At 39.3% G+C, this 129,529-nt stretch overlaps 3 protein-coding genes across 11 annotated transcripts; 2 read left to right on the forward strand and 1 right to left on the reverse strand.

The window, feature by feature from the left end:
• Nucleotides 1-18,677: 18,677 nt before the first annotated feature.
• Tsga10 (testis specific 10) lies at nt 18,678-114,052 on the reverse strand. Of its 7 annotated transcripts, none has more exons than XM_038341478.1 (20): nt 114,044-114,052; nt 102,729-102,857; nt 95,457-95,672; nt 88,722-88,787; nt 87,345-87,512; nt 86,676-86,831; nt 81,144-81,314; nt 80,980-81,057; nt 79,914-80,065; nt 62,879-62,994; nt 59,164-59,318; nt 54,406-54,461; nt 50,449-50,617; nt 47,944-48,054; nt 45,436-45,621; nt 35,227-35,436; nt 25,468-25,670; nt 23,301-23,405; nt 22,828-22,974; nt 18,678-19,615 (listed from the first exon to the last, which is right to left on the reverse strand). In XM_038341478.1, the coding sequence occupies exons 5-20, from the start codon at nt 87,393-87,395 to the stop codon at nt 19,591-19,593; spliced, it is 2,091 nt and encodes a 696-aa protein (XP_038197406.1). In that variant the 5' UTR covers nt 87,396-87,512; nt 88,722-88,787; nt 95,457-95,672; nt 102,729-102,857; nt 114,044-114,052; the 3' UTR covers nt 18,678-19,590. The 7 variants fall into 7 exon arrangements, with proteins under 7 accessions (XP_038197406.1, XP_038197400.1, XP_038197402.1 ...); XM_038341472.1 differs by lacking the exon at nt 114,044-114,052 and adding an exon at nt 113,713-113,817; XM_038341474.1 differs by lacking the exons at nt 95,457-95,672; nt 114,044-114,052 and adding an exon at nt 113,713-113,817.
• Nucleotides 114,053-114,271: 219 nt separating this feature from the next.
• On the forward strand, nt 114,272-121,344 carry C9H2orf15 (chromosome 9 C2orf15 homolog). Its single transcript, XM_042055693.1, is given in 3 exon segments — nt 114,272-114,453; nt 120,435-120,602; nt 120,604-121,344. Coding segments are annotated over 2 exon segments (258 nt in total). The 5' UTR covers nt 114,272-114,453; nt 120,435-120,509; the 3' UTR covers nt 120,769-121,344.
• Nucleotides 121,345-124,991: 3,647 nt separating this feature from the next.
• Nucleotides 124,992-127,629, forward strand: Lipt1 (lipoyltransferase 1). 3 transcript variants are annotated; one of them, XM_038343156.1, is made up of 2 exons: nt 124,992-125,134; nt 126,371-127,629. In XM_038343156.1, exon 2 carries the CDS (start codon nt 126,372-126,374, stop codon nt 127,491-127,493), a length of 1,122 nt encoding a protein of 373 aa, XP_038199084.1. In that variant the 5' UTR covers nt 124,992-125,134; nt 126,371; the 3' UTR covers nt 127,494-127,629. The 3 variants fall into 3 exon arrangements, with proteins under 3 accessions (XP_038199084.1, XP_038199085.1, XP_038199083.1); XM_038343157.1 differs by lacking the exon at nt 124,992-125,134 and adding an exon at nt 125,141-125,266; XM_038343155.1 differs by lacking the exon at nt 124,992-125,134 and adding an exon at nt 125,182-125,289.
• The last annotated feature ends 1,900 nt before the right edge of the window (nt 127,630-129,529 follow it).

Here is a 129,529-nt window from a genome sequence, read left to right on the forward strand (position 1 = left end):
GTAGGCAACTAAGGAGTGCTGTCTTCCCCAGAGGAGAGCAGATCAACTGATTATCCAACGCCAAATGATCAGTCCTGAAAACATACACATGAGTAGAATATAGAATGAGAAGGTTATATTAGAATATATATGTATATACACATACGTATATGCATGTAAAAATAGTGAAAAAAAGAGGCCATGAATTGGAAAGAAAGCAAGGAGTGGTATATGGGAAGGTTTGGAGGGAGGGAAAAGAAAGGAGAAATTATGCAATTGTATCATAATCTCAAAAAATAAAAGAAAGATTCAAAAAGTCAATGAGTGAAAAGCAAGCCACATGGAAAGCTATTTCCAACACAGAATTAACAATGGCTTGCATCCAGAGACTGGAAGGAATTATAACTAAAACGCAATGATAAAAGTCTTGAATTAGACTTTCGTATATATATCCTAACTGTGAAATAAGCATCTAAAAATGTGATGAGCCTCATTAGTCATTAGAAAAATGCAAATTATAAACACGGAAAAATACCATCTCACACTTGCCCAAATGACAGAAATAAAACCAACTGACAGCTCCAGACTTTCGGGGTGAGGAGACTTCCACTGTACAGCTGTGAGGGGCCGAATTTGTAGAGTTACTTTGGAAATCAGTATGGACTATCCGCTGGGATGAAGATGTGCATGCTGTTTGGTCCATCAGTTCTTTTCATTTTTATTTATCATTTCTCCATACAGTGGATTCTGATCCTGTTTCTCCCCCCCCCCATCTCCTCTCAGGTCCTCTCCACCTCCCTGTGCACTCAACTTCGTGTTCTTCCCTCCCCCTCTCTCAAAAACAAAAAGAAAAATCAAAACAACAAAAAACAATGTGACAAGCAAATGCGAAAATAAAACAAAATAAAATAATGCCCCCTTCCTGCAATGCATGATGGGTTTTATTGTTTGTTTGGTTGATTGGTTTTTGGCCAGCTGCTCCTGAGTATGGGGCCCACCCTGCAGTGTGATTATATAGCCCAGTAATACTCCATTGCAGAAAACAGATTTTTGTTTTCCAGTGCGTATCAACTGCAGAAAGCTTCTTGGTTAGGGGTGAGACTTTGTGTTCATTGACCCCTTTTCAGAGCTGGGATGTTTTCTGGCTTGAGCCTATGCAGGCCTGTGCTTGCTGGCACAGTCTCCGTGAGCTCATATGTGCAGCAGTCTTGTGTCTGGAAGACACTGCTTCTTTGGAGTCGCCGATCACCTCTGGATCTTACAATCTTCCTGTCTTCTCTTCCACAAAGACCCCTGACTCTTAATGCGAAGAGTTTGACGAAGACGTCCCGCTGAGGACTGAGTGCTCCTAAGTCTCACTGTCTGCATGTTGTCCAGTTGTGGGTCTCTGTGTTAACTGCCATCTATGGCAGGATGGAGCTTCTCTGATGAAAGTGAGTGAAATGGTGGTCTACGAGGATAGGAGTCACGAGAAGCCATTGTACTGCTAAGCTCCTGTGCTGGCGAGTTTAATGTCAACTTGACACAAGCTAGCATCACCGGAGAGAAAGGAGCCCCAAGCGAGAAAATGCCTCCTTAAACTGGGTTATAGCAAACCTCTAGAGCATTTTGTTAATTAGTGATTGACGCAGGAGGGCCCAGCCTATAAGGAAGCAAGCTGAGCAAGCCAGGAGAGCAGTCAGTAAGAAGGACTCCTTCATGGTATCTGCATCAGGTCCTGCCTCCAGGTTCCTGCCATGTTTGAGTTCATGCCCTGACTAAGATAGCTCCTTTAGCACAATAATAGTAGTACGTTGTAGTTTGATATTTTATTCTTTTGGCTTTTGGGGGGGGGCACCTCCCAGATCCCAAATAAATCACTCACTGGGGCTTATTCTTAGTTAAGAATGTCCGGCCTTAGCTTACCAAATCCAGCTGAACTGGGACCAAACGAGCATGGGATCAAAACCAAACTCTCTGAACGTGGCTGACAATGGGGGCAGACTGAGAAGCCAATGATAATGGTTTGGTTTTTTTTTTTTTGTTTGTTTGTTTCGAGACAGGGTTTCTCTGTGGCTTTGGAGCCTATCCTGGAACTAGCTCTTGTTGACTAGGCTGGTCTTGAACTCACAGAGATCCGTCTGCCTCTGCCTCCCGAATGCTGGGATTAAAGGCATGCACCACCACCACCCGGCTAAGCCAATGATAATGGCACTGGGATTTGTCTCTACTGCATGGACTGGCTTTTTGGGACCCTAGTCTATTTGGATGCATACCTTCCTAAGCCTGGATGGAGGGGGAGGGCCTTGGACTTCCCACAGGGCAGGGTACCCTGCCCACTCTTAGGACTAGAGGGGGAGGGAAGGAGGAAAGGTGAGTGGGGGAATGGGAGGGAAGTGGGAAGAGGGGAGGAAGTGGAAATTTTGATTGGTATTATTTATAAAGTAATAAAAAACAAACAAAACAAACAAACAAAAAATGTCCGGCCTTAGCTTGGCTTGTTTTTGCCAGCTTTTCTTACTTAAATTATCTCAACTACCTTTCGCCTCTGGGCTCTTTTCTTATTTCTGTGTATCTCACTTCACTCTTATTCTGTGGCCAGCTGGCCCCTGATGGCCTCCTTCCCTTGTTCTCAAGTTGCTTGTCCCTCTCCTCATTTCTTATTCTATTTTTACTCTCTGCCAGCCCCGCCCATCCTTGCTCCTGCCCTGCTAGTGCCGTTCAGCTCTTTATTAGGACCATCAGGTGTTTTAGACAGGCAAAGAATCACAGCTTCCCAGAGTTAAACAAATGCAGCGTAAACATAAGTCACACACCTTAAGATAATATCCCCCTCCCCCGCAGTAGATTCCCCCCAGGCCCGTGACTTATCTAGTTTCAGGTGTGTGGCCACTTGAGCAGTAACAGGTCTGGGTTCCATCTCGTGGAATCCAATCAAATGTGCTCGGTTACTCTTGACAGATTTGTGCAACTCTTTCACGGGTGTGACTTTGTTGTAGGACTCAGGAATCGTAGCTGGTAAACACCGATAGTTACATCTCTCCTCCAGTCTTTGTGCAGAGTATTTTCCAGTGTCATGATTGCTCGTCGGAAAGGGTGAAGCTCCTAGTTAGGCACCAGCTCAATTTCTCTGTGTTTGAAGACATAAATAAGTGTTGTCTTCATCAGTAGGCCCCTATTCTCAGGCTGTGCAGAAGAACCGATGGCTTTTGGCATAGCCTGTGATGTCTAGGGGCTTCACTGGCCCTTAGGCCAATGATTCAACAAGATGTAACCCATTCCTGACAATGGGAGGTTTTACTTGGTTAAGTTTTAATCTTTAAATATATGTATGTTTCAATCCAAATAACCACAGAGCTTTAGATACTGAGAAAGGGATCAAGTGGAAGGAGCAGAATCTCCCAAGGAAGGGGGGATTCTAGTATTGCAAAGAGATAAAGGAGAAACTAGGAGGATTGAATGGGGAAGGGGTGAGAGAGCAGGGCAAAGGAGGGAAGGTGGGGAGGGACAACTAACATTACAGCATTCTGAGAAATGGAAGCCTACTGCTGTAGAAGCTTCCTAAAATATATACATATACGAAAGGAATTTAAACGAAGTCACTGCATAATGGGGGAGACGATGCCCCAAGTAGCCTTTTAGTCCATGAGGGCTATGGCCTGAACCTGGGTCCCCTGGAGGAGCAGCACACACTGAACAGCTAAGCCACCTCTCTAGCCCTGGCAGACCAGGAGATAACTCAAGCACCCATTGTCAGTAGGCTGAATACGCAACAGCGTACCTGTACAGCCGAAGGGACAAGCCAATGCTATCAACGTGTTTGTCAATAGGGCCAAGGCTCAGGAATAAAACCCTGAGTGCAAAGGGGAAGCAAGACTGGGATTCCCTGATGAAAGCCTCTGCAGGATAAAAACTACATTGACAGTCTTAGATATCAGGATGTTGGTTACTTGGAGGAGACAGGAATAGTGCCTGGAATTGGGGCCAAAGGAAACTATAAAATTTGATGTAGTGCGTATTTTTACTCAGAGTATGGTTACATCTTCTCACAATTTATTATGTCTATAAAACATGAGCATTATGTACTTCTCTGCCTGGCTGCAATGTGCTATAATAAAGATGCATTCTAAGAGCAATTCTGGCCTATTTTTGCTGTCTTTTTCTAATAATAATAAAAAAAACAACAAATCAGAACCATATGCTTCTCTCCCCCCACTCATCCCAGCGAGTGGCTTTGTCTAGTCATATTCAGTGTATCTGAAATATCAGGTGACAGATCTAGTGTCCCATGAGATCCTAGTCACAAAGAGACTGCTTTCCAGGGAAAGAAAAATTATCCCTTCTCATTGTAGAACCAGAGATGTCTGCTTTGTTTTGCCCCAGAGAGCTTTGAAACAATGAACACAGCACACCATGAGAACAAACCGTACAGAGAAGCAGCCAGGGGGATAACAGAATGCCCTATCTGGTTTCGATGCTATGGTAACTCAAATAGATGATTCCTAACCATTCTTTCTCATTTAGAATTAGCCTCTAGAAATCTGCCATTCATTGCTGTAAAGGAAGGCACCATCCTGCCGCTTCACATACGAGTTGCTCACTTGCCCTAGAGAAGGTGTTTATTTCAAAACCTCTAAAGGCTAACCTGTCTGATGGGCAAGGACTGAACACCTGAAGCCATTTATCTTTTAATGTACTTTCTAAAGAGCCTTCTCTTTTAACAATCCAACTTCACAAATATCTGAGGACTGTGGATAAGCAGAGAGATCTGTAAGATGCTCTAGCAAGGCTGCCATGTTCAAATATCTATCAGTTATAGCAATAACTATAGTTTGATCAAGGTAGAGAATTGAAGAAAAATTTTCTTCTTGTACTAGAGCAAGCATAACATCAGCACAATATGGTTTAGAATTTTCTCACACATGTACAGATTTTATAATAGGCCACTGAGTGTTCTAAGTTTATATAGTCTCACATTCTCTCTCTCTCTCTTTCTCTCTCTCTCTCTCTCTCTCTCTCTCTCTCACATACACACACACACACACACACACACAGAGAGAGAGAGAGAGAGAGAGAGAGAGAGAGAGAGAGAGGGAGGGAGGGAGAGTCTCCACATACGTGTAGTTACTAAAGGGTGTTTCAAAAGGCAGTATATATAGTTTTTCTTCAATAGATCCTCTCAAGTCCACGTGTTAGTGACTGTAAACTCCAATCTGAACTGTTCACTCAACACTCTCTGCAGTCCTGACGATGCCAGGTCTGGGTTTCATGAGAGCTAACTCGCCCTTGACTTACAGTTCTTAGCTTCTCAGGACAAAAACTTGGATGGCTTTCCTGTTATGATTACCCCTTTAGGTCTGCCTTCGCCTCCCACTGCAAAGATCCACAGTCTGCTTTGTGTTCTGAATGATCGATTGTCTAAACCATAACACTGCCTTATTAAGTCTGTTTATTTTTGAGGGAAACATGTTTATCTGCATTCTGAATGCTTTAGGAGATGAGCGGAAGTGGGATCCTGTAGCTACAGCTGCAGGGCTCCCGCAGTGGACCAGTGCTGTGGCCGGTGGGCAGGCGTGTGGTTGACCAGCTCTCAGCGGGATTTAGAAACATATCAGACCAGCTGTGTGAGTCTATCACTTGGTGACTCCTCCCAATCACAGACAAGCACCGAAAGAAGCCTTTCACAGTGATGAACACAGTTACACTCATTTGTTCAGCGAATAGTCTCTGAACATCTGAGTCACAGGTGCAAACTGGGGCGTCAATGGGAAGGATGGGAACAATCTAATGAGAAAGGTAGATTTATTCCATATTGAAACAAATCCCAGTTTAGCTTACATTTTTTTAATGTCAGAAACAGCCGCAAGAGGTTTGTTTCTTCCCTCTTCCCTCATCAGATGTGAGCCTCTAGATAAACAGATGGCTCTACTTATCTAGAAGCTGTTCTCCCGAACCACAGGCATGCACACATGGGCTTAATTAGTTGCCCTTGAGCTAGGCTTATTTTCTAATCGTCCTGACATCAATAGAAACATCATTAAAGAAACTGAACCTGCTAATATTCATCTCTGAGATTCCACTGCCTGTTCAGACAACTCAGGAAGCAGAAGAGTTCTATCACATCGAAGAGTCTAATGTTTGGTCTCATAAGCTCATAAGATGCTGTAACCCAGAAGATGATATAGATGCATTACTGTGAAGCCTGTATCCTGCCAAGATGGAACTGGTTTAAAATGGGCTCAGCAGAATACATATATAAAAAAGTAGCAAACAAAAAATGGACTTAGCCTCCTTAAATCTTAAAAACATGACATTATGTTTGTCTTGCTTGAATAATCCCAATTCAGTATTACCATACATACCATTCACGTTACCTCCCATGACAATTATTTAATGAGTGACTGGAGAATTCATGTTTCATCTTTTTTTTTTGGTTTTATTGGAGATTTTTGAGATTTGGTCTTCATTTTACTAAGTATAAATGTAAGATATAAAGTTGTAAATATAGAAGCAAGAAATTGAAAACACGAAGGAAAATGGATTTTCCCAGCACTAGACCATAGATTCTTGGGGTGGCGTGGCTCAGAAAGCACAACTATTTGAAACACTTAGTCTTTTCCAGAATAAACCACACCTTCCTCATTTCACTTTATTAATCTCCTGCTGTTGTTCTCAGTTTCAACCTCAGGTTCTCCTCAACGGGAGCTAACGGAAATAAGCGATCCACTCACAGCCCAACAGAAGGGGATGCCATCAGCTGAGCCTTTCCTCCTTGTGACCACCAAGGGCAACCACTCTGCTGAGACCTTCGCCTCTCATCGACACCCACTCTCATTCAGTTCTTCCCTGTATTATCACCGGTAGTGGAGGAAAAGTCAAACCCAAAGCCATAAACTCAAACCAGAACAAACAAAAACCCAGAAACATTTTTTAAAGGAAAAGAGGGAAAAAATTGAGAAAAGTGGACTCTGAATATACTCTGATATTTTTATTCAATTCAAATCCTAAAGAGTGATGACTTTTAAGCCCATTAAAAAATAACCAGGAGACTAGAGAAATGGCTTTAATGATTAAGAGCACTCACTGGCCGGGTGGTGGTGGCACGTGCCTTTAATCTTTTGGGAAGGTAGAGACAGGCAGATTTCTGTGAGTTCGAGGCCAGCCTGGTGTACAAAAGTGAGTTCTGGGACAGTCAAGAGTTTACACAGAGAAGCCTTGGTTCGAAAACCAAACCAAACCAAACCAAACCAAACCAAACCAAAAGAGCACTTGCCGTTCTTGCAGAAGATCCGGGTTCCGTTCCCACCACCCACATCAGGCAGCTCACAACCACCTATCGCTCCATTTGGAGCATCCAATGTCCTCTTCTGGCCTCTGCACTCATGTGTACATTCTCACACACAGATTATATACCCATACACATAATTAAAAATAAAAACAAATCTTAAAAATAAAGCAGAGCAGGATTTACAGAACACAAGTATTAGAGTTGACCACTGCACAGAGAGAAGTGAACAACGGACCTGCTTTTGAGGGCTCCGAGGCACTAAACTTAGTAGACAAAAACTTCAAAAGAAATATTAGAAGTATTTCCAACGACTAAAAGAAATCATGTTTAAAGAATTAAAATAAGGACTGAGGAAATAGTTCAGTTAGGAAAGTATTTGTTGTGCAAGGATGAGTTCAAACCCCAGAACCTGTGTTAACTAAAGCCCTCTGTGGTGATGCCCACTTGCAGTCTCCATGCTGGGGACCTGGAAACAAGTGGATCTCTGGAACCCAAAATCAAGGTGGACCTGACCTGAGGAACAGGACCCAAAGTTAAGCCCTGGTCTCTCTTACTTTTCTTTCATTCTGTATGTCTTTCTCCATGTTGGTCTATCTGGCCCCATTATCTCTTTTTCTCTCATTCTCTCCTCCTCATTGATTCCTCCTCCTATTTATTCTCTCTGCCTGCCAGCCCTAACTATTCTTCTATTGACTAGTTATTGGCCGTTCAGCTTCTTATTAGATCAATCAGGTGCCTTAGGCAGGCAAAGCCACACATCTTTACATCGTTAAGCAAATGCAGCATAAACAAATGTAACACATCTTTATATAGTTAAATATTCCCCAACAGTCAACAATAGGCAGAATTTTAAAATAAAGTTTTATCAATAGAAATTTTATCAAAATAAATTTTTATAAAGAGGTTAATTTAGATGACATCTGGGGGATGAAAGTCTGAACAGCATGATGTTGTTTCGGCAGGGGTTCTATCGTGGTTGGTACAGTGTCATGGCAGAAGGACACGACCTATGAAAACGTATGTTAAGATGTCCAGAAGTTCAGGACTCAGTCTAGCTCTTTCATATCAACCTCCCTTGAAGTAACCTATATTCCATGAGACTTTCTGCCGCTTCTGACTTCTTAGCAGCTACGTGAGGACCTTAAGGGGTGAACAGCTAATTCCTCACAAAACAACGGAGGCCAGAATGAGATGGCAATGCTTAAAGTGCTAGAAGGAAACACCATCGACCTAGATTTCTATATCTCAAAACATATATCTCAAAAAATAGACCTTCTAGTTCCCCAAATGAAGAAAAGTTGTTAAGGACAAACCACCAGTAGAAGAAATGTCGGAGAAAGTTCTTTAGGACAAAAGGAACTAAGGTGAGGGAGGGAGTCACTCAAGTCTGAAAGTGAAAACAGAGTTCCAACAAAAGTAACTATTCAGGTAATTATACATGACAGTACAAAGCAAGTTCTTTCTTATTGTCTTAACTGACTTTTAAGAGCCCATTATATAAAACAATATGCCTATAATTGTATTAATTAGTTTTATAAAAGATAGATATGCAACATATTTGACATTAACAAAAGAGAAGAGAACAGGGACAGAACTATATTAGAGTAAGGAAAACACCATTTGGTAATTTGAATTCACACAAAAAAACTGGAGAAATGCAAAACTTGGATGGAAAAGTTAATATTATTTTAAAACTCTGTAAATATAAGAACAACACTCCCTTAAAGCTAGGGCGATGGTTAAAAGTTAAGTGTGTGTACTGTTCTTGCAGAGGACCCAGGTTTGGTTCTCAGCACCCACATGGTGACTTACAACCAACCACTCATGACTCCAATTTCAGAGGATCCAATGCCCTCTTCTGACCAATATGGGCATCAGACACACACATGGTGCACATACATAGATGCAGGCAAACCACTCATACACAACAGCAGTATTGTTTGTCATAGTCCAAACCTGGAAACAACCTAAATGCCCCTTGACCGAAGAATGGATAAGAAAAATGTGGTACATTTACACAATGGAGTACTACACGGCTGAAAAAAATAACGACATCTTGAATTTTGCAGGAAAATGGATGGAGCTAGAAAACATTATTTTGAGTGAGATGACCCAGACCCAGAAAGACAATTATCACATGTACTCACTCATAAGTGGTTTTTAAACATAAAACAGGGGTGTGGGAAAAAATAAACATAAAACAAAGAAAACCAGCCCACAAAACACAATCCCAGAGGACCTAGACAACAATGAGGACCCTAAGAGAGACATACATAGATATAATTTACATGGGAAGTAGAAAAAGACAAGATCTCCTGAGTAAATTGGGAGCATGGGGACCTTGGGAGAGGGTTGAAGGGGAGGGGAGAGGCAGGGAGGGGAGTAGAGAAAAATGTATAGCTCAATAAAAATAAAGAGCAATAAAAACATAAGAACATGAATATTATTTTTGGGCTTGTATATATGAAGAATAAACACACATACATATAACATGAAGTAGATATAGGTAGATGATAGGTAGATAGAGATAGATAGATAGATAGATAGATAGATAGATAGATAGATAGATAGATAGAAAGATGATAAGCATCTGTCTATCATCTCTCTAATTGGAATTAAGTAAAAATAAGAAGCAAATTTTAATGAAGCATATGTGAATCCTAGAGCAAACACTAGGAAAATAAAAACACAATGCTGGGTAAATGTTTTCCAGGGGGCAACTTATTGTTGGGAGGAGCACCCACACCCCACCCCTGTAACCTTTCACCTATGGTGTAAGGAAACCCAATAAACTTGCTGATTCTCCAGAGTGAACTTGGGTGAAATCATGCCTGGGTTTGATTGGGACCTTGAAGGAGTGAGTAGATGTTGTTTATGTCTCTCCACAGAGGAAGTTTAGAAACGTGACAAAAGGCAATTTAAAAGATGAAGCATTTATTTGGGCTTACAGTTTGAAGGGGTACAGTCTGTCAAAGTGTTGAGAGCTGCAGATCCCTGGCCCCTTGACTTTCTCAGACCCTTTGCCTGCTGGAGTGAACAGAGCAAAAACACCTTTGTCTATGTGAAACCATCTGAAAAGGGTTTAAGAGTGACAAAATAACACAACATATAGTTTACCATTTTCCCTACTGTAAAGCATACGATTCCACAGTGCTATGTGCATTTTCAATGTAGTTCAACCATTACTCCATTGCTATCTTGTTCCAGAATTTTTTTTTTTTTTTTGGTTTTTCAAGACAGGGTTTCCATGTAGTTTCTAGAGTCTGTCCTGGAACTAGCTCTTGTAGACCAGGCTGGTCTCGAACTCAGAGGTCCGCCTGCCTCTGCCTCCTGAGTGCTGGGATTAAAGGCGTGCGCCACCACTGCCTGGCCTTGTTCCAGAATTTCTTCACTCTAACTAGATACCTGTATGCTCTGAGCAGTCTCTTAATTCTGGCACCCACTAATCTTAAATGTGCCCCTCAGAATTTTAGTTTGCATATTTCATATGAATGAAATCACAGAATACATGATTTTATGTCTGACTTTTTAAAATTGCCATAAGGTTTACAAGGACTGTCCATACCATAGCGTCTATCATTCACATTTTTTATGACAGAATATTCTGTTATAAGGATTTACTACTCTTGGATTTATCAAATCACTGGCTAACTAATATTCATGGTCTCTAACTCCTTTTTGTCTATTGTGAATACAGTTATTATGTACACTGGTTTAAACACTACATTTTTCTTCATTTGGGGATATACCCAGGAGACTGTCTAGTTCATGTAATAATTATGTTCTAAACTTATTGAGAAATTAGGAATTTCAAGACTGTTTCCCACAGTGGTCACGTCATTTTATTTTTCCAACAATGAATAAGGGGTCTGACATTTCCATATTCCCATCAGTACATGATATTAGACAGACACCTTTTCTTTTGATTATAGCCGTAATAGTGCCTATGAGGTAGTGTTTTAAAATTTTTAAGGTTTTGATCCCCATTGCTCTGATGACTAATGACATTGAGCATCTTTTCATTGATTATTGGTCTTCTTTGGAGAAATATTTGAAGTGCCTTTGCTTATTTTTAATTAGATTGGGTTTTGTTATGGGTTTTAATATATATTATGCTAGTAAATCCTTGTTAGATATGATGTGCAGATTTTCTCCTACTGTGTCCATTGTCTTTAGCTTTCATGAAATTATCTTCTGTTACACAAAACTAAAGATTTTGATTTTTTTGTTGTTGTTGCTTGTGATTTAAGTTGCATTTAAGAAACCATTGCCAAACGCAAGGTAATGATTTGTCCCTATCTCTTTAAATTTTTTGTGTGGTGTGTGTGTAACCTGAGGGTTTCTGTCCTGCCCAGTTCCCACAGCTGGCAAGTCCCAAAGAAAATCACACAGAGATCTCCATAAGATTATAAACTGATTGGCCCATTAGCTCAGGCTTCTTGTTAACTCTTGTAACTTCTATTAACCCATTATTCTTATCTATGTTAGCCACATGGCTTGTTACCTTTTTCAGCACGGCAGGTCACGCAGGTCACATCCTGCTTCTTCAGTGATCTGGGCAGGACTGTGGAGAGAGCTTCCTTATTCCCAGAATACTCCTGTTCTCATTGCCCCACCTCTACTTCCTGTCTGGTTTTCCTTCCTATACTTCCTGCCTAGCTATCAGCCAATCAACGTTTATTTAAAATATAATTGACAGAATATAGATGATTGTCCCACACCAGTGTGTGTATGCACGCATGCGCACACATGTAAACATACATGCATAAAGGCCAGAGGAGGATTTCAGATCCCCTAGAGCTGCATTTACAGGTGGTAATGGGCTTCCTTGCATGGGAACAGAACTCCAGTGCTCTAATGGAGTAACAAATGCTCTTACTGCTCAGTCATCTCTTCAGATCTCTCTGTTTATTCTAAGAATTCTAGAGTTTGACTCTTAAATTCAGGTGCTTGGTCAACTTGCTGTTTGTATGCATTTGAGTAAAGGTTCAATTTCATCATTTTGTAGGAGTATATCCAGTTGTACTGGCACAGTCCTTTTTCCTGTGGAATGGGCTTGGTACCTGTGTTGAAAATAAGCTGATGCATGTTTTTTTCTGGACTCTAAATTCTATGTCATTAACCTCTATTTTATCTTAATGCCAATTCTGCTTGACTACTGAAGAGGAAAATTTGAAATTTGGAAATATAAACCCTCTAACTTTACTTTTATATTTTACTACTTGTCTCTATTAAAATTCCACATGAATTTTTGGATCAGATTCTCATTTCTGTAACAGAACATCATTGAGGTTTTGAGGGGCTGTCTAACTAGTTAGGTATTAATTTCTTTCAGCAGTAGTTGGTAGTAGGAAGTGATATTTTGGCTAGCTCCTGTACCTAACCATGAAGGGAGAAGTTTTAGAGGGTGACAACTGCCTTTAAAAGTCAAGCTATCTGATCATGATTGGTGGCATCCTGAAGAGCAAGAACAGAGGATGCTGGGAGGAAATACTGCTAGCTGTTCTTTAGACATCCTGAGCCTGAACCCGAATATTTTGAGTGGAGATATTAAGTAGGCCCTTTGAGAGATGGTCTCAAGAGAAAGATGAAGTCTGGAAACAGAAACAAGGAAGTCACAAAGATATGGATGGCAATTAAAACCAAGGAACTGAATGAGATCTCAGGGACAGTTTATAAGGAAGGGGTGTCTAAAACAGATCCCGTCTAAAAAGCTATCATGTAAAGGGAGAGAGGTAAGAATCTGAAAGCTGTCAGAAAGGCAGAAGGAAAACCAGGAGTGGAAAACCAGCAGTTCCCTCGAGGACCTAAATGAGAACATGCACTCATTCCCACTGTGCATCCTCTGTTAACCACTGCAGTGAATGGAACATCCACAGGTGCCTGTGTCAGCAACCCTGAAAGCAATGGGAAGGTCACTCCCCTCACCTTCCCCATTTGCTATCTGCTAAACACGTTGGCAATCAGCTGCATGTCCCCATTCACAGTGTTTTTGTTTTAGGCCTTGCAGCTTAGACCATTCTCATATCAAGTAATTCTTCAAAATGAAATCTGAATAATCAACCCCCTAGTTAAAATTCTTCATTAGCATCTTGACATGTTTCCAATGGCCAGCAATTGAAACTTCTTAGCTTAATATATAAAACCCTTTATAGCCCATGAGTTCCTTAAAACCACATGCCCAGACTCACATGTAATACTCCACCTTGAGTGATTTCTTCATGTCATTTCTGCACCGTCCTCAACTTCAGACCTTGCTGTCGTCCCCCGAGCTGGTCGTCCTTCCCAGGACACAGCTCTCCTCCTCCGTTCTTCACATCAGGTTGTGCATTGTTTGCTGCTCTCGGGCCTGTATAACTCGCCTTAATCCTGGAGGTTACTTCGCTAATCTGTCCATTGCTTTCTCTACTTACTTGTGTTTCTGAAACTTGACTGTGAGTTCACAAAGACTGCCTTTTATCTGTGTTCCAGGTGACCAGAACTCAGTAAGTATTCAGCAAACGTGTAGTAAGGATTTTGTATGAACCTATTACGATTTTAATAAGCAAGAAGAGATCAGAACTTTCTAAAGATCAGGTTATTATTTTTTTTAAAACGCACAAGGTATAAAAATATCATGAGTGTTTGTGAACAGCAAATCCCTTGGGCTCTAAACTCATTCATTCATGCTAACCATGGAAACCTAGCTGGTACCTAGAAGCGTTGTTGGTGACTGAGATGTGAGAAAATAAGGTGGTGAACAGGACAGGGCTCTCACAACCCAATAGCTGAACACTGAGATGTACTGGGAGAAAGAGGGGACTTGGTCTGTTGGTTTCCAAGGACTGTCAAGAGCACCATCATCACTACCATCCAATTCTTTACTCTTCTACTTTGCTGATCTCTAGTCCTGGCGAATAGCCCTGATTGTCTTCTCAGAAACAAACTGATCAAATCAAGTCTTTAACTTCTTTAGTAATTGAATATTATTATTAGTGTTAACTTTTAAGGTGTCACCTTTTTTATTGGCTTATATATTAAAACCATAACCAAATTAAGTTTCCTTCAAATGGCTGCTTAGTTTGTTTTCTGTTACTTTGATAGAAAACCACAGTTTGGGTAATTTATAAAGGAAAGAATTTATTTACTATAGGCTAGAGTCTAAAACATCAGTGTATAGGTGCTGTCCACTGGTGAATGCCTCCTTACCACATTATAATACAGTACAGTGCATCATGCAGTAAGAACAAGGGAACATGTATGCTCAGGTCTCCCCTCCTCTTCCTAAAGCTGCTAATTCCACCAAAAGGGTACTTCCCCCATGAAGTCAGCTAAAGCTAACTGCCTCCCTGAGGCTCCACCACTAACTACCATCAACACAGGCATTTGAGGACTAAGTGTGTGATACTTGAAACCACAGGAAGTAACTTCTGTTAACTTCTTGAGGATCAGCAGCAAATATCTACACACACACACACACACACACACACACACGCTTGACTATCTTCACTTAAAACACAAATTCTGTGTATGTACATGTATCACCCACAGTAATAGTGTGTGTGTGTGTGTGTGTGTGTGTGAGAGAGAGAGAGAGAGAGAGAGAGAGAGAGAGAGAGAGAGAGGTGGGATTTCCCTCTGTATGCTGTGAATACCATTGGTTAATAAAGAAACTGGCTTGGCCTGATAAGGTAGAAAAGAGCTAAGTGAGGAAAACTAAACTGAATGCTGGGAGAAGGAAGGCCGAATAAGGAGAAGCCACGTAGCCCTTCCAGAGACAGACACTAGAACCTTAGCCAGAAAACTAAAACCATGTGTCGATACACAGATTAATAGAAATGGGTTAAATTATATGTAAGAGTTAGCCAATAAGAAGCTAGAGCTAATGGTCTAAGCAGTGATTTAATTAATACTGTTTCTGTGTGGTTATTTCAAGTCTGGGCAGCTGCGAACAAACAAGCATCCTCCTACTACATGTGTGTGTGTGCACGCATACATCACCCAGAGTAATAGAGGGTGAGGGTGTGTGTGTGTGTGTGTGTGTGTGTGTGTGTGTGTGTGTGTGTATGTGTGTGTGTACGTGTGCACGCATTCCCATTATTTACTTCTCACTTTTAGTCATCTTAGACCCTCAGAAAGGTTAGTTGGCTAGGATCTCTCTGACAAATTCATCCTTTAAGAGTTTTAAATGGTCAAACATCAGCAAGCAGTGGTTGAGACTGCATACTGTTCTTTCAGAGGTCCAAGTTCATTTCCCAGCATTTATATTGGCTGGCTTACAAGTCACCTGTAATTCCAATTCTAGGAGATATAATGTCTTCTGCTGGGCTCTGCAGGCACCTGCACTCATACATGCCACACATATACCTAGAATTTAAAAAATAAAAATAGATAACTCCAGTTTAGGGGATCCAATGCCCTCATCTGGTCTCTGCATTCATCAGGCATACATGTAGTACATATACATACATGAAGGCAAGACACCCATAAATAGAAGATAAACATTTTTTAAAAAACAAAATAAAATTAAATCTTAAAAAATTAAAACTACCCATAATTCTAGAAATTCATGGGAAGCAGCAAAATAAAACTTCTAATGCCACAAGAAAAAAATTAATACAATTTGAAATATGTGCAATATATAATATAGCATATGTAGTATGAGGTAAGTATGATATATATTACAAATCTATTATATTTTGTTATGGTTTTAAAACTCATAAGAACTGGTTAGAATCTCTGAAATTTAATTGCAATGTTTAATTCTTCTCTAAGCACATTGCTGGTGCCCTATGCCAACTAATACCATTGTATTTTTCTGTGGTAGTGTCTTAGTTGTTATATAAAGTGAAGCAAAAATTAGGAACTACTGAATAGGACAATAATCAAATGATATCTTTCCTATTATCTGCATCACATTCCAGTCTGCACTCTAAGAAGGCAGACTTAATACATTATAGCACTTCATTGCCCTGCTATACATGTTATTTTTATATTTAACCAAGGAATCATATTATTTGTAATAAGAACTATTATCTAAAGCATCTTGCATAATTCTTGCCTAATAGAAGAGGCCATGTTACTATACAACATACTTGAATATGTTTGATTGCACATGTTCCTTATGTCTATGAATTCTAACCCGATGAGGCACACATGAGACAAATGCCTGGTTCTTCAGCCTTGTGATGCCAAAAAAGAGTCTTTTCTGAGTTACAATGCACCTATAGAATACTTTCCCTTAAAAATAAATGAGACATTTGCTTTCAATTCAAGAGTTTATTGCAAGGAGACAAGTTCAAACTGACCCACTGAAACAGCTTGTAGGGTAAATTCCGAATGGAGTTCAGGATGCAAGGCTGAGTATTTTTGTAGAATCCCATCTTAAGACAAGTTGCTTTGGAAGCTGCTGAACATAAATAACCTTTTATAAAATATGTTGCTTTTTTTCAAATCAATTGGGAAATGGCATAAATTTAAAGAGAAGTAGCCTAATTCGCTCTGGTGTTGTGGAAACCTTTGCAGGGCAAAAGAGTAACATGTAGGAGCTAAGGGGCGGTCAATTATCTGGAGGTTTTTATGTTTTGTGGTATATTTGAAATTCAGATCAGACAAAGGTTTAAATAGTTATATTCTGGTAGTTTCCGATCTGTCTTTGAGTGAGTCGATGACCTCTGGCCTGCTATGAGTACTGGCACAGAGGACCGCAGGTAGACGGCTGTGGGGAGTCTTTCTTTTTTAACCAGCAGCTTGCATCCTACCTTAGTATAGCAAATGAGTCTCATCCTTTAGTCATAAACTCTTTCTGATGATGAAAGAAATGCAGCTTTAAGCACAGCATTTGGGGAGCCAAGAAGACCTCAGCAACACTTTAGTTAATTTCAACCTGTGTGTTATGTAGTTGATACTGTCTGAACACTATTAAATAATATTCCTATTGTTAAACTCTAATGGGTGAACTCCTGTGGTAGTGATTTTTAAAGCCGGGACTGGAACCTGGGCCTTTAGATATACGAAGCAAGCTCCACCATTGAACCACATGCATACTCTCTAACAGTTACATTCTACAGGTCAAAAAGCTAAGACCCATTCCTTAAAAACTGTATCTTACAAACTTCAGCACAGGTTCTCACACTGATGACTTCTGCTCCTTAAAGTGAACCGAATGGCGGCTCATATTAACCGCAGAGACTAACAGAGTTCCAGGGGTGCATTTTAATTGAAAAAGTTTTTTTTTTTTTTTTTTTTTTTTTTTTTTTTTTTTTTTGAGATAGGTTCCACGTAGCCCTGACTAGCCTAGAAGTCACTACATAACAGGCTGGCCTTAAACTTTTGGTAACCGTTCTGCCTCTGCTCCCAAGTCCTAGAATTGTAGGCATGTCCAGCTCTTCTGTTTTTAAATTACTAAATGAATTAACAAGTGTCTTTCTCAACACACTCACTTCAGCAGGAGTAGACACTTTGTATTGAGCATAACATTTCTGAGCTCCGAGACCTTTTCAGGAGATTTTTGCTATTGCTGTTATCTAAGAAAGAATGTTTGGTATACTGTGTTTACAATCAGGCTCTACCACATCAACAGGCTATTATTTATTTATATCAAGTGACAAAAATCCCATTTCAAACAAATATTCTTGAATATTACCTTAATAAAAAATCTTGTCTTTGGGGCTGGAGAGATGGCTCAGAGGTTAAGGGCACTGATTGTTCTTCCTGAGGTCCTGAGTTCAATTCCCAGCAACCACATGGTGGCTTACAACCATCTGTAATGAGATCTGGTGCCCTCTTCTGACGACTAGGCACACATGCAGACAGAACACTGTATTCATAATAAATAAAAATCTTAAAAAAAAATCTTGTGAGATTTCTCTTGCCTTAGATAACAGTGGTCCTTTTGTATGCGCCATACCATGTAACTGTCCTCTGTAACAATGTCATGAATCAAGCACTGTACACTTTTCATCAAGTATTGAAACACTTTCTCACAGGCTTTATTCCCATGCCCCTCTCCTAACACCCTGCAGTCTGCATACAAGCTGGCAAGTGCTTTCCATAGGTGATACTCAGCTCTTGTTGGTTATCTAGGAGACCAGATTAATAATAATGCTGTGGTGATCGAATGGCAAGGTTAATTCTGCAAGATGTACATTAGTATCTTATTTGATATGAGCCAGAGAAGCTATTCTGCATACTATTCTTTAAAACATTTATGAGCAGGTACTGAACTTTATCCATTTTTTAGCCAGTCTGTAATGATTGTCTAAAACTTCATGAAGCCTTAAGGTTCTGGAAGGCCAAACTAAAGTGAGCATGTGACATGAATTTATAATAAAGTATCAGTGTACTAGTGATTATGTCATGATGAAATAAGATCTCAAGAGGCCACTACCCTTGTCACTACTGCCATATCGAATAATGACTAGATACAATGAGAAACTGTCCATCATATGAATACTATTAATGACAGGGCTTGCTTTTTTATTAAAATGTAAGAATACAAATAGCTTATATCAGTAAAATACAGTAGCATTCAGGCTCTAATATCAACATTAAATCAAAGCCTATGGACAGAAAAGAGACTTGAGAGATGCAGGTGAGGGAAATAACTTGTCACTCTAGATAGATTACAAACAGCTACCACAGGGGGGAAATAATAAAATGGCAATAAAATTCATTGCAGTACTTTAATGTTTGAGGAAAACTTATTAAAAATACAGATTTTTAAAAATCTTACATTTTGGATAGATAGATCATCACCTACCTTTCTAACAACATAGGAGCAGACAAAATTGTAAAAACGCATGGTACTTGGGCTGTGTGCTACAACAGCATGGGCTGAAAGCCCTGGCACACTCCTACTGGGAAGGTAGACTGTGGCATGGAAGTCATGTCAGGTTGGTTCCAAAATGCAATACTGGGTCCCAGGCCAGTGGTAGGCTGTGCCCATGTTAGCACAGCTTTTCCAGCCATGAGAATATAAATCATAAAGAAAAAAAATTTAACCAACCAGTCATTTGAGATAGCAAGAAAGGAAAGGAAATCAGTTTTGTAAAAACACTTTTCCCTCTTTTTTAAGCTTCTTTATTTACTCCGGACAGTTAACAAAACAGTGCTCAATAGTGAAGTAAGAAGATTTTACACTCACTATTACTGTATGGATAGAAAGAGCCATGTGCATTTTTGTTTGCATACATCATCCCAGATCACTGTGATATGGCACTCGAGAATAGACTCAGAGGCACAAAGTCAATAAATACATTTAACACTGTCAAGCATTCAAAAGATAAATGCAATCAAATAGCAAAAAAAAAAAAATCCGTTTGTATCTTTGACCTTTCCAAGGCTGTGGAGAATCTTTTCACATGTCAGAAATCTCTATAGCAAAGATTCCTATAATAGAAGAAAAAACAGATTAAGGTTTTAAATGCAATAACTCTAGCATACTTTAGTAGCGCTTGGGGTTTCCCCCTTCAGCCTCTGTGAAGGGAAATGGATATAGTGAATTTGTTCATGCCATGGAATACTACTTTAACACAGAAAGATAGACACATTGGCATGTGCAACTTGCAAGGTTGTCATGCACATTATTCTGAATGAAAAATTTCAGACTCAAAGGCTGTGTTCTATATGTGACTGGATTTGCACAGGATCCTCAAGCTGAGAGAATTATAGTACAGATAAAAAGTTAGCTGGCCTTCTGCTAGGGACACAGGAAATACAGATCCTAACTTTAAAGCAATGGGTACCACAAGGGAAGACTATCTTTTACAATTAATGCTTTTAAGTTAGTGTTTCACACACATATGCTATTATACCTGTTTCTCTTTGTGCCCCTGCCTCAGTATCCCCCTCCTCATTCCCACTTCTCCCATCTGCTGGTCCCTTTATCCCCTAACAGTTGCCCCTTCTGCTTTCTTGTCACATGTATTCCTTTCTTCAGATCTCCTCCTAAGTAAGTTATTTGGTACTGATTGGACAACTCAGTATTTAGTTATTAGCAAGAGGTGTATATAAAAACTGCACATGTATGTATAAGCATCCACACACAAATGAATACATTAGGGAGATATTAATAAACCTTGTGTAATAACTTATACCAGTGGCCATTTCCTATTTTTCGAGGTGGTATTGCTGTAGGAACTGGAAAAGATACTTGGGATTCTCTGCTCTACTTGATGGCTACCTCTAAGATAATAACCATTAAAATTACTTGTGGTTCAGCATAGATGGACATTAAATATTGCTCAGCAGTTAAAAGAGACATGAAAGATTCTAGATATGACTCAAAATATATTATGCTGAGACTACCTACTGTATGATATCAGTTATTTGACAACCTGGAGGAGACAGAACTGAACTCGGGGCCTCTGGAGGAGCAGCAGGCACTCGTAACTACCCAGCCATCTCTCCAGGCTCAGGGGTAGCATTTTAAGCTGACAATGAAAGGTGACTTTTAAAAGGAGGGCTAAGGGTATGTTATTAATGAAAGTAGCTGATAAGATACAAACCTTTCTAATTATTACAAGAAATTTGAGTTTTTAAAAATGAAAAGATCAAATGGGAAAATACAGAAGACAGAATAATATAAACAACAAACATAAGATATTGTGATGGATTTGAGACCAAATGTAACAGTTACAGAAACAGTATAAAATTAAACTTTTTAAAATTTAGTAAAAAAAAAATTTCAAATAGCTTATAAAGCAAAACGTAAATCAATACTTTATAAAATAGATACAATAAGACAGAGAGATCCAGAAACAGCTGAGTAGAGGTATTTACCAGGAAAGTGGAGACAATAAGAGAAAAGGATCAGCAGCCTGAATACAGAGTTTTAGACACCATGCCAAACAAAGAATGCAAATGTTTCAGAAAAGAACACTTCATAAGAGTTACAGAGAGGAAGAGAGCTCAAGTGCTGGTGCAGCAAAAACAACAAACCCTATGTAAACCCTATGTAAACAACCATCTCCTGCCAGAGCTGTGCTGCTGTGAGGTATAAATACTGGTGCTAGAATAAGAACCATAAGCAGAGAGGAAAGAGATCCCCACGACTGTTCCGCTGGAGCCGTGACTACCCAGCAGACAGATGTTCTATTTGTCCAAAAGAAAGAGGAGAGCATCTTTCAAGTTCAGTTCAGTTCAAGGGCCTGACCTGGAAGGTGATCAACAGGAACTGGCTGTTCACAAGTGATACTGAGCTCCAGGATGGTCCTGGTCAAGAAAGGATTGGCTGGGGAGATGGCTCATTCGATAAAGTGTTTGCCTTATATTTATGAAGATTCTAGTTTGACCCACAGAGCTCAAAAAAAGCTGGGCATAATGGTTTACATTTGTAATCTCGGTGCTGGGGAAGCAGACACAGGAATCCCTAGGGCTGACTAGGCTTTGATTCCACAGGATGGTTTGCAACTTTGTATACCTCCAGTTCCAGGGGACCTGATGCCCCCTTCTGGCCTCTGCAAGCACCAGACACATCACTGGTGCACATACACACGTGCAAAAAAAAATACTCATATATATATATATATATATATATATATATATATATATATGTAATAACTTTTTAATTGGGAGGGAGTATTTTAAATATTTCATTTTTAGTATTTTTAGACTATTGCAGAAGATACATTGTGACCACAACTGGTCATAATGAGGTATCAGTGGATCATGGGGGAATAAAAGAACAAATTTAAGTCAATCATGAACTTGGCATTTGGCTAAATGTCCCCAGTACTTGGGAAAGGTAGGCTAAAAAGGTAGAAATGACGGCCTGCAAACAGATCCTGAACTTTCTAATCAGTCTATTTACTGAACTGATAATGCTGCAGAAATCCAGAGGCCGCTTCAGACACACTCTGGGCTGAGTAAGTCAGTCAGGAGTGTTGACTGCAATGCTGGTGTTGAGCCTCAGCTCTCACAGTAACATCGGAATATACAGATACAAACTGGGGTACCACAAGACAGCAGTCTGTGAGAATGCTTTGGAACCGGAGGTACTGGCTGCTTTTTCAGAGAGAGAGAAAGAAGTGTGATGGGAAAACATGTAGTAGTGTAGGTACATGAGACTTTCCTGTATATAATAAAACAAATAGGACAAAATTTAGCAACAGTGGATTGAGAGATATTTTTACTTTTGTAACTTCATACAAATTGTAAATTATTCCCAGATAAATTTTTAAACATTTGTGAAATATAACAATAAATCTAAAATAAAAATAGTAAATACTTTCCTATCTATTCTACAGTGCAATAGCAATTAGCCCACATTTTGTAATAAATGTACATGGAAAATAATACAGGAGTAAACAGGAATGCAGAGTTTGACAGTATAGCATATAGGCTGATGACTCAGTTCAATGTACAGTGCTTGTCTAGCATGTATGAGGCCTTAGCTTTGATTCCCAGTATCACAAAAAAATGAAACACTATAAATAAATATTAGATAAACCTTAGTTATTTAATTTTCATACAATATTCATATAAAACTCATTTATAGATAAAACCCTTTCTTTTTGTGCCACCACAACTTAGCAATCAGTTTTAAATGTCAGTCTCCTTGCGAGCACTGCCACATGTGCCCGGGTCCTGCGCACACTTACTCTTCCAATGATCGGTCGAGGCCTCGGTCAGGAGATCGGTGGTGAGCACGTTCTGGTGAGTGACACTTTGTATTTGGTTTCACTGAACTCAAATGATAAGCATTACTTGAGTAATTCTGGCGGCGAAGTTCTTGGACAGCCCTTTCCCTAGAGCAAAATAGTGAGGCTTTTAAACTTACATTCAGTGGCATTATTAAACCTATCGTAAAACTGTAGCTCAACTCAAACATTAAAATCTACCCGTGATGAAATAACAAACCTCTTACTGAGCCAGAACACCTGTAACACTAGCATTCTGGAGGCAGAGACAGGAGGATCATCAGTTTGAGGCTAGCCTGGGCTAGAGCGAGACTCTGTCTTGAAAATAAACAAACAAAACCCACATGTATGTACACACACAGACCTAACAAAATAAAACCTACTGCTAGCTAAGGAACATGTTTAGGCAGAGCATTGCACAGGGATTAACTTACCTTTCAAATCGTTCTGTCCCTAGCTGTCTTTTAGTAATGTCCAAATCTGCTTCCAACTGTGTTACAACATTTCTGAACTGGGCCACGTCTCTACTCTGGATAGCCCTATGCAAAAGAAAAGAGTGATAGCTGATTAAAATCAAAATAACCTGTGACTCCAAAAGTATATTAAACCATATTGACAATGGCATCTTAACTGGATCCAATGTGATTTTTGCAAGCTTCTCTCTCCTCTGTCTCTGTCTCTGTCCCTGCCTCTCTGTCTCTGTCTCTGTCTCTCTCTCTCTCTCCCTCCCTCTCTCTCTCTCTCTCTCTCTGTGTGTGTGTGTGTACACATGTTGGACTTGCTCCTGTTTGTGTGTATACTGCATATATGTGTTGGGGCAGGCCAGAGGCTGACTTTGGGTATTTTACTCAGTCACTCTCCACTATTTTTTTAAAGGGTCTCCCAGCTGAACCTGGAGTTCATCCATCTGACTATGCTGTTTGGTCAATGAGTTTCAGGGATCTGTCTGTTTCCACTCCCCCAGTGCTGGGGTTACAGCTGCACACTGCTGCTCCTGGCTTTCACATGGATGCTGGGGATCCAAACTCAGATCATTACGTTTGCACAGCAGGCATCTTACTGACCAATCTATGTCCTCAGCTTCACACTGATTTTTATGGGCAAATTCAAGGGCATGTTTTAGATATATTTGAAGTACAAGCATTTTTACTTGAAAAGCCTCAGCAATCCCAGTCCTGCTCATTTAATCAAACCGTCTTATCTCTGTTTCTATATACACAGATGTATCATCTATCTATGTTATTCATTTATGTAAATGCTCTTTATAAACATACTTTTTAATGTAAGTTTCCCACATTGGCCAGCTCCATGTCACAATATTTAGCAGCAGTCTAAAATGGAATACATCCTCAGGTGGGAGTTCTGCTTCTTTACTAAGTCTGAGGAAGGGACCCTGAGGACCTGCTGAAGGTATCACAACAGCCTCACTGACTGGAACTGACAAGAATGACTCAGTCACAATCAAGAGGACCCAAGAGGAAACTACCCCTGGCTTGGGGGTCCCTGATGGCCAAGGGCTCCTAGGAGTGGCTGACTGCTGAGACAATGACCACCATGCTCCCAGATACCAGACTCAGGTGTGAAGATGGGCAGGGTGACATGTGCTATGGATGGGCCACAGAGGCTGAGCTTTCATTAGAGGTGACCACTTTTTTTTTTTAACAATCTTATTTTATATACCAATCCCAGTTCCTTCTCCCTCCCATCCTCCTTCTCTTGCCTCCTATCGCCATGCCACCCCCATCCACTCCTCAGAAAGGGTGAGCCCTCCCATGGGGAATCAACAAAGTCTGCCATATCACTTGAGGCAGGACCAAAGCCCTCCCCCACTGTATCTAGGCAAGCAAGATATCCTTCATACAGAATAGGCTCCAAAGAGCCAGTACTAGGGATCAATACTGGTTCCATTGTGAGTGGCCCCACAAACTATCCAAGTCACACAAATGCCACCCACATTCAGAGGGCCTAGTTCAGTCTTTGCGGGTTCTCTAGCTGTGAGTCCGGAGTCAGTGAGCTCCTACTGGCCCGGGTCATCTGCTTCTTTGGGTTTCCCCATCATGGTCTTGGTTCCTTTGCTCATAATATTGTTCCTCAGAGGTGACCAATTTTAATAAACTTTCAATACCCAGGCAGATATTTCCACTTGAATATCAAGCTAAGTATTATTGGGGTAAGATAAAAATTCTGAGGGTATGCTCAGTGTTTTGTGGGTTCAGTTCTTCTGGGCCTCAAGTATATGCCCTTATAGACACACAGGGGACTATGATGTGACAGAGAGACAGACAGCAACACCAGATGACCCATAAGTGCAAAAGTCCTCCAAGTTTCAGAGTGCTGTCTTTACATGTCCTAAAGACAATATTTTAGATCAGACTATCTATTACATTCAGAACAATCAGCAGAAACTGTTACATTTAGAAACCTTAGGTTAGAAAAACTATACCACAGTTTTAAATCTTAGGCAAATCACAATACTCCTGATTCTCAGTCCAATTAATGGCCAATTGTGGGCTCCAACCTCCAGATCCTGCCTTTAAAATTCTCCTCAGTTATGAGGTGCTGAGACCAGCCCTCTGTGCTGCGACGCTGCAGCCAACTCACATTTTGTTCTCTGCCAGACAAAGGTGCTCCTTCAGAAGCTGGATCTCAGACTCCTTTTCCTGCAGCGCTATCTGGGACTGGTATTCTTTGTCTCGGTTGGCCACCAGCAAAGCCTCTAGATTCTGCATGGAGATCCTCTCGTTTGTCATCTGACTCCTGAGCAGTTCTATTTCAGAGCGTGCAGAATCCAACTCATTCTCCATCTGCGTGACAGGAGGACATCCAGACTTACTCCCGTCAACTCACTTTGTTATCAGGAACACGTGACCTTAAATTTCTCACTGTGAAGTTGTTGCCCTTTAACATCTGCACACACCACAACACACAGTAGGGCCACTCTCCCCACCCCTCAGGCCATATCAAATAGTTCACTAATTTAAAAGTTCTATCAGTATCGAACTGCAACCAATTTCCACTTCCAGTTTTGAGACTTTTTACATCATTCTGCAGAACTGACATTGTCTGGAACTGGACGAGTACATCTAAGTACTCTGCAGGAAAGGAGTGTGAGGAGTGGACACACATTCCATCCCTCACATACACCTAGGGAAAACTTGTGCCTTACAAGGTACCCTGAGCTCCAAATATTCTCAGTAAGCAAAATATTTCTTCAAAAGGATGATTATCAGTTAAAAGAAAGCATAATTTCTTATCAATAATACATGTTATGATAAATTTTATATGCATTTTAAAAGCTAGTTATGAAAGACAAACTTTAAAAGTCAATAAAAATGAAGTTACTAGGGGAGGGGCAGGCACCTCAGTGGACAGAGAGGGGAAGAACTTTCTGAGTTAGTAAAGGAACTCACACAAACTGAGGAATGAAAAATAATGATCATAAATTTTTCAAAAGAAGAAATATAATTAAATAGCAAACGCATGGGAAAAAAGGAAACTCCGTTCCAGTTCACTTTCTGTGGCTGTGATAAACACCATGACCAAAGCCAACCTGGAGTGGATTCATCTGTCTGATACATTCAAGTGACAGTGTTACTGAATGACGCCAGAGCAGAAACCACCAGGAACGCTGCTTACTGGCTCTCTCCTGTTCAGGCTCAGTCAGCTTCCTTATACATTCCAGGGCCATCTGCCCAGGAGTGTCACTACCCACTGTGGGCTGGGTCCTCCCACATCAATAATCATTAAGACACCTCCCACAGGCAAATCTGAACCAGGCAATTCTTCAATTGAAGTGTTCTTTTCCCAGGTGACTCGAGGTTGTTCCAAGATGACAATAAAATTAACCAAAAGTTTCAAGGGAAGTGAAGACCCTATCTGGGCCATTTATGTGGTATTTTGGACTAAGAATCTGTGCTTACTGGGACAATGGATGCTGGTGATCTATGGCAGAAGAATATCTAGGATTAATAACAGACCAGCATTGTGAAGGTGGCATCTCCTGTGAATAGGAGCTCAGAGTAAGCGCACAGAAACTCAGTCAAAGGGATGAGGGAAATACCACAAGCTGGCAGCTGAACTTGGCAATGTGTAAGAGTCATTCACATGGTACTGGTTTTGAAGACATGAAAGTGTCATGGAGAGGAGCTGGGGCTTGGCCTTGTCTAACAGGGACTGAGTCTCTCTTAGGGAAGCTATAAGAGGTCATTAGTGAAGGTCTTGTAGCTTCAGTTCCAATAAAGACACCAGGGCTGAAGGGGTCATAAAGAGAAGCTGAGGCTTGCAACAGTGTTAGTCTCAGAATCCCCAAGAGAGGTCACTAGTGAAGGTGAAGCCTAAGTAGCAATGGAGACCCCAAGACCATGATCCATCTGCTAAAGACAGTTTAGTAGAGACATCTTGAGCCTTGGAAACAAATTATTTGTTTTGGGCATGGCTGAGCTGGACACATCGGCTGTCCAAGTCCTCTAGAGCCCAGAAAATAATATTTAAGCCCCAAATGCTGAACAAGTGGCTACATGGTTTTATTTATATTGGTAATTTTGGGCTTTGCTTTAATCTGATTATTCCTATACCCTGATTCTTCTTTTTTAGAACAAGAAGTGTTTAACTTATTTTTTAATTTTATAGGAGTCCATAGACAAAATACTTTGGATTCTTAAAGAGACCTTATGATTTAAAAGTATTAAAAAATTTAAAGACTGTGGGACTTCTAAAAGTTGGATTGTATTTTGTCTTACATTAACATGTAATCTTGGCAACAAAGCAAGGAAAGGTTACAGTTAAACAGTGATGTGTTTGTGTTTAAGTTGACAAGGGCTGAATTGTACTGGCAAGTTTTTATTGTCACCTTTTTATAACCTAGAGCAAATTGGGAAGAAGGAACTTCATTCTTCTCAATGAATTATCTCAATCAGATTGATCTGTGACCAATCATACAGATGGATGATTGACATGGAAGACCCATCCCACTGTAGGCAGTACCATCCTTAGGCAGGTGAGCCTTGGCTGTATTAGAAAGCTACATGAGGGGCTGGAGAGATGTTAATGGCAGAGGCTACTCTTCCAGAGGACCTGAGTTTAATTCCCATCACCCATATGACAGCTCACAACTGTCTGTAACTCCAGTTCTAGGATATCCAACACCTCCTTCTGGCCCCCACAGTCAACAGGCATGAAAGTGGTGTATAGACATACATGCAGGCGAAACACCTGTCTTAGTTACTGTCCTGTTGCTGTGAAGAATCGCCACAACCAATGCAATTCATAAAAGAAAGCATTTGCTAACAGCTTCGGAGGATTAGTCCATGATCACCATGGTGGGGAGCATGGTGGCAGGTAGGCAGGCATGGCACTGAAGCAGAAACTAAGAACTTATTCTGATCTAAAGATAGAAGCAGGGGAAACTGGGCCTGGTAGTGGGTTTTTGAAAACTCAAAGTCCAACCCCAATGACATACCTTCTCCAATAAGGTCACACCTCCCAATCCTTCCTAAAAAGTCCATCAACTAAGAACCAAATATTCAAATTTATGGGCCTATGGGGGCTATTCTTATTCAAACCACAACACCAATACATACAAAATAAAAACAATTAAGAAAGAAAGAGAGAGAGAGAGAGAGAGAGAAAGAAACAAAGAGAAAGCAAGAAAGAAAGAAAAGAAAAGAAAGCAAACAGAATGAGCAAAAAAGAACAATCCAGTAAGCAGTGTTCCTCCATGGTTTCTGGTCCAGGTTCCTGCCTTGAGTTCCATTCCTGACTTCTCTTCACAATGGACTGTGATTTGGAAGCATAAGAGAAAATAACCTCTTTCCTCCTCTAAATTGCTTTTGGTCATGACATTTATGGCAGTAACAGAAAAGCAAACCAGGAAGCCTTGCTAGTAGTCTAACATATGAAATGAAACAAGGTGCTATTTCTAGTTCAGAGTTTCCCACCCTGACACCCAACATACCCTGACAAACACACTTTAATTGAGTAACTCTGCTTATGGAGCTGCTCTCAAGTGTTACAGGATGTTTAGCACTATCCCTGACCTCTACTTACTAGATGCCAGCAGCATTCCCCACTCTGGTTATAACAACCCCAAAATACATCTAGATATTACTAAAGGTTTTCAGTTCAGTTTAAAGCCAACCAGACACTATTCCAGTCTGTCAAACTGGTAACTTTGTTGTCAGAATGACAACATGAAAAGGACAAGAACAATCTTCTATAATTTGCTGACAGGACTATAAAATAAAGCAGCACTTTTCGACAGCAGTTTTATTGGGGTATTGTTAATATACCTTATAACTCATACACTTAAAATATTCAATTCAAGCCGGGCGGTGGTGGCGCACGCCTTTAATCCCAGCACTCGGGAGGCAGAGGCAGGCGGATCTCTGAGTTCGAGGCCAGCCTGGTCTACAAGAGCTAGTTCCAGGACAGGCTCTAGGAACTACAGGGAAACCCTGTCTCGAAAAACCAAAAAAAAAAAAAATATTCAATTCAATAACTTCTAACATATTACTATTACCAAATATTAGTCATTGTCAAAATCTGTTAGAAAATTTTCATCCTTTCAAAATACATCCACAAAATTTCAAAAGTAGAATTGCTTAAACAATATCTAAACAATAACACTAGTTGACATGATACTGTGAATTGAGGAAACCCCACAAGAACCCACCCCAAGGAACAAACACACTGACACATTATTCCATCTCAAGTGGCCACCCCCAAACATGTAGATATTAGCAACACCAAACAGGTTCAGTACAATGTGTGCATGTGCATATGTGTGTAACACAGAAACACCTATCATGCCACTTCATTTCCGCACTTAAGTGGGGGTTCTTGCCAGGGTTGGGCATCATATTGGAGTCCGAGGATGTGTTGAGAAATGTTCTCTTTATCTTCCGAAGGGTTACACATTTTTGTATCTGCATATCTTTAAGGGAATTCACACCCAAAGCAATCTAGGCCTCAATTTCTGGAACTTTTCAAATTAGTATTTCAAGATTTATATTTGTTTAGAGGTTTATCCAGTGTGGTGGTTTAAAGGAAAATGGCCCCCATTGGTTCATAGTGACACTATTAGAAAATATGGCTTTGCTGGAGTAAGTGTAGCATTGTTGGAGAAAGTGTGGCCAGTGTGTCTTAGTGTCTCTTCCTGCTGACTGTCAATCTGGATGTAGAATTCTCAGATCCTTCTCTAGCACCATGTCTGCCTGCAGGTCCCCATACTTCCTACCATGACAGTGTGCTTGAAAATGTGTGCGGGCTTGGGAGAGGAAAGAGAAAGAGTGTATACAGTCTTAGATCTAAAAACATTGTTTTAAAATAATAAAGTCCTTAAAAAGGGCAGTAGAGTAATGTAAAGGAAATAAGCCATGTAAAGATGGAAAATACACAGAGAGTCTGTATTATATATATTATTGTGTTGTCTTTAAATTTTTTACTGTTAAGAGACATTTGATTATGAAAGCTGATAGATTAAACCAACCTATATATTTTAAAAATATCTTGACTTCAAAATTTAAGTCAAAAGATATGTTACTTTGGGAAAGAGGTTGTGTATTTGTTTCCACAGGAAATGAGAGACTGTGAATTCATTCTGGGTTAAAAAAAATCAGCTTTGATAGAGGAAGACCTCTTGAAATATCTCCAGTGGGAGTACATGGTCCACATGATCCAAAATCTCAGATTGCCTCTGTTGCAATTTCCTCTGAGTTTTATATCCAGAATAGCCTCAAGGAAAACTAACTGAGATGATTCAGTCTCACAGAATACTCCAGTCAGGACTTGAAACATAATCCTAAATTTTCCCAGTGTCTTCCAAAGATTACCAGTACTCCCAATTGGCAGGAAGTAGGCTAGAGAACTATGACCACATTCCCAAAAATTGGATTATGGATGTTTGTTTATGGGGTTGGTTACAAATTGTTATTGGTCATAGTAAAAAAAAAAGGCTAAATAAAAGAGTTAAGTTCAGAGATCTATTTCTAAAAGAAGGGGCATATGATATAGAAATAGGATAAGAGAATAAATTATTGACTCTATTTTAATCCAAAAGAATAGCTATTAATCTCAGGATATTTAACATTGGTATGGATTTTGGTTTATTGATACAAATTTAAAGTTAATTGTTATGTTGTATGCATATTTCTACTCTTATTTAAGATATGGTGCTTATACAGCTCATTTAAAATGCAATGTATCATTAAAAATACAGACTAATAGTGTTCTATAAAAGTCAAACTTATAGTCAGGTTAGGTATGTTTTCAAGGTCATAAACAGATGTATTTAGATAAATGGTCTTTAAACACTTCAATGATCTATAGAATATGGTATTTAAGATGTTTTAATAACATAAGGTTTTTATAGCAATAAGACACATCCTCTCCTAGCAGCACTAATGCACTTCAGAGAAGATGATGGCCATCAAAGAAACTCTGTATTGAATTTGTTTTTGTTATGGCAAAAGCTAGCCCTGTGGGCAAAGAAACTGCCCTTGTCTCAACTGATGACAATTACTGTCCAAACTGGACTAGCAGGATGCAAAAAAGGTGACTTCTGAACTTTGCCAAGACAAGGTAAGATAGTCCTTCAAAATTCCCTTATATAGCACGGATTCTAATTGTTCTTAATCACAAAAGCTTGAAGTCAGATACCAAGGGGTGAAACAGTACAGCCAGCCACTAGAGAAACCTTTTACCTCTGTAGGCCCATATTTCTGTGGCTACCAGGCACAAAAGCCATAGGCCTGAACTGAGGTAGTCACGTAGCTCTGCAGACAAGCTGTCTCTGCCTAACAAAGATCAGGATGTTTGGTGCTCCTTTCCTTTGTAATTTGGAGGGTATCTTATAGAGATGCTAATTCAGGCCTACATGACAACTAGCATACTCAGTAAACAGGTACATGCAGACGTGACAAAAGGCTATTCACCTGGTTGCCTAGGAGACAACCTAATATATTTTCCCATTCAATTAATGTGATGGTATATAAGCTGTTTGGATAATAAACGCGAGAGATGGTCAGGAGATCGCCAGGAAAAAAGACCCTGAGATGCCCTTCAATGATGACTGTGTAAGTTGTGTCTGATTATTCCTTGTGTCTCCGTACCAGTCCAGTTAGGGAAAGATAATTTTATATGTTGGAGCAACACGGGCTTCAACATACCTCTACCAAATCATCAGACCAAAAAGGTGATTGTATGCTTGGAAGACTGTGTCCTATGAGACTGCTTCAGACTGTACCTCAGACTGCATACTCAGACTTTTCCTGTCTCCTCCTGCCTTATATTCCTCTCTCCACCCAGTCATATCACTCTCTCTCCAGCCCCCTACTGCTGGGATTAAATGCATAGGATCCCAAGTGCTGAGATTACCTTTGTGTGAGATGTTTCTCTTTTAGACAGATTTAATCTCATGTAGCCCAGGGTGATCTTAAACTAACAGAGATCCTTCTGCCTCTGTCTCCCAAGTTTTGGGGAAAAAAGATGTGTGCCACAACTTCCCTGGCCTCTGGTGGCTTAGCTCTGCACTCTGATCTTCAGGCAAGCTTTATTTGTTAAAACACAAACAAAATATTACTACACCCCTATTCACAGGAAAGTCTGTCAGACACACTAGGCCTGTAGGCCAGAGTTGGATGACTCAGTATTAAAGAGAAACTTTAGGTGGCTGTCCAGATAGCTTGAGGTCCTTGTTATTTTACCCTTCTGGGGTCTTTGATTAAGTTGAAGACTAGATAGTTATACTTTTCTTTGGTTATGATAAAAGACAAATTAGATATAAAACTTTGGACTCACAAAGATAAGATAGGTAATAGAGTATCTTCTCTAATTTTGCCAATACAAATAGACTAGATATTGTAACTGTGATTCTTACCTGATAATTGTTTTTGTTGTATATAATCTTACTATGTTAAAGTTAAAACATTTCTTTTTAATTAGACAAAAAGAGGGAAATGCTGTGGGATAGTCCTCTTTTACACTGTAAAAGTTTATCATTTGAATTGGTTTAATAAAACACTGATTGGCCAGTGGCCATGCAGGAAGTATAGGTGGGGCAACCAAACTAAAGATAATGGGAAGGAGAATGGCAGAGTCACAAGACACCAACCAGTTGAAGAGGGAGCAGAAGATAAATATGACATCCTAATAAGGTACCACTACATAGCAGAGCATAAATAAGGGATATAAGTTAACTTAAAATGTAAGATCTAGTTAGTAATAAGCATGAGCTATTGGCTGAGCATTTATAATTTATATTAAGCCTCTGAGCTAATTATTTTCGAAGTAGATGCTGGTTATTTGGAAACAGTTGGGTGGAAAAGAAACATCTGACTATATTCCCCATTGTTACTGGATCTTGAAATGATAAAATTACAGAAGTGAGGAACTGGTTAATGGCTCACAGAGGTTAAGAAGCATAAAGATAGGATACAGTAAAGAACTATGTAAATTCACAAGAGCAAAATATGATAGATTCTGCAATGGAAAGTCTTTTGTTTTTTCCTGGATCAATGTTAATACTATAATTATATCAGGCTATAGTTTTGTAAGATGTAATCATTAAGGAAAACTAGGTAACAGGTACTCTGTATAATTTGTTAAATTAGATGCAAAGTTATCACCTTACAACCACAGTTACCTTCTGCTGCTGTGGTAAGATACCATGACCAAGGCCTCTTATAGAAGAAAATGTTTATTGGGGGCTTACAGTTCAGAGGTTAGAGTCCATGGCCATCACAGTAGGGAACACAGTGGCAGGCAGATAGGCATGGTGCTGGAGCAGGTGCTGAAGCAAGAGCTGAAAGCTCACATCCTTACAAGTAAGAGGCAGAAAGACTGCTAACTGGGAATGACATGGACTTTTGACAACTCAAAGCCCACCCTGAATGACACACTTTCTCCAAAAAGGCGACACCTTCTAAACCATTCCAAACAGTTTTTGAAAGCATTCAAACATATGAGCCTATAGTGACCACTCTCATTCAAACTAACACAGATTTTTTTTAAATCTCAATGTTTTTGACAACTGAAGAAGTAAAAAAGTAGAAGTATGATTTGACATCATGGCTTACTAAGGAGATGGAGACACATACATAAATAGTTCAGTGTCACAGCAGTTAATGTCAGAAGTTTAGTTGAAGTGCTGTGGAAAGAGGAAACTACAAAAAGTACAGTAAGTATTTTTTAAATTAAATTGTTACAAAGCTTTACGCAAAGTTCTGCTAATGGCTATGATTTAAAACTTTAAGAGGATTACTATAGGATTGGGCTTTACTTGCAAGTGGCATGCTATTTTTATAAGCTACGGACTTATAACTACTAATACTTCAATTTTATATTATTTCAATTGATAACAGTCACAAGCTAAGATTTTTCCAGTTAGAAAACATCAAGTAAATTTTTAAGTAAAAGGTTGTTATTTCATTTTTAAGTTTTATAGTAGCAAATTAATCATTAAAAAGTTCATGGTGAAATTAAAAATAATTAAGAATAAGTGAGGAGTTGAGCAGATGGTACTTCATTAAAAGATTAATAGTGCATTCTTATAAAAATAAACTAGACTCGTGATTCTCAAATGCATCACAAAGGGTGGATTAACAAAATAAGAAATTCAATAAGGTTTAGTAATAACAAATAGCCAAGGTGGCTAAGGTTGGCTGATATTTTAGTATAGATATATAGTATCCATACACTAAGAGCCAGATTCTATTTCTCCAGATTTATGTCCAGGCAGTTCTTCTTAAACATATCACACTGGTCACTAAGAACACTATTGTCATTCAAGAATCTGCATGGACCTCTCCATCATTTCCTCTGTAGGATGCCCCATCCACCAAAGTTCAGCTACTGCTGAATTCCTTATGAATATCTCCTATTTCTCTATTTATATCAAATTATTTATATGCCAATATTTGGAGCATGAGCCTGTATGGTTTGAATATCCCTAGTGTATGCACAAAGTAGATACAACCAACTGCATTACAACTTAAAAGACCTCATCCAATTACTAGATCAATTTAGCTGGAAAGAATATCATTCGGGTTATAATTTAGCTGAACAAGGCCTGTGGTTCTCTGCTCACAGCTCTGTCAGTGTATTTTATAATTCTGACTAAACACAATTGCAAACTACAAATTCAAAGGAAGATTTTGGGTTTTTTTAAAAATGTTCTTGAATTCTTTAGAACACAGCTGTCATAAACTAACCTTTTAAACTTTAAACATAAAATTTAAAAGCATAATAAAAACAAATTCAAAGCTAAAAGGCATACATATTTGATATAGTATTTTATAAAAACAAACCTCTTTTTCAAAATTGTAATAATGTTCAAGTTCTAGCAATTTTCGATGTATTACATACCATTTCTATTTCCTGATCTTTGGCAACCAGCTGTCGATTAAGAAGTTCTTTGCTCGAGTCAAGTTTAATGCAGAGCTCCCTTGTGGAAGACAGGTCTGCAAGTGCAGACACCTTTTCAAACTGAACCTTCTGAAGCTCCTCCTCCATCTTCACCAGAGACTTGTGTAAAGTTGAAATCTGGGATTTGTAAGAGCGCTCTGCGTTTAAGTGCTGTAAGGACAAGACGATTACTTACACAGATGTAAATATTTTAGCTGTAAGGTCATTGTGGACAACACAATAGGGCAAATCTTTCAGCACTAGAAGGGCCTCGGTGATATGGGTGCTGACAGGACACACAAAACCTTCTGTGAGAGATAATTTGGGGCTTCAAGTTTCATTAATAAATCCTATGAGTAGTTTAAAAGATGCAACTGGGAAAAGAACTGTTTGCTATGACAATGCCTGCAGGTTCGGTACCGGTGTAATATATACAGTTTGGCCAATGGTTGTATGTTTGCACAATTTACATGGCCTACAAATGTTGCTGCTGCCAAAGACAAAATGATAGCCACTGCCACATTCAGAGAATATTTTCCAATTCTTGACTGACATATTTATATCAGTCATACTATCATAAAATGAGGACTGATCATTTTCTAGCACTAATACTTCTGAGAGAAAAAGCTCTGAGCAAGTACAAATTAAGCATAACCAATTATGGGAAAAAGCATATTTTAAAAGCCATAATATGAGATTCAAGTTACATAAATGCTTTCAAATGTTCAAAATAATTCCAATCCCCACACCTCCCCCCTTCAGGCATGATGCTTACATAAGTGCACTGCCACCTACAGAGAAGTATTTGTTTGCTATAATGTGAAGATAACAGAACTGGGAGGCAAAGACTTAGTGTTCTTTAACAAGTGCTTTTACAAGTCTAAAGCACTAAAAATTGTTCCTGGCACGTTATTTTTGCCGTAATTCAAGGTCCCCTTCACCCTCTTGATCTCCCTTCCTTCTGTAGTCATTCTTACTCATTCTTCACATCAACCTTCTAACCATCCAACTGTCCACCCACCCCTCACATCTTTCCAGAATACTCTGTATGCTGTAGTAACTGTGCTTAGAGACAAAGTCAATGGGAAGCAAAATTACTTCTGCTCTCACAAGGGAGTCCTGTATTAATCAAATATGTTACAGATAGAAACACACTAAGAAACTATTTCTGGAACTAGCAGGGGAGAAAACCTGACCTACACTGCAATGATCAGAAAGTCAGGAAAGGCTTCCCTAAGTAAGTGACTGAACAGTGAGGAGACGAATAGCGAGAAGAAGCATTTCAAGCTGAAAAATGCAAAGTGCCACAGCTCTGTTTGGATGCAAGAATAACATGTTCCAGCACTGAGAGAAGGCTGGTGTGCCTGGAGCTTAGTGCTCACAGAGAAAAGTAATAGGAGATGCTTACAAAACACAGTGAAGCAGGTTTAGTAAGCTGTGATCTTCAATGGTGTGAGGTGATGTAATCAGACTTCTAGTGTTTTGAATGATCACTCTGGATATTGTAGGTTCTACTAAGATGACTGAGTAAGCTAAGGAGAAAAGTCTCAAGATAAAACTGAAAAACAAAACATTCTGTTTTGATACAAGGTCTCACTCTGCCGTTCTGGCTGGCTTGGAACTCACTATCTAGACCAGACATAAACCATGCTGGCCTTGTACTCAGGAAGTTCCACCTGCCTCTGCTTCCCAAGTGCCACCATGCCCTGCAGCATAACATTTTTATTAATTCTACATATGAGCTTACAGAGAAGAGAGAAATTCCCTCAAAGGAAGCAAAGCAATAGAAAAGTTTTCAGCTCAGCGATACAGCACCTTATCTAGCAAATGTGAGATGATGAGTTTAATTGCCAGTAAAACACACACACACACACACACACACACACACCAAATAAAAAGGACCATGACTGTAACATCTACATAATATGGGATTTTTGAATAACGTACTAAAAATAAAAAAGGCTCTAGGGTGAAAATCTATTCAGTCATATAGAAACCTCTGAAAGTATATCTGGACCTGATCTTTGGATAAAAACACAATTTCTTCTGTGATAAAAATAAACTTTAATTCTGACTTAATTTTAGAATAGTACTTTATTTATCTCTATTTCTAAATGTTAGCATAAGATTTGTCCCCTGTTCAGTGATGACCTAGAGCCACTTTACAAAAACAAACCCACCCTCCTGCAGGGATAGCACCACAGTGAGACCACATTAAATTCCGTGGGGGGGGGGAGAATTCTGCTTAAGAAAAACGTCTGATATAAAAGGTCAATGGAGGGTCAGAGCAACAGAGCAAGACCTCACTTTCAGAAATCCACATTACTGAGCAAAATATTTTCACTGGCATGGCAAAAGATACTAGAAAATACTAAAGACATTAAGGAAGAAATCTGAAAGAAAAAAGTAACACATGGAAAAAATAGGCACATTTGAAAAATAATTGAATAAAACTTCTTGAAAGAAAGGTGGTATCTGTAATAAAAGCCTTAAAAAAACTATCAAGAACAAACTAGAACAAATGAAAAGGGAAACGTGAACTAGAAAACAAGGTATAGAACACAAACATGCAGAAACTATGCAAAGACCAACCAACGAGGGAAAATGATTCAAGATACGCAAGAGTTAAGGGAACAACAGAGTGCATTTGAAAACAGTAATGTCCAAAAAGTAATTTCTGAAATTTTTCCATAACTAATGAAAGCTACAAGTACTCTGAATGAAATAGAGGAAGAAAAATCCAAAATATCAAAGCCAGAGAGAATAAACCTAGGCACCCGATAGTAGATTCCACACAATGAGAAAGAACCAGTGGCAAAGGCAGACGTCTGAGGAATAACAGCAAGAATGAAAACAGACCTACTAACAAAAAACCAGGGATCACTATGTCAAAGATTTATTTTTATTTTTATCTATGTGTATGTCTATGTATATGTACACTACAGGCATGCAAGTACCCCTTGAAGCCAGAAGGCATCAAATTCCCCAAAGACAGTATTACCAGCAGTTGTAGGCTGCCCAATGTGGGTACAAGAACTGAGCTCGGGTCCTCTGGAAAAGCAGCCTGCATTCTTAACTACTGAGTCATCTGTTTAACCCTTCTCAGGTTATTATTAAAGTTATAAAGAGAAATATTCTCAATTAGAAATCTATGATCAGCTAAACTAACTCTCAAGACTATAGGTACACTAGCCATTTTCAAAAAGATGGAAAAAATGAACACACTGGTTTCTGCAGCAAGGAAGGACAGAAGAGGAACTGAGTAATAAAGAACTAGAATACAAGAAGCAAGTGAACACAGGTCTTATAAGCCTATAGGTAGATGCAAACAGTACTGATCACAAGAGCAACAATAATTATTTATTGGAACATATAAGACAATGTGAAATTAAAATAGTGCATGAGAAGATCAAGAAAATGCAGGGGAGGTGTGACAGAAAGCACAGGTGTGTGCTACTGAGCAGGATGTGATCCTCATTAGTCAAATATTCCTAGGGAGTTGGTCATATTAACAATTATAACTTTAACATCTAAAGGAAAAAATGTAAAATGTGTAACTTCTATATTGATGAGCAGTGGCAGCCAAAAATGTTTAAGAAAACAAATATGTAAGATAGAAAAATAGAAAGAAACAAAGTAATCACAATAAACGGAAAGCATGAAACAAGCAATAGTAAAACTAAATGTACTAGCAATGTAAAAACTTATTAGTTAACAGAAAGATACTACAGGTTTTTAAAAATCAACCAAACTGGCCTTCGTGACACAGGCCTGTAGTCTCAGGGATCAAAAGGCAGAAAGACTGAAAGTTCAAGGGTTGCCTGGACAACTTCACAAGCCTCTCTCAAAATAAGAGAAGGACTAGGGAATGAATCAGTGATAGAGTGTCTGTCTAGGCTCAATTACTGGTCACATACACACACACAAAAGGAATTCAAGGTTACGTAGAAGTTCAAGGCAAGCATGTGCATATCAAAATGGTCTCAGAAATATAACTTACAAGTGAATACAAAATAACATGCCAGACATGTAAAATTTCAGAAAAGCTGGGGACAACCAGAATGAAAATGAATCATTGTAAACAAATATAAAATTGCAGAGATGACAGTAGTAGAAGACAATATGAGGAGCATGCAGGGCCAACTCTGGGGGAGGCTATGTTGTATGGGTCTCAGCTTTCAATGTGCACCTGACCCTGAAGGACTTCATCTTACATAGCAACAGCCTTGATCTGAGTAACTCCACTTGAAGCGCCAAACAGGAGTGACTGTTGTGAAACATTCCTTTACACTATGGACGATGTGTCACTGTGACGGGTTTAGTAAAGAGCTGAATGGCCATTAGTTAGGCAGGACTTCTGGGGTCAGAGAGCTCTGGGAGAGAAGGAGGAATGGCAAGCCAGGCGAGGAGGAAGTAGGATGGACAAATGGAGATGAGGTAATGAGTATGGGGGAAAAATGTAGATTTTAAAATATGGGCTAATTTAAGCTATAAGTAATAGGAACAAGCCTAAGCTAAGGTTGAATATTTATAATTATTGATAAGTCTCCATGTCATTATTTGTGAGCTGGAGGCTCAAGGAAAAATCTGTTTACAAGTGACTCTACATTCTCTCCTTCTCTTTCTTCTCTCCCTCTCCGTGTGTGTGTGTGTGTGTGTGTGTGTGTGTGCGCGCGTGTGCATTCATAGCTGTGGAGGTGAAAGGTCAACATCAAGTGTATTCCTCAGTCATTTTCCATGTCATGTTTTAAGATGAAGTCTCTCACTAACCTGGAGCTCACCAAATCAGCTAAATTGACTGGCTAATGAGCTCCAGTGATCACACCAATAAACAAAGATACCAGAAACTATACCAATTATATAAGAAATATCAGACTCCTAAACCTATAAAATCAAAGCACATGCAGCCTTACCTGGGACTTTAGAAGAAGCCTTCCAAGGTCCTCTGACTTGTCAGTGATTTCTCATGAGTCTTGTACAGAAAAATTGCCAAAGCAAAGGACTCCTGTCTCTATCCTTGACTGCACCTGAATCCTTCCCTGAGTAGCTCTGCACTCAGGCTAAGAAGATATCTTATCTGGTCCCCTAAAGGCTCTTCTGTGCCAGGTCTCTATCTCCATCTTCAGATGTAGAGGTCTTTCTGATCTCTATAGTGTTTTAAACTCTTTTTGGATATTTTGGATAATTATGTATAATCCATGTACATAAAATGTAAAGTGTAAAGTACTAATTACTTATTAGTAAACAAGAATGGAATAAAACAGCTTGTGGCTGCCATCAGCTAGCTACCAAACAAAATTGGTATTACTGGGCAAATAGCAACTAATAAAACTGACTTAGGTTGTGAATTATTAAATTCAATGAATTATGACATTGTATAAAGACAAATGTGTTCATCTGTATTTGCCATCTAACATACTCATGACACACAAAAATAGCAACTATACAAAAACAGAAAGAAAAGACTTAGAAACATATAGAGTCTTCTTAATCTGTGGAAAAGCATCAAGTGACCCACACACTTGTACTTTAAATTCCAGACTCTCAGAGGAAAGGTAAGGGGAAAATACTTGAGTAAATAATGGCCAAAGGTATTCTCAATGTGATGAAACCAAACAATCATGAGTGTAATTATTAAATAAAAGGACTATAAAGATCTACTATGCCATTAAATTAATGTCAATGAAATTAGAAAATTCCTGCACTAGAGAGATGGCTCAGTGGTTAAGAGCACTGCCTGCTCTTCCAAAGGTCCTGAGTTCAATTCCCAGCAACTGCATGGTGGCTCACAACCATCTGTAATGAGATCTGGTGCCCTCTTCTGGCCTGCAGGCATACATGCAGACAGAATACTGAGAATATTGTATACATGATAAATAAATAAATCTTTAAAAAAAAGAAATTAGAAAATTCCTAAAAAGCACAAATTATTAAAATGAACACAAGAGAAACAGAACAGGCCCATAACAAAAAGAGTCTGACTAGAAATTTAGAAACTTTCCACCAAAAACAGGTTCAGGTGGCTTTAGCATTGAATCTACCAAACCTTTAAAGACTTGGCACCAATTATATACAAACTCTTACAAAAACTAGAAGCAAAAGGAATGTTTCCAAGTTATTATATACTAAAACCATACAGGTTGTCATAAGAAAAAATACTAGAAAACCAAATGTTAACACCAAAATAGAATAATTATACATAATGATCAAGTAGGATTTCTCTTAGGAGTGCAAAATTATACTTGATACCATGCATAAAATTTAACCCAATATAGATCAAAGACATGAAAGAAATTGGAGTAGCTGGTTGTGATAGCTAATGGGTACATTGTATCTTTTAAAGATGATGGAAATGTTCAAAAGTGCTCGTTTTTTATAAGATCATAACTCTAAATATTCTAAATACCACAGAATATACTTTATAAGAACTTTATGAGATAGATAACATTCTCAATAAAGTTATTACAAAAAGCTGTAAATGTGTAAGGTTAAAAATGTGTAAGGTTACAAGCCTGGTGTGGTGGTACATGCCTATAATCTGGGAGACATAAGCAGGAATATCATGTGTTCAAGGTCAACTTGAACTATACACTGAGATACTATCTCTAAGAAAAGACAGAACCCATAGCTAAAGAGATCAACGTCCTCAGGGTGATGATATTACTGCTAAATGGACACAATATCAAGCTGCCTTCTAAACATGTGTCTCTACATCCACAGATATGTGCAGCTTTCAGTCCTCATCAGAGGAGCATCTCTGTGCAATGGATAGTGGTCAAAGTACAGAGAATAACTGTCTGGAATGCTCAACCATAAGTGAGACATATATATCACACCCTTCCCTTAAAGCTCAGGAAACATCACGGAAGAGGAGGATGATACACACTTATAAAAATATTTCAGGCTTACATTTTTAGAATGACTTGTGTTTTTAAATTGGCACATCATATTGATGAAATATAATACATGCATATAATATACAAGAATCAAATCAGGGTTATCAACAGTTTAGTCTCCTTTGATATTAATTTCCGATATAAACTCACTAGTCATTCACTGCTGAAAGCTATAGTAACTTAGAACACTGAGGAGTGTTATAAGCATCTCCCCTCCCCTGGCTGTACTCTGGAAACAATACCCACTTTTTCTCTACCCTTCCTTTCTTCCATTTGTCCCATCCTCTACAGAAGTTTAAATAAAAATATTGGAAAATGTCTTTTGGGTCATACGACACTAAGGAATTTCTTAGAAAACATAAGATCATAAATCATATGGAAAAAGATTAATAATAATTCTAAGTACATCTTTTTATCTTGCAAGTAAATGAAAAGACAAGTTAACTATTAAATCTTCAAAAGGGTTGTAATCACAAATATATAGAGGACTCCTGTCACTTGATATGAAAAATGTAAGTAATTGAATAGAAAACAATGCAAACATATTTAAGAAAAACTCATTCGATGGGCTGGAGAGATTGCTCAGGGATTGAGAAAACTTCCTGCTCTTCCAGAGAACTAAGGCTTGAATCCTAGCACCCACATGGCTGTTCACAAACCATCTGTAATTTGTTCCAGAGAATCTAATGCCCTCTCCTGGCCTGCATGGGCCCCATGTACTCATACACCCAGGCAAACGCTCATGCACATAAAAAATTTGTTTTTAATTCTTTAAATTTTTTAAAGATAAATCCATTCAAAAACCCACCTAAGAAGAGCTGTAAGTGGTCAAGAAACACTAAACCCTGTCATTTGTTTCTCCATCAGGCATGTGCCACCTGCTGTTCAAACAGGCAAGTGTCAGCTTCTGCTGAATTCCCAGCTTCCTGGTGCCGGGCTTCCAGAACTGGTTTTACTCCTGCTGAAGGAAAAACCTCAAAATCTCAGCCATATTTGGAAGTAGTTCATTTTAAGAGGTCCCACATGTCCATTAAAATATTTTTAGAACACACAATCCTTTTTAGCACAGAAGCTTGTTAAAAAATATTTTGCTAATAATATATGGAAGGAAAAATTTCAAATTAATTTGTAATGCATACTGTTGTTTCTGAGTTTCAATTTTTGTGGTGTTGTAGGATACACTCATCATTTAACTAGATAGTTTTTTTTTAAAGAAGCATAAAAAGACACTCAATTTCACTTATACTCTAGGAAACATAAAACATAACTGTGGAAAAAAAGTAGAGGCTGATAATATTGAAAACAGTATTTAAGCAAATGATAACCCATGGTTTCTGGCAAGAGTAAACTTCTAGAAGGCAATTTGATAAACTAAATAAAATTGTGTGTGTCTTAGATTCAGTATTTGCTTCCAGACATACGCCTAAAGAAACAGAGCCAAGAGAAATAAAAAAGAATGTTTGTTACATAACACTTTACTATAGAAAAGGGTGAAAATATAAATCCTTAATATGAGAATTTAAGCAAGAAAATATTTAAACAATTAATATATGCCACTGTTTGAAGTATGTGTGTAACAAAACATATTTTTAAATTGTTATGACCTTAAAATGGGTAGTTGCAAATAGATATTTAGTAGATTTTATCACTTAAAATTATTTGCGGTGCCAGGGATGAATTAGGGCCTCCAAGTGTGCTAGGCAGGTACCTGACACAGACCCAAATCCCCAGGTCTGATCAATGAAAATGTGCTGACTGTAGAGATGACTCACGCTGAAGAGAAGTCTGACTCCCAGCACCCAAGTCAGGCTGCTGAAAAGTCACGGGCAACTTCAATTCCAGGGCCTCCAACACGCTCTTCTCATGTCCCTGGCACTGTACTAACAAGCACAAATACCCTCCTTCTCCCACGTCTCACACACGCGCATGAGCACACAGTCTCACACGTGCACAACTGAAAGTACAAATCAAATCCTAAAACACATACACAGGGGAGGGAGAGAGGGAGTGAAAGGAGAGAGGTCTGGGAAATAACTCAAGTCAGTGAAATGCTTGCATGCAAACATGGGGACCTGAGTTTGACCTTGCAGAAACTACGTTTAAAAAGGAAAAGCCTGGCATGGCGGAGCACAGCTGTAATCCCAGAACTGGGAAAGCAGAGACACCACAGTCCTGGGGCTTGCTGCTAGCCAATCTAGATGAATTCCCAACTCTCGGTTCAAGAGACCCTGTCTCAAAAAAACAAATAAGGTAGAAAATGAAAATGACTGAAGGGTGCCAGAAGTCAACCTCGGCCTCCACATCTACATGCCGACACACTGACTTGTACACACAGATATACAAAACTGCCAAGCAGTAGTGGAGCGCACCTTTAATCCCAGCACTCAGGAGGTAGAGGCAGAGGCAGGCGGATCTCTGTGAGTTCAAGGCCAGCCTGGTCTACAAGAGCTAGTTCCAGGACAGGCTCCAAAACTACAGGGAAACCGTCTTGAAAAATCAAATATACATACATATATATATATATATATATATATATATATATATACACACACACACACACACATACACACACACATATACACACACAAAAAAAACGGACTTGAAAACAGAAAACATTATATATCAATTGGTGCATAGAAAGAGTGTGAAGTCATAAAAAGCAGCTAGAATAATATGAAATCTATATGCAACCACTATGGGGGTGAAAAGTTGTAGTTTTAATGTCTGGTTTCTTTTCATTTATTTGTGTTTGTGTGTGTGCACACGCGCACACATACTATATGAATGCTGGTATCCATGGAGGCCAGAAGAAGGAGTCAATCTACTGAAGCTAGAATTACAGGTTGTAGGAACCACTGCATGTTGCTCCTGGGAATGGATCTCAGGTCCTCTAGGTGATCAGCAAAAGTTCTCACCCACTGAACCATTGCTCTTGCCTCTGATACTTTGTTTCTTTAAACAAAGATATATAAAGCAAGTGTGGCAATATGCTAATGTTATTACATCTGCAGGACAGAAATAGATCTGTTTTATTATTTTTCAAAAATTTGATTGTTTTTGTTTGAAACAGTTCCCAATTTAAGAAAAAAAGCCAATGATTATTCTGGTTGAAGGTACCTAAAAGAATCAAGGTGGATAGGAAAATAAGAGGCTATAATTTACAGTGCATTATATAATTAAACTGCTTGTCAATATATTAAACTTATGAAAAGCCAAAGAAAGCTCCCTTAAATATGACACGGGATGTACTGTAAGCACATTTCAACAAACTTACTTGCTCAACCTCTCTGTTAAGGGCATCAACTTTTTCTTTTAATCTGTTGCCTTCTGCTTCAGCAGTGATAAGTTCCAATTTGAGGGCATTGTTATCTGCCTCTAATTGACGGGCTTTATTTTCCCAGTTTTCAGCATCTTCGTTGGCTTTTCGGAGTTGTTCCATTATTTGCCGGTTCTCAGATTCCTAAAAAGCAAATCTCGGGTATTATTGTCAAACTTTAAAGGTAACTAACATACAGTGTTTATTGAACACTGTATCTGGACCCCTGGGAAATCACTCACAAATAATCTTGAAGAGATCCTACTTACCCTAACCTAGAAAGATGGCCATCCTGTTAGGAACATAAAGAAGTACTATTCTTCCTGCTCCCACAGGTACCCACTCAGGAGAGTGTCCTTATCTTCAGGACTTGAACAAAATGTTCTTGTGCTTCTTAAGAGAGTCTTACCCTGTGACTGTTGGCTGACTCCAGTGGCTCTGAGCTGCTAACCTTCTCATCAGCATTCCTTTGTTCTCCACCACTTTATTGAGCTGCACTGGCCAGAGTTTCTGCATTCTTTCATATCGTTAAGTGTTAATTTCTGATTAGATTTATTATTATTATTTTTAACTGTGTGTGGGGGTGCACATGCATGTTGAGTGCTGGTGCCATTGGAAACCAGAGGTTTGGGGTCCCCTGGAGTTGACTTGGGTTCTGGACACTGAACCTCTGAACTAAGAGTGCTCTTCACCTCTAAGCCACATCTTGAGACCCTGGGGCTTAATTTTCTTGGTCACAGACTCCAATCTCTTTTTGGCTTGCTTCTATTAAGTAGTCAGAAACTGCTCAGAAGTAAACTATCAAATGTATGCTAATCATATAACTCGTGTAGAAGTTGTACATACAGTACAGGATTGTTTGGGCAGTGCAGGGATTGGATCTAGAACTTTGTACATGCTAGGTAAGTGCTTTACCACTGAGCTGTATCTACATTTGTTGGAACTAAATTTTTTAAATTGTCAAAGTGATACCATAAATGAATTAGTTTAAGTAGGACTTGCCTTCTACAGGGAAAAATTCAGTTCCATAAATAATATACTATGTTAAATAGCCATTAATAACTACTTCAAAATCATATATTAGGGGCTGGAGAGATGGCTAGGCAGTTAAGTGATTATACTGCTCTTGTAAAAGACCCAAGTTTGGTTCTTCTACATGTTGGGCAGCTCACAACTTCTTGTAGCTCCAGCTCGAGGTAGATCTAGTCTTTGCAGGCACCTGCATTCATGTACAAACACACACACACACACACACACACACACACACACACACACACACACACACACACGCACAGAGAGAGAGAGAGAGAGAGAGAGAGAGAGAACACATGCACAGAAAGAAAAACTTTAGTACTGTGGTTTGCCTAACTTACTCTTTAAACTTCAGTTATAATTTTACTAATATCAGGAACATTCTCCTTCCTGTTAATACTATATTTCTCTATCAGAAATCCTGAGCTAAATGAAATAACCAAAGTACAACAAATTAACACCCCACCCTTTCTAATCAAATGTATGTTCTCCCAGTTAAAATTACCTACTAGTAAGAAACTGATTGTGACCCAGTTAATATTGCCATCTTGTGGCCTTAGATGTAAAAGATCTTTTCTCTGTCTATTGCACTAAAGTTCTTCCTCTCAAGACTCAGAAGTTCCAAAGCTGCTGAAGGTGATGGGAACAACCTAGGAGTCCTAAGAATGTTTCATCTCTCTAAGTCCTTAAAAATGCATTTGCGTGCACTATGAGCAAACGTGCAGAATATGTTGGTATACAGATATTAAATTATATGTTAACTAAAAGAAGCCATTGAGGGAAGTAAAGTTTCCACTCACACTTTTAGTCTTGTGTAGATCATACCACATCTATGATAATGATACATTATGCTAACATAGACATTTTATCTAATGTACTTAGTAAAATTGTCCTGAGATAAACTGCATTACAGAGCTGACACACACATCTACATTTGGGGATCTCTGAAGTCTCTCTCTCTCTCTCTCTCTCTCTCTCTCTCTCTCTCTCTCTCTCTCACACACACACACACACACACACACACACACACACAGGACTGGTCAAATAGTGACTAAAATATGCAAATTGTTCTAAGAAACAGGTGGTTTAATAATGGTGTGATCCATTCTGCCCTGTCAAACAGTCAGGATAAGCCACTTTTGTCAGTTTTAACAGAAAATGCAGCATTTTGTGCCCCATGTTCTTTGGTTAAGAAGAATCTACTTGTCTTGAGAATGTACTGTGAATTTAGCACACTGAAATATACAAGTTCTTAAGTGATCTTTTGGGACAGGTGATTCTAAAAGTATATAGTTAATCTGTCACAGTCAAAACTATAATATTTGATTAAAGAAAGACTTGATTCACTTGTCTGATGAGTGTAATAGATCACTAAGTTAAGTCTTATGAAAACTTGTAGGTACCATGAGCAAGGAAAAAAATGTGCATATGTACCTCTGATTTTAATATGTTCTTCAGCTTGTTAACCTCCAAATTCGTATCCTGGACCTTCTGTTTTATATCATTGAGTTCATTATGAGTATCATTCAATTTTTTGGACAGTGCCTATGAAAAAAATATAGCTAGATTTGACTATAATAAATAAAAATTTCTATATATAAGAACATGTAAACTTTAAATATTTGAAACTGATGATTATATAAAATTAATGTAACAATGATATAAACACATATGTGAAAGTGGTAAAGGAACAGAAGCCCAAGAGAAAACAGGCAAAGGACCCAGACAGACAAGACATCATAAGGGGCATAAGTTGGTAACACTAAAATACACTTAACTAGTAACCAAAGATATGCTAATTAAGACAATGGGATAGTGTTTGTCTATCAAGTTAGTGAAGAGTTAAAGCTTCAACTGTGCTAAGGAATGGGTATTTCCATGTATTATTTACTGTAAACAAAATTTTCACAAGGAAACTCTGTGAACCATTAACACAGAAATGTATTTAGGCACTTTCAAATACTCATAAAAAGAAGAAAGACATTCTCTGTATTTGAAATATAAAACATTCTATTTACAATGTTTAAAATTGTAAATTGCTATGAAATCAGAAAAATACATGCTAAAAGTTAATATAACACTAACTAGATGGTAAAGACACCAGGAGATATTTCTTTTTCCTCTTCTCCTTTAAGAAAAAAAAGTTCTATAATGAACTTATATTTCTGTTAAAAAGATGTGATATTAAGAATAAAACTTCCTAAAGTTTCAGTCTATTGTTTACAGAAAAACCAGCAACCTTTCTTATATAACCCAAAGGAAGAAAAAAACTACCTTGGAACATATGTAAATTCTTTTGATGTCAATTTTCTTCTGGTGGCCAATCATAAGTGTGCAGTTTAACAAAGCAGGAAAATTTATATAGTCACAAGCTAGTAAGTGACATTCTGGACACAACAGTAAATGTCTCATTTACCATTCAGTTTTACAGATTATGAGATTCATGAAATTTTCTGGGCAGTACTGGCACAGGACCTTAATTCCAGCACTTGGGAGGCAGAAGCAGGCTAATCTCTGTAAGCTGGAAGTCAGCCTGGTCTACAAGAGCCAGTTCTAGGACTCCAAAGCTACGGAGAAACCCTGTCTCAAAAACTTAAAAAAAATTCATGGAATTTAAACTACATGATAGTATAATCTAGCAAGAAGAGCCAACCCCATGTGAGCCTTAAATACCTGGTTCTTCACATAGAAAAGGCATGGTATAAAGCAGCAGTTTTTTTTCCACCAACATTTAAGAAGTATTTGTAAAAGCAGTGTGGTAGTTTGAATGACAATGCCCCCCATTGGCTCATGTGTTTGAATGCTTGTCCCCAGCTAGTGGAACTGTTTGGGAAGGGTTAGGGAGTGTGGCCTTGTTGGAGAAGGTGTGTCAACGGGGATGGGTTTTAGTTTCAAAAGCCCTTGCCAGGACCAATCTTGTCCTCTCTACCTGCTGGCTGTGGATCAGGATGTAAGCTATTAGCTACTTCTCCAAGACATGCCTGCCTGCCTGCCTGCCTGCCTGCTTGCTACTACCCTCTCTTCCATGATGAACTCTGAAACTGTAAGAAAGGCCCCCAGTTAAACACTTCCTTTTATTAGTTGCCTTGATCACAGTGTTTCATCACAGCAATAGAACAGTAACTAAGACAAACAGTATTACAATTTTGAATTTCTATGAAATAAGCAGAAGTGTATATTAAATCTCAATAGTAACTGTAACTCAAGTATCCCGAACTGACCTCAAATTGATTTGCAGCCAAGGATGACCTTGGGCTTCTGGTCCTCCTGCTTCTACCTCCTGAGTGCTGGGACTAGGGGCATCCAGCACCACACCTGGTTTTGTATGGCTACAGACAGGAATCATGTCTGCTTAACAAACTAACACCCAACTAACTGAGATACATCACCAGCCTCTTTTATTTGGTTTTCTGTTTTTTTTTTCAAAAATAAAATGTTTTTTAAAACATTTTAAAAAGTTCAACTTGAAATAATAGTATTAATGAAGACTGTCAGACTGAAATATAGTGCCTTATAAAGTAAAAAGTAGAATTTCCCTAAAAAAGTATCATAGTGCTAAAAAGATCCCAAAACTGTACCATAGTCTACATAGAATATTTAAACACAAAAGTTTGTAGTCCACTATAAATATGCTCATTTTAAAATTTCTCATAGCTTTTAATCCTCGTTTGTTTTGTTTAATTCAAATACTTACCCTTTGGTATGGCAGTTTTTCTAAGGTTTAAAACAAATCCATAATATTCCCATTCATTTCTCTTTAATAGCTAATACTTTATGTCTGAGAATTTCATCTAGAAATTATATGACATAATCTGTTATAAAAGTAAAAAACAAGAATTGCTAGTTGCAGAGTCTGCTTTTCTACAAGATGAAATGAGGGCTGTGCCTCAGAAGAAATACATTTTTTTCTTCTCTCCAAAAGTCTGGGAGCAAGTATACCTGGTTTTCTTGTTTGGCTTTGCTAAACTGTTCTTGGAGGGTGTCATTTTCATGAGCCAAGATATCTCTTTCCCTGGCAATCTGACCCAGTTCGTCATTTGTTTCATCCAATTGCCGGCGCATTCTGGAAATATCTTGTTCACACATAATTAGGGCTTCAGTAGACTGTCTATTCCACAAATCAAATAGTACATAAGAAGAGATACTTTACTGAAACAGAATAACAAATTCTCACAAAACAGAAGATGGACAGTTAGAATGAGAACCGAAGGTTTGAAAATGTAAAACGTGTACATTTAAAGGAACCACTACAAAGAGCACATTTACAGTTTCACTATGAAAAGTGCACTAAGTAGATACAAGTCACTGATGTACCTGCATCTCAAAACCTCCAACACTTAACAGGAAGGCCTTCTTCACACTTCTAGCTATTGACTCTCCCCCTGCAGAGTCCTCTCCTCTGTGCTCTGAAGAGTTGGTTTTTAAAACGAATACCTCATCCTTCTCCTTTTAGCCCTTCTTTTCAGAGAAACCCTTGTCATATCCACGACTCCTGAACGATTCTTAATTTTCAACTCAAAAAGGATTTAAAGTATGAGACACGCCCTCCTGTGTCTGTGAGAGTGGCTCCAGAGAGGGTTAAGTGATTGGGTGAGACCCATTCTCAAAGAGGACAGTATCTTCCAGTAGGCTTTCCAAAGGACAGCAGTGTCAGAGAAGGAAAGTCAGGGCGCACACTACCTGCCCTTCTGAGCGTGCACTCATGCCTGCGCCTCCCTCCTCTACTGCCATTACATTTGTTTCACTGCCTCCTTCCAATACAATCTCAACATAGTGGCTCTACAGGGAGTTCCAGGCCTCCAGCACCAATCTGGTGAGGCATCCAGTGTCTTGGGGTGGGTAGGTGCCAAGTTCTATGCCCTTCTGGTACACAGACTGCCACTTCTGGAATACTCAGCTCCTAGAACGTGAGGCAATTTCCCTTATACACATATACATTCTATTGGTTACACTCCTCTACAGCAGTGGTTCTCAACTTTCCTAATGTTGTTAACCCTTTAATACAGTTCCTCAAGTTGTGGGACCCCCAACCATACAATTATTTCATTGCTATTTCATAATTGTGATTTTGCTACTGTTATGAGTTATAATGTAAATATATGATATGCAGGACATCTGATATGCTATATGTGTGGGTCATGGCCCACAGGTTGAGAACCACTGCTCTAGCAAACCCTGCCTAATAAAGGTTTTGATATCAGGAATGGTTGTAAAGAAACAGAACTGTAAGCATGAATTTCCTTAAAGGGACTGGTGATAACCAGAGCTGGCTCTTACTATGTTGGATTACTTACATTAGGGAAAAAAAAAACAGCATTTTTGTCGTATTGAAACATATTTATTCTGCTTATAGATTTACTTTTCCTGCATATAATGCTTACAAAATGCCCTATCTTCTTTTGTCGTATTCCATCCACACAGCAATACTTCAGACCAGGGAATTTATTTCACAGCTAAAGAAATTCAACAGTTGGCTTATGCTCATGGAATCCACTGGTCTTACCTTGTTCCAAACCATCCTGAAGCAGCTGGCTTGACAGAGTAGTGGAATAGCCTTTTAAATATGGAGTTCTAGCACCAACTATGTGGCAACAGCCCAGAGGGCTAGGGGTGTATATGTTCTGAATCAGTGTCCAATATACGGTACTATCTCCCTTGAGTCAGGATTCATGGTCCGAGAATTAAGAAATGGAAATGATAGTAGCACCACTCACCATCATCCCTATTGATCCACTGAAGAATGTCTGCTTCCTATTCCCACAACCTTATGTTCTGCTGACCTAATGAGCTTTGGGTCCAGAGAGGGGAGAGTGTTTCAACCAGGAGGTACATGAACCATTCCATTGATCTAGAAGCTAAGGCATCACCTGGCCACTTTGGGCTCCTGAGTCAATAGGCTAAGAAATGAGTTAAAGGATTAGGAGTGGTTGATTCAGGCTTCCAGGGAGAACTTACTAGCAGCCCACAATGAAGCACAGTAACAGCATGTCTGAAACCAAGTCTTTTAAGGCATCTCCTAGTGTTAGAATGTCCTGTGACTACAGCCAATGGGAAACTGCAACTCAGCCTAGGTAGGATGACAAAAACCGCAGGTCCTTCAGTAGTCAAAGTGTGGGTCATGCCCCCAAAATAAAAAGCCCCAGATTTGCTGAGGATTTTTTTTAAGGTGGAGGAAATGTGGAATGAATAGTACTTTATCAGTTATTAGCTTTGCCATAGTACTAGATATAGAAATCAGAACTGTAATTATACACATTTCCTGGGTTTTTTTGTTGTTGTGTGTATGCGTATACACATATATTAAGCAGATCTGTTTTTCTTTCCTGTCTTATAGCTTTAGCATGTAATACAACACTGAGTTGCTTTCAGAACTTAAGTGTCATTATATCTATACTATCAAACTTAAGTTGTGATTTATTAAAAAAGTAAGCATTTCTCAAGGGACTCTGCCATTTTTCTGGAAAAAGAATTAGTGCATTTTCAGTTAGACATGGGATAGTTATATCATATCACCTGGACTTATGGCCTTGTTACAGTCTTCATCTAAAATTTAAGAAAGACATTAGATGTGATTGTGTGTCAAGCTGGTAAAGAGCAGAGTTGTGACAGCTGGTCTTATCAACTTGATGACACTTAAACACCCTAGGAAACATATTCTGGGCACGTCTGTGACAGTGTTTCCAGAGAAGCTTAACTGACTGAAGGAGAGCCTTCCTCGAAGTGGGCAGCACTCTCTAAACAGCTCTTCCAGGAAAAAAAGTGTTGTCTGGCCCCCACCTCCCGCCCCCACCCCTTTCCTGAATGTGGGCAGCCACAGCTGCTGCTGTCATCGACGTCAGCTTCTCTGGTCACTGATGGAGAATGAACACCCGCAGCTCCCCCGGGAGCTCGAGGCCAGCGCTGGACTCAGGCTGCTCCAGCATCTGGCTTTGTGGACTGGGCAGGTACTGAGTTCCCTGCTCCTGTAGCAAGCAGCCAGCCACTGATGAAAGACCCAGCCTCTGTTCGGTTCTGTTCCTCTAGAGAACCCTGCCTAATATCGCTCCCAGCATCATGTAAACCATAGGATCACAGTCTCCAGGATTAGCCTCTTGTTAGCATCTCAGACTCATCCTTCCCAAACACGTCTACAAGGTCTCATGGGCTCTTTAAATTCAGAGCTAAAGTCATCTTCCCTGAACACTCCTCCTGTCATATGCAAGGAGGACCTGGAAACCTGACATTTCCCTCAAATCCCTCATTATAAAGACCTCATTCCTTCTGTTCCCCCTTACCTCTTCTAAAAATTTACTACCTCTTCATTCTGGATAATTCAATGAAAACTACCTTAAAAATTAAAACATTTTAATAGTCTTTACTTCCCAAAGGATGAAAATCAAGACTCACCTGTGTATTGTATAGGCCTTCTCACATGTTTGGTTTCTCTTCCTTTACTCCTTTTCCCCCCAAGATTGATTTCATTTCCTGAGTATGAATGTTTTGCCTGTATGTGTGTACACGTACCACATGCATACCTGCTGCAGGTCAGAAGAGTGTGGACCACCATATGGGTGCTGGGAACTGAACTTGGATCCTCTACAAGAGCAGAATGTGCCTGTAACAGCTGAGCCATTTCTCTAGTCCCTCCTTCACTTCTCTTATAGTTGAGGTCCCGACAACACTCACCTATCTGTAGTTCAAGAAGCTTCTGAACACAGACTTTTTTTTACCATTATTCCTGTGTCAGAAGCCTTTCCCTTTATTTCTCTTGGTGAACATAATCCTCTCCTTTACTCCCCACACCATCCTAAGACCCTACTAAAATCAGAGGTACTGATACATCAGATAAGTCCCTCGATTTTCAGACATAAATAGTATTTGCTTCCAGTATATGCTCAAGTATTTTTAATGATTTACCTTGATGCCTGTTCCATCTCAGCAATGATATTCTTCATGCCTGAAATGGTCTTTTCCTTGAAATTACACAAATATTAAGTTAAACTTATTTTAAAATCATTTCTACCAAAGCTTAATTAATAAAAAGAAATGGTCCCCCCCATGATTTTCATTTGGTATTAAAAATTTATGCCATATTCTTTTCTATACTTTAAAGCTTATAATCAGTGTGCACATTTGTGCTAGTTAAAGTAAATTCATTAAAGGAAAGGATATTCTGGTCTATTGATATGAGATCATGTAACTAATACTGTGTTAAAAAAAATTTATGTAATCATCCAGCTATATAAGACTCCCATAATCACCATTGTTTAGCAATACAATATTACACACTAGACAGTGCTAATTTACTTCCATATGTTTCTCATGTCATAAAACTTGGGAAAGTGAATAATATGTAACTAAATTTGTTTCTTATATAATTATTTTATTTTTGAGAATATAATAGTGTCATTTTCTCTTCCCTTTCCTCCCTCCAAACTCTTCCATGGCTCTCTGTCAAATTCATGGACTCTAATTATTTGTTGCCACATACATGTATGTGTATGCATGCACACATATATTCCTAAACATATAAATACTAACTGCTAAGTCTAATGTTATGTGCACGTATGTTTTCAAGGCTGATATTTGGCATTGGATAACCAGTTGATGTGTTCTTCCCTAGCCTCAATCCTACATACGGAACTGTAGACAACTAAGTTTATTTATTAGAAAAAATAACTGAGTATATTATTTATATTAGCAGTATTAATTTCAAACACCTGTCCCAGTATTTCAGAGCTGTTGTGAAAAATTAAAATTGTAGGATCATTGAAGATGGAAATGGATTTGGATATATTGCATTTTATGTTACTAGCACACCTAACTCAAAGTGAGCATGCATTATCTTCCTTTATTTGTGTGCCCCACTAGAGTATTTTTAGCTTCTGACCTTTAATAGAATGGGGAAGGGTCTATATGTGACAGTATGACCAAATATATTTGGCCAAAATATGATTAAAACATCCATTAACAAAAACAGTTCATCCCCCAAAGAACAAACTTATAGAAGAAAACACATGCACACGTGCATGAGTGCATGCAAGTGCGCGCGCGCACGCGCACACACAAACACCACTTAAAATGGAACATTTGGTGAATTCAAGGCCAGCCTGGTCTACAAGAGCTAGTTCCAGGACAGGGTCCAAAGCCACAGAGAAACCCTGTCTCGAAAAACCAAAAAAAAAAAAAAAAAAAAGGAACATTTGGGCATCCGGGAAGATGGCTTACTCTGTTCAGTGCTTGTTGTACAAACATGATATCCTTAGTTGTATCCCCAGCAGCCACATAAGGTGCACACCTGTGACCCCAGCACTGAGGTACGGAGGCAAGGGTATCCCTAAGGCTTGACAGTCAGCCATTCTAGCCAAATCAGTTATTTTAGGTTCAGTGAAAGATTCAAAATTTAAGGTGCACACATATATGAACATGTATGCACATATACATCACACACACACACAATTTTGATTTTTAAAAAGTAAAAAGGGCAGTTTATATAGGCTTTATGTAAGCTATGTTTTAGATTTTAAAATAAATTTTGAAAACTCCACTGAACATCTAGTGCCTTGATAGTCATTACTTGATTAAGCATGGAATGTACTTTATAACTCTAAACAGGTTTATGCTTTTCTTCATCAAATGGATTTTTAAAAGGTAAGATTCTGTAGGAACATTATAAAATATCCAGGGCAAAAATTATTGACTAGAACTCAGTAATAAATCCTCTCAGACAATTTTTCTTTTAGTAGAGCCCTGATACAACCATTCCTCTAACCTGACAACTTTAGGAAGAAAAAAAAGAAAGAAGAGTGAATATTCCTTGAACAACCTGAGCATGCTCTTCCAGTGAGGGAAGTACACTCACGTGAACTGTTAAAACATAACTTACAGAGTGAGGGAAGTACACTCACGTGAACTGTTAAAACATACAGGAAAAAAAACTAAAACTTTCCAAGTCTGACTTTTCTTACTCAAAAATCTATGAGTTTGATACTCTATTTTCTAATATTAGTTGATATCAAATATCAAAACATTTCTTAAAACTAGGATTACCGCTGGGCGGTAATGGCACACACCTTTCATTCTAGCACTTGGGAGACAGAGGCAGGCGGATCTCTGTGAGTTTGAAGCCAGCCTGGTCTACAGAGCGAGTTCCAGGAAAGCCAGGACTGTTAAACAGAACAATTCTGTCTTGGAAAATCAAAAACAAACAAACAAAAACCTAGAATTACCAGGGACTAGTAATACAGCTCAACAGTTGGGAACACTTGGTACTTCCAGAGGAGCAGAGTTTGATTCCTAGAACCTACGTCAGGTGGCTCACAACTAACTGTGTCTAACTCCAGTCCTAGGGGATCCAACATAGTGTTCGGCCTCCTCAGGCACCCATACATACTTGCACATATTCACACACTAATACAGACACATACACAAACAAAATTAAAACTTAAAAAGAAGAGCTAAGATTACCAAAAAAAAATCACCTTATTCATTCTAAGGTGGAGTTCTCCAGATGAGCCTATTTCTGTATCTCCATCCTAACCACAGAATGCCTTGCTTTCTCCTTGCAGACATTTGCTATCTCAGCTCTGACGTGCCACCACATAGAACAGTCTGTGTAGCTCTAACTACCCTGGACTTGCTGTAGATCGGGCTGTCCTTGAGCTTTCAGAGCTCTTCCAGCCTCTACCTCTCAAGGTTTATAGGAATGTATCACCATGCTTGACAATCACTTTTAGCTCTCTAATGCTGCCTTACAAATTATTTTCCTTCAAAGGATGGATGTTTCATAAAACCTTAAATTTCTTCATTTTGAAATGAATGTGCATCTTAGTTGTCCTTGTAAAGAACCAAAACGCAGTTCACAGAATGAGAGGAATTTGAAATAGTGTATATGGCACAAAAAATGAGATTCTAAAAGCAAAAATTATGCCTAAATGTGTTTTAAAAGGAAAACACGCTTATTGTTTCAAATATAAGAATAAGGATAATCAAAATTGTGCCTAAAAATCATAAGATCCTTTTTCAGTAAACACACACATGTATGTACACATGCATGTATACACAATTTCCTTCCATGCCTTCAATTGTACTCATGAATTGAAATCTAACTTCAGTTTTCTCTCCAAACCTAAAACTCCAGCAGCCTACATTTACACGTCCACAGGACAGCTCCAGCTCAGTAGTGAGCAGTCAGTCTGCCCAGCATGCTCTATTCTTGTGTTTCTCCTCGTGCACAGGACTACTGATGGGCACAAGCACAAGCTCTCGGTCTCACTCCCTGAATAATGCATTTCCCTCACGGTGCTGCAGCATCTCCAGGCAGGTCTCACCATTTACCTTTTTATCAGTCTGTCTCTAGTCTCAGTTCCCTACAGTCCATCTGTCATGCAGATTTATAATTGTCAGAATATACATTATAAAATAAAGACCCAGTTGTAACCTCTCACTCACATTTATTATAGCGATAACAAGAGTCCACAGCCAACATCACAAATATCGTTGTGACTGGGTGTTTCTCTATCCATACGTAGCTGCTTGTAACCTATTCTCTAGCTATAAAGTCTCTGGAACAGCCCTGAGAGACCGTTCTCCCATGAGAGTCTGTGGACTCTAGTGTTAGTTGCTCTGTCCACTGTCCTCCTCCCCTAAGCCCTTCTCTGGCTTATTTCTAGTCATATTTTAGGAAAACTTAAGGCTTCCTAGACCTTCCTCCTCCCCTGGCCCAACCTCCGGGCTGAATCAGAGGTGCTTCTGCCAAACTCCAATAACACAGGATGCCTAGGTCCCTATGGTGCTTATGTCCTTACCTGTGCTCATAGCAGGATCTTCCACATTCACCATCAGTTTTTACTATACCACCTAGTACATGTCAATAAATACTTGTTGAAAGACTGGATGGACAGATGGATATATTAATGAATTAGTTCCCTTAGAATAGGGGGGAAAAACCTTACTCCAATGACACAATCTTTGCTTAAAACACTGTTGTTGTTGGTTTTTTTTTAAAAAAAAAAAAAAAACTAGACTTGCCTTCACAATCAGTTTATCAGCTAAAAAGGGATTTTTTTTTATCTTTCTGTCTTCCTTGTGAAATCTTCTGTTGTTGTTTAATGAGAAAAAAACACATGGAGGCAGCACACAGCCTACTTATTCTTAAAGACTGACAATGGCATAAAACATGTGCCCCCTCAAAGTACCTTAAATGCTGGGCTTGGTGGCACACACCTTTAACCCCAGCACTTGGGAGGCAGAGGCAAACAGATCTCTGGGAGTTTGAGGCCAGCTTGATCTACATACTGAGTTCCAGACCAGCCAGGGTTACACAGTGAGACCTGTCTCAAAAAACAAAACAAAGTGTGTTCCTAACTTAAAATCACAAAGGCAGTTTTAATGGAATGAACATATGGCTCTCCAAGGTGATAGAATGTTTGAAAGAAAAACATCATTCTTACTACTCTATTTTGATTTAGACGAATCACTAATTCATGATAGAAAAGTAAGTTTTAAAGATTAGCTAGAATATTTGCATGCATACTTCCTAAAACTGAGTTAAGACATTTCAACATCATATTTAAGTAGCAAATCCTACTCTTTTCTTCAGAGTCGATTAACCCACAGCTTAATATTTAAACATTTCATTTAAGCATATCTTGTCTACCAGTTCTCAAAACATACTTTCATTGCCAAACTCTCTCCAAGGGATGCAATATTTTCAGACTTTTTATCCAAACAAGCTTGCAGGCATTCCTTTTCTTTAGCCAGATCATTGAGGGTTGCACCAAGAATGCTGATTTCTTCTCGCTGTGCAATACTTTGCCTCGTAAAATTATCTAAATAATCATAAAGGTGTTGTTTAAATCAAGATAAAATCTTTTTCCAGTTCATCAGATTGAAATATTTTCTAACTAGTTGTTTTATGTTTTTCAATCATTTAAAAGTATCATAACCCAAATAAGATGCTTTTGTTTGTGATTATAAACCATAGTGAATCACAAAGTTCTAAATGTCCATAAATGTAAAAGCACAACTGGAATGATAACAAAGGAAAGCTCTTTGTCAGCATCTAATTAGACTGATCTATGTGGTAGAGAGCACAGGAAGGGAACAAATGAGACAGGTGGAATATCAAAACAACCTATGGATTTTCTCCATTAACTTCCCATCTAGCCTAAAATGACTGTTGAATGTAAAGTTGACAACAAATTTTAATCAAATATTCAATTAAATCAGCTTTTGAGTTAATTATCTCCTAATAATTTGATTCTTATTTTTCTAAAATTCCTAAGGAGGACAATCATCTGAGGTATCCTTTTTGTGAGAACTCTGACAGGCATTGAAGACATGAATAATTCATATGAAGCAGCGTTTTTTAAACTGTGGTTTTTCACCTAACTCTGTCAGAACCACCTAGGAAACACCAATTTTTAGGCTTTCTATAGTCTTATTGAATCAAAAATTCTGATAGTGGGCACAGCAACTTGTATTTTTGACAAGCACACTGTGCCCTCCACCTCACAGTCTTCTATTCCACATTGGATGAGAACTTTGGTCTAGAGTGTAGATGCTTTAGGATCACAGAATTACTTGGCATAAACCTTCAGTAAGTCTAGCTCTAATGATCTTTCTTAGCTTCTAGGAGACTATGTCATATGCCAGAGTTTTAGACCACTCTTCTAGTGCTCTGCAAGGAGAGTTCTGCTAGCCCAGACTTCTAAGACAGCACCTACAGTTATTCCTGTCTAGAGCCATCCCATAGCAGCGCTTAAGTGGTGATACCATTCCATCACATCATAGAGTACTTAAAATGCCATGGTCTTTCTCAGAGGTAGGAATGCCTCTCAGGCAACACACGTTTTTTTGTTTTGTTTTTTTTTATCTGTATATATCTCCACTGAAAACCAATCAATCTATTTATTATCTAGCTATCATGATGATGTCAAAATGACAGAATTTCGCATGCCTCTATGGGATTATCTTGATTACACTAAATGATGTGGAAGAAAGACAGTTCTTAATTGGAGGTGGGAACATCCTCTAGGTAGGAGGTCCTGGACTGTATATAAAAAACAGAGAAAGCAAGCTGAGCAGCACGCATGTATGTTGTTTTCTTCTGGTTGCAAACATAATGTGACTAGCTACTTTAAACTCCTGCTGTCTTAATTTTTCTGCTATTAGGATGAACTCTACTTTGAACTGTAAACTGAAATAAATCCTTCTTCCCTTAAGTTCATTTTGATAGGGTACTTTAGCACAACAAAAGGAAAAGAATACAAACATCTGCTTCTTTAAAAATCTATTAAGTACTGTATTCTACTGTATTGTTTGTTTGGATTTTTTGAGACAGGGTCTCATGGCATAGACCAGACAGGCTTGGAACTTGTTATGTAGCCCAGACTGGCCAGGAACTCATGATCGTCCTACTTCAACCTCCTAAGTGCTGGGATTGCAGGTAGGAACTTCCATGCTAAATTTTTGTTATCTTTTAGTTGTTTGGGATTACAAAGAAATGTTCTTTCTTAGATAAAATGTTCTATGTAAATAGATGTGAGCACATCTTCCTCTTCTTTGAAGTACCAGGTCAATTTTTGTTAGGCTTGTAGAAGATTAAACTACTTCTAACATTTGGAATTATCAGAAAAAATATCCTTCTCCAGGGAACAGCACACCAATTGGTTGTCCAATACCAAATGTCTCAAGAGTCTAGTCCAACTCTTCATTTTGTAAACTTTCTAGTGTGAGTTTATACTAATTAAAATATTTAAATAAAACATATATGTGCATATGAACACATTTATATGTGTTCATATGCACATGTGTGTGTGTGTGTGTATGCATAGGCATATGCACTCCCCTGTCTGTCACAAAGGCTAGGTTGGTTTCACTTCACAATAGCCACTGGCCAATGGGTGGTCATCCTACAATCCTGGCATTTCCAATACAAATGGGTCTCTATTGCTTTCCTGGGCCCTAGCTTCAGGGATTCAGAACCTACCTCTCTTGGTACAAATGTGATTTTATATATATATATATATATATATATACATATATATATATGTGTGTGTATATATATGTATATATAGCACATGTTTTATGTATATAAAGTATATACATATAATGCACATATATTCAAAAGTCTCAAGAGACTTTTCTGTTCTTTCCCACTTTTATTGACTTCTCATTCGTTCCTAGACTCACTTCCTTTTCCACAATTAATACTCCAAGATATTTTGGGTCACTGTTAGCCAAACTGCCAGTGCTAATGTTTACTGATAATTTTTAGACCCATATTATTTCATTTTCCAAAAGTATCTGACAAGAGATCATACCCTCTGCTTTAAAACACCTTTCCTTCCTGCCTTCCAGGTTAACTTCTTGGTTTTTCTCCCCACTTCTTTTATTTCATCTTACTCTCTTGAATTCTCCTCTCCTTATTCTCTGTCCCTGCACCACCCCCCAGGTTACTTCACGGTTTTAAAACACTGTGTATATATGGGACCTTATTATATTATCTTTCAGATTTCTCTTTGAATCTTTCTTGTCTCAATCAGTAGCAATTCTACCTACCTAGTTATTCATGCTAACAATTACTAAACATTAGAAGGGGGTTTAAGTAATTTTTTATTTTTGAAATTATAATTACATCATCCCTATTTTCCTTTCTTCCCCTCAACCTTTCCCATGTAGCCCTTTGTTCTGTTTCAAATTCATGGCTTCTTTTTCTTTAATTGCTGTTATCTACATGTATGTGTATAAATATTTAAATACAACCTGCTCAGACCATGTAGTATTACTTGTTATGTATGTTTTCAGGGCTGTGGTATTGGATAACCAATTAGTGTGTTCTTCTCTGGGAAAAACTAATTTTCCTGAGAATTCCAAAACTAAAAAAAATTTCTTATCTTTAGTCTTCCATAATCCTGACAAAAATTTGTCTGTTGCTTCTAAGAAGAATAAGATGTGAGCATGTCAACATAAATGGGAATTTTTATCAAACTGAACTTATTTTGTAAACTCAGACACTATTACTTATATAACTAATATATTATCCAAAGTGAAAATACATATACATTACAATTTCTTTCAACTGCTATGAGTAAGTTGCCATGTTATACAAAAAAAAGTTACATGATTACAAGTAATTATCATAAAGAAGGGGGCTGTTGCTTCAACTCTTCACTATAAAATTCAAATCATAACTAAGTATTTGCAGTTCTAAATCTAAACTTAAAAAATGTTGCAGTCAAATAAAAATGCATTTTCAATTAATCATAATCATACACTTAAGGCTAACAACCTCTTCCTAAGTGTATTTATAACTAAAGGAAAGAAAAATATATCTTTCTACAAAACTTAAGAAAAATAAAAGGCAATGATAGAAAAATAAACTTACCAATTTTTTCATCCAAGCACATAATTTTCTCCTGAGTAAGCTGTAGCTCATATTTTTTCTTAGCAAGGTGTCGCTGAGTATCAGAAAGATCTTTTTCTGTGTTTTCGTATAAAAGTCTGAAAATATTTTAATAATAAAAACTAATTCTGGAATTTTTATGTTTTATCAACTTTTAGTATATTTAAATCTAAAAGCTTTTAAGGACACTAATATGTTTTCCATTTTAATATTGTTATTATAAAACCACAATACAGAAAGTTTACAAAATAAGGAGTAGAGTTAGAAAGATAGCTCAGTCAGTAAGAGGCCCACCATGAAAACATGAGCACTTGAGTTCAGAGCCTCAGTACCCAATGAAAAAGCTGGCCAAGAGGCATGTATTTTTAATTCCAGGCCTGGGTCTGGGAGAGGGTATGGAAAGGCAGATTCCTGGAACTCACTGGTCAGACAGCCTACCCAGTCAGTGAACTCAAGATTCAGAAAGAGAAAGACTGGATCTCTACACTGATGGAAAGGAACAGACGAGGGCTCCCAGTGCAGACCTCTGGCTTCCACACAATTTCATTTTCTCTCTCTCTCTCTCTCTCTCTCTCTCTCTCTCTCTCTCTCTCTCTCTCTCTCTCTCTCTCTCTCTCTCTCTCATTTTTTTTATTTTATTTTGCTATGCACATTTTAGAGGTTATCATACTTTAAAGTTAAACTGAATCATATTTTACCTATACTTAATATTTAATATCTTTAAATCTTATAATGTAGCTATCTAGATCATGATTTTATGGCTAAAAAATTATTACATGAGTGTTAATCCCTTACTTTTAAACAGATACACTGGTTCCTTACTATTCGATTTTTAGGTTTATTCTAGTTTTCACTTTTACAATTAAATCTCTCACAAACAGCATATTCCCTCCACAAACATTTACTGTCTGGTGTGTATAAGCACTAGGAGCTGAGGAAGCAATGTGAATTAAGTTGGCCCTGATCATATCCTCAGGATGCTCACAGCCCACAAGTAAGTAAACAGACTTCCATTTCTAGAAATATGAAAGTCCTTTGACCAAAATCACACTTAGGCATATTGAATATAAAGTGTGAAGTCACTTTTATTTATTTATTTTGGTTTTACAAGACAAGTTTTCTCAGTATAGATCAGATTGTCTTAGAACTTGCTTTGTATACCAGGCTGGCCTTGAACTAAGGGATACGTTTGCCTCTGCCTCCCAAGTGCTGGAATAAAAGGCATGCAGCACCATCACCTGGTAAAGACACTTTAAATGTATGACAAAATGTGCAATAATTTGTAAGGGATATCTCCTAGTACATAATCAAAGCCTTGAGACTTACACTAATGTTGGGTCTGTCTGCCTCAGTAGTCTAGAAAAGAAAGGATGCCACAAGATACCTTCGTCATAAAGAATAAACTAAAATAATCCACACAAAGCCACTGAGCCACCATTGGAAGGTCAGTCTAGAAAAATTATCAGTTGTTAAAAGGCTCAGGGAATTTTACCGTGTAGAAGTCTTAGTATTAAAAGAATATAAAAGTCAAAGTTGGTTCCAGATTAAACACATAAAAGCGATGCTGATGAAACTTCTCTGGAGACAACACTCTCAACCCAGGCAAGAACTAAACTCAGAAACAGTCCTGTTGAAAATGATCCCCCATTTCAAATCGTAAGTTATATTAGAAGCAATACAAATTTAATAAGAGGTTAAAATATAAAAACTGAATTATATATCCCCAAATTTCAAAGTATAGCACTATTGAACGGAAACTTAAAAACAGATGTATTTAAATACATATATACAACACAAAATCAAAAGAAAAACAGCTTTTAAAATAAAATTACAAATTAAACTAATATTGAAACTTTAAAAACAACAAAGTTCAATGGGTAAGTTAACAGATAAATCTAAAGAGACAACTAGCAAAATGAAACAAACAGACCAGAAAAAAAAATCACCTTTATCAAGACCACAGGTAAGAAGGTAGAAAACTGACAGAAGAAGAGGCACAGAGATGGAACTGAGAAGGTCTGTTATTTACCTAATTAAAATCAAAGGGAGAAAATATAAGCAATATTCAAAGGAATGATATCTAATAAAAGAACTCTTAGAAAGCCGGGCGGTGGTGGCGCACGCCTTTAATCCCAGCACTCGGGAGGCAGAGGCAGGCGGATCTCTGTGAGTTCGAGGCCAGCCTGGTCTACAAGAGCTAGTTCCAGGACAGGCTCTAAAAAAGCTGCAGAGAAACCCTGTCTCGAAAAACCAAAAAAAAAGAACTCTTAGAATAAAGAAGTATTCATCTGAATCTATTATGGCAATTATAAGTAGGTAAAAGAAAAAGGACTTCAAAGGAATGAGAGGGGTGGGGCAGATTAACCAAAACTAACTATTATAAAATCTCACTAGAGTGTGAGCTAACTAAGAATATAACAACAGGGACTTTAGAGGCAGAAACACTTGTTGTTCTTGCAGGGACTCAAGTTCAGTTCCCAGAATCTAGAAATGGTTCAAATCCATCCATAATTTCAATTCCATTCATCTGATGCCCTCTTTTGAGCTCCATGGAAACCAGATACACATGTGGTACATATGCATACATGCAGATAAAACTCATAAACATAAGAGTCTTAATTTTTAAAAAAGAATATCACAACAAAGAAATCTGAACAAATGGATCCCATATAAACAGACATGCTCTAGAAAACATGGGTTATTAAATAAAAATCCTCAGTGTTAAGTATAACACCCCAAACAATACAGGCTATTGCCACTACTTTTGGTTGACCAACTTAACTAGGCAGTAAGACTCCACTATTGAAGACACCAAATACTTTAATTGCAGGACGCAGAGGAATCAACTTGTCTCCCTGCTGGCTAGCTTTCACAGTGCCAAAAGGTGCTATGCGGGGGGAGGGGAGGAATGACATCAATGATCTTACACATCCTGGACTCTACATGCTACAAATCTGAACAACTAGGCAAGATGTACACAATGGTACAATAGTGGCAAGGCTGTTTATGGGGTAACCAGCTGTTGTCTTGACTGGATTTGAGATCTGCTTCACAGAAGAGAATTTCTTATTTGGTACTATAAACATGGTCCAAATCCATGCCTAGAAAGTATTATGCCCAAGGGAGGAACCTCTTGGTGCTGTCTTTCTAAATGGCCATGTTGTCAAACTGTCTTCTTAATATTTGTTTTTACCCATAGGTTTGTACTGTTCTCAACCTTGGGCAGAGAAGCTTTTTGCTTCAGGAGGTAGTTGTTAATGCAAAGACTCATACCTGCTCAAAATGCTGAAAATAAGAGACGTTGAGTGCTCTGGGAACAATCATGAAAGGGAAGGCAAGAAGAATGTAAAAGACAGAGGATGAAGATGAGTATTGCAAAATGCTGTCCTCAGGATATAAGTGTTGAATACATGAACTCAACAACTATGGTTACCTGCACATGACCAAGCTAGGTACAAATTCCAACAAAGAGGTGTGAGGGACTCCCAAGGCCACACTCCTAGCCAAAGATCTACTAGCAGCTACTACTGATATGAGAGGGAGAATCACTTTTTTTTCAAAGGGAAGTTATTGGCAAGTTGTCCATGCCCTCAGTGATTAACCCCACAGTCATGTGCAAATGAGTAGCTCTTGGTTTAGTAGATACCGATACCTATACCTATATTTACATATACGGAGAATATGAAACTTGAAGGGAGATATATTGGGGAGGGAGCAGAAGAGTTAGCCGAAAGGAGTGGGATTGGATAAGATTCCTATGTATTGTATGCATGTATGAAATTTTCAAGTAAAAAAAGAATTCACAGAGAGCCATATTTCTTCACTTTATTCAAAATGTTCATTGTGACAAATAATACCTAAAGAAATCACTGAAAATGCTATATAAACAGTAAAAATAGCACACATAACACACGTACATCAAAATGGAATTTTTAAAGTGTTGTCCTATTTTTTAATTGTCTGCTTTTTAAACTACAGTTATCCTAGTTAGCAACTGCAACTCTGCCACTACCAGCATCGGCTAGGCCGCAAGAGCCACAGCCTGAAGAAATTCTGTTCCCTTGGGCACCGACTCTTTTAAAACTACTAAGAGAACTTATCTAAATCTCTGTCTCACTAAAGAACTCAAGATTCAAAGGTTGCGGTAGAATCCTGCTTCCCAAAGAGGCTGCACAGCAAGCAGCTCACCAGACTCGCCTCCTAGCATCTCCTGAGAAGTCCTCCTGCTTTAGCTCACCTCTCTTTTTAAACCAGCTCCTCCCTACTACTTCCTGTCAGCTAGTTGCTGACTTAGCCTCTGAACCGCAGGTGAATTTTATTTAATCAAACACATCTTTGCATCATTAAAGAAATGTTCCAGAGCATAAACAAAAAGTAACACACCTTAAAATAATATTCTACAACACAGAAATGACAAAAGAGGGAGAAAACAAAAAATAAAAATAAATAAGAGAACTGAAACATAATCACAGTAAATCAGTGTGCTCTTCCTTACTCTCATAGCCCCAAACCGAAAGCAACCAAAATGCTCCTCCTAGATTTCATGGTACCAAAAAGCACCTAGCAAGATTCCAAAGGAGAGAAGCAACCAATAGTCCTACCTGTCTATGATGCATATGAACCACAACAACTACCTCTGCACAATAACCCAAAGGGTCCAGGAGTGGCAAACATAACTTGGCAGTAACCATCAACTCTAATTGGACTTAAGACACACTAAAGAGGGAAACCACCTCTAGTACTGGAAACCTAGATAACTACTCAGTACTAGAGAACCCCTGGTTATTGGTGGAGAATCTATAACCACTAATTTACTAAGTCAACATAAGCCCTAACACCTACCAATCTATAAACATTTGTGACATTTTGCATGCACAAGATTTTGACCCAGTATGGTTTTTTTATATGTGTGCTAATTAAGACTTCTTCATGTCTTTAAGAACATTCTCTCCATATTGTACTTTTGTATCTCAGATAAACATAATTTGAGGCTTTCCTACAATCTGAATGGAAACAAGTCCTTTCCATTACATTCTTGTATGTGCTAGAATTGTCAGGACTGTGTAGCTGTCCCACTTGCTGTAGGTATGAGCCTTTTTTTAAAAGGTAACTGGAGTCCTTGAGGCTTTCTTACACACATGGTTTCTCTTCAATGTGAGCTTTTTTGTGCATTTAAACAGTACTAGAATGATTGAAGCTGTCCCATAGTGCTTACATGTGTGTTTCTCTTCTTTGAGAATTCTTTTGTGTATCTGAAGGAAACAAAACACCGGAAGGTTTTTCTGCAGTTTTTGTTGATGGTGGGTTGGGTTTCTTGTTTGTTTTTCTTTTTCATTCATGAGGTTTCTCCATACATTCATGCATGTTTTTTATAGAAAACTAAAATTTCTCCCGCACTGATTACATGTAGAAGGTTTTGTTCCAGTGTGAGTATTTTCATGGAGCTGAGTAGTTAAGTGGCTAAAGCCTTTCCGATGTGGCTTATATTCATAAGGATTCTCTCCAGCATGGGTTCCTGGAGATTTCTAAGAGAATTTAGGAAACTGAAGACTTTTATTACATTTCTTACCTTTACAGAATATCTCCAATGTGTACATTTTCTTTGCTTCTGGAAGAAATGGAAATAAGTTAAAGTTTTCCAGAATTCTAGCTTGGTTTTTGTTGCTGTGATAAACATCAGGATCAAATGCAACTTGGGACAGAAAGGGCTCAATTGGCTTTATTTCCAGGTTACAATCCATCATTAAGGGAAGTCAGGGCAGGAACTCAAAGCAGGAGCTTTAAGCAAAAACCATGGAGGAACACTGTCTATTGGCTTGCTTCCTGTGGCCTAGTCAGCACCATAAGACAAAGCTAAGCTGTCCAGAGAGAGTACCACCCACTATGGGCTGGGCCCTCCCTTACCAGCCAGCAATCTCGACAATGCCCTACAGACATGTTCACAGGTCAGTCTATGAAAGCAAGTCTTCAATTGAGGCTTCCTCTTCCCAGGTGCTTCATGCTGACAACCAAGATTTGCCATCACAACCACATTTTCCTCTATTTTCCTCATAATCATATTCTTTGTTGTCTGTATGAGTTCTGAAGGGGATGAATGACAAATGAGGACTTACTTACACACACACACACACACACACACACAGAGTGGGGGGGAACTGATTTCACATGCATGTTTTCTTGTTCAAACCACAATCTAGAATCTTCACAGATGGTTGCTTCACTCATTTTCAAAGAATCTCTACTACTTGACTTCTGATAGGACTTTTGTAGTCATCTTCAATGTTCTGGCTACCCACTTTTGTACCACACTGGACACTTGACAAGGTTTCCTCTACCACTCAACTTCTTATTTATCACCTGGGACTTCTATAGCCATCTTCAATATTCTGGTCTTCACATTTTTTTACCTACAGAAGTCATTCTCTAGAAGGTTTCCCAGGTCATATTTCTGTAGAGGGTCTTCTGGAAAGGCTCCAGAAAAGCACACCCCAGGATGAAGTTCACAGACACAGCTGCAAAGGTCAGTAACTCTATTTCCAGTTTCTGGTGTCCCGCTTCTCCTCAAGGTTCTGAAAGTCTATACAGGTCACAGCACAACAGAGAAAGAACCACCCAGAGTCTCTCTGAACAGCACACATGTAGTTCCAATAATGGATTGTAGATGAATATACACAGTATTCTGACTTTTTAAACTCGTCTCAAAAACTCTATCTGTTGGGGGCTGCAGACCACTGGCCCCTTGACTTTGCTTGCCTGAGTGAACCGAGCAAAACAACTTGTTTTCCTGTGCCTGCAGCTGCTCTGAGCACGAGACCCTCACGAGTTCCTGAAGGCAGGGGAGTGAATTCTGGTTGGTTTTACAGCTGAAAATCCCAAGAGCTCGGACGTGGCTATCAGTTAATGATCCCTATATAAGCTTTCCTGGAGCACACTAAAGTTGGCATTCTTGGCATTCTTGTTTCAAGGATGACCCGCGTCCCCACGTCTCTGTGTGCACAGATTTCTAAATCTCCAGCCTAGTTCCCAGCTTGCACACTGTACGATAGAGCACAGAACAGATGTGGCACTTTACATATATCCATATGATTAGCTTGATAACATTCTTGAAACAGTGTAAGTTTATACCATTTCAAAATTTATTTGGCTTAAAAGTTTGTAATTATAAAATCGATTAGTAAGTGCCGATGTAAAGTATTTGGGGGTAAGAAAATGAGGTATTAACTGCAAAGTACGAAAGAAAGTACTTTGTAGAACTGGAATGATTCTTTATCTTGAATATGGTGACTGACATCAAATATTTATGTGCTAAAATGACATAGAACTATACACACTCTTGTGCCAATGTGAATTTTCTGATTTTGATATTGTCTAACTAAGTAAACTGTAATATTGGTTTAAAAACGTGGACAAAGGATAAATGACCATTTCTATATTTTTTGCAACTTTTGTTTTGATTTTTGTTTTTAAGTCAGGGTTTCCTCTGTGTAGTCTTGGCTGTACTGAAACTCGCTTTGTAGACCAGGCTGGCCTCGAACTCACAGAGACCCACCAGCCTATGTCTCCTGAGTGCTGGGATTAAAGACATGCACACCACCACTGCCCACCATTTTGCAACTACTTACAAATTTTACTTTAAGATAGTAAAATAAATACTAAGATCTAGGCCACACAAGTAAATTATTAAATAAAAGTCGCTGGGAGCAGAAACAGGTAACACTAATTCTTTATAAAGTTCTTCAAAGGGGGCTGGAGAGACGGTGTGCGGGCTAATTTTATGTCCACTCAACACAAGCTAGAGTCATCTGAGAGAAAGGAGCTTCAGTTGAGAAAATGCCTCCACAAGATCAGCTGCAGGCAAGCCTGTAGAACATTTTCTTGATTAATGATTGATATGGGAGTGTCCAGAGCAATGTGGATGAGGCCACCTGGGATGGTATCCTGAGTTCTTATAAGAAAGCAGGCTGATCAAGGGGAACAAGGCATTAAGCAGCACCCCTCCATGGTCTCTGCATTAAATCCTGCCTTCAGATTCCTGCCATTTGAGTTCTTGTCCTGACTCTTCTTCGATGATGGACTACAATGTGGAAGTATAAGACACATAAATCCTTTCCTCCCCAACTTGTCTGGCCATGGTGTTTCATCTTAGCAATAGAAATACTAACTATGGCATATGGCTAGTGGTTAAAAGCACTTGTTGATCTTTCAGAGGCCCCAGGTTTGGTTCCCAGCACCCATATAGTGGTACACAACCATCTGTAACTCCAGTTCCAGAGAGTTACATCCAGAAATCTGATGCCCTCTTCTGACATTTACAGGCACCAGATGTGTACATACATACATGCAGGCAAAATAACATAAACATAAAATAAAACAAATAAATTTTAAAGTTCTGAAAAGTTTCATTTACTTCACAAAGAATGGTAAAAAGGGGGTGTGTTTCCCACTCTAAAGCATATGTAAAACATTACTATGTGCAATAGCTATCCTTGCATTATTAAAGCTACACTACAACCATAAATTTTCTTCTTAAAAAATATCTCTATAGAATACTTGAGACCAACATAAGGAGTAGAAAATGGGAAACTAAATGTAGTCATCAAAATAGTCAATTTAATAAATCACTACTAACTAAATCAAACTTTCAAGTAGGCATTCAAAGATATGGTGGTGGTAAACTGTAATTCTAGCCCTTGCGAGTTTACAGGCAAGAGGATCGGGAGTTCAAGATCATTCTCTGTTACAGTGCAAGTACACAAGATACTCTCAAAAATAAATTTAACTATTCCAGAATCTTGTGCTTCAAGTATCAGAAAATACACCAGAGGAAATCCCCCAAAATTTTTGGCTAAGGCACCTAGTATGTTGTTTTCTCTTAAGTTCACATTTGCATATGAAAAATAACTACTGAACTGGCAAGATGGCTCAGTCGGGAAAGGCACTTTCTATTTTACCACCCAGGCTGATGGCCTGCATTTGACCTCTAAGCATAACACTTTGGCACAAGTACACACACCTCATCATCATCATCATCATCATCATCATCATCATCATCATCAAGTATAAATTTTAAAAACCCTCGTCTATGTGCACCTGGACAGAAGACATCAATACCAAGGCCCTTCCAGAAGACTGAAAGGATCTCAGAGATACTCACACATGCAGTTTATGTATAGTTACCAAGAGATGGAAAACAACTGCCTATTGATGAAGAAAATGCCTGAAAGATGTAGCACTCTCAGCTCCAGCACCACATCTGCCTGCACACTGTCATGCTTCCCTGTCACAATAATGGACTCATCCGCTGAAACTGTGAGCCACCCCAATTAAATGTTTTCCTTTAAACATTTTAAACATTTAAACATTTAAACCTGCTATGGTCATGTCACCTCATTTGCATACTCAGATTCAGTCAGTCAGAGCTCAGGAGGCATGCCATAAATTTGGATGCTCTTGGATAGCAGGAAAACAACCAAAGAAAAGGAGCAGACTGCCTCCCTTCAAGGTTTGCTGGAGAGACTCTTTGGAGGCTCCCCACACCAGAGGTATCGATCACAAAGCTTGCTCAAGTCAGTCTCCAGGACTTGACCACCAGCTGACCTGCTTCTACTTCTAAGACTCTAAACTCAACTGGGTGCCAAGGGAAACTTGTCCCTGAAGTTGCTTCTAAAGTCCAAGCCCAGTGGCCCCAAACTTCACACTTGAAGCTATAGAGGGCAGCAGCTGAAGGCTTCAGGACCTGCTGCTCTGGAGACCACCTAGAGCTGAGACACTTCTCAGAGCTGCAGGGCTTTCAGCTAGCACCCCACTGCCACTAAGTGTTAAACCTATTTAGCTTGCATTCTATGTTTTACACTGTTTAAGGCTGTTAATCCAAAATTTGCATTAAAGTACTTCCTGATTATACTCTTTACTGCCCACTCCATTCTTGGAGGAGCGTGAGACAGGAACACAGCTGGCAAACGAGAGACAGTTACGTGGCTCCAGTGAAAGCAAGACAACTCCATTCAGGAGTGGGACTGGGTTATAACCCTCAAGTCTTACTCTAGTAGTAATCTACTTCCTACAGCTAGGCCTCACTTCCCGAAGGTTCCACAAACATGCAAAACAAGTGTTCAAGCACTATAACCATTTTGCCTTCGGCACCTTTAGGCTCATGAACATCTCATAATGCTAATTTATTCTGTCCAATTTAAAGTCACCATAATTTTTAATAGTTTCAACACTGTTCAAAAGTCCAAAATCTCTTCTGAGACTCGAGGCAAACACAACTGTGAGTCCCTGTAACACCAAAGAGAGGGTAAGTGACTGTGAAATGCTCGGCTCTAACTAGGGCATCTATATCATGCCTCTTCCTCCCCAAGGCTCATGGAGTATCACAGAAGTGGGGGCAGAAAGACCATTAAGAGCCGGAGGTTGAGAAGGAATGCTGAGAAATAGTGTCTTTTGGACATGACAGGGATGTTACAATCATGAACTCAACAACCAGTTGTGATTGCCTGCCCAAGACCTACACCAGATGAAACCAGTCAACATTCTAACACAGTCACATGAGAAAAGGAAATCCCTATACATAGCTAGCAGAAATAAAAATTAGTCTAGCCATCATGGAAATCTATGAAGTTCCTCAAAGATAATTAAAAATACATCTACCACATTCCCCAGTTATACAGTTCTTCAGTGTTTAACACAAGGACTCAAAGTCAACATAACAGAGATACTTGCTATTGATGTTTATTGTAGCATTAGTCACATCAGTTATGGAAAAAAGTATAGAACCATCAAAGTACCTATCCACAGAGGAATGGAAAGAGAAAATATGGTATACATACACAATGGAACTTTATGCAGTCATAAAAAAGAATAAAACTATGTTATTTATAGGAAAATACAATCAACTAGAGATCATTATATTATGTGAAATTGTTAGATCCAGGAAGACAAATATCATATTCTCTCTCATCTGTAGTCCCTAGATTTTATATAGATGCATATATTCATTTGTGTATACATGCATGACATGAAAGGAGAAGCAAAACTGTCTAGAGGAACAATGGGGCCTACTGAAAAGAGGGAGGGAAGGAACATGGTTAAAGCATATTATATATGTTCAAACAAATATCCTTATGAATTAATATTATGTGCAAGGATAAATGTAAATAAAGAGTCAGGAGGCAGGCAATGGACTTAACTAAGACAATTCTCCAAAGAAGTCATACAAATAATCAAGGTATATAAGAAATGATGTTCAATATCATTACTCATTAAGGAAATGTAAATCCAAACCACAACGCAATGTCTCACACCTGTAAGAATGACCACCAAACACTACAAAAAAAAAAAAAACAAGTGTTGGCATGAATGTGTAGATGCTGAACTCCTTGCACACTATTGGAGTGAAAATAAGATAGATCCCTACCTGAAAATCAGTGTGCCGACTGGGTTTTGTTGACTTGACACAAACAGAGACAAAGGTTTTTGTTGTTATTGTTTTGTTTGTTTGTGTTTCAAGACAAGGTCTCTCTGTGGAGTCCTGATTTTTCTGGAACTCACTCTGTAGACTTGGCTGGCCTTAAATTCACAAATATCCGCAGGCCTCTGCCTCCCAAGTGCTGGGATTATAGACGTACCATACCATCTGGCTTGGAAGAGGGAATCTTAACTGTAAAAATGTCTCTATAAGATTGGCCTTTAGGCAAATCTACACACTATTTTCTTGATTACTAATTGATGTGGGAGGGCCCAGATCACTGTAAGTGGTAGCATCCTTAGACAAGTGATTATAGGGTGTATAAGAAAGAAGATTCAATGAGTCACGAGAACAAACCAGTCAACAGCTATTCCCATGAACTCTACTTAAGTTCCTGCCTTAACTTCCCTCAATGGACTGTGACCCAGGATATCTAAGCCAAATAAACCCTTTCTTTCCCAAGTTGCATTTGGTCATGGTATTTATTACAGCAATAGAAAGCAAATTAAGACAAACAGTAAAGAGTTTCATTCTCAAAAACAAACCAATTACTCTGTTAACATGACAGGTCACGGTGCTGACCCAAGTCTGTGATCCCAGAATTCAGAAGGCTGAGGCAGAAAACAAAACCTAACAAAAGCAAAGACAACATGGCAGAAAAGAGTATAACCTTCATCTTTACACAACACACACACACACACACACACACACACACACACACACCAAAGTGACTATTTTGAAGAGGTTTCTGAGGAAGAACAGCATACCTGGGAAATCTGGAGGTATCAAGAACAAGTATCAGCCTTGTAGGTTTTCTGTGACCTGCTCTGCATGAGAAGCTGACAACTTCCACCAAGAAGGTAGCCACCATCAATCCCACCACAGACCAGATAAATGGGGAGAAGCTGCTTTGGCCTTACCCTCAAAAAGGAGTCATTGTTGTGCTGCTACTCTTGGACTGTGTGACCACTCCTCCAAAATCTACATGTGCTTCAAACCACAGAGCCATAATTGCATGCTTGCAGCTCAGACAACAGAAACAGCACTTCCACAGGCTGACACTGCCCTGGGCTGTCACTATGTGTTGTGTGTATGCCCACACTATGTGCTACAGCTCTACCACTGCTCCAGAAACCCCAGGCCCAGATACCTTGTATACCACCAAAGTTAGCTAGCTCTAACTCTGCCCTAAGCTCTAGAGTCACTCTCATTCTACACATGTCTGACTTCTACACTGAGTCCCCCAGACACCCCACAAATGTCACTAACATTGCTGCAGCAAACATATCCATGGATCCATCTCTGGAGCAAAAGCAGCCAAGCACAGTGATGCTCTAGACCTAGGATCTGCGGTTATTCCATGAGTGCCCACATATACTACCCTAGTGTTAGGACAGATGCCTCATTCATAGTCTCTTGGAGACAAAGGTAAACAAGCAGAACTGCAATAGCCCTCACCATCACAGACATCCACAGCCATGGCTGCTGAGGACTCACAGTCTGTGCTGACACCGACCCCAACTGACACGCATGAAGACTGAGCTGCTGAGCTTTCACCAGCGTGTGAACTTGATACTATACCCTCCACTATTTGAAGATGCTTCCCTATTGAAACTCAGCCATCAAATATGCAGCCATCAACACAAAGCAAGAACCATGCAAAACCATAGAAACTTGACACAATCCCAAAAAAACATAAATCTAGAAGGTGTATGACCAAAAATTTAAAATAAATGATTAAGACAGTAAACTAAGTTATAAGAGAACATAGACATGTTAATAAAATCATGAAAACAATATACAAATAAAAATTTCTAAGATAGATTAAAATTATTAAAAGAAACCCAAAAGAAATTCTGGGCTTAAAAACGGAAATAATCAAGATTAAAAATGGAATAGCACTAGCAACAAACGTGACAGGACACCTGTGAACTCAAAGATATGGCGTTTAGAAATACTGTTAGAGAAGGAAAAGAGTGAGGAGGGATGGACGACTATAGAGCCCTCAACAGAGCTAATATTCACTCTGCAGGGGTAAAAAGAAGAGGCAAACACTTAAAGAAACACTGACTAAAACTCCCCACTTCCAGGGAAAATATAAACATCTAAATATGAACTTCAAAAGTCTTTTATCAAAACCAGACATGATGTTACACATCAAAACTGCAATACCGTCTCACTCCTATAAGAATAGCTACCATTTTATTTTATTTATGTATTTTTTGGTTTTTTTATTGCTTGTTTTTAAACCCTTCCCTCTACTCCTCCCAGTTTCTCCCTATCTCCATCCCTATTCACATCTACTCTCTGTCTCTCATTAGAAAAGAACAGACTTCTAAGAGGTAGTATTAAAAATATGACCAAATTAAATAATGTATGATAAAACAAAAACTGTCACATCAAAGCTGGTCAAGACAAACCAACAGAAGGAAAAGAGCCCCCCAAAAGGCACAAAAATCAGACCCATTCATTTGCATTCAGGAATCCCATAAAAACACTAAACTGGAAGTCACAATATATACCAAAAGACAGCCCCATATTCGGGTGCGCCCAGATCTGCAGAGGTCCTGGCTCGGGCCTACTCCCTCAGAGGAAATCTTAAAATTTGCAGGCAAATGGATGGAACTAGAAACATCATATTGAGTGAGATATCCCAGACCCAGAAAGACAATTATCTTATGTACTCACTCATAAGTGGTTTGTAAGCGTAAAGCAATGAAAAACCAGTCTACAAATCATAATCCCAGAGAACCCAGACAACAATGAGGACCCTAAGAGAGACATATGTGGATCTAATATACATGGGAAGTAGAAAAAGACAAGATCCCCTGAGTAAATTGGGAACATGAGGACCATGGGAGAGAGATGAAGGGGAGGGGAGAGTCTGAGAAGAAGGAAACAGAGAAAAATGTTTAGCTCAATAAAATAAATTTTAAAAAAAGGCCAGTCTCTGTTGTGTTCACATGAGTTTTGCTTATGTTGACTTAGAGGGCCATGTTTTCTTAGTGTCCTCCGTCCCCTCTGACTCTTACATTCTCTGCACCTCTCCTTCATGGTCCCCTGAATCTGAGGGGAGGGTTTGATGGAGACATTCCATTTAGGGCTGAGTGTCGCAAGGTCTCACTCTCTGCACAGTGTCTGGCTGTGGGTTTCTATATTTGTACCCATCTGCTGCAGGGGGAAGTTTCGCTGAAGATGACTAAGCAAGGCATTGATCTATGAGTATAGTTTTTTTAAAGTGCTTCAAACACTGAAAGATACAGCTACCAAAATGATCTAGCAAAGCCACCATTGCGCATATGCGCCTGAAGTATATTTATCTTCAACAGATATCTGCACTTCCATGTGAATGATACTATCAGTTGAAAAAACTGCCAAAACTATAAAATGCAGTAGTAAACCTCACAATAACCACAAAGAACCAAACGTAACGTACAAAAGATAATGGAAGTGAAGGCTCAATATAAAAAATCAATGGCTCACAAAGACAAGAAAGAAACAGATAGCCAGAAAAGAATCACCAAAGTGTCAACATAAAGTACTTACCTACTCACCATCAGCCAAGTATCATTTCACAATGTCTATGCATCAAAATATTATTCTGAATTCTTTAAATATAATTTTAGCCAACAATTATTCTACAACCAAGCTTAAAAAGCCTTTGTAAAAATTTAAAATAGAACTACACAACAAAATAACAGCTGGTGTTAAAAATGAACTGCATATCAAATGTCAGTGAGGATATGTAACTACTGAAAAACTCAACACTGCTGGAGTAAATGCACAGTACTACAGCCACACTGAAAAAGACATCAATGGTTTCCCTGAAAGGAAAATGTATCATATGGCTCAGCCATTTATTCCTAGATATTGAATCAAGAAATAAAAACATATATCCACACAAAGATTTATATAGGGAAGAGCTTCGTGGCTTTATTTATTATGGCCCCAAACTGGAAACAGTGCAACTGTCAATGTGTACACCCACACAATAGAATACACCTCAGCAGTCAGAGTATAAATTACACACGACATGTGTAATACATAAAGAACAAACCTCAGAGTAACTACACTGAGGGAAAGGAGCCTGATTAAACAACATATACAATACAATTTCATTGGTTTAAATTTTTAGAAAATCCAAATACCTATATACCTGAAATAAAATCAATTCATATAATCAGCAGAGTGTATGAAAATTACAGAGGGGCAAGAGGGAACTTAAGAATGCAGAATAAGGGCAGAATCCTGATTGTGGTGATGGTTTTAAAGGTCAAATTTTTCAACCTTAACATAAAATATTGACATTTTAGTATATATGTTTCAGTTACACATTAATAAAAGTTCCAAAATAAACATACATCCAAAAAATCCCCTAAAACTGCTAGGCAGGGTGCACACTGCTGCCCTGCTGCCCTACAGAAGCAGGGTACTGCAAAGCAGAGCAGAGCAAGATCCTGCACCCCAGGAACAAAACACACCCACTACACCCCAGATTGAAACACATCTCTCCGTTAGAATACTTCAAGACACAAAATGTTATCTAAGACAAATATTTTCTAGCAACACAGAAATCCTATGTGATGAAATTAAAAAGGCCAGATGTAAACGGCCACAGGTGAAGCTCAGTTAGTTGCACAGGACACTTTTGTGGATGAACTGCTTTCTGGCTGGAAGCAGTTCTACAGTAATCTTTTTCCATGGGTCAGGGAGTTTTAGATGATTTTAACCCTTTTGTTACTTGTTTTTATTTTCCCAGGTTTTCTTTATTGTTTTCTTGCTCTGGTATTACTTTGGTATTATTTTCGTGTAAGCTTAACAACAGTCTTAGAAGAAAGAAAAAGGTTTCCAAGGAAAAGAAGGGAGTGTGAGTAAATGTCTGTCCTGACAAGTGGTTCCTACTCTGAACCACTGGCCCTGGGAAGATCAAGGGGAGACTCTGAGAACTCATATGTGGCCCAATTATTATCTGTTACTAGATAATATATTTCACATGAAGTTAACATTTTTCATGTCTACGGATAAAGAGAAATTCAACTCTACTGAAACTTGAGTAGCTTTGTTTCACATCAACAAATAGTAATGTAGAACCTCAAATGTAGAGGTGACTTCCCACCTACACATTGCTTTAGTGGCCTCTGCCACTACACCAGTGTGACAAAAGAGCTAATCAACTTCTTCCTGTGTTAGAACCATCCTTTCCCTAAGCTTTCCAGTCTGGGCTTTCATGAATTGTTCAGACCTGGGAACAGAATTTAAAGTTATATAACTGAAGTTAAATGTCTCAGTTCTCAGAGGGCTATATAAAAACTGCTTTATTAAACTTGACACATGTTGCAAATATAAGATTAAAATGAGTGTATGTGTGTTTCCTGGCTGAGTGATTTGGGGGACACTCATACATTACTGAGGTTTCTACAACTGCATCCTATCAGTCTTTTCATAAACTAAAAGTAACAGATAATTAAATTTTTATTACGAAATGTACTATAAAGCAGAGCAACTAAGTACAGCAAACTGTCAATTGTTTAATGCCAATGTAGTTTTTACCTCAAAGAATTATTCTCTGCTTTTTGTCTGCCAAGTTCACTTTCTGTATCCATTGCCTTTCTTGCTAATGATTTCATTTCTTTTTCCACAGTGGTTATGGTCTCCTTCATCAAAGTCATATTTGACATTTGTTCCATACGTTCATCATCAAGCTACACAAGTAGAATGACAAAGTTAACTCCTACCACTCCGTAGCCTTATTGGTCTTAGCAGAGGAGACACTCCTACAGAAGAATTATTTACACAACGAGATGATCAACTAGGGCAGACCTGACACTGTAGGTTTTATAAAGTATTATATAATAGGATAAAACCAAGCCACTACATAGCTTTCAATAAAGCCTACCTATCTCAGTATTATCAGTCTACCTTTTTCAGTCTGGTTCAATTTGACTATACATACTGAATTTGTAAAAACATTTATTTGTTATTCAAGATTAATACATTACATATAGAGCAGGATTATGAAAATAAAATTATTTTTCTCTTGTTTGTTTTTTACTTTTTGTAAGAAAATATCTCAAATGAATTTATCTGTACATTAAAACCTTAACTGTTTATGTACCTGAAACACTGCTAATGTGTATCTGGAGCACCTCAAATGCTTGATATACTCATATTTGGCAATATTATCTTTAACAGAACACGGAGATGAGAAAAACTGAAATTTTAGATAAGTGCTGTGGTACTATAATGCCAACACTTAGGAGGCTGAAGCAGCAGAACCATGGGTTCAAAACCAACCTGGGCTATATAGTAAGCCCTTGTAGTCCACTCCCTCCAAAAAATAGTCTAATAATTAATTAAGAATCCTGAGAGTACATCTTAACAATAAAAACAAAACTTCTTTTCAAACAAACACAACAAAAATAAAAAGCTGCACTCGTGTTTCTAGAGGAAATAATGGAGTGAAAGGTGAATAGGATTATGAATAACACATTATATACACTACCTTCAGTATTTTAGGACTACAAACACAATCTTAAAAAAATAAAAGAATTCTTCCTAAGACAGTAAGAAGAGAAAAGTGGAAACTATGAGTAGAGCCAATGAGGTTTTGTTTTACGTTATGAACTGTACACTCCAGCTCCTCTATCCTTTGTTCCAAGTGAGCCTTCTCATTAAAAGCTGTCTCTTGAGCAATCTGTTTAAAACACAAAACACAACAAAGGACTTTCAGTGTCACCGCACTTGTGTTATACCTATGGAGACAGACAAACAACTGCACACCTTTAGCCTTTCTCTCAGACTGTCTCGCTCTGTGGTCATTCTCCGCAAATCAGTGAAGGCTACATCTCTTTCCGTCTCTACCCGACGAAGAATAGCATGTGCTGTAGTTGACTTAGGAGACTTACAGCTTTTCATCATTTCTCTTCGAAGTCGAGCAATTTCTTCCTGTGCCTATGATAAAAATAAATAAAATTTAGAAAAGAAAACTTTAAATTATAAAGTATCTTATATGCAGTCAACTAAAATTGAAACCTGAAATAACATGCAAGCAGCAAGAAAATAAGGAAATGGATGAGTTTTTATTTTAAGAGTTTATAAATAAGTCAAGCAAATATATACATATGTATTTGTTGGGGGGTGTAGCTAAGAAAAGGCTTTGTATATTCCATTCGAATTCAGCACAACTCAGGTGAAATACTTGTCTAGTGAAAATTCCACAGTGCTTATCTTTATATTTGCTATATCTTTATATATGCTATTGTCTAGGGTACTTTTACCCTGACAGAAAGTTCCACCAGTCCTTACTTACAGCCCAACATGGTCTCTGAACACTTGTTAATCAGTCCTGAGGCCCCAGATCTCTTGCATATCTATAGATGATTTCATATCCACTTTGCTTCTTGACTCTCAATTTTGATCATTATCTACACAGCTGGTCCCCAGTTTCAGAAAAAGATACAGTTTCTCAATATCTACAGATTAGCCTTTACCACATTTCTTAAGGTGTTTTCTAAAATCTTCCTAATTAATGATAATTATATCCTCTCACCTTGAGCAGTGCCCCTTCCTCTGGCTCTTTCCACCCTGGTTCCCAGCAAGCCCCCATCACCTTCATCATTTATTATCTTGACAACCTGTCATCTAATTCTACTGCCCCATCTACCATGCTGTGTCTTTTCTTACTTTGTAGGCTCTTTTGTTTTTCTTTTTAGGCAGTCTCAGCCACCACCACTACAAAACCTAAGCTAAGGAACTCGCCAACTGTAATGGATTTTTCGTAGTTCCCATTCCCCTTAATTTTCTGGCAGCTATCATACTGGTTCAGGACCTTTCTTCCTAGACCCCCATTCTCCCTTTGTGGACTTGGTCTCTTTAGCTTTCAAAGGTTCTTCCCTGCTTCTTGAAGATTACATCTTGACTTTTCTGCTCTATTTTAGTGCCTTCTCATTTATAGAACTCATTCATTCTGAAGGCTCAAATAACATCTAAGAAGATGATCTTTAAAGCTGCATAATCAGTGACTGCCTCTCTTCCTAATCTGGTTCTAAATGTCTTACTGCTAGGTAGCAGTTACTATCTGAATGTATACCATCTTACTCCACCTTCCTATACCAAATCCATAACCTTCCCTCAAACCATCAACTGCTTATTTCTCCTCTTTTTATTTCCCCAATTCTCTGTCATTCAAGATAAAATTTCAAATGTTTCCATTTGTTTCTTCTCCCCCAAATCAAATCTTCTCAAATCTTCCTTAGTTTATCTGGCATCTGTTCCTATATTTATTTCCACTGATATCACCTTTGCTTCATGCATGGATCATGATAACATTTTTCTAAGAAATCCACAGTCTCTTCCTCCTCTAATTCTCTTGAAGGAAAAATTATTATGCTAATATAGAAAGATTGTATGAGATTTGCCACAAGATAAAAATTGTTTTTTAAAAAAGACTACTTTGGCTATAGTTTCCTGCCTTCAATAAATAATAAATTGTCCACTGCTTAAAAATCAAACGTGTAAATCCTAGTCAGGGTCACTGAGCCATCTGTGGTAGTTTGAAAGACAATGACCCCCAAAGGAAGTGGCACTATAAGGAGATGTGGCTTTGCTGGTGTGTGTGTGGCCTTGTTGAAGGAAGTGTGTCCCAGTGGTGGCAGGTTTTGAGGTCTCCTTTGCTCAAGTCACACTCACTATGGTACCCAGTTCACTTCCTGTTATCTGTAGATCAAGATGTAAAACCCTCAGCTCCTTCTCCAGCACCATGCCTCTCTGCATGCCACCATGCTTCCCACCATGATGATAATGGACTAAACCTCTGAAACTTTAAGCCAGTCCAATTAAACGTTTTCCTTTGGGTATACTGTGTGACTCACTGGGCAACACTACAGCTTCCATACTGAGTTTGTTTTCGTTTTGGGTTTTACTTTTAAATTTTGTATTGAGGGGGAAGTTGCAAGGTCAGAGGGTGGAAGCAAGGGAATGGGGAGATGAATAGGATTGGAATGCATGATGTGAAATGCACAAAGAATCAATAAAAAGCTTAAAAATGTTTTCCTTTATAAGAGTTGCCATGGGCCGGGCGGTGGTGGCGCACGCCTTTAATCCCAGCACTCGGGAGGCAGAGGCAGGCGGATCTCTGAGTTCGAGGCCAGCCTGGTCTACAAGAGCTAGTTCCAGGACAGGCTCTAGAAACTACAGGGAAACCCTGTCTCGAAAAACCAAAAAAAAAAAAAAAAAAAAAAAAGAGTTGCCATGATCATGATGTCTCCTAACAGCAATAGAAACCCTAAGACACTAACAAAGGTCAAAAGTTAACTAACTATATAGCATTTGATGTGGGAGAGTCTTCTGTTTGTGTTGACTTCATTCGTTAATAAAGAAACTGCCTTGGCCCATTTAATAGGCCAGCTCTTAGGTGGGTGGAGTAGACAGAACAGGAAGAAGGAAGTGAGGTAGATAGCTCAGACAATTGCCCTGCCTCTCCTCTCTGGGACAGATGCCATGAAGCCAGCCACCAGGACAGACGCGATGAGGCTCCGGCCCAAGATGGACATACGCTAGAATCTTCCAGGTAAGGCACCACTTTGTGGTGCTACACAGATTATTAGATATGGGTTAATCAAGATGTGAGTAAGAGGCTGAAACTAATGGGCCAGGCAGTGTTTAAATGAATATAGTTTGTGTGTTGTTATTTCGGGTATAAAGCTAACCATGCGGGAGTCGGGCGGGATGAAAAGCAGGACTGCTCGCTGCTCATCACTACAAGCATTCACAGGTTAAAACCAACCTCCTTCCTTGTTTTGTAGATCTATAAGCTAAGAATATTTTTCATATTTTTAAATGGTCAGAGATAAAATAATGATAAACAATATAACATTCAAATTTCAGAGTCCATGAAGTTTACTGTAATACACTCTATTATGCATTGTCAGTGGCTGAGACAGAACTGAATAGCTGCCACAGACCCCAGTCTTCAAAGCTGAAGAAAAGGGAAGAACATTTATGGAATAGGGTGCAAACTCCTGCCTCAGTCCAATCTACTTTCCAAGCCTTCACTGCCCCTTTCTCCACGGACACATTCAGCCTACCCTAATCTAAAGTAGTCTTTCTACCTCTACTATTTCCTGCCTTCTTCCTTTGCCACACAATATTTCTTCAAGATAATCTTCCTTGTCCCTTTCAGAATAATAGAAGTCCCCATCGTAATTCAGGACTCAAATACCACATATTCTGGCAAAATTTCCTTGATCACCAGAATTTTAAAAAGTGTTCTTCTTTTTATTTCTTACAATACACTCTAAAGGAGAAAGCTTATAGTCACAAAAACTGAGCTAGAGAGATGGCTCAATCATTAAAGGCGAAGTTCACAACCAAAAACACAGCTATAAAAACTAAACCAATAAAAGACACTATTCTTTTCTCCTGAACTACACTATATACTAATGGAAACAGGGCCTGCTTTAATTCTTTTTTATCCCATAGAGAGTGTGAGAACTTTTTCCACTAATGATTTCTTTTCACTTGAGAAAATTTGATATGCATCTAGGTATGTGAAATAAGTGCACCAATCAGATATTCCTGATTATAAACCAGAAAGAAATGTACTCCAAAAATAATTCTTTGGCATACATATAACTTATTAAAAATGGAAGCAAATTTGTATAGCAATGAAATGGGGTCCTTGTTTATTTCTATTATAAATAGTTAAACCTTTATACTTTAGGACACAGAACATCTTCAGTGTTTAGCAGATGGTTTGAGTTATCATTCTCAATGCTTGGGATGATGCTTTTCGTATATATATAGAGAAAAATGATAGAACTATGTTTAGAGTAGCCTCAGAAATAGTTGTAAATTCTGACCCAAGCCCAAACTAAAACTAATATTTTTGGTGAAACTTAAGTCAACAACTCAAACAGCAATTTTTACTTTTTTTTTATTTATTGAGACAGAGTTTCATTATATAACTCAGGCTGGTCTAAAACTAACTAACTACGTAGACCAGGCTAGCCTCAAACTCACAGACCCATCTGCCTCTGACTCCCAAGTGCTGGGATTAAAGGCCTGTGCCACCACACACAACTTCAAACAAAAGCTTTAAAAATCGTTCTAATATAATACAATCCAAAACTATACTAATTTGGTACCACATGCTAAGGAATGACAGTAGGAAAATATTGAAAGCATTTGTTTTCCAATCAAACCATTACATTTTTATAGAAGCAGAAAATTTGTGTGGAGTTAAAATACTGCAACTCATAACAGACAAATGTCAAATCTGAGCTGCAGTTTCAGGAAGCATCATTAGTGTTGCATTATATGATGGTATGTGGAGATCTAAGTGTGCATGCTGTGTGTTAAGAAGCAAGGCTGCAGTGAAGTCGTACAATATGATATAGGTCCACATCTCTTGTCTATAATGTGTTTGGCTTTGAGTTAATTTTTTAGCTACATATTCAGACACTTTTCACTGTTGCAAAACCTTCATGCTCCCATATTCTGTGATGCATACGGGGTTGTGACCTATACAGTGTCTTAAAGTAGCAACTCCAGAGCCCTGGGTATAGTAACTATTTCTTCTTAAAATTATACTTGTTTATCAAAGAAATTACACTATGATAAATAAGATTTAATTCTTGTTGGTTAAATATTTTATTAGTAAAAGATATATAGTTTAAAACAGAAAGTAAAGTTAAATTACAAAGTTATTTTAACCTCTAAATTTAAACAAGTTATATGGCAGTTCCGAAAGTGATGTGATACATTTTTTAACCTTTCCTCCACCAAATTCTAAAGGTTTTACCTTGAACATATGACATCCTATCATTTGAGACTCTTGTTTCTCTTTGTGGTTTTTCTCACTGCTTTGTTTTGTTTTTATTGTTCTGTGATGTGTTAAGGATCAAAGCCTAGGGCCTATGCAAGCACTCCATCAGTGACCACAACTTCAGCCCTGTCTCCATTTTTCATTCCAAAAATCAAACTTTTTATGCACGTATATAATCTCTTATGAGATATAAGAGTGACATATAGATGTGTTCACACTTCTTATATTGGAAATATGATACCTTCATTAAAACTATCTTGACAACAGGACTGTAGATGTAGCTTAGTGGTAGAGTACTTGCCTAGAGTGCACAAAGTCCTGGGTTTGATCCCAGCACCACAATGAAAGAAAAGGAAAAAGGAATATCTTAGGGAAAAACAAAATTTCCAACTGGTATGTTAAATTATGGTCATAAGACCTACGGAAGAACTGCAAATCTCTAGAAATGACTGCTATTAGTAATACAAGCTGTGTGCTTACATGCTTACCTGCTCATAAAGAAGGAAGGTCTTGTCTCTCTCAGATGTAAGAACCTTGACATTGCCCTGGATTTCTGCCAGATGACGTTCATATTTTTCCAGCATGCATTTTAGTTCTTCACGGTCTCTTGTTGACTTCAAAAGTTCTACATCACAGTTTGCACCCTAAAATTATTATTTAAGATATCTGAAGTTCTTCCTCTTTCCTTTTCCTCTTTTTTTTTTTTTTGAGATAGAGTCTCATGTGGTCCAAGCTGACCTTAAACTCACTATGAAGCCAGGGCCAGCCTTTAATTCCTCATCCTCCTGCCTCTGTCTCCCAAGTGCTAAGACTACAGTTGCACTAATGAAACACTACTGTGGACGGCAGTGCACAGTCTACTTAAGTGAACACGACCTCAGAATGAAAGAAAATAGTGAACAACAACACAATTACTTCTTTCACAACTTCATCTCAAACTGTACTGACCTGGCCTCGTTATCTCCCACCCACAACTTATCCTGGGAATAAAGAACTAACTTCGTTGTTCACTGTACCATCAAAGAGATCTATCTCCCAACCTCTTTGATACTATAATTTATACAAAACCAAATTATTTCCAAATAAGATAAATCCAAGAATAAAATTCAGTACTTAAGAAGCAAACTAAAAGATCAAAAGATTTCCTCAAAACCTACCCGGGAAGTTGGAGATGGACGTCTTGGACTTTTAGATCTATTTCTGATCATTTTTCTCAAATTCTGTGCTTCAGTCTTATAATAATCTCTGTCTGCTTCTAAAGTCTTGACAAAAGAATCAAGTCTAGAAGGACATTTATTTTGTGCTTTTTCAGTCTCTAAAATTATCTTGCCAAGGAGGAAAAAAATTAAGCAATTATTTCAAGCTAAACTATAGCATACTTTTCTAAATAAAAACACAAAGGAGTCTTCAAAATATGAAATTTGGCATTTTTAAAAATAGAACATATAAAAATTTATTCATTATTTTTTTAAAGTAATACACTATTTTAAGAGCAATTTTCACCATTTTAGTGTGCTTTATTTGAATAAAATACTACCTTTACTTAAATATTTTGAGAAGAAAAGAGATGTGTGTGTATGTGTGTGTGTATTTCAGAAACATCCAGACCTGAAGCACATCTTAGAAACAGCCTGACTTTGGAAATCTTTACATGCTACTTTAAAGGTAGCTCCAATGTCTACCTTTGTTCAATATTCACTCAGTGAATGGATATGCTGATGAGTTCTAACAGTCGACACATTCAGGTGCTTCCCATGAACTCCTATTCACATGGATATATTTAGAAACACTTCTCTTAAAATGTGTTTTTATGCTTGTTTTATGAATAATGAGAAAAAGTTGACATGTTTCAGATGGTGTTTTAAGTATTTTAAATAAAATATTAAAATGTTTAAACAGAAAACTTTTCATTTCATATTATTAGAGGAACAAAACATCAACTGGTGCTAGTTACCAATTTATAACTTAAAAATATTTTGAAAGGCAGAAAATTTAAAATATAAAAAATATACCTCATATCCTGAAAATTAAAAATTCTGGAGTCATCATTTTAAAACCTAGTAACAGCTAAAAACTCTTTGCTAAAATCAACCAAAAGTTATTCTCAACCTCTAGGTCAGCAGTTCCCAACCTGTGGGTTACTATTTCTTTGGAGGTTGAATGACTCTCACGGGGGCCGCCTAAGACCATCAGAAAGCACAGATATTTACATTACAATTCATAAGAGCAGCAAAATGACAGTTATGAAGTAGCAGCGAGAACAGTTTTATGGCTGGGGTCAGCACAACATGAGGACTGTAGTAAGGGTCCAGCACTAGGAAGGAGAAGCAGTGCTCTAGGACAAAGCACTGACAACAGGAAGGCCCCAAGGCCTCCTCCTAAGATGAAGCCATAAACCTCTTAGTGGATGCGAACCTTAGAAAAAATGCATTAATTGTTCTCAAAGGCACGAGTTAAAGGATATATTTAATTCTTTTAGTAGATTACTAAGTAAAAATGACTGCTTACCATGTATTTGTGAAAAATGTACTTACAGATTTAAGCCTTTTAATTGTATCCTCCAATACTGTTATATTATTTTGCTGGGAAATGAGTTCAATCTGAAAAATTAGAAATTCTATTATTTATACTAAAAATGCTTAAACTGATTTAATTGGAAAAAGTATTAAAAGGAAGTCAGTTAAAAATCAAATCATACAGACAATATTTCAAGCAGAGGGTAACCTGTCCTCATGCTTACCTACCTTCAATGGTAAAAGAACCCAGATGGAAAGTGGTTCCTTTACCCAATATTTTACATAAAATATTAACTTACTGTATTGTACCAAATTATTCTCCATTAATTGGATCAAATGTTGACATGAATTATAATTCTGAAAATTTTAACAGGAAAGCAATTTTAACAGGAAAGACTGGAAAAAAGTGTTATCCAACTGCCCATTCAGGCTTCTTTCTCTTCTGAACTATTTTACTGCCTTCATTCCACCTAAGCCACAAAATACTGTTTGCATCAATTTTATGACACTGAACGTATACTCAGTTTTACAGTACAGCTGTCATCTATAGCTATTTATGTAACACATCTATGTCATATGCTTAAAAACAGTGAATGTTTTTATGACAGATAAAGCTCTTTGCTAAAAAGTCAGCAAATAAGTTCAATGCATACATTTATAATTCATTAGCATTCTCTCATGATTCTGAAGATTCATGATTCTAAGATACACATGTTATATTTTACATTTGAATTTCCTTTGCTAGGAACCAAGTCCAGGGTCTCATAAACACTAGTTAAGAATAAAATTCAATACAAGCCCTGTCCCGTTGTTCTTAATTATCCTTCTAAGATCCTTTTAGAAGTCACAGTGAAGTTTATAAAATATTGAGGGATTCTAATGTTTTTAACATAACTTATAGTTGCATGAACTTATGTACAACTCTGAATCATTAATTTTCATTATCTTATTTTTATGCTACTGTGATGGCTATTCTTGGTTGTCAACTTGACTACTCTGGAATTAACTAAAACCCAAGCAGATGGATACCCCTGTGAGAGGTTTTTCTTAATTAAATCATTTGAAATGGGAAGACCTGCCCTACATCCAGATCCTTTGAGATGGGAAGATACACCTTTAATCGGGCCCACACCTTCAGATGGCAGCCTATACAAAGGACATGTAAGAAGCAAGTGTTTGTTCTCTACCTGCTTGCCTTGCTCTCATTGGAAAGTTCATTCTTACTTCTTCAGGATTCTGGCATATACTGAAGACCAGCAGAGGCATCCACCATCATGGACTGAAGAGCTACTGGGTTCTTGGACTTTGTGTTGAAAGATAGCCATTGATGGACTAACTGGTCCAGAGCCCATAAACCACTCTAATAACCCCCCTTTCTCTATATAGATATATTCTATCGAGTCTGTTCCTCTAAAGAATCATGACTAATACAGCTACTATGCAGATACTAAAATGATATAAGCCTAGAATGAAAATGTGAAAAGATTTTTGTTCATGTTAAGTATGAAAACTTAGTAAAAACAACATCTAGTGTGATATGTCCTCCAAAAAAATGGATACACATACATATCGTAGATACAGATGAAACATGACCAATAGCTTATAAACTGAAGAAGAGTGAGTGAGCCTAGATACAAGTATAACAGTGGTGGATAGTATTTCCTTCACTATAGTTTTCTAGGTGAACTGAAATCTTGCTTGTCGGAGAGGTAGGGGTGTTGGAGATTGAGCCTTTCTACACAAGCACTCTACCACTGAGCTATACCCATAAACTTAATTTTTTAGAATATATATATATATATATATATATGTATATATATACATATATATATATATAAAATTTATGGTGATAAAAGTGATAATCCTACCCTGAAAAATAAGTGTAATTTTCCCAAAGGAACAAGTGTTAATCCAGTGCTTTTCACTTTCCTAACAATTGGTTAACTGATGCTTTATTGTGTGTCTGACAATGTGGTAAATATCCATTCTGGGGAACACAGTGCATACGACAAAACACAATGCATACGACAAAACACAAATTTCTGCCCTAGAGAGTTTAAATCTAGTCAAAAAAAGAAAGAAAAGATAATAGTCAAAATATATATCAAATATAGCACTCAAAAATACACAATAACCACTTAAATTCTAAGACACTGATTTTTTTTCCTTTAAGTGAACAAAATAGGTAAAGATTTCTGTCTTTAGGGACATAACATTCCAGCTAGGAGAGATGATTGTGGTGGCCTGAGAAGGAATAGCTCCTATAGGCTCATATATTTAAATACTTAGTCACCAGGCAGTGGAACTGTTAGAAAACATTAGGAGATGTGGGTTTTTTTGAAGCAAGTGTGTCACTGGAGGTGAGCTTTGACCCAGTCAGTCTCCCTTCTCTCCTTCTGCACATAAAATGTAGCTCTCAACTACTTTTCCAGTACTGTGCCTGCATCATGCTCCTCACCATGATAATAATGGACAGGACTAAGCCTCTGAACTGTAAACAAACTCCCGATTAAATGTTTTGTTCTTTAAGAGTTGATTTAGTCATGGTGTCTTTACACAGCAATAGAGTAAGACAGACAAAAGTGACTAAGACAGATGCTTTTTTTTTAAGTTAAAATTATTTAAATAACAAGATATAATCCATACTGGCAAAGAAAAGCAGAGTTAAGGGTACTGCATTTATGAAAAACAAGACTGGAATTTGAAACAGAACTATCAGGGAGTCTCCATGGAAAGATATCCTTTGAGCAAGGTTTAAAGAAGAGGACCCAAGGAAATCTGGGTGAATATTCCAGGGGAAAAAAAAAAAAAAAACAACTCTTTCTGCAAATGTCCAAGTGCAAAAGAATGTCTACCCAGTTCCAAGGAATAGTAAAGTGGCCAATGTTGCTGAGGCAGAATGGAGGAGAAAGGACAGTGTAAAAAGACCTGCCCTAAAAAATAAAGCAGAGGGCTGGAGAGATAGCTCAGCACTTAAAAGCATGTTTTGCTCTATATGGGACCTGGATTCAATTTCCTGCACCCACCTGATGACTCATAACTATCTGTAACTCCAGTTCCAGGGGATCTGATGCCTTCTCCTAGCTTCCATGTGCATAAGGAACACACATGATACGCAGACATACATTCATACAATTTACATACACATAAAATAATTTTAAAATATATATATTTTTAAAGCAGGCTAGGCAAGATCAAAAACACTGATGACAACTTATGCTGGAGAGTTTGTGGGGGAAAGGGAACACTCCTGCATTGCTGGTGGGAGTGCAAGCTGGTACAGCCCCTTTGGAAGTCAGTGTGGCGATTTCTCAGAAAATTAGAAAACAACCTTCCTCAAGACCCAGTAATACCACTTTTGGGTATATACCCAAAAGATGCTCAATCATGCCACAAGGACATGTGCTCAACTACGTTCACAGCAGCATTATTTGTCATGGCCAGAACCTGAAAACCTAAATGCCGCTTGACTGAAGAATGGATAAGGAAAATGTGGTACATTTACACAATGGAGTACTTCACAGCAGAAAAAAATAACATCTTGAATTTTACAGGAAAATGGAGCTAGAAAACATCATTTTGAGTGAGGTAACCCAGACCCAGAAAGACAATAATCACATGTACTCACTCATAGGTGGATTTTAAACATAAAGCAAAGAAAACCAGCTCACAAATCACAATCCCAGAGAACTTAGACAACAATGAAGACACTAAGAGAGACTTATATAGATCTAATCTACACAGGAAGTAGAAAGAAGAAAAAGATAAGATCTCCTGAGTAAATTGGGAGCATGGGGACCTTGGGAGAGAGTTGAAGGGGAGGGGAAAAACAGGGAGGGAGCAGAGAAAAATGTAGAACTCAATAAAAATCAATAAAATTAGAAAAAAAGCAAGCTAAAAAGGATATGCATATGGTGTGGGAGGTCCTTCTGTCTATGTGTTGCTTTTATTGGTTAATGAATAAAGAACTACTTTTAATCTATGGCAGGGAAGAACAGAACTAGGCAGAGAAAGCTAGGCTAAATGCTGGGAGAAGGAAGGGTGGAGTCAGAGACGCCATGAAGCCACCAGAACTTTAGCTAGTAAGCCACAGCCACGTGGAGATACACAGATTAATATAAATGAGTTAAATTAATATATAAGAGTTAGCCAATAAGAAGCTAGAGCTAATGGACCAAGCAATGATTTAATTAATACAGTTTCTGTGTGATTATTTCAGGTCTAAGCTAGCTGGGTGGCCAGGAACCAACATGCAGTCCTCCTTCCTACATGCATACCTACAAAAAGATTTTCCAAACTTAATATTAAGTTTTACACAATGTTTTCTATATAGCAGATTCATCTATCTTGGCTGATTGAATCATATACGAAGGTAACAATACTTTAATCCCAGCACTCGGGAGGCAGAGGCAGGCGGATCTCTATGAGTTCGAGGCCAGCCTGGTCTACAAGAGCTAGTTCCTGGGCAGGCTTCAAAGCTATGGAGAAACCCTGTCTTGAAAAACCAAAAGAAAAAAAGAATATCTCATATAGACTATATTAAATTTTAAACATGCTGGTGCCATCTTAGAAAATGTCTTTTAATTAAAGTCATAATTTAGTTGTGTTCAATTTAATTGCAGATATCACTGAGCATAATAGCTAGGTTTTTCAACGAGTTACGGTTTACGTTACTTTTCCTTAACATTACTAATGTTCGGTTTCAAAAAGATACACATAAATATAAACTAACATATATGATACAAAAAACTAACAATAGTGAAATTCTAATTCTGCTCTTCACATTACAGAAAATCATGTTCAACTGCCTGGAAAATGCTGTATTGAAGTATAAATGGTAGCTCAAGATGTGAAGAAAAACAAAGGCAAAATTTGCAAATTTAATATGTGCTCAAATTATAATACTTCCTGCTTTAGAAGACACAGACCTCCCCTAAAATGTGAGTTCTTTGTTTTTTCTCAAGACAGTCTTTCTATGCATCCTGTCCTGCTCACAATCTTCTTATCTTAGCCTCTCCAGTACTGAGATGATAGGTATATGCCACCATGCTTGGCTTAGTGAATCATTTTAAAAAGCAGAGACGGTGGAAATGCTGGGATATAACTTAGATTGGCTCATAATATACATTGCAGGGTTCTGGTTTATTATCACTCTTGGATCCCTGGCTCAGAGAGCAGAGGGCAACAGTCATCTAGAATGTAGACAACCGGGCCTTATACAGAAGACTCCTGCTGACAGTCAAATCCATCTGTACTTTTGGTTTTAGGCAAAACCTAGCTTATATAATTCAGATACTTTCCATTCCTGGAGTTCTTCCTTTTTTTTTTTTTTCCTTTTTTTCATTTTTCGAGGCAGGGTTTCTCAGTAGCTATGGAGCCAGTCCTGGATCTCGCTCGGTAGACCAGGCTGGCCTCGAAATCACAGAGATCTGCCTGCCTCTGCCTGCCTCTACTTCCCGAATGCTTGGATTAAAGGCATATGCCACCACCGCCCAGCTAGAGTGCTTCCTTTTAATACCAGAGAATTCCCCCTGACACCTACCTCCTCCCTGCTGCAATATGGTCAATAGGCCCTAAACAACTCTTTAAAATAGATGCTGTCTACCAAGGGCACACTCAGAGTTGGAATTCAGCCAATCGTTTTTCCTCTTCAGTCTGGGAAGGAGATAGTTAATTTTTAATATGAAGAAAGAAGGACAGTAAAACTCTTCAATTTGACAATATTCACAGTCAAAATGAAGACTGTATTCAATTAACCACTAACACCATGCATGAGAGGCTAAAGTAAACTGACAAGTTTATTGAGAAATACTAAAAACATAAGGCTACTTTGAAGTGCCATTTAAATACTTCTGTAGCAACCATGTGAAAGTAAATTATTACAAGCTAAAAACGAGCCACTCTATCTACTTTCACTGGTAGTCCTAAGGACCTTTTCCAAGAAAGTACCTTACAGATAAGTGTCCTCAAAGAAGTGTTAAAACTATAAAGGTAAAGCCGGGCGGTGGTGGCACACGCCTTTAATCCCAGCACTCGGGAGGCAGAGGCAGGCGGATCTCTGTGAGTTCGAGGCCAGCCTGGTCTACAAGAGCTAGTTCCAGGACAGGCTCTAAAAAAAAAAGCTGCAGAGAGACCCTGTCTCGAAAAACCAAAAAGAAAAAAAAAACTATAAAGGTAAACTTTAGAAGACATGTTTATGGCTCTTGATGTGAGAACATCTTCCTAAACAAGAACCAAAACTCTTAAGTCAACAAAGATGAACAAATTATACAAGATAAAAAGTTTCTCTTTTTGGTTCAAAGTAGAAAATAAACCATTGTTTGTAATAAATAAATAAATAAAAATAAAAAAATTGAGGCAGGCATGGCACCTGTAATCCTGTCCTCAGAACACTGAGCAGGAAAAACCGCAATTCAAGATAAGCCTGGACCAGAGTACAAGACCCTTTCTAAAAAGGGGTAGGGAGTTTGTTTGTAGATATATACAGAGAAGAAATGGGGTAGCAGAGCAATACTGAATTTACAGATTATTCTTGCTACTTTGAAATTTTCATAACAGGCTCATAAAATTTAGGAGAAAATATAAACAAAAAAGTAAAGAAATAAAGTGTGAGAAAAAATACAATTTAATCCTTATAATAGACTTAAAATATACCAAACTAAAAAGCTTCCAAATGATATAAAAATTTCACTTTTCCAACTTAATTTTGTAATCACGATACAATTAAAATACTGTCAGTGATAAATTTAGTACCTTTGCTTCTTCAAGTTCCTTGTCAGCAGTGTCCACCACAAAATTTTTCTCTTTTTCTAATTGTTCTGCTAGTTGGTCGATTTTAATCAGTTCTTTACAAAGATGCTCATTGTGGTTGGTTAAATCGTCTACTTGACTGCTTACCACCTCCTTACTATCCAAGAGTTTCCTAACATATTCTTCCAAGTCATGATTTGTCTGTTTAAGATCTTCAATCTGTTATAATCAGAAAAGAAATAATCACATTAAAAGGGTCCCTTAGCTTGTAAGTAAATATTAGCTGTAAAGGAGACCCATGCTACTACCCACAGACCCAGAGAAATTGATGCCTAGCCCAACTGTCATCAGAGAGGCTTCATCCAGCAACTGATGGAAACAGATGCAGACCCACAGCCAAACATTAGGTGTATCTAGGAGAATCCTACAGAAGTGGGGGAGGTACGATTGTAGGAACCAGTGGGGTCAAGGATACATAAGAAAACCCACATTATCAACTGATCTGGGTTTACAGGAGCTCACAGTGGAGGGAGAGAAAGAGTGGAGAAGGAGTGGGTAGGGGAGGGCTGGGAAAAAGGGAAGGAGAGGAAACTTTGATTGGGGTATAAAAACATAAATAGATAGACAGACGGACAGATAAGGGTCCCTCAGCTCTCTTCTAAATTCTCTGCTCTCAAAGAATTTTGTTCCCTTGAAGAAGTTAATATGTTAAGTGCAATCATAGGGATACTTGTGAGTTAAACAGATTTAACTAATTATCTATAGAGTACATTCAAGATATTATGCTGGTCCAAGTCAGAAGATTAAATCACCTTTAAATAAAAAATACAGTCAATTCTTACCCCCCCCCCAAAAAAAACAGCCAGTATAAGCCTCTAAAATTTAGTAGCTAAAATTGCGAAATACCTGATCTTAATTCTTAGTCAGTCATGTCTTAACTTTGGTCAAGTAACTATACAGATAACTTCTTTCAAAATTGACAGTTTACTTTAAAAACATAAATGTATGTGTCCTTTTATAAAAAATATCCTATAAGTCATGAGTTGTTTTTTTCTGTTTTTTTTTTTTTGGTGTTGTTGTTATTTGTTTGTTTTCTTCTGTTTTTTGAGACATGATCTAACTACATAGCCTTGGCTAGCCTGAACTCTCTAGACCAAGCTGGCCTCAAACTCAGAGAACATCTGTCCTGTCTCTTGAATGCTGGGATTAAAGGTATGCATCACCATACTCAACAATGAATTTTTTGAGACAGGGTTTCTCTGTATAGCTGTGGTTGTCCTGGAACTTGCTCTGTAGACCAGGTTGGCACCAAACTCACATAGATCTGCCTATCTCTGCCTTCTAAGTACTGGGATTAAAGGTGTGCACCACTACTTCCCAGCTAACAATGAATTATTTTAACTAAATATGCTACAGTGCCATTTATTATTCTGAATAAATCCATTTTAAGGACCAAAAGAAGTCCTATGGCAATTCGACCTTTGCTGTGGCACCTTGTAAGCATACTAACATGTAAGATTTAAAATCTGAAATATCAAAACCAGGAAACAAAAAACAATGAATTTTTTTAAAGAAAAGGAAGAGGATCTATAAAGGTACAAAATATCTCCCTAGTTCAATCTTTTATCATAACTGGTCTGAATTTCATAAGTATCTCCTATTCTTCCCTTTTGCCTACTACCATACACCAATTAAAGAAAGTTCTCTGAGCATCTATGAGTGCACATATAAAATTAGTATATAAAGTTGCTTTAAATTGTACTTATAAACCAGGCGGTAGTGGCACATGCCTTTAATCCCAGCACTTGGGAGGCAGAGGCAGGTGGATCTTTGTGAGTTCAAGGCCAGCCTGGTCTACAAGAGCTAACTCCAGGAGAGCCAAAGATACACAAAGAAATCATGTCTCAAAAAAACAAACAAAACAAAACAAAAAAACTACAACAAATAGTGCTTATAGCTATAAAAATTGAGTTATTTTAATTTCAAAAGAAATTCTTTGAAAATGTCACTGAGAATGTGATGCCAAGATGCCATTTGTGACCCTAGACCTTCTCGACTGTCCAGCCTGGTTTCCACGTCACTAGTGCATGCACTTAAGCTGCAAGCATAGTAGACTTGTCCCGCACTGTTTCCAGAACATTATAGGGAGTTGTTGCAGTGTTATAGTCTATGTGTCACAAAATCCTCCTCAGGAGACGTCTTGGGAAAACTCCTTAGGCCTCGACTATAGGAAAACACACTTCTCCTTTGGTAAGCTGGTTTGCTCTTGGCCTACTAGCTAAAGAGTATGTCATCTTTTCTTTCTGCGTCCTTTGAACCAAATGTGCAGCCCACCTGCAGCAACGTGAATAGAAGCCTTGTTCTAAACTATCTGGATGGTGTGGTGCACACCTTTAATCCTAGCACTAAAGAGAAATATAAAACGAGAGGAGACAGGAGCACAGGGCTCAGTCTTCAGTCTGAGGTTTGGTGAAAAGCATGGCAGTCTGCAGTCACACTGAGGATAGGGATAAGAACTCTCTAGTGTTTTGGCTGCTTTGCTTTTCTGATCTTCAGCTTGAACCCCAGTATTTGTCTCTGGGTTTTTACTACTCGTTCTATAATTCTCACCCTATCTTAGTATTTTATAAAATGCATAAAAATCATTTACCTGTCCTTTCCATTGACTTCTAAGAAACATAAAAAAGTACTTTATACATCATGAATTATGTATTCTTTATATAATGATCAACTGTTATGTGGGTACGTAAAACAAATGGATCATCAATAAATACATGAATACCCTGCTTGCCCGATAGGAAACCCTGCTTTTACTCAATTCATGATATAAGTACTTTAGAAGAAGCAGGTTAGAGTCCTCCATCCCTGGAATCTGGTATATGCATAACACGCTGTAAGCTCCAATGGGCTTAGGCAGCTCTGTCCTGTGCACTGATGCCTATAGTACACAAGCACTCTTTTTGTGCAAAATCAACAACGCTGCAGCTTTCCTCAGCAGATACCTCATGTTCTTCACATCTCCAACATCTTGGGTTCTCTACCACAACTTGGATTTCACCCTGAAAGCTTCATGCAAAGTCCACTCCCTGAAGAGAATCGATCCTGCTATATACTGCCTGGCTTTCCAGGCTTTTGTCAAAAATATTGGTGCAATTCTCCAAGATAACTACAACTCCTTCATCCTGCAGGCATGCAAAATAAGTATTATGTAGATGATTCCATGTTCTGTTGCAAGCTCAAGAATTAGAATTCAATGGACTACAGCTTGAGTAGCCTTTGAATATCTGTGCACTGAAAATTCTTCCCTAGGTTGCCTTGTTTAAAAGGACACCCCTGAAACTCTGTTAAAGAAAATTCTCTCAAATAAGTTTCCAGTTTTATTTTACACCCTGAAGACTTTCATGAGTTGAATCTCACCCTCAAGGCATCTTTCCCTGCAGTGATATTTTGTTTGTGTTTTAACAAATAAAGCTTGCCTGAAGATGAGAGTGCAGAGCTAAGCCATCAGAGGTCAGGTAGCTGTGGCTCAACTTTAATCCCAATACTTGGTAGTCCTACGGCTTTAACCCCAGCACGAAGGAGGTGGAGACAAGAGTGATATGGCCGGGCAGAGAGAGGAACATACGGTGGGAGGAGACAGGAGCTCAATGCAGTCTGAAGCAGTCAGTCAGAGGATACAGTGTGAGGAGGCAGTCTAAGGACAGGATCACCCTTCTGGTCTGGGGATTCAGTAGAGGTAAAAGGTCTCTCTAGTGGCTGGCTGCACTGCTCCTCTGATCTCTCAGCTTTCCCTCACTAATATCTGACTCCAGGTTCTATTTACTAAGATCAACTAGAATTCATGCTACATTTCCTGTTGTTCCCATGCAAAGTAAATGGTTCTCTTCAAGCAGACTCCTCTCTTTTACAGTTATAGCCACTTTGTTCACACTTGCTTTTGCTGCAGTTTTAAACACACTGCATGCTCCCAAAATGCATATTTTCTACATCCTTCTGTTCTACTTCCTGTTCCTCTCTGTAAAGCTGCCTGAACGCAGCTGGATGGTGGTGCCTTTAATCCGAACTCATTAGAGACAGAGGCAGGCATATCTCTGTGAGTTGAGGCTAGCTGGTCTACAGAGAGAATTCCAGAACAGTCAGGACCATTACACAGAGAACAGAGAAACCCTGTCTCTAAAAACTAAAAGAAAAAAGAAAAAAAAGCTGTCGTCTGAAGACAGTAAGCAATAATCATGCCATAGCTTGCATATTATGCAGTCTTGAAATTTCCTCTTCAACATCTGGAGCTGTAGCTCAATGAATAGAGTGCTTGCCTAAAATGTACAAGGCCCTGGTTTGATTCCCACCACCACAAAAACAAGAACATTTGAAATTTCCTCCACCCAATAAATTAGATCATTCCTTTTTAATTCAGCCTTACTCAAATGTTCTTGACACAGGCAGAATGGGCTGGTTCACATATTGGTGGACCAAGAAGCAGGTGTAAACTGGAACCATGGGCTGTTACAACCTTCAAAGACCAATCCCTAGTGAGCTACTTTCACCAGCCAAGTCCCACCGCCTAAAGGTTCCACCTCCTAAAATAGTACCACAAGCTGAAGACTCAAAAAGAGAGGCTGTGGGGGGAACAATCCATTTTTAAATCCTAAGAGAGGCCTTGTTAGGACATGTGAAGTTCTGACTCTGCTCTGACACCTCCCTAGCAATTAGGTGCCTCTTTCTGTAGGGTAAGGGCAGATGTCTGGGCACCCACTGTGGTCTCTCCTGACATCAGAAGACTGCGTACCTCCCTACCACCTGATAGGAATTAAAGTCTTGGTTCCCTACTCAGTTTTCTTTGAAACCACTCTTGCTAGGGGCAAAGGCAGGGAAATGAGATCAAGAAGTAGTCTAGACTCTGTGGCCTGTGCTGACAGGGAAAGTCTGTGGTTTTCCTTTAGTCTCCTTGTTTGGGAGCAGACAGCTATTGTCTTAGAGTCATCCGTCTTGTGCTTTTCTGGGATCTTTTTTTGCATGTTCTTATTGTCACTTCAAGTTGCTAGCCTACAAGTCTTTCTGGAATATACTGAGAAAAAGAAAATAAAAGAACTATAACATGCTATCTTTTTGTGTTGAGGCTCCCTAACTAGTCTTTATTCTTGTGTCCACATTTTACATATTTTCTTATATCTAGATATTAGCCATTAAACAAATAATAACTAAGTTATAATCCATAGACCCAGAGAGGATAGGCATAGAAAGGACTAGACAGGACACATGGATCTCCCTGGGAAGAAGAAATAGATTTTATGGAATGGAGCCAAGAAGAGGGATATGGGGGGAGTGTATGACACCAGGAGTATTAGGTAGGGAGGCAGAGGAGAGATGATATTGAGGGAGGGAGGGAAGAGGGAGGAAGAAAAGGAGAGAGGGAGGTAAGGTGAGAGACAAGTAGAATTTAAGGACATTTGAAAGGTGGTATGGAAACCTAGTGCAATGGTAAGTTAACAATAAAATGGCTCCTAATGATATTCTGCTATACTCATAGATCGGTGTCTTATTTGGCTGTCATCAGAGAGGATTCCTCCTACAGCAGATGGGAACAAATACAGAGACCCACAACCAGACATTACATAGAGAGACAGAGATCTTGGAACACACAACTCTAAACCAGATGTCTCTATCAAATCCCTCCCCTCAGAACTCAGAGAACCCAGAGAAAGAAGACTAAGAGAATGAGTAGGGAAGACAAAGGGAATGGAGGACACTAGGAGAAGGAAGTCCTCGAAAAAAACTGCAAAGTTCGTAAGAACTCACAGAGACTGAAGCAGCAATCACAGAGCCTACTGTCTGCACCAGCTTCTGCACATATGCTACAGCTTTTAGTTTAGTCCTTATGGGACTCCTGACGTGTGAATGAGTGGGGCTCTGATTCTTGTGCCTGCTCTCAGGGCTCTTTTATTTTTCTGTTGGCTTGTCTTATCCAACAAGATAAAGATGGTATTGTTTTATCTTATCGTATTGAATTTTGTTATGTGTTGTTGTTATCTCTTAGAAACCTGTTCTTTCTAATGAGACAGAAAGGGAATGAATCTGGATGGGGGAGGAGGTGTGGAGGCAATAAGAGGATTAGAGAGAGGGGAAACTATATTTCAATTACATTGTATGAGAAAAGAATCTATGTTTAATAAAAGGAAAAAGTGGGGGGCTGGAGAGATGACTCAGAGGATAAGAGCACTGGCTGCTCTTCCAGAGGTCCTGAGTTCAGTTCCCAAAAATAATCATCTATTATGAGATCTGGTGCCCTCTTCTGGCCCACAAGGATACATGCAGGCAGAATACTGTATACATAATAAATAAATCTTTAAAAAAAGAAGGAAAACGTGTTATGCTGTTTTATATATAATGTTCACAATCTGAAACTGTATTTAACAGAAGACAGGAAAGGCAATGGAAAGTCTACTTTATTCCCCAAAGTCCCTGCTTCTTCCCCCGCCCCAGACAGATTCTCATGTAGCCCTGGCTGGCCTCAAACTCACTGTGAAGCCTGAGGATTACCTTGAACATCTGACCCTCCTGCCTCTACCTCCTGAGAGCTAGGATTACAGACATGTTCTACTATGCCCAGTTTACCTGATGCTAGGGGGTCAAACCCAGGGCTCTGTGCATGCTAGGAAATATTCTCCCAATTGGGCTACATCTCCAGCCCCTAGAAGGTCTGTTTTATGAACCTTTATTTTACGACGTGCCAGGTACCATCAGAACAGATGATCCCAAACCTGAAGTACAGAGCACTATATTCAAATCCCTACTAACTTGGAAGTTCAGAGAACTCCTATTTGTCATTTGCTAGCTAGATGTCAAATTTATTTAACCACTACTATTTTAGCAGCAATCTATATCAATGGAAATGACCACTATTTTACATGTTTGAAAATAGGTAAGTAAGATGCTGCATTAAAAAGCAGCTGATCTGCCTGGCGTGGCCTCATTCCTGTAACCTCAGAATTTGTGGGGTTGATACAAAGGGATTACTAAGTTGAAAGCCAATCTGGTCTCCATAGCAAGATCCTGCCCTAAAACAAACAAACAAAACAATACCACACAGTTTTCTCAGTGACTCTGAACCTACCACATCAAAGCAGTTATAAACACTAAATTTTAGAATCCTTAGATTTAAACAAGCTCTGAATTAGTAATTATTTGTCCTTCATTTTCTTATTTTAAAATACATTTTAAACTACATTAATTTTAAAATTAAGAAAAGTATGTATTAATACATAAACTAAGACTAACCTGTAATTTCAGTGTCGAGATGAATCTATCTTGGGTTCTCACTTCTTGTTCTAGTTGGAGAGTATTCTGGTTTTTTCCAGCTTCAAAAACTGGAGCCCCGAGACCAAATTGATGTTCTTTGGTGGTAACCTAGTAGAAAGAATAAAAGATAATGGAGAGGCATTCCATTTAAAACAGAGCTTTGACTTTTTACAGCAGTAAGTTTTGAAATTTATTAGCATTCTATTCAATTTATATTTTCTATTGGTTTTACCTTTCCCATCAGTAGAGAAGAGTTTACCAAGCTATGCATTCTTAAGAATTTATAATATAAAACCTGGGACTATTAAGATAGTTCAGTAGTCAAGACTGCTTAATCAGAGGACTGGAACTCAGATCCCAGCAATCACATGGAGGGGAGAAGCTCACAAATGCCTCCAGCTCTAAGGAATCTGATGTTCCCTTCTAGCTTCTGTGTGTACCAATGCACACATGTACTCATGCTCAAACAGACACAAAGACATACAGACACATACACATGATATGGGACTCCCCGCTGTATGCTGCAAATACATTATACGGAAGAGTAGAGCTAGGTGGAGAAAACTAAACTGAATGTGGAAGAAAGGAGGCGGAGTCAGGGAGAAGTAATGGAGCCTCTGCCAGAGACAGACATGCTGGAACCTTGCTGGTAGGCTACGAGCCTCATGGTAAAATATAAAATAATGGAAATGGGTTAACTTAAGATATAAAGGCTAGCCAATAAGAAGTTAGAACTAATAGGCGAAGCAGTGATTTAATTAATACAGTTTCTGTGTGGTTATTTCGGGATTCTGGGCAGCCAGAAAACGAACAAGCAGCTTCCTACAACATACACAAATCTTTAAAAACAAAAGACCCATCCAACGACAGATACCATGACTGGTACTGAAAACCTAGATAACTAACCAATGCAAGTGAAATCATGATTACTAGAGGAGAATCTACTAATTCTATTCATCTACTACTAACTTACTAAACCAACATAATCCCTAACAACAATCTATAAACATCTGTCCTTACAGCTACAGATAAGTGTAATCCTTACCCCTCATCAAGGAAACTTCTCTTTACATCAGATGGAGACTGACCACTACAGAAAACCACAACCAAGCAATGCAGAGTTGTGGAGCCCAGTACCAATGGATACAATTAAAAAACACTCCCACACATTGCAGACAAGAGGGCAGAAAGATTATAAGAGCCAGAGAATCAGGGAGTTTGCTGTGAGATGGTGTCTCCTAGTAACATCAGAAGTCACACCCACAAAGTCTCACCAACGTGACCACCTAAGTGTGAGTTGAACAAGGATGACACTAACAAGCATGCCAAACTGGACAGAGAAAAGCCTGTGAGGCCTCAACACAACACAGAACTACAGGCAACTGAGTAAAGTTGGGAGCAGGAGAGTGGTATTCTCTAGAGAACAGCCAACAAATGGTTGTTCTGCCAAACTGTCAGTGCTGAACACATATACACAAATAACATTATATGGACTCAACAGGTTACAATTTGAATATATATATATGTATGTATGTGTGTTTGTATATATACGTACATACACACATAATGGCAATCGAAAATAAAAAAACTATGAATTTGAAGGAGAGCTGGGCAAGAAATATGGGAGACTTTGGAGGGAGGAAAGGGAAAGGGGAACTATTATAATCAAAATACAATCCCCAAAATTAAAAAAGGAAAAAAATTATCTGTTTTCCATATAAAACTATGATACTGAGTATGCTTTTTAAAAGACACATGCTCTAGCCTATCACTTTCCTGAAGAAACATGAGTTGGTAGCAAACAAAGAGTGTTACCTCCAAACCTCTGCCTGTCAAGTATGTTAGCCATTAGTTACATGTTAGCTTTTGCCAGCCATCCATAAGGGGATACTTTATCTAAAACATTTACAATTTCTATAAATAAAAGGGCAAAAGAAATATTCTAACAGAAAAATTGAAAAAAGAATATAAATATTTATATAAACATTCAACAATACCTTTAAGGGGGCTGGAGAGATGGCTCAGAGGTTAAGAGCACTGGCTGCTCTTCCAGAGGCCTTGAGTTCAATTCCCAGAAACCACATGGTGGCTCACAACCATCTGTAATGGATCTGATGCCCTCTTCTATCATGCAGGAATACATGCAAATAGGGCATTCATATACATAAAATACATATATAAATCTATTTTTAAAAGTGAGATTGGGGCTGGAAAGATAGCTCAATGGTTAAGGCTCTAAATGTTCTTCCAGAGGACCAATGTCCAATTCCCAGCATCCACATGGCAGCTCACAACTGTCTGTAACTCCAGTTCCACTTTCACACAGACATACATGCAGGCAAAACACCAATGCACATAAAATAAAAATAAGTAAAATTTTTAAAAAGTGAGAATTTTCTAAGAACATCCTAGACCTTTCCTTCAACACAGCTGCTATTCTCCACATCACTCTTTGGAAATTATAAAATCAACATATCCCCACTGACTAGCTTGAGTACACCCTGTGCAGTCTGGCACGCAAGCAGATTGGCAGCTCTATTTCTTTCTTCTTCCCTAGATAAGATAGAAAATGCATTTCTATTCATCTCTAGCTACTGCCCACCTGGAACATCAGCATAAATCTCATAGACTACTTAAAGTTATAAGTCATTTAGTGAAGGAGCAGAACAAACTCCATTTTGAGAAAAAACTCCATTTTAGACAGGACCTAACTGTGCCAGCCCTGGTCAAAGTGACCCACCAGAGTGTCCAAACAACATCTGCTTGCTTCAAATGTCCTTGTAGGTATCTGATTAACCACTATTTTGAAATTCTAGTCTGCTGACAGTCACTATACCCAACCAACAAATTCAAAAGCTGTATACCTTTACCCAATCCCGAAACGCCAAGGTTTGTGGCACCCTGCTTGCAGTTTTCCTTTTAAAATCCCCTTACCCTGAAGCCTCCAGACCGTTTTCCCCCACCCACTGTGTCAGTGTGTTGGATTATGGCCGAGTTAGCTAACTTGTAATCAATAAATCCCAGTGTGTTTGCATCCGATACCAGCTCTATGGTGGTTCTGTTTGGGGGTCCTGTGACATGGGCAGAACATTAGAACTTTATGAGCTATATAAAAATCTTACCATTTCTCACACAGTTTCTGTTGAAAAATGTGCTCTTAGTTACAAACATTTGGCTCAGGAAACAGAATAAATAACTTCTCACTTTGGCAATTAATTTTTAAATTTTGCTGAACATTATGAATCACACAGAAATATTATTTACATGCAGAATCTCATTCACAGTACACCTCAGATTCTACAATTGGAAAAGCTTCCCTTTATTGGCTTTCCACTACACTTTGAATTGCCAAGATCTATTTTTATCCAACATGCAAAGTTCTTCACAATTTGTTCCCTTCAACTTTGAAAACTTTATCACCTGATTAACACCTCCAAGAACTATTCTACACATTCTTAATACATACACCTAGAAACACTCTTCTTCACTAACATTTTAAGGCTCAGTTTGAACTTTCAACACTTTTTTCTGTTTTTATGCTATAAGATTATAATGATGATATCATCAACAAAATATATATATACATATATACATATACTGATGATAGAACAATTTAGGTAAGTATTCATGTTTTCTACTTATGTCTTCCTTATACATTTACTTGAATCTTAAAAATAAGCAATGTTGCTGGGTGGTGGTAGCACACACCTTTAATCCCAGCACTCAGGAGGCAGAAGCAGGCAGATCTCAGTTAGTTCAAGGCCAGCCTAGTCTACAAAGTGATTTCCAGCACAGCCAGACTGTTATACAGGAAAACCCTGTCTTGAAAAACACACACACAAAATCTAAAAGTTGTCTCCCCCACCCCATCTCTGTGTGTGTAGGATAGGGTCTATAGTCTTGCTGCACGTGACAGACTAACTGGCCTACAAGCTTCCAGGGTTTCTCTCCTGTCTCCACCTCCTATCTTGGCACAGGATCTAAGCTTTTACAGATGCCTGCTACCATCTGGCTGTGTATGTCATGCTGGTTACTTTTTGTCAACTTGACACAAACCAAGGTCATATTGAGAAGTGGGGACCTTCAATTGAGAAAATTCTTCCATCTGACTGGCATGTAGGCAAGTCTGTAGCACATTTTCTGGATTAATGATTGATGTGGAGGACCCAGCCCATATGGGTAGTACCACCCTTGGGCAAAAGATCTTAGCTGGTATAAGAAAGCAGCCTGAGCATGCCATGGGGAATGAGCCAGTAAGCAACATGTCTCCATGAACTCTGCATCAGTTCCTGCCTCGAGTTCCTACCGTGGTTTCTCTTCAAGAATACAACAGTGTGTTGGTTTGGATGAGGTGTCCCCTATAAGTCTCAGGCATTTGAATACCAGGATTCCAGTTGGTTGCTACTTGAGATGAGGAAGAGTAAGCTTGTTAAAGGAGACATGTAAGCTTAAGGTTTCAAAAGCCTCTGCCATGTGCTCCCTGTTTCCTGTTTATGGGTCACGATATGGAGCTACCAGATGCTTCAATGCCAAGTCTGCTTGTCTGTTGCCATGTTCCCCAATATGGTGCTCAACTCTAACCCTCTGGAACTGTAAGCCCTAAATAAACCCATTCTTCTATAAATTGCCTTGGTTCCACCTACCTCTGCCTGAGTGCTGGGGTTAAAGGAATGCACCGCCTGGCCGATTACTTAATTGCATGACATTAAGCACAATACTTCTCCTGAGATGGCTTCTTCACCTATGGGTGATACTAATAGTGCCTATACCTCATAAAATCATGTAAAGGCTAAATGAATATAAGTAATATGTATAAATACTCAAAATAGTGCCTGGCATATAATAAGCACTAAACATTATTATCACTATTTATTCCTCTCACTGATTTAAATTATTTAATCAGCCATTAAGTTCTACTGACCTTTTCACTAGAACAGTTCTTAAATATTCTCTCTCTCTCTCTCTCTCTCTCTCTCTCTCTCTCACACACACACACACACACACACACACACACACAGCTTTAATTCACGGTATTAGATTGCAATAATCTTATCTAATTGCCAAACAAATTTTTATAAAGCCACACTAAAAAGCAATAATCACGTATAGGGACAAGAAATGAAGAACGAAAACACACAACTTCAACTTTCATTTAATCTATGAAGTCCAGAACACATAAATAAGTATAGCACAGCATGATTAGCACCCTATCACTGTAAGCACAGCTATACTATGAGAACATAGGCAAAAAGGGGCTCCTACATTTACTTGCCCTAAAAGGCTTAGAATCTACTTTCCATTCCCCAAACCTATGAACACACCTGTATCAGAGCACTTAACACTGTGTCACTTTTATTGGAAATTCAATGTCAAAGAAACTTTACAATGTCTGAAACAAACTTCTGAAATTCCTCACCTACCCCTAGCTCCCAGCCTTGCCCCATATTCTTTTCAGATTTTCTCCACGTCAAGCCCCAATGTGCATAAGTCCAAGGTAAGAAAAAGTGAAGAGTCATCTTGGACTTTTCTTTCTTGACACTCATCTAATATAGCCACAAGTTATACTGGTTTTATCTCCAAAATGTATATCCTAAATCCATCTATTTCTACATCATTTACATGCATGTGCCTAGACCCAGGAGCCACCCTACCCCACCTGCAAGTTTCCTACTGGTCTTCCTGCTCCATAAAACTTATTCTTCACCCTAAAATCAAATTAACCTTTAAAATGTTGAGAGGATGATCAAAAACACTCCAATGGCTTTCTATTGCAACTGGGATAAAATCCACACTTCTAAAGACCCTGTATGAGTTGGCCCGTGCCTTTTCTTTAAAGATCTAATACTTTCTCTTTCATTTATCAATCAGATTTACTGTTTATCTTTCTGTTCCTTTAATGCGTTGCTCTGATCTGGAAAACTTTAAGTCCCTCAAGTTCATATGATGAAATCCTAGCTCCCAGAATACATGCTTAGCATTCTTAAAGCCCTCGGTTTAATGCCTAGAACCAAAATAAACAAACGAGGCCATGATTAATTACCCTGATAGAAAAGGCCTCAGTCTTCTCTCCCATTTTGTGCCATTAGGAAACAACAGTAAGGGATCTATGAACCAGGAAACGGGCCCCCACCAGACAGGAAATCTTTTGCTACCATGATCTTAAGAATTTCCAGGCTGCAGAACTGTTAGGATTAAATATCTGTTGTTTACAATCCACCCAGCATACAGTGTGTTGCTACAGCAGTGCAAATGAACTAAAATGTGCTCCACTCCCATTTGACTTCATGCTCTCTTCCCATTTTTCCCTACAGTCCCACAGAGAGCAGTCTCTCCTTAGCCTTTTCCTGGCTGACATCTCAACCTCAGCTCGTTGGTTCAAATGTCAAAAAGTCTTTTCTTCCCTGACTTCCTAAAGTAGGTTCTCTCCTGACCACTCTCTACTTAGGCTACTTTCACTTGTCACTCTTGAAATCATATTATTTATTTGTTCACCTGTTTACTGTCTATTTCTCTCTATAAATTCCAAGATGTCATCGGGCGGTGGTGGCGCACACCTTTAATCCCAGCACTCGGGAGGCAGAGGCAGGCGGATCTCTGTGAGTTCGAGGCCAGCCTGGTCTACAAAAGTGAGTTCCAAAGCTACAGAGAAACCCTGTCTTGAAAAAAAAACAAAAACAAAAAACAAATTCCAAGATGTCTAGGCTATTGTCTGGCTGCTACGTTTGAAAAATGTCTACCACAAAGTTGCTCTATGAAACATTTGTCTTTGCCAAATAAAATATTTAGAGTTAATAAAACATTTTCAAAATAATGAATTTTGATTAAACAAAGCCATTTCTATTGTGAGGTGAAAGCAAACCTGAAGACTAATAAATGAATTAAGTATTAAAATCAAAATATAAAATGTAAGCTTTTAATCAGCACAATTGCAAGAACCAAACAGACAGAATAAAAGTCAGAGGAAGACTAAGGTTGTAGTCGATACTCTGCCAAAAGAAGAAAAGCATACACTCTTTTCAAGAGACCCCTTCAGAATCAAATACTGGGTCTCTCAAGAAAATGCAAATAATGGCTGAGCATCCTTAACCTGAGGTTAAAACTGAAATGCTTCCGATTCTAACTTTCTGAGAAACATGATGCTACAAATGAAAAATCCCATACCTGGCCTCAGTAGAGTGGCCAAAGTCAAAAATATGGTGCACCAAAAGTGTTACATAAAGTTACCTACTGATGAATTTCCTGTTTAGATTTGGCCTCCATCCCTGGGAAATATCACGGACAAGATATATCCTAGAGTCCCCAAACTCTTCTAATCTTAAACAATTCTCTCCTCCCTCTCTCTCTCTCTCTCTCTCCTCTTCTCTCTCTCTCTCTCTCTCTCTCTCTCTCTCTCTCTCTCTCTCTCTCTCTCTCTCTCCCCCTCCCTCCCTCCCTCCCTCCGTCCCTCCGTCCCTCCTCCCTCCCTCTCTCTCTCTCATTTTCAAAACAGGATTTTTAGCTTTGGATCCTGTCCTGAAACTTGCTCTGTATTCCAGGCTGGCCTTGAACTCACAAAAATCTGCCAGTCTCTGCCTCCCGAGTGATGGGATTAAAGGCATGTGCCACCACCACTCAGCCACTCTTAAGCATTTCTGACAAGTGATATCTAACCTAATATACATAACCACTTCAATATTTGCCTAAAGCTAGGGCCAGTGAGATGACTTAATGGGTAAAGGCACTTGTGCCTGAGTCTGATGACCTGAGTTTGATCCCCAGGATCCATATAATGAAAGAAAAGCTCTCACAAGCTGCCCTCTGACTTAAACATGTGCCCTGTTCCATGTGCATACTGTGGCAAGCAAGCAGCCAGGCATATACAAGCACACACACACACACACACACACACAAATATAATGACTTTTTTTTATTTATTATGTATACAGTATTCCGTCTGTGTGTGTCTACTGGCCAGAAGAGGGCACCAGACCCCATTACAGATGGTTGTGAGCCACCATGTGGTTGCTGGGAATTGAACTCAGGACCTTTGGAAGAGCAGGCAATGCTCTTAACTTCTGAGCCATCTCTCCAGCCCTATAATGACTTTTTTAAGAAAAGGAATTCCCTAAAGTCTATGCAAGTGATGAAGTCCTACAGCATAGAAACAAGACAAATTACTGTTGATTAGTAGAAGGGGAAAGGGATGAAGAAATGAAGAAATCCAGGTAAACAATGTGTCCTATACTGTGACACAGAATAAGAAAAACAGATAAGTGAATTTTAAACAAGGGGTAAAGTATCTGAGGACTTCCTATCTAGTGGGACTTTGAAGTTAAGATTTTATGTTTAAAAATATCAAAAGGGCCAGGTGGTGATGGCACATGCATTTAATCCTAGCACTCAGGAGACAGAGGTGGGTGGATCTCTGTGAGTTCGAGACCAGCCTGGTCTACAAGAGCTAGTTCCAGGACAGGCTCCAAAGCTACAGAGGAACCCTGTCTTGATGGGGGGGACGGGGGTCATCAAAAGCTTGAGAAGGATAGGGAGACATATAGGATCAAGATACAATGTATATGTATGAAATGTCATAATGAAACAGACTATTTGTATATAACTTTTATAAAGTAGTTAAAAATATATCACGTAAAAAGACTAAGCACAGCAGTGGAATGTGTGCCTGTAATCCTAGTACTGGAGAAGCAAGGGACTAGAGGGCCACTGGGACTTGCTGTGCAGCCAGACTAGCTAAACTAAACAGCTCCAGGCTCAGTGAGAGACACTACCTCAAAAATCAGGTAGAGAGGGACTGAGAAAAAAAAAACATATCAACTTGTGGCCTCCACATACATACATATATACACGTGCATATAACACATACACAAGCACATACATAACACATAAGCAAATTGAGGTACATATTATATATTTGGCAAATGTCTATTATATTGATAGAATAATTGAAAATACTGGAATGTTTTCTACTCAATTCTGAAATCTGGTTCTGCAAAAGCTATAAACTAGGTTAAGTTTTTGTTTGTTTTTTTTAATTGTGATTATCTCCAAAAGTTTACGGTTTAAAAAAGAAAGAAAGAAAACCAAAATAACAAAACTTTCTAATGATTCAGATCCAACCTCCAAGCTCTTCTCCTTTCTACAATGCAGTCTCCAGAGTAAAGAATCAACTCATCTCCTCAATGCAGCATGAAACAAAAACCTGTGGAGAGGTAGTGTTAATCAAGACCGCTCAGAAACACAAGAAAGGAGTTAGTTGTTTTCCCAAGGCCTTTCTGGATCAAAGGGATTTAGTAATTTAAGACTAAGACTAACAGTGGTAACTAAAAACAAAAAGAACTACCTTTCAAACTGCCTTCCTTCAAAACACGAGGTGGATATATTTTAATATCCATAACCCTGGCAAAGAGTATCGCCAAAAATAATTTTAAAGCCCTAGTATCCACCAACAGTAAATCATGGAATACTTTTACAATTGAACACCAACCAGCAAACTAACTAGAAGCAATCAGGATAATTTTTTTCCTTTTTTTTTTTTTTTTTAAGTTTTTCAAGTCAGGGTTTCACTGTTTAGTCCTGGCTGTCCTGGAACTCGCTTTGTAGACTGGCCTCAAACTAACAAGAGATTCACCTGCCTCTGCCTCCCAAATGCTGGGATTAAAGGCATGCACCACCACTGACCGACAAGGATAAATTTTTTAAATGTTGAGTTAAAGTAGCTGTAGAATACCTGTTCCAACTCTATAAAGTTCTGTAACAAAGCAGACTATAAGGTGTGTATTCACATAAGATGATGATCGAACTATTAGGGAAAGCAAGAAAATGGCTAACACTGCCAATCTGGGGAGCGAAGGGCCTGTGACCTGTGAGGGAATTAATAACACCTATTCTAGTGGCCTCTACTTGTGGAGGACCTTAAAATCGAATTATTTTCAAACAAACTAGGCAGAAGGCAGATAACAGAACCCAGAGACTTTCTGTGCCTGTTTATATTCTGGGCTACAACAGTGATTCTTCTTTCGGAAAATAAATAAAACATGTTTTTGAAAGTTTTATTAAATAATATCAAGGTTTAGAGTTTGAAAGAAATATTGATGTAGTATTTATCTTCTTATCTCTTTCTCAATAATTAAGATCGAAGGATTTAGTGCATTGCTCAATTAAAAAACAATTGTTTTGTTCTTGAAGCAGAGTCAAATGTGATAACTGCCCTTTATAATAACAAATAACCTATACTACTTTGAAATTACTGTGGTTTAATTTCCTGAAGTGACAAAATGTACTCGAATGCTGAAAACTAGTAGAATAAGTTTAAATCAAACGAATATCATGGGACACGCAAATCTGCAGGGAGGAGCGCGATAAGAAAACACAGAACACTGTCACTTGTGCAAACTAGAAAGTCTAAATCCTTGACTGAAGGTTATATACAAACACATATATAATTATGTACATGTACTTTGGCATTTTAGGTATCAAGTGCAACGACAAGCCACCTATTTGAGACTTAATAACTTTTCCAACAAAAGCCATCCTATCCTGACCTTTTCTCTATGCAAAACCCTAAAAGAAATTATGAGATTTTCATGCAAAATCTTAATCTCCGCCTTCACCTGCCTCCCAGTCTATAAAGAAGAGACCGAGGGGACAAGGGGTCAGGAAAAGACAGGTTGAGCTTCCAAGAGCCCCAGCTTGACTCCACTGTCTCTAAGCAAAACAGTGTCTCCCAACACCCAGCTGAGGCAGGAAGCGAAGCGTTCACCATAGGAACTGGGCTCGACCTTAACTCCCCAGAAAGGTTTTGCTCCTGGAGGCTGTCGCCCCCGCCCACGGCCGGCTACCCGCGACGCAGCCGCTCAAGCAGCGAAGCCCACCCCGGGCCACCATCAGACCCCCCAACACTTCTCCCCACCCTCTTGCAGCCGCCCCAGAGGGCTCTCCTCTAGCCCGGTGGCACCTCCTCGCTTTCTACCTGGAGCTCTGGAGCCCTCCCCCGGCCTCCCGGGCCTTCGTGCTCCCCGGAGCTCATCCCGGGAACTGAAGGGCCTCCCGCCCAGCGGGAGACCAAGCCGGCGCGGCCTCCATCCTCCGCCCCTGACTCCTCCTTCCCACCCCGTGGGCACCGCCCGGCGGAGGCGGAGGCCCGGCAGGGCGCTGCGGTGAAGAGGGCGGGAGCGGTTAGCTCCCGGCTGGCCGACGCCCCGCCTCACGCTCTGTACCTGAGGGGGGCTCTCCTTCCACCTCCCCGGCGCCTACGCTCCGCTTCCGTCCGGCGCGCCCCCAGCCCCCGTGCGCACGCGTACCTGGTTCGATGCGCCCTCTCGCGGGGACTACAAATCGTGCGCGCGCACCCGAGCACTTTGCGACGTTACTAGCCGCCGGCCCGCCTTTCTAGGGCTCCGACCAGAGGCCTTCTCCTGGCCCATCCGCGCCGCGCAGGCGCACGCCCACGCAGCGCCTAGATGGCCGACCCGTGCGTCCCGTCTCCTAGTAACCATCCTCTAGCCCGCGCCTTTGCAGAAGCTGCCAGGGGCGCGCATGCGCGGTGGTCGTGGCCCCCCTCGGCGCTAGAATTCCTGTTGCTTCCGCCAGGCTTTACAGCGCGTCGCGGAGCCCGTGGGCGTTCCCGGCTGAGCAGAACGGTTACTCCCTAGAGCTGCTCCGCTGCGCAGCTCCTGACACCGTCAGGAAGCTGTTCTGTGGGAGCCTGCAGGTGGGGTGCCCTGTTGCAGCCTCCCAGAGGGAGCTGGTCTATCCTGGTGAGCGTGACAGCTGAGGGCCACCCCTCGGCCTGGGTCAGGTCTGCCCATCCAGGCTGGATGGAACTGGGAAGTGCCAGACCCCGCAATAAACGTTCACTTTCCAAACTGGCATTTCTTCTCCACATGCCAGCCCTCCTCCAAGTTCCCTCTCTAGGAAGACTGGCGATGGAAAAACAAGAAGAGATATAACAACCTCGCGAGACGTTAAATTCTGTATCCAGGTTTTACCCCAGTTTTGGCTTCTATCAGCCGACTTTTGCCTTCTTTTAGCTTAACTGGTGTGGTAATTTTAACTATCCAGCTGCGTTAAAATTGCATCTTGAAATGAAAAAAGTGGAAAGAAATAAGCGCTGGTCTATATGCTGCCAATTTTTAAAGTTTTAGCTTGAAAAGACATTTTTTCCTCAGTGCTTCTGGCCCTTCACCTGTTCTATCCAGCTTACTCAGAAACTACTTTATTCCGTTTTTACTTATTTTATTAGAATGCAAAGTAATGGGTTGCATTGCGGCTTTCGCATTCATAATTTGTGTCTGTGATCCTTCCTGCCTTTTTCTCAACCCCCACTTTTGCCTTTCTATCCTTCCTCCCCCATCTGTTTCCATGCCACAAGTGTTCTCTACTCACTGGAGCCACTTTTTTTGTCCCTCGCCTTGACTTATACCCACACTCACAATCCTCCAATACCCCCTACTTATATAATTTTAAGATTTATTATGTATAGTGTCCTGCCTGCCATGTGTGCCTGAAGCCAGAAGAGGGCACCAGATCTCATTATGGACGGTTGTGATTCAACCAATGTCGTTGGTGGATTAAACTCACAACCTCTGGAAGTCGGTGCTCTTAATCGCTCAGCCTTCTTGCAAGCCCCCTACTTATATATTTAAAGATAGACTCTGTATACAAGAAAGAACATGTAGTATTTGACTTAGTGGATCTGGTTTAAATAAGTTTTCCAAATCCATCTATTTTTCCTGCCGATTTCATGACTTCATGTTTCTTATAGTGAAGTGAAATGCCGTTGGTATGTGTGTAGTGTTTATTCTTGATTCATCTCATTGGGAACCATCTAGGCTGGATCCCATTTCCTATCTCTTGTAATCGAGCAGCAATAAACATGGATGTGTAAGGTGTCCTTGTGGGAGGATATGGAGACCTTTGGGCATGTTCTGGAAGCCATATACCTGAGTTCTAAGGTTCTATTTTAGTTGAAAACATCTCACACTAATTCCAAGGTGTTCATATCAGTTTGTACTCCCACCAGACACAGTTTAAGGCTCCCTTCTCAACACCCTTTCACAGCATTTGTTAATTGTTTTTCCTGATAATGACTATTCTGACTGGGGTGAAATAGAATGTCAAGTAGTTTTAATTTCCATTTCTCCGATGCCAGTGACCACTTGTTAAAAACAGTTGTTGGTCATGTATTTGTTCTTTTTTTGAAAATATCCCATTTCATTAGCCCGTTTATTGATTGACATTTGTCTTGGGGGGGGTGCTTTTTTAATTTTTCAGGGCTTGTAAGGTTTAGCTTTAATTTTTAAAATTATTTTATGTGTACTGTGTACCACATGCCTGTGTACCACATGTGTGCCTGTCGCCCACAGAGGCTAGAAGAGGGAATTGGATTTTGGGCTGGAACAGGAGTTATAGGCTTGTTGTGAACCACCATGTGGGTGCTGGGAACTGAATTAAGAGTTCTCAGGAGAGAGCAGCACGCTCCTTACCACTGAGCCATCTCTCCAGGCTTTAATTTTAGCTTTAGCCTCCCTGTCTGTAGTACAGCTGCAAAGATCACACACACACACACACACTGTGTGAACAAGCCTGTGGATCACTAGGCTGCTAGATTTCCTTTCTTACTGTTCAGAGGCTTTTTAAACTCACATACTGAATCTGAGGGTTTCTGTGATCCCATCTTCCTGGTTTTTCCTACAGATTTTTGGCAGCTGTCTTCTGATGCTACAGTTTAAATTGTGCATTCGGAAAGCAAAAATCGTGTTTGAGGGAGGCATAAGAATTCTTGTTTCTTCTCCTGCATGAGTACTCAAGTTTCTATAAAGTATCACAAGCAGCAATGTGCTAATTTATAACTGTCTGTTCTTCAGAATCTGTATTTTTTTCATAAGGTATTTTTATCTTTATACCCTTTATTTTCATAAATTATATTATTTGTAAGCATAACTAGATGTTATTATAATGGATTAAGTAAAATGCAGCAGACAGCGGGCTTTGAGACCAGGCTGCAGGTCCCTGAGCAGGGGCAGGTCCCAAGAGAGCAGCCAGTCCCAGGCAGGGACAGCACAGTTCCCCAAGTAGCTGCAGTGGGCCACGAGGGGCAGCAAGTCCCACGAGGAGAGACAGACAGATGGGCACGCCAGGAGACCACACCACAGGTCTCTGAAGGCAGCTCTCCCCAGGCAGGGAGCAACGCAGTGGGTGAGAGACAGACAGACAGGCACACCATGCAGAGTGAGGTTAGATATTTGTTTAGTGGGTTATGGAAGGGAAGGGGAGAAGAGCAGAGAGAGAGAGAGAGAGAGAGAGAGAGAGAGAGAGAGAGAGAGAGAGAGAGAGAGAAACAGAAGGGGGGAAGGGGAGAAGTGGGAAGAGACAGAAGCTGCCTCTTCAAAAGGACTCTTTCCATTGGTCATGCTAACCTCAGCCACAGCTCTATTCAACTGAAAACTGTTTACTGGACTCAGGATTTGTATACATGTTTGTAATCTTAGCATTGGGGAGGTAGAAGCAGATGGATCAGGAATGAAAGCCAGTAACCCCTCCAGTGAGTTCTGGGCTAGCCTGGGTTAATGGGTATACCCAGTTCATCAAAAAAGGGTAATGGAACTTGGAAAGGATAGCCCAGTGGGTTAAGAATCACAACTGGCTACTCTTCATAAAGGACCAGGTTCAATGCTCAACACCACAACCATCCTCAAGGTGATTGCATAAAAACCATCTAAAACACTCTAGTTCAAAAAGGAGGGTTAATGCCCTCTTCGGGACCCGTCCACAGATAATCTACAATGCATATGGTACACACATAATTGCAGGCAGAACACCTAAAAAAACACATAAATAAAAATAAATCTCTACAATAAAATATTAAATTATATTTTTATTGCTGAAAGTTTGATTATTTATAAAAAAGAAAATCTTCCATTATAAAACCACCCTGTCTAAGCTAGAACACTGGTGATGTATGCCTTTAATCCCAGTACTCAGGAAGCAGAGGCAGACAGATCTCCAAGTTCAGGCCAGCCTGGTCTACAAAGTAAGGTTTCAGACATCCAGGGCTACACAGGAAACCCTGCCTCAAAAACTAAAAGTAAAGAGCTAGTTGTGATGGCGCACGGCCTTTAATCCCAGCACTAGGGAGAAAGAGGCAGGCAGATCTCTATGAGTTCAAGCCAGCCTGGTCTACAAAGGAGTTCCAGAACAGCCAGGACTGTTACAGAGAGAAACCCTGTCTCAAAAAACAAACAGCAGCAACAAAACATCCTGTGCATGCTCGCTTTACCATTATCTTGGGAATATATAAAATAGTTTCAATAACTGTGTTAAAGTACTCATGTACTAAATTCTGTAATTTGTGACATTTCTAAGTTTGTTCCTATTAGCTTCTGTGGTCTCTTGGTTACAGGTTATAATAGTTTGTTCCTGCTTGTTTTCATGCCTAGAAAGTTCATTTTCAATTTTAGATTAGTTAGGATGCAAAATAATGGGCTTATATAAAATTTGCATTCATACATAGATAAAATTGCAAAGTCCCATTTTGCACTTCTCCTCCATTTGCCTCCACATGACACCCCACTTGTCTTTGTCTCCTTTTCCTCCCTCCCCAGTACCTCTCCCCTTCTATTTTCATGACATATAGATTTCTTTATTGTTTTTTTTTATTTTGTGCATGAATGTGTGGCTTATGTGTGCTTGTGTTTACATGTGTATGTGAACACATTCACATATGTGTTGTATGCGGGGGTGTCCGGATGTTGATGTTTGGTGCCCTCCTTGATAACACTCTTCTTTATTTATTGAGGCAGGATCTCTCCAGGTCCTAGAGCTGTCCTAATTCCAGCTAGTCTAACTAGTCAAGCTGCCTGCAGGATGCACTGTCTCCTCCCAGGTGCTGGAATGACCGGCAGCTGTCCTGCCTGCCCGGCTTCTCTTGTGGATTGTAAAATACTAATCCTCATGCTCGATGGCATGCGCTTTTTTTATACACTGAAGCCATCTCGCTAGTCATATGTATATTCTTCTGAAGTCCACATTAGACACGTGAAAGAAAGTGTTGTTTGTATTCGCCTTTCTGAGCCTGGCTTAGTTTGCTTATAATGTTCTATAGTTCCATCCATTTTCCTGCACGTGACATGACCTCATTCTTTATGTCTGAGAAAACTCGGTTGTGGATATGTGCCACTTTCCGTTGTTGGGCATCCAAGCTGGGTCTGGCACCGCGGCTGTTAGGAGTAGTGGAGAGATGAGCGAGTGTCTCCCTGGAGTGACTTACAGCCCTCTGGGAACACACACGAGTGACACAGCTGGATCCTGTGGCGTTTCTGTTTCTAGTTTCTTGAGGACCCTCCCTACTGATTTCCCTAATGGCTGCACCAGTTTCCATTCCAACCAGCAGTGAATAAGGATTCTTCCTTTCCTCTTCTCTTCAACCTCATTTGTTGCTCTTTGGCTCCTTGGCAATAGACTGGGGCAAGGTAGATCACAATGCAGTTTTAATTTGAATTTTCCTAGTAGCTAAGGATGTTTGGTGATTATGTATATAACACATTAATGAATTAAAAGTTTTTATTATTAAGAATGATAGATATGACAGAGAAATTGAGTAGTTACTTTACTTTTAGAAAGGAATAGATATAAAATCAAGAAAATCTCTCCTTCTTAAAACTTTCAGGGATTGGACTCAGCAGTTGAGAGCACTTGTTTGCTCTTTTAGAGGACCTGGCTTTGGTTTCCAGCACCAACATGGTGGCTCACAAACATTTGTAGCTCCAGTTTCCAGGGCATGTGATGTCCTCTTCTGGCCTCCATGCATACTAGGTATGTACATGGTATACATATATACATGCAGGCAAAACATCACTACATACAACACCAAAAAATTGATTAATTTAAAATATATTTTCAAGAATGTTGACAAGATGGCACAGTAGGTACAGGCACTTGTCACCTAGCCTGGTAATCTGAGTTCAACCCTAGGACCGACATAGTGGAGAGTGAGAATTGACTCTCACAAGTTTTCTAAGTTTTTCTTTGGCTTACACACACACACACACACGCACCACACCACAAAAATAAATAAATATAATTTTTAGAAGACCTTAAAGAAACCGATAGGCCCTACATAACTTCTCTAAAAGAAAATGTGAATAGGTGTAAATGGTGGCTGGAGATGACTCATGATGCTCGAGTGAGTGCTGCTCCTGCAGAGGATCCACATTCTCAGCATCCACATGATGCACGAGTGAGTGCTGCTCCTGCAGAGGATCCACATTCTCAGCATCCACATGGCTTACAATCTGTAACTAGGTTTAGGGGCTCCAGTACCCTCTTTTGGTTCAAAAACATTCGGGTGGCGGCTCAGGGGTCTTGGGATCCCGGACAAGCACCCAAATGTTGTGGCCTGAGTCCTAGGACCCACAAGAAGACCACCACGGAGTCACACTTCCTAATGCAAAAGCAAGGTTTCATTTATTAAGTATGGGGCTAGCACTCCCTGGGCACTGCACCTACATGCATAAGCCCACACATTAATTAAAAATAAATCTTTTTCTTAAAAAGAAAATGTAAGTCCTGGAAAGGTAGAAGGTGGCTTTGGTGTTTTCAGCCCCAGTAGAGCATTCCACTTAAAGAAACAATTGCCGTGGAAGTTTGTCGACATTCCTATTGCATTCACTTATTACCTGATTTTCTTTTCAGTAACCAAATTGAAGAGGCAGTTCCACTACTTAAAAGGGGACCTCACACTCCCTTGATGGTTGACCAGCCATCCCGATGGGATTTTTGCTGAGTAAAGCTGCCGCTCACACATCTGCTGTGCTTGTGGATTCGGGAGTGAACGATCACTTGGTGCAAGGAGCTGAGAAGAAGTGGATTGGAACCAGTGACTCGGTTATTTCAGAACACCAACAAAATCAAGTTAGAAGACACAAGCCAAGAAAACTGCATGAGAGGGGAAGGGACTGACACCGGATGGAATTCCGTGGGCTACGTGAAGGAAAACGATGGCCTGGTAGTGACAGATTTAGAATGAAGTCACCTGGACATGTTACCAAAGAAATTTGCTTTTGATTAGAAGGATGTGTTCAATGTAGCTGAAGTCCATAGGAAGCCTAACAAAATGGAGGAAGAGAGAAGGCCCTACCAAATCCAAGGTAGATTTCTTTCGCAGAGTATACTATCCCTGTCAAACACCACAGTTTATTTTTACTATCAGTGTTCGATACTAACGCACTTTACTGTAATTATAATAAACATTTTGAGCAAGTAGTATATAAGGGGATCTAAGCAAAGCATGACTATTTCACCTTTTCTGGCAAAGTACTTTCATATGCTGCACTTCCAGTTCAGGAAATTTGCTTTGGAGTCCTTTACACCTTCTACATGCTGAGGACGTCTTTCTGTTCTGTGATAGAGCCCTGTGATTGGCTCCTTAGAAAAGAACAGTGAACACCTCTCTCCAGAAACAGTTCACGCTCTTACATCTTCTCCTGCCATGCTACCTTCATTCAGAGTGAGGCAGAGTTCTTCCAGTTGAATGTTTGTCTTGTGATAAACTACCATTTTTATAACAATATCTCATATAATAAAAGCAAAAACTTCTTTTGTATCTGTTGTTAATATATTCGTAGTCTGAAACAATAGTACTGTCCCAAACAATGGCAGATGGAATGAAAACCCTTTTGTATCTAGATTATGGTGAATTGTAATGGTTTATATAATACATGGGTTTTTGTTGTTTGGTTTTGTTTAATGCTGGGGATTTAATCCAAGATGTTGAACATGCAACTCTGCTACTGGATTCCCACCCCATATTCCTGTAGGTTAATATTTAATGACTGTATCTATTGTCCTAATTACACTATCTTCTTAATATTAATTAAAAGACAGAGAAAAGGCATTTTGGTTTGGGAGGGAACAATATTTTATGAGGCAGGCCTATTTTAAAGAAATGAATCTTGAACATAGTTAATCTTGAACATAATTAAATGGAATATACTTCTTTTTGACCGTCACAAAACATAATTAATTCTCTTTTCTTCTCTATTTTTAATTTTATTATGTATGTAGATGTGTTGCCTGCATTTATACCTTTGGCTTATGTGGGTGCCTGAGGCCAGTAGAGGGCATCAGAGCCTCTCAGACTGGAGTTACAGTTGTGAGCTGCCATGTGGGTGCTGGGAATTGAACCCGGGTTCTCTGGAAGAGGTGCTCTTAACCACTAATCCACCTCCCCAGCACTCAGAATATAATTCTTCAGAGAAAAAAAATTGCAGAAATCATCTGTTGTTCACTGTGACAGCTAATATTGATAGGTCACTTGGCAGGATCTGGAATCACCATGGAGACAAATTCTGGGTGTGTCTCTAAGAAAGTTTCTAGGGAGGGTTAATTGAAATGAGACGGGAAGACCCATTCTGAATGTGTGCTGGGATCCCAGACTGGATAAAGACTGTAAGAGGAGTGCTAGCATTTATACCTTTGATGTCACTGCTTTCTGCTTCTTGGCTGCTAGGACCGTGTGACCAGGTGTCTCACACTGTCATGCCTTATACGCTCAAACCCCAATATACGGTTCCTTCTGAATTACGTCAGATATTTTGTCAAAGCAACAAGTAATGAATTCACCTACTGTAGGATCATTCTTGGTGCTGGGGCTATAGCAAAGTGGCCACTGCCTTCATAGTATAGTGGTGTGTTGGAGCATGCTCCAACAAAGTCAGCTGGGGTACCTGGAAGAGGGTGTGGGGTTGGGAAATGGCAGATTGAAATAAATCAAAACAGAAAACACAGGCTAGATGTGGGAGGTCCGTTCGTGGATGTCAACCAGCCCTGAGTTTATTTCAGAACTTGCTTTTATGCAGATTAAAGGCAGAAGGCAGAACAAAGCAGGACAGTCAGCTGACCACCTCCCTGCACTGTCCTTGGGAGGAAGCACAAGCAGGTCCCTGCAAGCAGCAAGTAATTTCTATTTCTATCTCGATGTTCCCAAGGCTTGGCATCAGCGATATTCTTTCTACTAGATAGTGTGTTCTTTTCTCATGGGCAAAATGCTCTTTCCCATGGGCTTAATCAGAACTTTCTCATAGCCCTCAGAGCTTCAGGCACAGCAGGTGAGCTTGAACTCAAATGACTTTTAAGTCATAATTGACTCCAAATGGAAACCGAGTCACATGTGGGCTCCCACAGAGGTGTCAGAGGGAAGACACAACACTATACAGCAGTTAAATACAAAATGTGCTGTGCCATGAAAAAGGCAAAGCATCAGAAATCCACAGCAGCTGTAACATAAACCCGATTGCAGCAACTAGGAGGACTTCTCTGAGAGTGGCATAACTTAGAGTTAAATGGTTATCCAAATAGATGGCGGCAGTGGTGATCCAGGTGAAGTGTAGCAGGATATAGTGATGGGATGAAGTGAGATGTGACCGAGACGAAAAGGTGGGAGCAGACACAGTGAGGCTTCATGGAGGAATGAGGGCTGTAGATCGGGGACAGATCAACTTTTCAAAGTGTGGAACTATGAGATGGAGCTTTTTTTTTTTTTTTATTTGGATGCTCTTGTGCCCTGCCCTACATTACACCATATTTTGTAAAACTACGTTGTTGGTTTTTCCCCAAGACTGATTTGCCCTGAAAGACTCCATTTTACAAGCAGCTTTGACTTGTTTTTGAAGATGAAGGGTGACTCTGCTCTTGAGTGGATATACATATATGTGTTTGATCCCCAGAACCAACCCTCTTGGTGGAAGAAGAAAGCATGTTGCCTCCCTCATGTTGTTCTCTCATAGCATACACACATTCAGAATAAAACACAATAAAATGCCAGGAAAGCTATGCCCTGGAACTTATTAGCTACACAGGCCCTGGAAACACAGCAACTTTCTCACTCGGTTCTCACAAAGTGGCAGAGACCTGTAACTGTGATGGTGAAGGCCCTACTCCCCTGTCATCTGACCTTCCAGTGTGTGTCTGTGTCAAAAGCCTGACCACTCCCGGCTCTCCTAGGGGCTTCAGCTCTGCTTTGTCCCAGATGTTGACAAAGGCTGCTCAAATTGCTCTCTGTCTGCCTGCCTGCTTGTCTGGACACGTTGTCTGTCTGCGCCCCCATTTGCTCTACGGACCAGTTCCTGCCCTTTCACTACTGCATCTGGACCCCACTCCACAGCTCAACTCTGATCCTGACTCTGCAACAGCAGCCACACCCCTCTCCGAAACTTTCCATTGGCTTGGTGTCTGACAGCCATAGGCTCCTTTGCATTTCTATCAGTTTCCGATTTGGCCCCTCAGGTCTCATTAAAATTACTTAAAACTCTGTATTTCTTTAACACTTTGTAGTCATTCTGTAACCTACATATATTCATACAGATTGATCGATTTGCTGTGTAATGTATGTAATCTCGGAGTTAATATAAAAAATAAAATTTAAATGAAAGAACCTGGGTTGAGCACTATGGCTAATGCCTTTAATTCCAGCGCTTGGGAAGCAGAGGGAGAAAGATCTCTATGAGGCCATCCTGGTCTATGTAGTTAGTTCCAGGCAAGCCTGTTTTACAGGGTGAGACCCTATCTCACCAAAAAAAAGGAAGTTTAAAAAAGAGCAGGCCGGGCAGTGGTAGCTCATGCTTTTAATCCCAGCATTTGGGGGGGGGAGGGGCAGAGACAAGCAGATCTCTATGAATTCAAGGCCAGCCTGGTCTACAGAGAGAGAGTTCCAGGACAGGCTCCAAGCTACAGAGAAATCCTGTCTCGAAAAATCAAAACCAAAAAAGGAAAGAAAGGAAGAAAGAAAGAAAGAAAGAAAGAAAGATAGAGGGAGAGAGGAAGAAAGAAAAAGAGGGAGAGAAGGAAGGAAGAAAGAAAAGAAAGAAGAAAGGAAGGAAGAGAGAGAAAGAAAGAAAGGAAGGAAGGAAGGAAGGAAGGAAGAAAGAAAGAAAGAAAGAAAGAAAGAAAGAAAGAAAAAGAAACGCTCCTCTCTTCCCTTCACCCTTGACAGCCCCCATCTCTGCTGTCATTCAGAGGAACCCCATCTGTATTACATCTTTTGGTAATCGAAAGTGGCCTACGCCCTTTCCACAAAGATAGTTTTAAATTCGTTGACCTGCTGAGAAACACATTTTCTTAGCTGGCTGGGCTAGGAAATAAATATGAGCTCCGCCTTCAGGATTGGCCACGCCCCTTTTAAATCGAAGGGGGGTATATCTAGGAGGCGGGTCTTCCCGGGGGCGGGACTGTGGGGCGTGTCCTCCTGGGAACTGTCCCACGCGAAGGCAGGCGTCCATGGGCGTGGCTGGAGGGGAAGAATTGGGTCTCGTGTGCTGAGTGCTCCGGGTCCCCGGTGTGCTGATTGAGCTTTAGTTTGCAAAAACAAAAGCTGCGGGCACGACCGGAAGTTGCAGGTGGGTGAAGCCGGAAGCAGATCTAGTGGATTTGTTGCTGGCTGCGGCAGCACTCACTGAGCGGGAATGGGTGCTGCGTGTACCACGTGTCCCTCACTTGGGCCCCTCTGGCTAGTGCTCAGAGCTTTGCAGGTTACCCCAGTGCTCCGAACGTTGTAATTTTACTATTATGAACAGTTGATTTCTATTAGGGTGGAGGGTAAACTAAGCAAGGCATTGAATGCTAGTCGCGTGCCCCCTCAAGAAGAGTACAACTTGCTTTAAGTCTGTAATGAGATTATGGGCTTGGATCGCATTGTCAGGGAGGTAGCAAATTAATAATTTTGTTAAGGCCTTGTGAGGAAGTTGGGCCGGTGGTTTGGTTTTACCTTGCTCTCTGTTCGTGGAGAAGCATGTTTGGCACTGCAAAGTATCTCCCAGAATATGGAAGTGCCTTCTGCGAAAAAATTATGACACTAATAATGAAGATGAAAACAGAGAGCTGGGGGGTTGCTCGGCAGTATAGCTCAGACCTACATCGAGCAAGTTCCTGCGTTCAATCCCTTGCACAGCTAAAGCTTTTAAAATTCGAATGTAGATGAGTGTACTAACCACACTGCAGCACAGGCACCATGCCCAGGGGTAGCTGTCCTACACAAGACGAACTCCGAGGGCTTTTTCTGTGGATTTTTTTTTTTGTATTATTGGTCTTTGGTTTATTTTATTTTAGTTTTCGTGGGTTTATTTGTTTGTTTGTTTTTAAGAAAGCGAGAACATAAAAAGTTGGGTGAGTAGGGAGGTGGTAAGGTCTGGGGAAAGGAGGAGGGAAAAGAACATGATCAAAACATGAAAAAATAATAACTAAAAATAATAACTAAAAAAGAGTATAGAGAGAGTGACAGGATTCTGGAGTCTTTTACTTCTTTTTGCTAATCTATTCTTTTTCTCAATGAAATCTATTGTAAATTCAAAGATAATTTATTTGGCTTTGTTGTACATTACTTAATATATTTACTCCTTACTTACTATATGAAAATTGTCCACGTATTTCATTTTAGTTGACATTATCTAAAGCTTATCTTCATTGATTTTCTATTACTCTATTATGGAGCTGTTCAAGGCTAAGGGTAAAGCTGAAAGGCAAGAAAAGCAACTGGTCTGGACCCTAAAATGAGTTTTGAATAATTAACAAATAACTAAAGAACAGAATTTAGTTGTTTTCTCATTGAATTAATTTTTCTTCTTTTGTCTCTGAAGCATGCTAACCCCATTTCCGGTGAAGAATTGCTTCAGGTTACTCTGCCACCACAGGGTCCCAGCAGCTGGCTTTAGGACCCCAGCAGCACATGGGCTCATTCTACAGTCGATCTCCAACGATGTGTATCAAAATCTGGCTGTAGAAGACTGGATCCACGACCACATCCATCTAGAAGGCAAGCCAATTCTTTTCCTTTGGAGAAATTCTCCCTGTGTTGTCATCGGCAGGCATCAGAATCCATGGCAGGAATGTAACCTGCATCTGATGAGACAGGGAGGTATCAAACTGGCTCGGAGAAGGAGCGGAGGAGGAACAGTGTACCACGACATGGGTAATATCAATCTGACCTTCTTTACCACCAAGACCAAGTATGATAGAATGGAAAATCTGAAGATAATCGTGAGAGCTCTGAATGCTGTCCAACCCCACCTGGACGTGCAGCCTACCAAAAAATTTGACCTGTTGCTCGATGGACAGTTTAAAATCTCAGGAACGGCATCAAAGATCGGCCGAGTTGCCGCGTATCACCATTGCACCCTGTTATGCAGTACCGACAGGACAGCGTTGTCTTCTTTGCTGAAGAGCCCATACCAAGGGATAAAGAGCAATGCCACGCCTAGCATCCCTTCCGTAGTCAAAAACCTTCTGGACAAAGATCCCGCGCTGACCTGTGAAGTTCTGATGAACGCGATTGCTGGAGAGTACGCTGCTCACCATCAAATAGATAATCGCATTAAACTAATAAACCCGGCAGATGAGACCCAGTTTCCTGGAATAAGCAGCAAAGCTAAAGAGCTGCAAAGTTGGGAGTGGCTATACGGCTGGACTCCGAAGTTTAGTGTGAACACCACGTTTCACGTGCCCCATGAACAGGCACATTTGCCAATTCAGGTGTCCATAGATGTAAAGAAGGGACGAATTGAAACCTGTGATATAAAAGCACCTGACCATTGGTTGCCACTGGAAATCAGTAACAAATTAAACTCAAGTTTTATTGGCAGCAAATTCTGCCCCATTGAAGCCACCCTGCTAACAAATATATTACTGAGGACATGTCCCGATGACCAGCACTTACACAGCAAATGGAATATTCTGTGTGAAAAAATCAGGGGAATAATGTGACCCTAAGTAACTTGCTTTATATTGATAGTTTCAGTGATATTTGGAATGTGGTATTTGAACCAGGCTGGCCTCAAACTCAGAGATCTGCCTGCTTCTGACCCCTGAGTTCTAGGATTAAAGATGTATACCCCCCTGACCAGTTGTATCTGGGCTCTTTGTTGTTGTTGTTATTTTGTTTTTACTTTTGACACAGCGTTTCTCTGTATAACAGTCCTGGCTGACCTGGAATTTGCTTTGTAGACCAGGCTGGCCTCGAACTCAGGAGATCTGCCTGCCTCTGCCTCCCAAGTGCTGGGACTGAAGGCGTGCGCCGCCGCCGCCACCACCCAGCCGCTGGCTGCTTCCTAACTCTACAGCTATCTCATCGCTGCACTTTTGCTCCCACAGTGCTGTGTATTTATCGGGTGCCCACTGTCTACCAAGCACTGTGTTAGCTGTTGTTCACAGTGTGTGAACTACATGTCCTCTGACCCCAGGAACAGACATGGTTAGTAACGAGGAGGTTGAAGATATTAGACTAAAATTAGAGTAAAAAATAGTTTTTCCATGGAGCACACATACATTTAGTGTTTATGCTGCAATGCTTTACAGAAAACGTCCACAGCTCAATCTGCAGCTCTCAACGGTAGTCTGCTGCCTCCCTGTAATAAATCGCCTTAAGTTTGCTCACCTCAAGTAATAGCCGTTTTTGATGCTCTTTCCTGAGAATTCCTCCTGTGTAATCACTTCAGACCAGAGCACAGATTGACGGTTAGGAGAACAGTAAGCACTACGTTTGGATTTGTCCTGAGGCCTGACCTGGACTCCCACGCATGCTAAGCTCATGCGTTACTCACTCCGCACCCCCGGCTGCACTCAACTCTTGTATTTAAAAGGAAAGATGGAGATGTGGGCTTGAGGAAAACTGAATTTCAGGACAGGAGTGGCCAGCTGGATCCAACGTTTCTGAAACACCAAATAGTACAAAGCTTCCAAAGTGCCCCTTAGAAGAGGACATGCGAAAAGAGCAGAGCAGTGGGTATAATCTTGTGAAACAAAATATGAAAATGTCACAGTGAAACCCATTCCATTGTATAACTAATATATGCTGGTACCTTAAGCATAACTATTGAAGTGCCCATTAGGAGTTAGAAGTGATAGCACATGAGTCTCAGCACTTAAGGGCCAGAGCAGGAAAACCATCATTCTGAGAGCAACCTTTGCTACAGAGTGAAAAGCCAGTCCTGAGAGGGAGGTGCCCATGCAGTAAGGTGGTGTCAAGGTCGCTCCTGACCTTAGTGACTTCACTGCAGTGCTCTGGGCAGCAGCCAAGAGTGAATGAAGTGTGTGGAACAGCTAGTGAGGAAATGCAAAACCAACTCCTCCAAGAATTTTTGTTCAAGAAAAAAAAATAGGGCAGTGGCTTGCTGGGGATGTGTGTGTCACTGGCTCCTCACTGTCTCTGGTGGAGATGGGTGGGGTGGTGTTGACTGAGTTGTCAGAACTGTGTAAAGATTTATTCCTAGGTGACAAGTTCCTCCTCTGGCTGGAACCACACCTCAAGTCTTACCTTCTCCCAGCATTAGATTCCTAGGGAAATGCCGATTTATTATTTCAGGAGTCTGGTAGTCGCAGGGAGGAGTACAGCAGTCTCTCTTTAGAGCATCTCTGGGCCCTGCCAGGACGGTTCCATCAAAATCATTAAACAGGTCAGGTTGACTGTGCGGAGCTCTGCAGTGTCGGACATCTGGGCACCAGAGAACGTCTCCCACAGGCTATCACTTATTTCTTTGTGTTTGGAGGCAGAGTATCACGTAGTCCTGGTTGGCCGCAAGCTCTCTGTAGAGCCTAGAATGACCTTGATTTCTAGATCCACCAGCCTCCACCTCCCAGGTGCTGGATCACAGCCGTGCCCCACTAAGCCTGGCTGACAACCATCTTAACTGCCGGAAACGGAAGCCAGGAGTGGCCCACACTTAGGTCTGTGCTGTGCTCTAGGCTACATCTTCAGCCACGTGTACTTTGACTCTCGCTCCTAGGCCCTCAGCCTGTCTGTC

Source organism: Arvicola amphibius, chromosome 9 (genome assembly GCF_903992535.2).
Source record: "Arvicola amphibius chromosome 9, mArvAmp1.2, whole genome shotgun sequence".
NCBI classification, from domain to species: domain Eukaryota; kingdom Metazoa; phylum Chordata; class Mammalia; order Rodentia; family Cricetidae; genus Arvicola; species Arvicola amphibius.

Bases quoted from the DNA above. Each gene is read 5' to 3' on its own strand.
- Lipt1 (XM_038343155.1), top strand. From the start codon at position 125,201: ATGGGTGCTGCGTGTACCACGTGTCCCTCACTTGGGCCCCTCTGGCTA. The intron at 125,290-126,370 runs GTAATTTTACTA...TTGTCTCTGAAG, and splicing joins ACCCCAGTGCTCCGAACGTT to CATGCTAACCCCATTTCCGG.
- Tsga10 (XM_038341472.1), bottom strand. From the start codon at position 113,769: ATGAGCTCCGGGGAGCACGAAGGCCCGGGAGGCCGGGGGAGGGCTCCA. The intron at 87,513-88,721 runs GTAAGTACATTT...CTCCTTGGCAAG, and splicing joins CAATTAAAAGGCTTAAATCT to ATAATTTTAGAGACTGAAAA. The intron at 54,462-59,163 runs GTATGTTTTGAG...TGTAATTTCAAG, and splicing joins GAGAGAGTTTGGCAATGAAA to GAAAAGACCATTTCAGGCAT.